This window comes from Podarcis gaigeae (genome assembly GCF_964106915.1).
Source record: "Podarcis gaigeae genome assembly, chromosome: 4".
NCBI lineage: Eukaryota > Metazoa > Chordata > Lepidosauria > Squamata > Lacertidae > Podarcis > Podarcis gaigeae.
This window is the reverse complement of record NC_139677.1, coordinates 13,512,317-13,655,906: the sequence shown is the minus strand read 5'-3', so window position 1 is coordinate 13,655,906 and position 143,590 is coordinate 13,512,317.

Sequence of the window (143,590 nt, the reverse complement as noted above, 5' to 3'; positions counted from 1 at the left end):
TAATCGGCAAAAGTCAGATTTTTGATGGATTTGTGACCCCGGGGCTTAGGGATTTTTTCAAAAAAATATTTTCCTGCCCTTCAAATTGTCGAGGTCTGATTTCTTGTCCTGTGATTAAAAGCCTTCTGTTTCGACCGCCAAACAAATCAGGGGAACATTTGCAACCCTTTGGCACCATTTTTAAGTGAATTTGCGAAAGTCAGATTTTTGATGGAATTGTGACCCCGGGGCTTAGGGATTTTTTCAAAAAAATATTTTTCTGCCGGTTAAGTTGTCGAGGTCTGATTTCTTGTCCTATGATAAAAAGCCTTCTGTTTCTACCGCCAAACATCTCAGGGGAACATTTGCAACCCTTTAGCACCGTTTTTGAGTTAATTGGCAAAAGTCAGATTTTTCCTGAAATTCTGACCCCGGGGCTTAGGGATTTTTTCAAAAAAATATTTTTCTGCCAGTTAAGTTGTCGAGATGTGATTTCTTGTCCTGTGATAAAAAGCCTTCTGTTTCTACCGCCAAACATCTCAGGGGAACATTTTCAACCCTTTAGCACCATTTTTGAGTTAATTGGCAAAAGTCAGATTTTTCCTTAAATTGTGACCCCGGGGCTTAGGGATTTTTTCAAAAAAATATTTTTCTGCCGGTTAAGTTGTTGAGGTCTGATTTCTTGTCCTGTGATAAAAAGCCTTCTGTTTCGACTGCCAAACACCTCAGGGGAGCATTTGCAACCCTTTGGCACCATTTTTGAGTGAATAGGCGAAAGTCAGATTTTTTATTGAATTGTGACCCCGGGTCTTAGGGATTTTTTCAAAAAAATATTTTTCCGCCGGTTAAGTTGTCAAGGTCTGATTTCTTGTCCTGTGATAAAAAGCCTTCTGTTTCGACCGCCAAACAAATCAGGGGAACATTTGCAACCCTTTGGCACCATTTTTAAGTGAATTTGCGAAAGTCAGATTTTTGATGGAATTGTGATCCGGGGGCTTAGGGATTTTTTCAAAAAAATATTTTTCTGCCGGTTAAGTTGTCGAGGTCTGATTTCTTGTCCTGTGATAAAAAGCCTTTTGTTTCGACCGCCAAACATCTCAGGGGAACATTTGCAACCCTTTAGCACCGTTTTTGAGTTAATTGGCAAAATCAGATTTTTTCCTGAAATTGTGACCCCGGGGCTTAGGGATTTTTTCAAAAAAATATTTTTCTGCCAGTTAAGTTGTCGAGATGTGATTTCTTGTCCTGTGATAAAAAGCCTTCTCTTTCGACCGCCAAACATCTGAGGGGAACATTTTCAACCCTTTAGCACCATTTTTGAGTTAATTGGCAAAAGTCAGATTTTTGATGCATTTGTGACCCCGGGGCTTAGGGATTTTTTCAAAAAAATATTTTTCTGCCGGTTAAGTTGTCGAGGTCTGATTTCTTGTCCTATGATAAAAAGCCTTCTGTTTCTACCGCCAAACATCTCAGGGGAACATTTGCAACCCTTTAGCACCGTTTTTGAGTTAATTGGCAAAAGTCAGATTTTTCCTGAAATTGTGACCCCGGGGCTTAGGGATTTTTTCAAAAAAATATTTTTCTGCCAGTTAAGTTGTCGAGATGTGATTTCTTGTCCTGTGATAAAAAGCCTTCTGTTTCTACCGCCAAACATCTCAGGGGAACATTTTCAACCCTTTAGCACCATTTTTGAGTTAATTGGCAAAAGTCAGATTTTTCCTTAAATTGTGACCCCGGGGCTTAGGGATTTTTTCAAAAAAATATTTTTCTGCCGGTTAAGTTGTTGAGGTCTGATTTCTTGTCCTGTGATAAAAAGCCTTCTGTTTCGACTGCCAAACACCTCAGGGGAGCATTTGCAACCCTTTGGCACCATTTTTGAGTGAATAGGCGAAAGTCAGATTTTTTATTGAATTGTGACCCCGGGTCTTAGGGATTTTTTCAAAAAAATATTTTTCCGCCGGTTAAGTTGTCAAGGTCTGATTTCTTGTCCTGTGATAAAAAGCCTTCTGTTTCGACCGCCAAACAAATCAGGGGAACATTTGCAACCCTTTGGCACCATTTTTAAGTGAATTTGCGAAAGTCAGATTTTTGATGGAATTGTGATCCGGGGGCTTAGGGATTTTTTCAAAAAAATATTTTTCTGCCGGTTAAGTTGTCGAGGTCTGATTTCTTGTCCTGTGATAAAAAGCCTTTTGTTTCGACCGCCAAACATCTCAGGGGAACATTTGCAACCCTTTAGCACCGTTTTTGAGTTAATTGGCAAAATCAGATTTTTTCCTGAAATTGTGACCCCGGGGCTTAGGGATTTTTTCAAAAAAATATTTTTCTGCCAGTTAAGTTGTCGAGATGTGATTTCTTGTCCTGTGATAAAAAGCCTTCTCTTTCGACCGCCAAACATCTGAGGGGAACATTTTCAACCCTTTAGCACCATTTTTGAGTTAATTGGCAAAAGTCAGATTTTTGATGCATTTGTGACCCCGGGGCTTAGGGATTTTTTCAAAAAAATATTTTTCTGCCGGTTAAGTTGTCGAGGTCTGATTTCTTGTCCTATGATAAAAAGCCTTCTGTTTCTACCGCCAAACATCTCAGGGGAACATTTGCAACCCTTTAGCACCGTTTTTGAGTTAATTGGCAAAAGTCAGATTTTTCCTGAAATTGTGACCCCGGGGCTTAGGGATTTTTTCAAAAAAATATTTTTCTGCCAGTTAAGTTGTCGAGATGTGATTTCTTGTCCTGTGATAAAAAGCCTTCTGTTTCTACCGCCAAACATCTCAGGGGAACATTTTCAACCCTTTAGCACCATTTTTGAGTTAATTGGCAAAAGTCAGATTTTTCCTTAAATTGTGACCCCGGGGCTTAGGGATTTTTTCAAAAAAATATTTTTCTGCCGGTTAAGTTGTTGAGGTCTGATTTCTTGTCCTGTGATAAAAAGCCTTCTGTTTCGACTGCCAAACACCTCAGGGGAGCATTTGCAACCCTTTGGCACCATTTTTGAGTGAATAGGCGAAAGTCAGATTTTTTATTGAATTGTGACCCCGGGTCTTAGGGATTTTTTCAAAAAAATATTTTTCCGCCGGTTAAGTTGTCAAGGTCTGATTTCTTGTCCTGTGATAAAAAGCCTTCTGTTTCGACCGCCAAACAAATCAGGGGAACATTTGCAACCCTTTGGCACCATTTTTAAGTGAATTTGCGAAAGTCAGATTTTTGATGGAATTGTGATCCGGGGGCTTAGGGATTTTTTCAAAAAAATATTTTTCTGCCGGTTAAGTTGTCGAGGTCTGATTTCTTGTCCTGTGATAAAAAGCCTTTTGTTTCGACCGCCAAACATCTCAGGGGAACATTTGCAACCCTTTAGCACCGTTTTTGAGTTAATTGGCAAAATCAGATTTTTTCCTGAAATTGTGACCCCGGGGCTTAGGGATTTTTTCAAAAAAATATTTTTCTGCCAGTTAAGTTGTCGAGATGTGATTTCTTGTCCTGTGATAAAAAGCCTTCTCTTTCGACCGCCAAACATCTGAGGGGAACATTTTCAACCCTTTAGCACCATTTTTGAGTTAATTGGCAAAAGTCAGATTTTTGATGCATTTGTGACCCCGGGGCTTAGGGATTTTTTCAAAAAAATATTTTTCTGCCGGTTAAGTTGTCGAGGTCTGATTTCTTGTCCTATGATAAAAAGCCTTCTGTTTCTACCGCCAAACATCTCAGGGGAACATTTGCAACCCTTTAGCACCGTTTTTGAGTTAATTGGCAAAAGTCAGATTTTTCCTGAAATTGTGACCCCGGGGCTTAGGGATTTTTTCAAAAAAATATTTTTCTGCCAGTTAAGTTGTCGAGATGTGATTTCTTGTCCTGTGATAAAAAGCCTTCTGTTTCTACCGCCAAACATCTCAGGGGAACATTTTCAACCCTTTAGCACCATTTTTGAGTTAATTGGCAAAAGTCAGATTTTTCCTTAAATTGTGACCCCGGGGCTTAGGGATTTTTTCAAAAAAATATTTTTCTGCCGGTTAAGTTGTTGAGGTCTGATTTCTTGTCCTGTGATAAAAAGCCTTCTGTTTCGACTGCCAAACACCTCAGGGGAGCATTTGCAACCCTTTGGCACCATTTTTGAGTGAATAGGCGAAAGTCAGATTTTTTATTGAATTGTGACCCCGGGTCTTAGGGATTTTTTCAAAAAAATATTTTTCCGCCGGTTAAGTTGTCAAGGTCTGATTTCTTGTCCTGTGATAAAAAGCCTTCTGTTTCGACCGCCAAACAAATCAGGGGAACATTTGCAACCCTTTGGCACCATTTTTAAGTGAATTTGCGAAAGTCAGATTTTTGATGGAATTGTGATCCGGGGGCTTAGGGATTTTTTCAAAAAAATATTTTTCTGCCGGTTAAGTTGTCGAGGTCTGATTTCTTGTCCTGTGATAAAAAGCCTTTTGTTTCGACCGCCAAACATCTCAGGGGAACATTTGCAACCCTTTAGCACCGTTTTTGAGTTAATTGGCAAAAGTCAGATTTTTTCCTGAAATTGTGACCCCGGGGCTTAGGGATTTTTTCAAAAAAATATTTTTCTGCCAGTTAAGTTGTCGAGATGTGATTTCTTGTCCTGTGATAAAAAGCCTTCTGTTTCGACCGCCAAACATCTGAGGGGAACATTTTCAACCCTTTAGCACCATTTTTGAGTTAATTGGCAAAAGTCAGATTTTTGATGCATTTGTGACCCCGGGGCTTAGGGATTTTTTCAAAAAAATATTTTCCTGCCCTTCAAGTTGTCGAGGTCTGATTTCTTTTCCTGTGATTAAAAGCCTTCTTTTTCGACCGCCAAACCTCTCACGGGAGCATTTGCAACCCTTTGGCACCATTTCTAAGTGAATTGGTGAAAGTCAGATTTTTGATGGAATTGTGACCCCGGGGCTTAGGGATTTTTTCAAAAAAATATTTTTCTGCCGGTTAAGTTGTCGAGGTCTGATTTCTTGTCCTATGATAAAAAGCCTTCTGTTTCGACCGCCAAACATCTCAGGGGAGCATTTGCAACCCTTTGGCACCATTTTTGAGTGAATTGGCGAAAGTCAGATTTTTGATGGATTTGTGACCCCGGGGCTTAGGGTTTTTTTCAAAAAAATATTTTCCTGCTGGTCAAGTTGTGAAGGTCTGATTTCTTTTCCTGTGATAAAAAGCCTTTTGTTTCGACCGCCAAACATCTCAGGGGAACATTTGCAACCCTTTGGCACCATTTTTAAGTGAATTTGCGAAAGTCAGATTTTTGATGGAATTGTGACCCGGGGGCTTAGGGATTTTTTCAAAAAAATATTTTTCTGCCGGTTAAGTTGTCAAGGTCTGATTTCTTGTCCTGTGATAAAAAGCCTTCTGTTTCGACCGCCAAACACCTCAGGGGAGCATTTGCAACCCTTTGGCACCATTTTTGAGTGAATAGGCGAAAGTCAGATTTTTTATTGAATTGTGACCCCGGGTCTTAGGGATTTTTTCAAAAAAATATTTTTCCGCCGGTTAAGTTGTCAAGGTCTGATTTCTTGTCCTGTGATAAAAAGCCTTTTGTTTCGACCGCCAAACATCTCAGGGGAACATTTTCAACCCTTTAGCACCATTTTTGAGTTAATTGGCAAAAGTCAGATTATTGATGGATTTGTGACCCCGGGGCTTAGGGATTTTTTCAAAAAAATATTTTTCTGCCGGTTAAGTTGTCGAGGTCTGATTTCTTGTCCTATGATAAAAAGCCTTCTGTTTCGACCGCCAAACACCTCAGGGGAGCATTTGCAACCCTTTGGCACCATTTTTGAGTGAATAGGCGAAAGTCAGATTTTTTATTGAATTGTGACCCCGGGTCTTAGGGATTTTTTCAAAAAAATATTTTTCCGCCGGTTAAGTTGTCAAGGTCTGATTTCTTGTCCTGTGATAAAAAGCCTTCTGTTTCCACCGCCAAACATATCAGGGGAGCATTTGCAACCCTTTGGCACCATTTTTGAGTGAATTGGCGAAAGTCAGATTTTTGATGGAATTGTGACCCCGGGGCTTAGGGATTTTTTCAAAAAAATATTTTTCTGCCGGTTAAGTTGTCGAGGTCTGATTTCTTGTCCTGTGATAAAAAGCCTTTTGTTTCGACCGCCAAACATCTCAGGGGAACATTTGCAACCCTTTAGCACCATTTTTGAGTTAATTGGCAAAAGTCAGATTTTTGATGGATTTGTGACCCCGGGGCTTAGGGATTTTTTCAAAAAAATATTTTTCTGCCGGTTAAGTTGTTGAGGTCTGATTTCTTGTCCTGTGATAAAAAGCCTTCTGTTTCGACCGCCAAACACCTCAGGGGAGCATTTGCAACCCTTTGGCACCATTTTTGAGTGAATAGGCGAAAGTCAGATTTTTTATTGAATTGTGACCCCGGGTCTTAGGGATTTTTTCAAAAAAATATTTTTCCGCCGGTTAAGTTGTCAAGGTCTGATTTCTTGTCCTGTGATAAAAAGCCTTCTGTTTCGACCGCCAAACAAATCAGGGGAACATTTGCAACCCTTTGGCACCATTTTTAAGTGAATTTGCGAAAGTCAGATTTTTGATGGAATTGTGACCCCGGGGCTTAGGGATTTTTTCAAAAAAATATTTTTCTGCCGGTTAAGTTGTCGAGGTCTGATTTCTTGTCCTGTGATAAAAAGCCTTCTGTTTCTACCGCCAAACATCTCAGGGGAACATTTGCAACCCTTTAGCACCATTTTTGAGTTAATAGGCAAAAGTCAGATTTTTCCTTAAATTGTGACCCCGGGGCTTAGGGATTTTTTCAAAAAAATATTTTTCTGCCGGTTAAGTTGTTGAGGTCTGATTTCTTGTCCTGTGATAAAAAGCCTTCTGTTTCGACCGCCAAACACCTCAGGGGAGCATTTGCCACCCTTTGGCACCATTTTTGCGTGAATAGGCGAAAGTCAGATTTTTGATGGAATTGTGACCCCGGGTCTTAGGGATTTTTTCAAAAAAATATTTTTCCGCCGGTTAAGTTGTCAAGGTCTGATTTCTTGTCCTGTGATAAAAAGCCTTCTGTTTCCACCGCCAAACATATCAGGGGAGCATTTGCAACCCTTTGGCACCATTTTTGAGTGAATTGGCGAAAGTCAGATTTTTGATGGAATTGTGACCCCGGGGCTTAGGGATTTTTTCAAAAAAATATTTTTCTGCCGGTTAAGTTGTCGAGGTCTGATTTCTTGTCCTGTGATAAAAAGCCTTTTGTTTCTACCGCCAAACATCTCAGGGGAACATTTGCAACCCTTTAGCACCATTTTTGAGTTAATTGGCAAAAGTCAGATTTTTGATGGATTTGTGACCCCGGGGCTTAGGGATTTTTTCAAAAAAATATTTTTCTGCCAGTTAAGTTGTCGAGATGTGATTTCTTGTCCTGTGATAAAAAGCCTTCTGTTTCGACCGCCAAACATCTGAGGGGAACATTTTCAACCCTTTAGCACCATTTTTGAGTTAATTGGCAAAAGTCAGATTTTTGATGCATTTGTGACCCCGGGGCTTAGGGATTTTTTCAAAAAAATATTTTCCTGCCCTTCAAGTTGTCGAGGTCTGATTTCTTTTCCTGTGATTAAAAGCCTTCTTTTTCGACCGCCAAACCTCTCACGGGAGCATTTGCAACCCTTTGGCACCATTTCTAAGTGAATTGGTGAAAGTCAGATTTTTGATGGAATTGTGACCCCGGGGCTTAGGGATTTTTTCAAAAAAATATTTTTCTGCCGGTTAAGTTGTCGAGGTCTGATTTCTTGTCCTATGATAAAAAGCCTTCTGTTTCGACCGCCAAACATCTCAGGGGAGCATTTGCAACCCTTTGGCACCATTTTTGAGTGAATTGGCGAAAGTCAGATTTTTGATTGATTTGTGACCCCGGGGCTTAGGGTTTTTTTCAAAAAAATATTTTCCTGCTGGTCAAGTTGTGAAGGTCTGATTTCTTTTCCTGTGATAAAAAGCCTTTTGTTTCGACCGCCAAACATCTCAGGGGAACATTTGCAACCCTTTGGCACCATTTTTAAGTGAATTTGCGAAAGTCAGATTTTTGATGGAATTGTGACCCGGGGGCTTAGGGATTTTTTCAAAAAAATATTTTTCTGCCGGTTAAGTTGTCAAGGTCTGATTTCTTGTCCTGTGATAAAAAGCCTTCTGTTTCGACCGCCAAACACCTCAGGGGAGCATTTGCAACCCTTTGGCACCATTTTTGAGTGAATAGGCGAAAGTCAGATTTTTTATTGAATTGTGACCCCGGGTCTTAGGGATTTTTTCAAAAAAATATTTTTCCGCCGGTTAAGTTGTCAAGGTCTGATTTCTTGTCCTGTGATAAAAAGCCTTTTGTTTCGACCGCCAAACATCTCAGGGGAACATTTTCAACCCTTTAGCACCATTTTTGAGTTAATTGGCAAAAGTCAGATTATTGATGGATTTGTGACCCCGGGGCTTAGGGATTTTTTCAAAAAAATATTTTTCCGCCGGTTAAGTTGTCAAGGTCTGATTTCTTGTCCTGTGATAAAAAGCCTTCTGTTTCCACCGCCAAACATATCAGGGGAGCATTTGCAACCCTTTGGCACCATTTTTGAGTGAATTGGCGAAAGTCAGATTTTTGATGGAATTGTGACCCCGGGGCTTAGGGATTTTTTCAAAAAAATATTTTTCTGCCGGTTAAGTTGTCGAGGTCTGATTTCTTGTCCTGTGATAAAAAGCCTTTTGTTTCGACCGCCAAACATCTCAGGGGAACATTTGCAACCCTTTAGCAACATTTTTGAGTTAATTGGCAAAAGTCAGATTTTTGATGGATTTGTGACCCCGGGGCTTAGGGATTTTTTCAAAAAAATATTTTTCTGCCGGTTAAGTTGTTGAGGTCTGATTTCTTGTCCTGTGATAAAAAGCCTTCTGTTTCGACCGCCAAACACCTCAGGGGAGCATTTGCAAGCCTTTGGCACCATTTTTGAGTTAATTGGCAAAAGTCAGATTATTGATGGATTTGTGACCCCGGGCCTTAGGGATTTTTTCAAAAAAATATTTTTCTGCCGGTTAAGTTGTTGAGGTCTGATTTCTTGTCCTGTGATAAAAAGCCTTCTGTTTCGACCGCCAAACACCTCAGGGGAGCATTTGCAACCCTTTGGCACCATTTTTGAGTGAATAGGCGAAAGTCAGATTATTGATGGATTTGTGACCCCGGGGCTTAGGGATTTTTTCAAAAAAATATTTTTCTGCCGGTTAAGTTGTCGAGGTCTGATTTCTTGTCCTGTCATAAAAAGCCTTCTGTTTCGACCGACAAACATCTCAGGGGAACATTTGCAACCCTTTAGCACCGTTTTTGAGTTAATTGGCAAAAGTCAGATTTTTCCTGAAATTGTGACCCCGGGGCTTAGGGATTTTTTCAAAAAAATATTTTTCTGCCAGTTAAGTTGTCGAGATGTGATTTCTTGTCCTGTGATAAAAAGCCTTCTGTTTCGACCGCCAAACATCTCAGGGGAACATTTTCAACCCTTTAGCACCATTTTTGAGTTAACTGGCAAAAGTCAGATTTTTGATGGATTTGTGAACCCGGGTCTTAGGGATTTTTTCAAAAAAATATTTTCCTGCCCTTCAAGTTGTCGAGGTCTGATTTCTTTTCCTGTGATTAAAAGCCTTCTTTTTCGACCGCCAAACCTCTCACGGGAGCATTTGCAACCCTTTGGCACCATTTTTGAGTGAATTGGCGAAAGTCAGATTTTTGATGGATTTGTGACACCGGGGCTTAGGGTTTTTTTCAAAAAAATATTTTCCTGCTGGTCAAGTTGTGAAGGTCTGATTTCTTTTCCTGTGATAAAAAGCCTTCTGTTTCGACCGACAAACATCTCAGGGGAACATTTGCAACCCTTTAGCACCGTTTTTGATTTAATTGGCAAAAGTCAGATTTTTCCTGAAATTGTGACCCCGGGGCTTAGCGATTTTTTCAAAAAAATATTTTTCTGTCAGTTAAGTTGTCGAGATGTGATTTCTTTTCCTGTGATAAAAAGCATTCTGTTTCGACCGCCAAACATCTCAGGGGAACATTTTCAACCCTTTAGCACCATTTTTGAGTTAATTGGCAAAAGTCAGATTATTGATGGATTTGTGACCCCGGGTCTTAGGGATTTTTTCAAAAAAATATTTTTCTGCCGGTTAAGTTGTTGAGGTCTGATTTCTTGTCCTGTGATAAAAAGCCTTCTGTTTCGACCGCCAAACACCTCAGGGGAGCATTTGCAACCCTTTGGCACCATTTTTGAGTGAATAGGCGAAAGTCAGATTTTTGATGGAATTGTGACCCCGGGTCTTAGGAATTTTTTCAAAAAAATATTTTTCCGCCGGTTAAGTTGTCAAGGTCTGATTTCTTGTCCTGTGATAAAAAGCCTTCTGTTTCGACCGCCAAACAAATCAGGGGAACATTTGCAAGCCTTTGGCACCATTTTAAAGTGAATTTGCGAAAGTCAGATTTTTGATGGAATTGTGACCCCGGGGCTTAGGGATTTTTTCAGAAAAATATTTTTCTGCCGGTTAAGTTGTCGAGGTCTGATTTCTTGTCCTGTGATAAAAAGCCTTCTGTTTCTACCGCCAAACATCTCAGGGGAACATTTTCAACCCTTTAGCACCATTTTTGAGTTAATTGGCAAAAGTCAGATTTTTGATGCATTTGTGACCCCGGGGCTTAGGGATTTTTTCAAAAAAATATTTTTCTGCCGGTTAAGTTGTCAAGGTCTGATTTCTTGTCCTGTGATAAAAAGCCTTTTGTTTCGACCGCCAAACATCTCAGGGGAACATTTGCAACCCTTTAGCACCATTTTTGAGTTAATTGGCAAAAGTCAGATTTTTCCTGAAATTGTGACCCCGGGGCTTAGCGATTTTTTCAAAAAAATATTTTTCTGTCAGTTAAGTTGTCGAGATGTGATTTCTTTTCCTGTGATAAAAAGCCTTCTGTTTCGACCGCCAAACATCTCAGGGGAACATTTTCAACCCTTTAGCACCATTTTTGAGTTAATTGGCAAAAGTCAGATTATTGATGGATTTGTGACCCCGGGGCTTAGGGATTTTTTCAAAAAAATATTTTTCTGCCGGTTAAGTTGTCGAGGTCTGATTTCTTGTCCTGTCATAAAAAGCCTTCTGTTTCGACCGACAAACATCTCAGGGGAACATTTGCCACCCTTTAGCACCGTTTTTGAGTTAATTGGCAAAAGTCAGATTTTTCCTGAAATTGTGACCCCGGGGCTTAGGGATTTTTTCAAAAAAATATTTTTCTGCCAGTTAAGTTGTCGAGATGTGATTTCTTGTCCTGTGATAAAAAGCCTTCTGTTTCGACCGCCAAACATCTCAGGGGAACATTTTCAACCCTTTAGCACCATTTTTGAGTTAATTGGCAAAAGTCAGATTTTTGATGGATTTGTGACCCCGGGGCTTAGGGATTTTTTCAAAAAAATATTTTCCTGCCCTACAAGTTGTCGAGGTCTGATTTCTTTTCCTGTGATTAAAAGCCTTCTTTTTCGACCGCCAAACCTCTCACGGGAGCATTTGCAACCCTTTGGCACCATTTTTGAGTGAATTGGCGAAAGTCAGATTTTTGATGGATTTGTGACCCCGGGGCTTAGGGTTTTTTTCAAAAAAATATTTTCCTGCTGGTCAAGTTGTGAAGGTCTGATTTCTTTTCCTGTGATAAAAAGCCTTCTGTTTCGACCGACAAACAAATCAGGGGAACATTTGCAACGCTTTGGCACCATTTTTAAGTGAATTTGCGAAAGTCAGATTTTTGATGGAATTGTGACCCGGGGGCTTAGCGATTTTTTCAAAAAAATATTTTTCTGTCAGTTAAGTTGTCGAGATGTGATTTCTTTTCCTGTGATAAAAAGCCTTCTGTTTCGACCGCCAAACATCTCAGGGGAACATTTTCAACCCTTTAGCACCATTTTTGAGTTAATTGGCAAAAGTCAGATTATTGATGGATTTGTGACCCCGGGGCTTAGGGATTTTTTCAAAAAAATATTTTTCTGCCGGTTAAGTTGTTGAGGTCTGATTTCTTGTCCTGTGATAAAAAGCCTTCTGTTTCGACCGCCAAACCTCTCACGGGAGCATTTCAACCTTTTGGCACCATTTTTAAGTGAATTTGCCAAAGTCAGATTTTTGATGGAATTGTGACCCCGGGGCTTAGGGATTTTTTCAAAAAAATATTTTTCTGCCGGTTAAGTTGTTGAGGTCTGATTTCTTGTCCTGTGATAAAAAGCCTTCTGTTTCGACCGCCAAACATCTCAGGGGATCATTTGCAACCCTTTGGCACCATTTTTGAGTGAATTGGCAAAAGTCAGATTTTTCCTTAAATTGTGGCCCCTGGGCTTAGGGATTTTTTCAAAAAAATATTTTTCTGCCCGTTAAGTTGTCGAGGTCTGATTTCTTGTCCTGTGATAAAAAGCCTTCTGTTTCTACCGCCAAACATCTCAGGGGAACATTTGCAACCCTTTAGCATCATTTTTGAGTTAATTGGCAAAAGTCAGATTTTTCCTGAAATTGTGACCCCGGGGCTTAGGGATTTTTTCAAAAAAATATTTTTCTGCCAGTTAAGTTGTCGAGATGTGATTTCTTGTCCTGTGATAAAAAGCCTTCTGTTTCTACCACCAAACATCTCAGGGGAACATTTGCAACCCTTTGGCACCATTTTTGAGTTAATTTGCAAAAGTCAGATTTTTCCTTAAATTGTGACCCCGGGGCTTAGGGATTTTTTCAAAAAACTATTTTTCTGCCGGTTAAGTTGTTGAGGTCTGATTTCTTGTCCTGTGATAAAAAGCCTTCTGTTTCGACCGCCAAACACCTCAGGGGAGCATTTGCAACCCTTTGGCACCATTTTTGCGTGAATAGGCGAAAGTCAGATTTTTTATTGAATTGTGACCCCGGGTCTTAGGGATTTTTTCAAAAAAATATTTTTCCGCCGGTTAAGTTGTCAAGGTCTGATTTCTTGTCCTGTGATAAAAAGCCTTCTGTTTCGACCGCCAAACAAATCAGGGGAACATTTGCAACCCTTTGGCACCATTTTTAAGTGAATTTGCGAAAGTCAGATTTTTGATGGAATTGTGACCCCGGGGCTTAGGGATTTTTTTAAAAAAATTTTTTCTGCCGGTTAAGTTGTCGAGGTCTGATTTCTTGTCCTGTGATAAAAAGCCTTCTTTTTCTACCGCCAAACATCTCAGGGGAACATTTGCAACCCTTTAGCACCGTTTTTGAGTTAATTGGCAAAAGTCAGATTTTTCCTGAAATTGTGACCCCGGGGCCTAGGGATTTTTTCAAAAAAATATTTTTCTGCCAGTTAAGTTGTCGAGATGTGATTTCTTCTCCTGTGATAAAAAGCCTTCTGTTTCGACCGCCAAACATCTCAGGGGAACATTTTCAACCCTTTAGCACCATTTTTGAGTTAATTGGCAAAAGTCAGATTTTTGATGCATTTGTGACCCCGGGGCTTAGGGATTTTTTCAAAAAAATATTTTCCTGCCCTTCAAGTTGTCGAGGTCTGATTTCTTTTCCTGTGATTAAAAGCCTTCTTTTTCGACCGCCAAACCTCTCACGGGAGCATTTGCAACCCTTTGGCACCATTTTTGAGTGAATTGGCGAAAGTCAGATTTTTGATGGATTTGTGACCCCGGGGCTTAGGGTTTTTTTCAAAAAAAATTTTTCCTGCTGGTCAAGTTGTGAAGGTCTGATTTCTTGTCCTGTGATAAAAAGCCTTTTGTTTCGACCGCCAAACATCTCAGGGGAACATTTGCAACCCTTTAGCACCATTTTTGAGTTAATTGGCAAAAGTCAGATTTTTCCTGGAATTGTGACCCCGGGGCTTAGCGATTTTTTCAAAAAAATATTTTTCTGTCAGTTAAGTTGTCGAGATGTGATTTCTTTTCCTGTGATAAAAAGCCTTCTGTTTCGACCGCCAAACATCTCAGGGGAACATTTTCAACCCTTTAGCACCATTTTTGAGTTAATTGGCAAAAGTCAGATTATTGATGGATTTGTGACCCCGGGGCTTAGGGATTTTTTCAAAAAAATATTTTTCTGCCGGTTAAGTTCTCGAGGTCTGATTTCTTGTCCTATGATAAAAAGCCTTCTGTTTCGACCGCCAAACACCTCAGGGGAGCATTTGCAACCCTTTGGCACCATTTTTGAGTGAATAGGCGAAAGTCAGATTTTTTATTGAATTGTGACCCCGGGTCTTAGGGATTTTTTCAAAAAAATATTTTTCTGCCGGTTAAGTTGTTGAGGTCTGATTTCTTGTCCTGTGATAAAAAGCCTTCTGTTTCGACCGCCAAACACCTCAGGGGAGCATTTGCAACCGTTTGGCACCATTTTTAAGTGAATTTGCGAAAGTCAGATTTTTGATGGAATTGTGACCCGGGGGCTTAGGGATTTTTTCAAAAAAATATTTTTCTGCCGGTTAAGTTGTCAAGGTCTGATTTCTTGTCCTGTGATAAAAAGCCTTTTGTTTCGACCGCCAAACATCTCAGGGGAACATTTGCAACCCTTTAGCACCATTTTTGAGTTAATTGGCAAAAGTCAGATTTTTCCTGAAATTGTGACCCCGGGGCTTAGCGATTTTTTCAAAAAAATATTTTTCTGTCAGTTAAGTTGTCGAGATGTGATTTCTTTTCCTGTGATAAAAAGCCTTCTGTTTCGACCGCCAAACATCTCAGGGGAACATTTTCAACCCTTTAGCACCATTTTTGAGTTAATTGGCAAAAGTCAGATTATTGATGGATTTGTGACCCCGGGGCTTAGGGATTTTTTCAAAAAAATATTTTTCTGCCGGTTAAGTTGTCGAGGTCTGATTTCTTGTCCTATGATAAAAAGCCTTCTGTTTCGACCGCCAAACACCTCAGGGGAGCATTTGCAACCCTTTGGCACCATTTTTGAGTGAATAGGCGAAAGTCAGATTTTTTATTGAATTGTGACCCCGGGTCTTAGGGATTTTTTCAAAAAAATATTTTTCTGCCGGTTAAGTTGTTGAGGTCTGATTTCTTGTCCTGTGATAAAAAGCCTTCTGTTTCGACCGCCAAACATCTCAGGGGAACATTTTCAACCCTTTAGCACCATTTTTGAGTTAATTGGCAAAAGTCAGATTTTTGATGGATTTGTGACCCCGGGGCTTAAGGATTTTTTCAAAAAAATATTTTCCTGCCCTTCAAGTTGTCGAGGTCTGATTTCTTTTCCTGTGATTAAAAGCCTTCTTTTTCGACCGCCAAACCTCTCACGGGAGCATTTGCAACCCTTTGGCACCATTTTTGAGTGAATTGGCGAAAGTCAGATTTTTGATGGATTTGTGACCCCGGGGCTTAGGGTTTTTTTCAAAAAAATATTTTCCTGCTGGTCAAGTTGTGAAGGTCTGATTTCTTTTCCTGTGATAAAAAGCCTTCTGTTTCGACCGACAAACAAATCAGGGGAACATTTGCAACGCTTTGGCACCATTTTTAAGTGAATTTGCGAAAGTCAGATTTTTGATGGAATTGTGACCCGGGGGCTTAGGGATTTTTTCAAAAAAATACTTTTCTGCCGGTTCAGTTGTCAAGGTCTGATTTCTTGTCCTGTGATAAAAAGCCTTTTGTTTCGACCGCCAAACATCTCAGGGGAACATTTTCAACCCTTTAGCACCATTTTTGAGTTAATTGGCAAAAGTCAGATTATTGATGGATTTGTGACCCCGGGGCTTAGGGATTTTTTCAAAAAAATATGTTTCTGCCGGTTAAGTTGTTGAGGTCTGATTTCTTGTCCTGTGATAAAAAGCCTTCTGTTTCGACCGCCAAACACCTCAGGGGAGTATTTGCAACCCTTTGGCACCATTTTTGAGTGAATAGGCGAAAGTCAGATTTTTGATGGAATTGTGACCCCGGGTCTTAGGGATTTTTTCAAAAAAATATTTTTCCGCCGGTTAAGTTGTCAAGGTCTGATTTCTTGTCCTGTGATAAAAAGCCTTCTGTTTCGACCGCCAAACAAATCAGGGGAACATTTGCAAGCCTTTGGCACCATTTTTAAGTGAATTTGCGAAAGTCAGATTTTTGATGGATTTGTGACCCCGGGGCTTAGGGATTTTTTCAAAAAAATATTTTTCTGCCGGTTAAGTTGTCGAGGTCTGATTTCTTGTCCTGTGATAAAAAGCCTTCTGTTTCTACCGCCAAACATCTCAGGGGAACATTTTCAACCCTTTAGCACCATTTTTGAGTTAATTGGCAAAAGTCAGATTTTTCCTGAAATTGTGACCCCGGGGCTTAGGGATTTTTTCAAAAAAAAATTTTTCTGCCCGTTAAGTTGTCGAGGTCTGATTTCTTGTCCTGTGATAAAAAGCCTTCTGTTTCTACCGCCAAACATCTCAGGGGAACATTTGCAACCCTTTAGCATCATTTTTGAGTTAATTGGCAAAAGTCAGATTTTTCCTGAAATTGTGACCCCGGGGCTTAGGGATTTTTTCAAAAAAATATTTTTCTGCCAGTTAAGTTGTCGAGATGTGATTTCTTGTCCTGTGATAAAAAGCCTTCTGTTTCTACCGCCAAACATCTCAGGGGAACATTTGCAACCCTTTGGCACCATTTTTGAGTTAATTGGCAAAAGTCAGATTTTTCCTTAAATTGTGACCCCGGGGCTTAGGGATTTTTTCAAAAAACTATTTTTCTGCCGGTTAAGTTGTTGAGGTCTGATTTCTTGTCCTGTGATAAAAAGCCTTCTGTTTCGACCGCCAAACACCTCAGGGGAGCATTTGCAACCCTTTGGCACCATTTTTGCGTGAATAGGCGAAAGTCAGATTTTTTATTGAATTGTGACCCCGGGTCTTAGGGATTTTTTCAAAAAAATATTTTTCCGCCGGTTAAGTTGTCAAGGTCTGATTTCTTGTCCTGTGATAAAAAGCCTTCTGTTTCGACCGCCAAACAAATCAGGGGAACATTTGCAACCCTTTGGCACCATTTTTAAGTGAATTTGCGAAAGTCAGATTTTTGATGGAATTGTGACCCCGGGGCTTAGGGATTTTTTCAAAAAAATATTTTTCTGCCGGTTAAGTTGTCGAGGTCTGATTTCTTGTCCTGTCATAAAAAGCCTTCTGTTTCGACCGCCAAACATCTCAGGGGAACATTTGCAACCCTTTAGCACCGTTTTTGAGTTAATTGGCAAAAGTCAGATTTTTGATGGATTTGTGACCCCGGGGCTTAAGGATTTTTTCAAAAAAATATTTTCCTGCCCTTCAAGTTGTCGAGGTCTGATTTCTTTTCCTGTGATTAAAAGCCTTCTTTTTCGACCGCCAAACCTCTCACGGGAGCATTTGCAACCCTTTGGCACCATTTTTGAGTGAATTGGCGAAAGTCAGATTTTTGATGGATTTGTGACCCCGGGGCTTAGGGTTTTTTTCAAAAAAATATTTTCCTGCTGGTCAAGTTGTGAAGGTCTGATTTCTTTTCCTGTGATAAAAAGCCTTCTGTTTCGACCGACAAACAAATCAGGGGAACATTTGCAACGCTTTGGCACCATTTTTAAGTGAATTTGCGAAAGTCAGATTTTTGATGGAATTGTGACCCGGGGGCTTAGGGATTTTTTCAAAAAAATACTTTTCTGCCGGTTAAGTTGTCAAGGTCTGATTTCTTGTCCTGTGATAAAAAGCCTTTTGTTTCGACCGCCAAACATCTCAGGGGAACATTTTCAACCCTTTAGCACCATTTTTGAGTTAATTGGCAAAAGTCAGATTATTGATGGATTTGTGACCCCGGGGCTTAGGGATTTTTTCAAAAAAATATGTTTCTGCCGGTTAAGTTGTTGAGGTCTGATTTCTTGTCCTGTGATAAAAAGCCTTCTGTTTCGACCGCCAAACACCTCAGGGGAGCATTTGCAACCCTTTGGCACCATTTTTGAGTGAATAGGCGAAAGTCAGATTTTTGATGGAATTGTGACCCCGGGTCTTAGGGATTTTTTCAAAAAAATATTTTTCCGCCGGTTAAGTTGTCAAGGTCTGATTTCTTGTCCTGTGATAAAAAGCCTTCTGTTTCGACCGCCAAACAAATCAGGGGAACATTTGCAAGCCTTTGGCACCATTTTTAAGTGAATTTGCGAAAGTCAGATTTTTGATGGATTTGTGACCCCGGGGCTTAGGGATTTTTTCAAAAAAATATTTTTCTGCCGGTTAAGTTGTCGAGGTCTGATTTCTTGTCCTGTGATAAAAAGCCTTCTGTTTCTACCGCCAAACATCTCAGGGGAACATTTTCAACCCTTTAGCACCATTTTTGAGTTAATTGGCAAAAGTCAGATTTTTCCTGAAATTGTGACCCCGGGGCTTAGGGATTTTTTCAAAAAAAAATTTTTCTGCCCGTTAAGTTGTCGAGGTCTGATTTCTTGTCCTGTGATAAAAAGCCTTCTGTTTCTACCGCCAAACATCTCAGGGGAACATTTGCAACCCTTTAGCATCATTTTTGAGTTAATTGGCAAAAGTCAGATTTTTCCTGAAATTGTGACCCCGGGGCTTAGGGATTTTTTCAAAAAAATATTTTTCTGCCAGTTAAGTTGTCGAGATGTGATTTCTTGTCCTGTGATAAAAAGCCTTCTGTTTCTACCGCCAAACATCTCAGGGGAACATTTGCAACCCTTTGGCACCATTTTTGAGTTAATTGGCAAAAGTCAGATTTTTCCTTAAATTGTGACCCCGGGGCTTAGGGATTTTTTCAAAAAACTATTTTTCTGCCGGTTAAGTTGTTGAGGTCTGATTTCTTGTCCTGTGATAAAAAGCCTTCTGTTTCGACCGCCAAACACCTCAGGGGAGCATTTGCAACCCTTTGGCACCATTTTTGCGTGAATAGGCGAAAGTCAGATTTTTTATTGAATTGTGACCCCGGGTCTTAGGGATTTTTTCAAAAAAATATTTTTCCGCCGGTTAAGTTGTCAAGGTCTGATTTCTTGTCCTGTGATAAAAAGCCTTCTGTTTCGACCGCCAAACAAATCAGGGGAACATTTGCAACCCTTTGGCACCATTTTTAAGTGAATTTGCGAAAGTCAGATTTTTGATGGAATTGTGACCCCGGGGCTTAGGGATTTTTTCAAAAAAATATTTTTCTGCCGGTTAAGTTGTCGAGGTCTGATTTCTTGTCCTGTCATAAAAAGCCTTCTGTTTCGACCGCCAAACATCTCAGGGGAACATTTGCAACCCTTTAGCACCGTTTTTGAGTTAATTGGCAAAAGTCAGATTTTTCCTGAAATTGTGACCCCGGGGCTTAGGGATTTTTTCAAAAAAATATTTTTCTGCCAGTTAAGTTGTCGAGATGTGATTTCTTGTCCTGTGATAAAAAGCCTTCTGTTTCGACCGCCAAACATCTCAGGGGAACATTTTCAACCCTTTAGCACCATTTTTGAGTTAATTGGCAAAAGTCAGATTTTTGATGCATTTGTGACCCCGGGGCTTAGGGATTTTTTCAAAAAAATATTTTCCTGCCCTTCAAGTTGTCGAGGTCTGATTTCTTTTCCTGTGATTAAAAGCCTTCTTTTTCGACCGCCAAACCTCTCACGGGAGCATTTGCAACCCTTTGGCACCATTTTTGAGTGAATTGGCGAAAGTCAGATTTTTGATGGATTTGTGACCCCGGGGCTTAGGGTTTTTTTCAAAAAAATATTTTCCTGCTGGTCAAGTTGTGAAGGTCTGATTTCTTTTCCTGTGATAAAAAGCCTTCTGTTTCGACCGACAAACAAATCAGGGGAACATTTGCAACCCTTTGGCACCATTTTTAAGTGAATTTGCGAAAGTCAGATTTTTGATGGAATTGTGATCCGGGGGCTTAGGGATTTTTTCAAAAAAATATTTTTCTGCCGGTTAAGTTGTCGAGGTCTGATTTCTTGTCCTGTGATAAAAAGCCTTCTGTTTCGACCGCCAAACAAATCAGGGGAACATTTGCAAGCCTTTGGCACCATTTTTAAGTGAATTTGCGAAAGTCAGATTTTTGATGGATTTGTGACCCCGGGGCTTAGGGATTTTTTCAAAAAAATATTTTTCTGCCGGTTAAGTTGTCGAGGTGTGATTTCTTGTCCTGTGATAAAAAGCCTTCTGTTTCTACCGCCAAACATCTCAGGGGAACATTTTCAACCCTTTAGCACCATTTTTGAGTTAATTGGCAAAAGTCAGATTATTCCTGAAATTGTGACCCCGGGGCTTAGGGATTTTTTCAAAAAAAAAATTTTCTGCCCGTTAAGTTGTTGAGGTCTGATTTCTTGTCCTGTGATAAAAAGCCTTCTGTTTCTACCGCCAAACATCTCAGGGGAACATTTGCAACCCTTTAGCATCATTTTTGAGTTAATTGGCAAAAGTCAGATTTTTCCTGAAATTGTGACCCCGGGGCTTAGGGATTTTTTCAAAAAAATATTTTTCTGCCAGTTAAGTTGTCGAGATGTGATTTCTTGTCCTGTGATAAAAAGCCTTCTGTTTCTACCGCCAAACATCTCAGGGGAACATTTGCAACCCTTTGGCACCATTTTTGAGTTAATTGGCAAAAGTCAGATTTTTCCTTAAATTGTGACCCCGGGGCTTAGGGATTTTTTCAAAAAACTATTTTTCTGCCGGTTAAGCTGTTGAGGTCTGATTTCTTGTCCTGTGATAAAAAGCCTTCTGTTTCGACCGCCAAACACCTCAGGGGAGCATTTGCAACCCTTTGGCACCATTTTTGCGTGAATAGGCGAAAGTCAGATTTTTTATTGAATTGTGACCCCGGGTCTTAGGGATTTTTTCAAAAAAATATTTTTCCGCCGGTTAAGTTGTCAAGGTCTGATTTCTTGTCCTGTGATAAAAAGCCTTCTGTTTCGACCGCCAAACAAATCAGGGGAACATTTGCAACCCTTTGGCACCATTTTTAAGTGAATTTGCGAAAGTCAGATTTTTGATGGAATTGTGACCCCGGGGCTTGGGGATTTTTTAAACAAAATATTTTTCTGCCGGTTAAGTTGTCGAGGTCTGATTTCTTGTCCTGTCATAAAAAGCCTTCTGTTTCGACCGCCAAACATCTCAGGGGAACATTTGCAACCCTTTAGCACCGTTTTTGAGTTAATTGGCAAAAGTCAGATTTTTCCTGAAATTGTGACCCCGGGGCTTAGGGATTTTTTCAAAAAAATATTTTTCTGCCAGTTAAGTTGTCGAGATGTGATTTCTTGTCCTGTGATAAAAAGCCTTCTGTTTCGACCGCCAAACATCTCAGGGGAACATTTTCAACCCTTTAGCACCATTTTTGAGTTAATTGGCAAAAGTCAGATTTTTGATGCATTTGTGACCCCGGGGCTTAGGGATTTTTTCAAAAAAATATTTTCCTGCCCTTCAAGTTGTCGAGGTCTGATTTCTTTTCCTGTGATTAAAAGCCTTCTTTTTCGACCGCCAAACCTCTCACGGGAGCATTTGCAACCCTTTGGCACCATTTTTGAGTGAATTGGCGAAAGTCAGATTTTTGATGGATTTGTGACCCCGGGGCTTAGGGTTTTTTTCAAAAAAATATTTTCCTGCTGGTCAAGTTGTGAAGGTCTGATTTCTTTTCCTGTGATAAAAAGCCTTCTGTTTCGACCGACAAACAAATCAGGGGAACATTTGCAACCCTTTGGCACCATTTTTAAGTGAATTTGCGAAAGTCAGATATTTGATGGAATTGTGACCGGCTTAGGGATTTTTTCAAAAAAATATTTTTCTGCCGGTTAAGTTGTCAAGGTCTGATTTCTTGTCCTGTGATAAAAAGCCTTTTGTTTCGACCGCCAAACATCTCAGGGGAACATTTGCAACCCTTTAGCAGCATTTTTGAGTTAATTGGCAAAAGTCAGATTTTTCCTGAAATTGTGACCCCGGGGCTTAGCGATTTTTTCAAAAAAATATTTTTCTGTCAGTTAAGTTGTCGAGATGTGATTTCTTTTCCTGTGATAAAAAGCCTTCTGTTTCGACCGCCAAACATCTCAGGGGAACATTTTCAACCCTTTAGCACCATTTTTGAGTTAATTGGCAAAAGTCAGATTATTGATGGATTTGTGACCCCGGGGCTTAGGGATTTTTTCAAAAAAATATTTTTCTGCCGGTTAAGTTGTCGAGGTCTGATTTCTTGTCCTATGATAAAAAGCCTTCTGTTTCGACCGCCAAACACCTCAGGGGAGCATTTGCAACCCTTTGGCACCATTTTTGAGTGAATAGGCGAAAGTCAGATTTTTGATGGAATTGTGACCCCGGGTCTTAGGGATTTTTTCAAAAAAATATTTTTCCGCCGGTTAAGTTGTCAAGGTCTGATTTCTTGTCCTGTGATAAAAAGCCTTCTGTTTCGACCGCCAAACAAATCAGGGGAACATTTGCAACCCTTTGGCACCATTTTTAAGTGAATTTGCGAAAGTCAGATTTTTGATGGAATTGTGACCCCGGGGCTTAGGGATTTTTTCAAAAAAATATTTTCCTGCCCTTCAAGTTGTCGAGGTCTGATTTCTTTTCCTGTGATTAAAAGCCTTCTGTTTCGACCGCCAAACCTCTCACGGGAGCATTTGCAACGCTTTGGCACCATTTCTAAGTGAATTGGTGAAAGTCAGATTTTTGATGGAATTGTGACCCCGGGGCTTAGGCATTTTTTCAAAAAAATATTTTTCTGCCGGTTAAGTTGTCGAGGTCTGATTTCTTGTCCTATGATAAAAAGCCTTCTGTTTCGACCGCCAAACATCTCAGGGGAGCATTTGCAACCCTTTGGCACCATTTTTGAGTGAATTGGCGAAAGTCAGATTTTTGATGGATTTGTGACCCCGGGGCTTAGGGTTTTTTTCAAAAAAAATATTTTCCTGCTCTTCAAGTTGTGAAGGTCTGATTTCTTTTCCTGCGATAAAAAGCCTTCTGTTTCGACCGACAAACAAATCAGGGGAACATTTGCAACCCTTTGGCACCATTTTTTAGTGAATTGGCAAAAGTCATATTTTTGATGGAATTGTGACCCCGGGGCTTAGGGATTTTTTCAAAAAAATATTTTTCTGCCGGTTAAGTTGTCAAGGTCTGATTTCTCGTCCTGTGATAAAAAGCCTTTTGTTTCGAACGCCAAACATCTCAGGGGAACATTTGCAACCCTTTAGCACCATTTTTGAGTTAATTGGCAAAAGTCAGATTTTTCCTGAAATTGTGACCCCGGGGCTTAGCGATTTTTTCAAAAAAATATTTTTCTGTCAGTTAAGTTGTCGAGATGTGATTTCTTTTCCTGTGATAAAAAGCCTTCTGTTTCGACCGCCAAACATCTCAGGGGAACATTTTCAACCCTTTAGCACCATTTTTGAGTTAATTGGCAAAAGTCAGATTATTGATGGATTTGTGACCCCGGGGCTTAGGGATTTTTTCAAAAAAATATTTTTCTGCCGGTTAAGTTGTCGAGGTCTGATTTCTTGTCCTATGATAAAAAGCCTTCTGTTTCGACCGCCAAACACCTCAGGGGAGCATTTGCAACCCTTTGGCACCATTTTTGAGTGAATAGGCGAAAGTCAGATTTTTTATTGAATTGTGACCCCGGGTCTTAGGGATTTTTTCAAGAAAATATTTTTCCGCCGGTTAAGTTGTCGAGGTCTGATTTCTTGTCCTGTGATAAAAAGCCTTCTGTTTCCACCGCCAAACATATCAGGGGAGCATTTGCAACCCTTTGGCACCATTTTTGAGTGAATTGGCGAAAGTCAGATTTTTGATGGATTTGTGACCCCGGGGCTTAGGGTTTTTTTCCCCAAAAATATCTTTCCGCCGGTTAAGTTGTCAAGGTCTGATTTCTTGTCCTGTGAAAAAAAGCCTTCTGTTTCGACCGCCAAACAAATCCGGGGAACATTTGCAACCCTTTGGCACCATTTTTGAGTTAATTGGCAAAAGTCAGATTTTTCCTTAAATTGTGACCCCGGGGCTTAGGGATTTTTTCAAAAAACTATTTTTCTGCCGGTTAAGTTGTTGAGGTCTGATTTCTTGTCCTGTGATAAAAAGCCTTCTGTTTCGACCGCCAAACACCTCAGGGGAGCATTTGCAACCCTTTGGCACCATTTTTGCGTGAATAGGCGAAAGTCAGATTTTTTATTGAATTGTGACCCCGGGTCTTAGGGATTTTTTCAAAAAAATATTTTTCCACCGGTTAAGTTGTCAAGGTCTGATTTCTTGTCCTGCGATAAAAAGCCTTCTGTTTCGACCGCCAAACAAATCAGGGGAACATTTGCAACCCTTTGGCACCATTTTTAAGTGAATTTGCGAAAGTCAGATTTTTGATGGAATTGTGACCCCGGGGCTTAGGGATTTTTTCAAAAAAATATTTTTCTGCCGGTTAAGTTGTCGAGGTCTGATTTCTTGTCCTGTGATAAAAAGCCTTCTGTTTCTACCGCCAAACATCTCAGGGGAACATTTGCAACCCTTTAGCACCGTTTTTGAGTTAATTGGCAAAAGTCAGATTTTTCCTGAAATTGTGACCCCGGGGCTTAGGGATTTTTTCAAAAAAATATTTTTCTGCCAGTTAAGTTGTCGAGATGTGATTTCTTGTCCTGTGATAAAAAGCCTTCTGTTTCGACCGCCAAACATCTCAGGGGAACATTTTCAACCCTTTAGCACCATTTTTGAGTTAATTGGCAAAAGTCAGATTTTTGATGCATTTGTGACCCCGGGGCTTAGGGATTTTTTCAAAAAAATATTTTCCTGCCCTTCAAGTTGTCGAGGTCTGATTTCTTTTCCTGTGATTAAAAGCCTTCTTTTTCGACCGCCAAACCTCTCACGGGAGCATTTGCAACCCTTTGGCACCATTTTTGAGTGAATTGGCGAAAGTCAGATTTTTGATGGATTTGTGATTTTTTCAAAAAAATATTTTCCTGCTGGTCAAGTTGTGAAGGTCTGATTTCTTTTCCTGTGATAAAAAGCCTTCTGTTTCGACCGACAAACAAATCAGGGGAACATTTGCAACCCTTTGGCACCATTTTTAAGTGAATTTGCGAAAGTCAGATTTTTGATGGAATTGTGACCCGGGGGCTTAGGGATTTTTTCAAAAAAATATTTTTCTGCCGGTTAAGTTGTCAAGGTCTGATTTCTTGTCCTGTGATAAAAAGCCTTTTGTTTCGACCGCCAAACATCTCAGGGGAACATTTGCAACCCTTTAGCACCATTTTTGAGTTAATTGGCAAAAGTCAGATTTTTCCTGAAATTGTGACCCCGGGGCTTAGCGATTTTTTCAAAAAAATATTTTTCTGTCAGTTAAGTTGTCGAGATGTGATTTCTTTTCCTGTGATAAAAAGCCTTCTGTTTCGACCGCCAAACATCTCAGGGGAACATTTTCAACCCTTTGGCACCATTTTTGAGTGAATTGGCGAAAGTCAGATTTTTGATGGATTTGTGACCCCGGGGCTTAGGGTTTTTTTTCCCAAAAATATCTTTCCGCCGGTTAAGTTGTCAAGGTCTGATTTCTTGTCCTGTGAAAAAAAGCCTTCTGTTTCGACCGCCAAACAAATCCGGGGAACATTTGCAACCCTTTGGCACCATTTTTGAGTTAATTGGCAAAAGTCAGATTTTTCCTTAAATTGTGACCCCGGGGCTTAGGGATTTTTTCAAAAAACTATTTTTCTGCCGGTTAAGTTGTTGAGGTCTGATTTCTTGTCCTGTGATAAAAAGCCTTCTGTTTCGACCGCCAAACACCTCAGGGGAGCATTTGCAACCCTTTGGCACCATTTTTGCGTGAATAGGCGAAAGTCAGATTTTTTATTGAATTGTGACCCCGGGTCTTAGGGATTTTTTCAAAAAAATATTTTTCCACCGGTTAAGTTGTCAAGGTCTGATTTCTTGTCCTGCGATAAAAAGCCTTCTGTTTCGACCGCCAAACAAATCAGGGGAACATTTGCAACCCTTTGGCACCATTTTTAAGTGAATTTGCGAAAGTCAGATTTTTGATGGAATTGTGACCCCGGGGCTTAGGGATTTTTTCAAAAAAATATTTTTCTGCCGGTTAAGTTGTCGAGGTCTGATTTCTTGTCCTGTGATAAAAAGCCTTCTGTTTCTACCGCCAAACATCTCAGGGGAACATTTGCAACCCTTTAGCACCGTTTTTGAGTTAATTGGCAAAAGTCAGATTTTTCCTGAAATTGTGACCCCAGGGCTTAGGGATTTTTTCAAAAAAATATTTTTCTGCCAGTTAAGTTGTCGAGATGTGATTTCTTGTCCTGTGATAAAAAGCCTTCTGTTTCGACCGCCAAACATCTCAGGGGAACATTTTCAACCCTTTAGCACCATTTTTGAGTTAATTGGCAAAAGTCAGATTTTTGATGCATTTGTGACCCCGGGGCTTAGGGATTTTTTCAAAAAAATATTTTCCTGCCCTTCAAGTTGTCGAGGTCTGATTTCTTTTCCTGTGATTAAAAGCCTTCTTTTTCGACCGCCAAACCTCTCACGGGAGCATTTGCAACCCTTTGGCACCATTTTTGAGTGAATTGGCGAAAGTCAGATTTTTGATGGATTTGTGATTTTTTCAAAAAAATATTTTCCTGCTGGTCAAGTTGTGAAGGTCTGATTTCTTTTCCTGTGATAAAAAGCCTTCTGTTTCGACCGACAAACAAATCAGGGGAACATTTGCAACCCTTTGGCACCATTTTTAAGTGAATTTGCGAAAGTCAGATTTTTGATGGAATTGTGACCCGGGGGCTTAGGGATTTTTTCAAAAAAATATTTTTCTGCCGGTTAAGTTGTCAAGGTCTGATTTCTTGTCCTGTGATAAAAAGCCTTTTGTTTCGACCGCCAAACATCTCAGGGGAACATTTGCAACCCTTTAGCACCATTTTTGAGTTAATTGGCAAAAGTCAGATTTTTCCTGAAATTGTGACCCCGGGGCTTAGCGATTTTTTCAAAAAAATATTTTTCTGTCAGTTAAGTTGTCGAGATGTGACTTCTTTTCCTGTGATAAAAAGCCTTCTGTTTCGACCGCCAAACATCTCAGGGGAACATTTTCAACCCTTTAGCACCATTTTTGAGTTAATTGGCAAAAGTCAGATTATTGATGGATTTGTGACCCCGGGGCTTAGGGATTTTTTCAAAAAAATATTTTTCTGCCGGTTAAGTTGTAGAGGTCTGATTTCTTGTCCTATGATAAAAAGCCTTCTGTTTCGACCGCCAAACACCTCAGGGGAGCATTTGCAACCCTTTGGCACCATTTTTGAGTGAATAGGCGAAAGTCAGATTTTTTATTGAATTGTGACCCCGGGTCTTAGGGATTTTTTCAAAAAAAATATTTTTCTGCCGGTTAAGTTGTTGAGGTCTGATTTCTTGTCCTGTGATAAAAAGCCTTCTGTTTCGACCGCCAAACATCTCAGGGGAACATTTGCAACCCTTTAGCACCATTTTTGAGTTAATTGGCAAAAGTCAGATTTTTCCTGAAATTGTGACCCCGGGGCTTAGCGATTTTTTCAAAAAAATATTTTTCTGTCAGTTAAGTTGTCGAGATGTGATTTCTTTTCCTGTGATAAAAAGCCTTCTGTTTCGACCGCCAAACATCTCAGGGGAACATTTTCAACCCTTTAGCACCATTTTTGAGTTAATTGGCGAAAGTCAGATTTTTTATTGAATTGTGACCCCGGGTCTTAGGGATTTTTTCAAAAAAATATTTTTCTGCCGGTTAAGTTGTTGAGGTCTGATTTCTTGTCCTGTGATAAAAAGCCTTCTGTTTCAACCGCCAAACACCTCAGGGGAGCATTTGCAACCGTTTGGCACCATTTTTGAGTGAATAGGCGAAAGTCAGATTTTTGATGGAATTGTGACCCCGGGTCTTAGGGATTTTTTCAAAAAAATATTTTTCCGCCGGTTAAGTTGTCAAGGTCTGATTTCTTGTCCTGTGATAAAAAGCCTTCTGTTTCGGCCGCCAAACAAATCAGGGGAACATTTGCAAGCCTTTGGCACCATTTTTAAGTGAATTTGCGAAAGTCAGATTTTTGATGGAATTGTGACCCCGGGGCTTAGGGATTTTTTCAAAAAAATATTTTTCTGCCGGTTAAGTTGTCGAGGTCTGATTTCTTGTCCTGTGATAAAAAGCCTTCTGTTTCTACCGCCAAACATCTCAGGGGAACATTTGCAACCCTTTAGCACCATTTTTGAGTTAATTGGCAAAAGTCAGATTTTTCCTGAAATTGTGACCCCGGGGCTTAGGGTTTTTTTCAAAAAAATATTTTCCTGCCCTTCAAGTTGTCGAGGTCTGATTTCTTTTCCTGTGATTAAAAGCCTTCTGTTTCGACCGCCAAACCTCTAACGGGAGCATTTGCAACCCTTTGGCACCATTTCTAAGTGAATTGGTGAAAGTCAGATTTTTGATGGAATTGTGACCCCGGGGCTTAGGGATTTTTTCAAAAAAATATTTTTCTGCCGGTTAAGTTGTCGAGGTCTGATTTCTTGTCCTATGATAAAAAGCCTTCTGTTTCGACCGCCAAACATCTCAGGGGAGCATTTGCAACCCTTTGGCACCATTTTTGAGTGAATTGGCGAAAGTCAGATTTTTGATGGATTTGTGACCCCGGGGCTTAGGGTTTTTTTCAAAAAAATATTTTCCTGCTCTTCAAGTTGTGAAGGTCTGATTTCTTTTCCTGTGATAAAAAGCCTTCTGTTTCGACCGACAAACAAATCAGGGGAACATTTGCAACCCTTTGGCACCATTTTTAAGTGAATTTGCGAAAGTCATATTTTTGATGGAATTGTGACCCGGGGGCTTAGGGATTTTTTCAAAAAAATATTTTTCTGCCGGTTAAGTTGTCAAGGTCTGATTTCTCGTCCTGTGATAAAAAGCCTTTTGTTTCGAACGCCAAACATCTCAGGGGAACATTTGCAACCCTTTAGCACCATTTTTGAGTTAATTGGCAAAAGTCAGATTTTTCCTGAAATTGTGACCCCGGGGCTTAGCGATTTTTTCAAAAAAATATTTTTCTGTCAGTTAAGTTGTCGAGATGTGATTTCTTTTCCTGTGATAAAAAGCCTTCTGTTTCGACCGCCAAACATCTCAGGGGAACATTTTCAACCCTTTAGCACCATTTTTGAGTTAATTGGCAAAAGTCAGATTATTGATGGATTTGTGACCCCGGGGCTTAGGGATTTTTTCAAAAAAATATTTTTCTGCCGGTTAAGTTGTCGAGGTCTGATTTCTTGTCCTATGATAAAAAGCCTTCTGTTTCGACCGCCAAACACCTCAGGGGAGCATTTGCAACCCTTTGGCACCATTTTTAAGTGAATTTGCGAAAGTCAGATTTTTGATGGAATTGTGACCCCGGGCCTTAGGGATTTTTTAAAAAAAATATTTTTCTGCCGGTTAAGTTGTCGAGGTCTGATTTCTTGTCCTGTGATAAAAAGCCTTCTGTTTCGACCGCCAAACAAATCAGGGGAACATTTGCAACCCTTTGGCACCATGTTTAAGTGAATTTGCGAAAGTCAGATTTTTGATGGAATTGTGACCCCGGGGCTTAGGGATTTTTTCAAGAAAATATTTTTCTGCCGGTTAAGTTGTCGAGGTCTGATTTCTTGTCCTGTGATAAAAAGCCTTCTGTTTCTACCGCCAAACATCTCAGGGGAACATTTGCAACCCTTTAGCACCATTTTTGAGTTAATTGGCAAAAGTCAGATTTTTCCTGAAATTGTGACCCCGGGGCTTAGGGATTTTTTCAAAAAAATATTTTCCTGCCCTTCAAGTTGTCGAGGTCTGATTTCTTTTCCTGTGATTAAAAGCCTTCTGTTTCGACCGCCAAACCTCTCACGGGAGCATTTGCAACCCTTTGGCACCATTTCTGAGTGAATTGGTGAAAGTCAGATTTTTGATGGAATTGTGACCCCGGGGCTTAGGGATTTTTTCAAAAAAATATTTTTCTGCCGGTTAAGTTGTCGAGGTCTGATTTCTTGTCCTATGATAAAAAGCCTTCTGTTTCCACCGCCAAACATCTCAGGGGAGCATTTGCAACCCTTTGGCACCATTTTTGAGTGAATTGGCGAAAGTCAGATTTTTGATGGATTTGTGACCCCGGGGCTTAGGGTTTTTTTCAAAAAAATATTTTCCTGCTCTTCAAGTTGTGAAGGTCTGATTTCTTTTCCTGTGATAAAAAGCCTTCTGTTTCGACCGACAAACAAATCAGGGGAACATTTGCAACCCTTTGGCACCATTTTTAAGTGAATTTGCGAAAGTCATATTTTTTATGGAATTGTGACCCCGGGGCTTAGGGATTTTTTCAAAAAAATATTTTTCTGCCGGTTAAGTTGTCAAGGTCTGATTTCTCGTCCTGTGATAAAAAGCCTTTTGTTTCGAACGCCAAACATCTCAGGGGAACATTTGCAACCCTTTAGCACCATTTTTGAGTTAATTGGCAAAAGTCAGATTTTTCCTGAAATTGTGACCCCGGGGCTTAGCAATTTTTTCAAAAAAATATTTTTCCGCCGTTTAAGTTGTCAAGGTCTGATTTCTTGTCCTGTGATAAAAAGCCTTTTGTTTCGACCGCCAAACATCTCAGGGGAACATTTGCAACCCTTTAGCACCATTTTTGAGTTAATTGGCAAAAGTCAGATTTTTGATGGATTTGTGACCCCGGGGCTTAGGGTTTTTTTCAAAAAAATATTTTCCTGCTGGTCAAGTTGTGAAGGTCTGATTTCTTTTCCTGTGATAAAAAGCCTTCTGTTTCGACCGACAAACAAATCAGGGGAACATTTGCAACCCTTTGGCACCATTTTTAAGTGAATTTGCGAAAGTCAGATTTTTGATGGAATTGTGACCCGGGGGCTTAGGGATTTTTTCAAAAAAATATTTTTCTGCCGGTTAAGTTGTCAAGGTCTGATTTCTTGTCCTGTGATAAAAAGCCTTTTGTTTCGACCGCCAAACATCTCAGGGGAACATTTGCAACCCTTTAGCACCATTTTTGAGTTAATTGGCAAAAGTCAGATTTTTCCTGAAATTGTGACCCCGGGGCTTAGCGATTTTTTCAAAAAAATATTTTTCTGTCAGTTAAGTTGTCGAGATGTGATTTCTTTTCCTGTGATAAAAAGCCTTCTGTTTCGACCGGCAAACACCTCAGGGGACCATTTGCAACCCTTTGGCACCATTTTTGAGTGAATTTGCGAAAGTCAGATTATTGATGGATTTGTGAACCCGGGGCTTAGGGATTTTTTCAAAAAAATATTTTCCTGCCCTTCAAGTTGTCGAGGTCTGATTTCTTTTCCTGTGATTAAAAGCCTTCTGTTTCGACCGCCAAACCTCTCACGGGAGCATTTGCAACCCTTTGGCACCATTTCTAAGTGAATTGGTGAAAGTCAGATTTTTGATGGAATTGTGACCCCGGGGCTTAGGGATTTTTTCAAAAAAATATTTTTCTGCCGGTTAAGTTGTCGAGGTCTGATTTCTTGTCCTATGATAAAAAGCCTTCTGTTTCGACCGCCAAACATCTCAGGGGAGCATTTGCAACCCTTTGGCACCATTTTTGAGTGAATTGGCGAAAGTCAGATTTTTGATGGATTTGTGACCCCGGGGCTTAGGGTTTTTTTCAAAAAAATATTTTCCTGCTCTTCAAGTTGTGAAGGTCTGATTTCTTTTCCTGTGATAAAAAGCCTTCTGTTTCGACCGCCAAACATCTCAGGGGAACATTTGCAACCCTTTAGCACCATTTTTGAGTTAATTGGCAAAAGTCAGATTTTTGATGGATTTGTGACCCCGGGGCTTAGGGATTTTTTCAAAAAAATATTTTTCTGCCGGTTAAGTTGTTGAGGTCTGATTTCTTGTCCTGTGATAAAAAGCCTTCTGTTTCGAGCGCCAAACACCTCAGGGGAGCATTTGCAACCCTTTGGCACCATTTTTGAGTGAATAGGCAAAAGTCAGATTTTTTATTGAATTGTGACCCCGGGTCTTAGGGATTTTTTCAAAAAAATATTTTTCCGCCGGTTAAGTTGTCAAGGTCTGATTTCTTGTCCTGTGATAAAAAGCCTTCTGTTTCGACCTACAAACAAATCAGGGGAACATTTGCAACCCTTTGGCACCATTTTTAAGTGAATTTGCGAAAGTCAGATTTTTGATGGAATTGTGACCCCGGGGCTTAGGGATTTTTTCAAAAAAATATTTTTCTGCCGGTTAAGTTGTCGAGGTCTGATTTCTTGTCCTGTGATAAAAAGCCTTCTGTTTCTACCGCCAAACATCTCAGGGGAACATTTGCAACCCTTTAGCACCATTTTTGAGTTAATTGGCAAAAGTCAGATTTTTCCTGAAATTGTGACCCCGGGGCTTAGGGATTTTTTCAAAAAAATATTTTCCTGCCCTTCAAGTTGTCGAGGTCTGATTTCTTTTCCTGTGATTAAAAGCCTTCTGTTTCGACCGCCAAACCTCTCACGGGAGCATTTGCAACCCTCTGGCACCATTTCTAAGTGAATTGGTGAAAGTCAGATTTTTGATGGAATTGTGACCCCGGGGCTTAGGGATTTTTTCAAAAAAATATTTTTCTGCCGGTTAAGTTGTCGAGGTCTGATTTCTTTTCCTGTGATTAAAAGCCTTTTGTTTCGACCGCCAAACATCTCAGGGGAACATTTGCAACCCTTTAGCACCATTTTTGAGTTAATTGGCAAAAGTCAGATTTTTGATGGATTTGTGACCCCGGGGCTTAGGGATTTTTTCAAAAAAATATTTTTCTGCCGTTTAAGTTGTTGAGGTCTGATTTCTTGTCCTGTGATAAAAAGCCTTCTGTTTCGAGCGCCAAACACCTCAGGGGAGAATTTGCAACCCTTTGGCACCATTTTTGAGTGAATAGGCGAAAGTCAGATTTTTTATTGAATTGTGACCCCGGGTCTTAGGGTTTTTTTCAAAAAAATATTTTCCTGCTCTTCAAGTTGTGAAGGTCTGATTTCTTTTCCTGTGATAAAAAGCCTTCTGTTTCGACCGACAAACAAATCAGGGGAACATTTGCAACCCTTTGGCACCATTTTTAAGTGAATTTGCGAAAGTCAGATTTTTGATGGAATTGTGACCCGGGGGCTTAGGGATTTTTTCAAAAAAATATTTTTCTGCCGGTTAAGTTGTCAAGGTCTGATTTCTTGTCCTGTGATAAAAAGCCTTTTGTTTCGACCGCCAAACATCTCAGGGGAACATTTGCAACCCTTTAGCACCATTTTTGAGTTAATTGGCAAAAGTCAGATTTTTCCTGAAATTGTGACCCCGGGGCTTAGCGATTTTTTCAAAAAAATATTTTTCTGTCAGTTAAGTTGTCGAGATGTAAATTCTTTTCCTGTGATAAAAAGCCTTCTGTTTCGACCTCCAAACATCTCCGGGGAACATTTGCAACCCTTTAGCACCATTTTTGAGTTAATTGGCAAAAGTCAGATTTTTGATGGATTTGTGACCCCGGGGCTTAGGGTTTTTTTCAAAAAAATATTTTCCTGCTGGTCAAGTTGTGAAGGTCTGATTTCTTTTCCTGTGATAAAAAGCCTTCTGTTTCGACCGACAAACAAATCAGGGGAACATTTGCAACCCTTTGGCACCATTTTTAAGTGAATTTGCGAAAGTCAGATTTTTGATGGAATTGTGACCCCGGGGCTTAGGGATTTTTTCAAAAAAATATTTTTCTGCCGGTTAAGTTGTCAAGGTCTGATTTCTTGTCCTGTGATAAAAAGCCTTTTGTTTCGACCGCCAAACATCTCAGGGGAACATTTGCAACCCTTTAGCACCATTTTTGAGTTAATTGGCAAAAGTCAGATTTTTCCTGAAATTGTGACCCCGGGGCTTAGCGATTTTTTCAAAAAAATATTTTTCTGTCAGTTAAGTTGTCGAGATGTGATTTCTTTTCCTGTGATAAAAAGCCTTCTGTTTCGACCGCCAAACATCTCAGGGGAACATTTTCAACCCTTTAGCACCATTTTTGAGTTAATTGGCAAAAGTCAGATTATTGATGGATTTGTGACCCCGGGGCTTGGGGTTTTTTTTCCCAAAAATATCTTTCCGCCGGTTAAGTTGTGAAGGTCTGATTTCTTTTCCTGTGATAAAAAGCCTTCTGTTTCGACCGACAAACAAATCAGGGGAACATTTGCAACCCTTTGGCACCATTTTTAAGTGAATTTGCGAAAGTCAGATTTTTGATGGAATTGTGACCCCGGGGCTTAGGGATTTTTTCAAAAAAATATTTTTCTGCCGGTTAAGTTGTCGAGGTCTGATTTCTTGTCCTGTGATAAAAAGCCTTTTGTTTCGACCGCCAAACATCTCAGGGGAACATTTGCAACCCTTTAGCACCATTTTTGAGTTAATTGGCAAAAGTCAGATTTTTGATGGATTTGTGACCCCGGGGCTTAGGGATTTTTTCAAAAAAATATTTTTCTGCCGGTTAAGTTGTTGAGGTCTGATTTCTTGTCCTGTGATAAAAAGCCTTCTGTTTCGAACGCCAAACACCTCAGGGGAGCATTTGCAACCCTTTGGCACCATTTTTGCGTGAATAGGCGAAAGTCAGATTTTTTATTGAATTGTGACCCCTGGTCTTAGGGATTTTTTCAAAAAAATATTTTTCCGCCGGTTAAGTTGTCAAGGTCTGATTTCTTGTCCTGTGATAAAAAGCCTTCTGTTTCGACCGCCAAACAAATCAGGGGAACATTTGCAACCCTTTGGCACCATTTTTAAGTGAATTTGCGAAAGTCAGATTTTTGTTGGAATTGTGACCCCGGGGCTTAGGGATTTTTTCAAAAAAATATTTTTCTGCCGGTTAAGTTGTCAAGGTCTGATTTCTTGTCCTGTGATAAAAAGCCTTTTGTTTCGACCGCCAAACATCTCAGGGGAACATTTGCAACCCTTTAGCACCATTTTTGAGTTAATTGGCAAAAGTCAGATTTTTCCTGAAATTGTGACCCCGGGGCTTAGCGATTTTTTCAAAAAAATATTTTTCTGTCAGTTAAGTTGTCGAGATGTGATTTCTTTTCCTGTGATAAAAAGCCTTCTGTTTCGACCGCCAAACATCTCAGGGGAACATTTTCAACCCTTTAGCACCATTTTTGAGTTAATTGGCAAAAGTCAGATTATTGATGGATTTGTGACCCCGGGGCTTGGGGTTTTTTTTCCCAAAAATATCTTTCCGCCGGTTAAGTTGTGAAGGTCTGATTTCTTTTCCTGTGATAAAAAGCCTTCTGTTTCGACCGACAAACAAATCAGGGGAACATTTGCAACCCTTTGGCACCATTTTTAAGTGAATTTGCGAAAGTCAGATTTTTGATGGAATTGTGACCCCGGGGCTTAGGGATTTTTTCAAAAAAATATTTTTCTGCCGGTTAAGTTGTCGAGGTCTGATTTCTTGTCCTGTGATAAAAAGCCTTCTGTTTCGACCGCCAAACATCTCAGGGGAACATTTGCAACCCTTTAGCACCATTTTTGAGTTAATTGGCAAAAGTCAGATTTTTGATGGATTTGTGACCCCGGGGCTTAGGGATTTTTTCAAAAAAATATTTTTCTGCCGGTTAAGTTGTTGAGGTCTGATTTCTTGTCCTGTGATAAAAAGCCTTCTGTTTCGAGCGCCAAACACCTCAGGGGAGCATTTGCAACCCTTTGGCACCATTTTTGAGTGAATAGGCAAAAGTCAGATTTTTTATTGAATTGTGACCCCGGGTCTTAGGGATTTTTTCAAAAAAATATTTTTCCGCCGGTTAAGTTGTCAAGGTCTGATTTCTTGTCCTGTGATAAAAAGCCTTCTGTTTCGACCTACAAACAAATCAGGGGAACATTTGCAACCCTTTGGCACCATTTTTAAGTGAATTTGCGAAAGTCAGATTTTTGATGGAATTGTGACCCCGGGGCTTAGGGATTTTTTCAAAAAAATATTTTTCTGCCGGTTAAGTTGTCGAGGTCTGATTTCTTGTCCTGTGATAAAAAGCCTTCTGTTTCTACCGCCAAACATCTCAGGGGAACATTTGCAACCCTTTAGCACCATTTTTGAGTTAATTGGCAAAAGTCAGATTTTTCCTGAAATTGTGACCCCGGGGCTTAGGGATTTTTTCAAAAAAATATTTTCCTGCCCTTCAAGTTGTCGAGGTCTGATTTCTTTTCCTGTGATTAAAAGCCTTCTGTTTCGACCGCCAAACCTCTCACGGGAGCATTTGCAACCCTCTGGCACCATTTCTAAGTGAATTGGTGAAAGTCAGATTTTTGATGGAATTGTGACCCCGGGGCTTAGGGATTTTTTCAAAAAAATATTTTTCTGCCGGTTAAGTTGTCGAGGTCTGATTTCTTTTCCTGTGATTAAAAGCCTTTTGTTTCGACCGCCAAACATCTCAGGGGAACATTTGCAACCCTTTAGCACCATTTTTGAGTTAATTGGCAAAAGTCAGATTTTTGATGGATTTGTGACCCCGGGGCTTAGGGATTTTTTCAAAAAAATATTTTTCTGCCGTTTAAGTTGTTGAGGTCTGATTTCTTGTCCTGTGATAAAAAGCCTTCTGTTTCGAGCGCCAAACACCTCAGGGGAGAATTTGCAACCCTTTGGCACCATTTTTGAGTGAATAGGCGAAAGTCAGATTTTTTATTGAATTGTGACCCCGGGTCTTAGGGTTTTTTTCAAAAAAATATTTTCCTGCTCTTCAAGTTGTGAAGGTCTGATTTCTTTTCCTGTGATAAAAAGCCTTCTGTTTCGACCGACAAACAAATCAGGGGAACATTTGCAACCCTTTGGCACCATTTTTAAGTGAATTTGCGAAAGTCAGATTTTTGATGGAATTGTGACCCGGGGGCTTAGGGATTTTTTCAAAAAAATATTTTTCTGCCGGTTAAGTTGTCAAGGTCTGATTTCTTGTCCTGTGATAAAAAGCCTTTTGTTTCGACCGCCAAACATCTCAGGGGAACATTTGCAACCCTTTAGCACCATTTTTGAGTTAATTGGCAAAAGTCAGATTTTTCCTGAAATTGTGACCCCGGGGCTTAGCGATTTTTTCAAAAAAATATTTTTCTGTCAGTTAAGTTGTCGAGATGTAAATTCTTTTCCTGTGATAAAAAGCCTTCTGTTTCGACCTCCAAACATCTCCGGGGAACATTTGCAACCCTTTAGCACCATTTTTGAGTTAATTGGCAAAAGTCAGATTTTTGATGGATTTGTGACCCCGGGGCTTAGGGTTTTTTTCAAAAAAATATTTTCCTGCTGGTCAAGTTGTGAAGGTCTGATTTCTTTTCCTGTGATAAAAAGCCTTCTGTTTCGACCGACAAACAAATCAGGGGAACATTTGCAACCCTTTGGCACCATTTTTAAGTGAATTTGCGAAAGTCAGATTTTTGATGGAATTGTGACCCCGGGGCTTAGGGATTTTTTCAAAAAAATATTTTTCTGCCGGTTAAGTTGTCAAGGTCTGATTTCTTGTCCTGTGATAAAAAGCCTTTTGTTTCGACCGCCAAACATCTCAGGGGAACATTTGCAACCCTTTAGCACCATTTTTGAGTTAATTGGCAAAAGTCAGATTTTTCCTGAAATTGTGACCCCGGGGCTTAGCGATTTTTTCAAAAAAATATTTTTCTGTCAGTTAAGTTGTCGAGATGTGATTTCTTTTCCTGTGATAAAAAGCCTTCTGTTTCGACCGCCAAACATCTCAGGGGAACATTTTCAACCCTTTAGCACCATTTTTGAGTTAATTGGCAAAAGTCAGATTATTGATGGATTTGTGACCCCGGGGCTTGGGGTTTTTTTTCCCAAAAATATCTTTCCGCCGGTTAAGTTGTGAAGGTCTGATTTCTTTTCCTGTGATAAAAAGCCTTCTGTTTCGACCGACAAACAAATCAGGGGAACATTTGCAACCCTTTGGCACCATTTTTAAGTGAATTTGCGAAAGTCAGATTTTTGATGGAATTGTGACCCCGGGGCTTAGGGATTTTTTCAAAAAAATATTTTTCTGCCGGTTAAGTTGTCGAGGTCTGATTTCTTGTCCTGTGATAAAAAGCCTTTTGTTTCGACCGCCAAACATCTCAGGGGAACATTTGCAACCCTTTAGCACCATTTTTGAGTTAATTGGCAAAAGTCAGATTTTTGATGGATTTGTGACCCCGGGGCTTAGGGATTTTTTCAAAAAAATATTTTTCTGCCGGTTAAGTTGTTGAGGTCTGATTTCTTGTCCTGTGATAAAAAGCCTTCTGTTTCGAACGCCAAACACCTCAGGGGAGCATTTGCAACCCTTTGGCACCATTTTTGCGTGAATAGGCGAAAGTCAGATTTTTTATTGAATTGTGACCCCGGGTCTTAGGGATTTTTTCAAAAAAATATTTTTCCGCCGGTTAAGTTGTCAAGGTCTGATTTCTTGTCCTGTGATAAAAAGCCTTCTGTTTCGACCGCCAAACAAATCAGGGGAACATTTGCAACCCTTTGGCACCATTTTTAAGTGAATTTGCGAAAGTCAGATTTTTGTTGGAATTGTGACCCCGGGGCTTAGGGATTTTTTCAAAAAAATATTTTTCTGCCGGTTAAGTTGTCAAGGTCTGATTTCTTGTCCTGTGATAAAAAGCCTTTTGTTTCGACCGCCAAACATCTCAGGGGAACATTTGCAACCCTTTAGCACCATTTTTGAGTTAATTGGCAAAAGTCAGATTTTTCCTGAAATTGTGACCCCGGGGCTTAGCGATTTTTTCAAAAAAATATTTTTCTGTCAGTTAAGTTGTCGAGATGTGATTTCTTTTCCTGTGATAAAAAGCCTTCTGTTTCGACCGCCAAACATCTCAGGGGAACATTTTCAACCCTTTAGCACCATTTTTGAGTTAATTGGCAAAAGTCAGATTATTGATGGATTTGTGACCCCGGGGCTTGGGGTTTTTTTTCCCAAAAATATCTTTCCGCCGGTTAAGTTGTGAAGGTCTGATTTCTTTTCCTGTGATAAAAAGCCTTCTGTTTCGACCGACAAACAAATCAGGGGAACATTTGCAACCCTTTAGCACCATTTTTGAGTTAATTGGCAAAAGTCAGATTTTTGATGCATTTGTGACCCCGGGGCTTAGGGATTTTTTCAAAAAAATATTTTCCTGCCCTTCAAGTTGTCGAGGTCTGATTTCTTTTCCTGTGATTAAAAGCCTTCTGTTTCGACCGCCAAACCTCTCACGGGAGCATTTGCAACCCTTTGGCACCATTTCTAAGTGAATTGGTGAAAGTCAGATTTTTGATGGAATTGTGACCCCGGGGCTTAGGGATTTTTTCAAAAAAATATTTTTCTGCCGGTTAAGTTGTCGAGGTCTGATTTCTTTTCCTGTGATTAAAAGCCTTTTGTTTCGACCGCCAAACATCTCAGGGGAACATTTGCAACCCTTTAGCACCATTTTTGAGTTAATTGGCAAAAGTCAGATTTTTGATGGATTTGTGACCCCGGGGCTTAGGGTTTTTTTCAAAAAAATATTTTCCTGCTGGTCAAGTTGTGAAGGTCTGATTTCTTTTCCTGTGATAAAAAGCCTTCTGTTTCGACCGACAAACAAATCAGGGGAACATTTGCAACCCTTTGGCACCATTTTTAAGTGAATTTGCGAAAGTCAGATTTTTGATGGAATTGTGACCCCGGGGCTTAGGGATTTTTTCAAAAAAATATTTTTCTGCCGGTTAAGTTGTCAAGGTCTGATTTCTTGTCCTGTGATAAAAAGCCTTTTGTTTCGACCGCCAAACATCTCAGGGGAACATTTGCAACCCTTTAGCACGATTTTTGAGTTAATTGGCAAAAGTCAGATTTTTCCTGAAATTGTGACCCCGGGGCTTAGCGATTTTTTCAAAAAAATATTTTTCTGTCAGTTAAGTTGTCGAGATGTGATTTCTTTTCCTGTGATAAAAAGCCTTCTGTTTCGACTGTCAAACATCTCAGGGGAACATTTTCAACCCTTTAGCACCATTTTTGAGTTAATTGGCAAAAGTCAGATTATTGATGGATTTGTGACCCCGGGGCTTAGGGATTTTTTCAAAAAAATATTTTTCTGCCGGTTAAGTTGTCGAGGTCTGATTTCTTGTCCTATGATAAAAAGCCTTCTGTTTCGACCGCCAAACCCCTCAGGGGAGCATTTGCAACCCTTTGGCACCATTTTTGAGTGAATTTGCGAAAGTCAGATTTTTTATTGAATTGTGACCCCGGGTCTTAGGGATTTTTTCAAAAAAATATTTTTCCGCCGGTTAAGTTGTCGAGGTCTGATTTCTTGTCCTGTGATAAAAAGCCTTCTGTTTCCACCGCCAAACAGCTCAGGGGAGCATTTGCAACCCTTTGGCACCATTTTTGAGTGAATTGGCGAAAGTCAGATTTTTGATGGATTTGTGACCCCGGGGCTTAGGGTTTTTTTCAAAAAAATATTTTCCTGCTGGTCAAGTTGTGAAGGTCTGATTTCTTTTCCTGTGATAAAAAGCCTTCTGTTTCGACCGACAAACAAATCAGGGGAACATTTGCAACCCTTTGGCACCATTTTTAAGTGAATTTGCGAAAGTCAGATTTTTGATGGAATTGTGACCCGGGGGCTTAGGGATTTTTTCAAAAAAATATTTTTCTGCCGGTTAAGTTGTCGAGGTCTGATTTCTTGTCCTGTGATAAAAAGCCTTCTGTTTCGACCGCCAAACACCTCAGGGGAGCATTTGCAACCCTTTGGCACCATTTTTGAGTGAATAGGCGAAAGTCAGATTTTTTATTGAATTGTGACCCCGGGTCTTAGGGATTTTTTCAAAAAAATATTTTTCCGCCGGTTAAGTTGTCGAGGTCTGATTTCTTGTCCTGTGATAAAAAGCCTTCTGTTTCCACCGCCAAACATATCAGGGAAGCATTTGCAACCCTTTGGCACCATTTTTGAGTGAATTGGCGAAAGTCAGATTTTTGATGGATTTGTGACCCAGGGGCTTGGGGTTTTTTTTCCCAAAAATATCTTTCCGCCGGTTAAGTTGTGAAGGTCTGATTTCTTTTCCTGTGATAAAAAGCCTTCTGTTTCGACCGACAAACAAATCAGGGGAACATTTGCAACCCTTTGGCACCATTTTTAAGTGAATTTGCGAAAGTCAGATTTTTGATGGAATTGTGACCCCGGGGCTTAGGGATTTTTTCAAAAAAATATTTTTCCGCCGGTTAAGTTGTCGAGGTCTGATTTCTTGTCCTGTGATAAAAAGCCTTCTGTTTCCACCGCCAAACATATCAGGGGAGCATTTGCAACCCTTTGGCACCATTTTTGAGTGAATTGGCGAAAGTCAGATTTTTGATGGATTTGTGACCCCGGGGCTTTGCAGTTTTTTTTCCCAAAAATATCTTTCCGCCGGTTAAGTTGTGAAGGTCTGATTTCTTTTCCTGTGATAAAAAGCCTTCTGTTTCGACCGACAAACAAATCAGGGGAACATTTGCAACCCTTTGGCACCATTTTTAAGTGAATTTGCGAAAGTCAGATTTTTGATGGAATTGTGACCCCGGGGCTTAGGGATTTTTTCAAAAAAATATTTTTCTGCCGGTTAAGTTGTCGAGGTCTGATTTCTTGTCCTGTGATAAAAAGCCTTTTGTTTCGACCGCCAAACATCTCAGGGGAACATTTGCATCCCTTTAGCACCATTTTTGAGTTAATTGGCAAAAGTCAGATTTTTCCTGAAATTGTGACCCCGGGGCTTAGGGATTTTTTCAAAAAAATATTTTTCTGCCAGTTAAGTTGTCGAGATGTGATTTCTTGTCCTGTGATAAAAAGCCTTCTGTTTCTACCGCCAAACATCTCAGGGGAACATTTGCAACCCTTTGGCACCATTTTTGAGTGAATTGGCAAAAGTCAGATTTTTGATGGATTTGTGACCCTGGGGCTTAGGGATTTGTTCAAAAAAATCTTTTTCTACCGGTGAAGTTGTTTCGGGCTGATTTCTTGTCTTGTGATAAAAATCCTTCTGTTTCAACCGCCAAACCTCTCACGGGAGCATTTGCAACCTTTTGGCACCATTTTTAAGTGAATTTGCGAAAGTCAGATTTTTGATGGAATTGTGACCCCGGGGCTTAGGGATTTTTTCAAAAAAATATTTTTCTGCCGGTTAAGTTGTCGAGGTCTGATTTCTTGTCCTGTGATAAAAAGCCTTCTGTTTCCACCGCCAAACATATCAAGGGAGCATTTGCAACCCTTTGGCACCATTTTTGAGTGAATTGGCGAAAGTCAGATTTTTGATGGATTTGTGACCCCAGGGCTTAGGGTTTTTTTCAAAAAAATATTTTTCCGCCGATTAAGTTGTGAAGGTCTGATTTCTTTTCCTGTGATAAAAAGCCTTCTGTTTCGACCGACAAACAAATCAGGGGAACATTTGCAACCCTTTGGCACCATTTTTAAGTGAATTTGCGAAAGTCAGATTTTTGATGGAATTGTGATCCCGGGGCTTAGGGATTTTTTCAAAAAAATATTTTTCTGCCGGTTAAGTTGTCGAGGTCTGATTTCTTGTCCTGTGATAAAAAGCCTTCTGTTTCGACCGCCAAACATCTCAGGGGAACATTTTCAACCCTTTAGCACCATTTTTGAGTTAATTGGCAAAAGTCAGATTTTTGATGGATTTGTGACCCCGGGTCTTAGGGATTTTTTCAAAAAAATATTTTCCTGCCCTTCAAGTTGTCGAGGTCTGATTTCTTTTCCTGTGATAAAAAGCCTTCTGTTTCGACCGACAAACAAATAAGGGGAACATTTGCAACCCTTTGGCACCATTTTTAAGTGAATTTGCGAAAGTCAGATTTTTGATGGAATTGTGACCCCGGGGCTTAGGGATTTTTTCAAAAAAATATTTTTCTGCCGGTTAAGTTGTTGAGGTCTGATTTCTTGTCCTTTGATAAAAAGCCTTTTGTTTCGACCGCCAAACATCTCAGGGGAACATTTGCAACCCTTTAGCACCATTTTTGAGTTAATTGGCAAAAGTCAGAGTTTTGATGGATTTGTGACCCCGGGGCTTAGGGATTTTTTCAAAAAAATATTTTTCCGCCGGTTAAGTTGTCGAGGTCTGATTTCTTGTCCTGTGATAAAAAGCCTTCTGATTCGACCGCCAAACAAATCAGGGGAACATTTGCAACCCTTTGGCACCATTTTTAAGTGAATTTGCGAAAGTCAGATTTTTGATGGAATTGTGACCCCGGGGCTCTGCGATTTTTTCAAAAAAATATTTTTCTGCCGGTTAAGTTGTCGAGGTCTGATTTCTTGTCCTGTGATAAAAAGCCTTCTGTTTCTACCGCCAAACATCTCAGGGGAACATTTGCAACCCTTTAGCACCATTTTTGAGTTAATTGGCAAAAGTCAGATTTTTGATGCATTTGTGACCCCGGGGCTTAGGGATTTTTTCAAAAAAATATTTTCCTGCCCTTCAAGTTGTCGAGGTCTGATTTCTTTTCCTGTGATTAAAAGCCTTCTGTTTCGACCGCCAAACCTCTCACGGGAGCATTTGCAACGCTTTGGCACCATTTCTAAGTGAATTGGTGAAAGTCAGATTTTTGATGGAATTGTGACCCCGGGGCTTAGGGATTTTTTCAAAAAAATATTTTTCTGCCGGTTAAGTTGTCGAGGTCTGATTTCTTGTCCTATGATAAAAAGCCTTCTGTTTCGACCGCCAAACCCCTCAGGGGAGCATTTGCAACCCTTTGGCACCATTTTTGAGTGAATTTGCGAAAGTCAGATTTTTTATTGAATTGTGACCCCGGGTCTTAGGGATTTTTTCAAAAAAATATTTTTCCGCCGGTTAAGTTGTCGAGGTCTGATTTCTTGTCCTGTGATAAAAAGCCTTCTGTTTCCACCGCCAAACAGCTCAGGGGAGCATTTGCAACCCTTTGGCACCATTTTTGAGTGAATTGGCGAAAGTCAGATTTTTGATGGATTTGTGACCCCGGGGCTTAGGGTTTTTTTCAAAAAAATATTTTCCTGCTGGTCAAGTTGTGAAGGTCTGATTTCTTTTCCTGTGATAAAAAGCCTTCTGTTTCGACCGACAAACAAATCAGGGGAACATTTGCAACCCTTTGGCACCATTTTTAAGTGAATTTGCGAAAGTCAGATTTTTGATGGAATTGTGACCCGGGGGCTTAGGGATTTTTTCAAAAAAATATTTTTCTGCCGGTTAAGTTGTCGAGGTCTGATTTCTTGTCCTGTGATAAAAAGCCTTCTGTTTCGACCGCCAAACACCTCAGGGGAGCATTTGCAACCCTTTGGCACCATTTTTGAGTGAATAGGCGAAAGTCAGATTTTTTATTGAATTGTGACCCCGGGTCTTAGGGATTTTTTCAAAAAAATATTTTTCCGCCGGTTAAGTTGTCGAGGTCTGATTTCTTGTCCTGTGATAAAAAGCCTTCTGTTTCCACCGCCAAACATATCAGGGAAGCATTTGCAACCCTTTGGCACCATTTTTGAGTGAATTGGCGAAAGTCAGATTTTTGATGGATTTGTGACCCAGGGGCTTGGGGTTTTTTTTCCCAAAAATATCTTTCCGCCGGTTAAGTTGTGAAGGTCTGATTTCTTTTCCTGTGATAAAAAGCCTTCTGTTTCGACCGACAAACAAATCAGGGGAACATTTGCAACCCTTTGGCACCATTTTTAAGTGAATTTGCGAAAGTCAGATTTTTGATGGAATTGTGACCCCGGGGCTTAGGGATTTTTTCAAAAAAATATTTTTCCGCCGGTTAAGTTGTCGAGGTCTGATTTCTTGTCCTGTGATAAAAAGCCTTCTGTTTCCACCGCCAAACATATCAGGGGAGCATTTGCAACCCTTTGGCACCATTTTTGAGTGAATTGGCGAAAGTCAGATTTTTCCTGAAATTGTGACCCCGGGGCTTAGGGATTTTTTCAAAAAAATATTTTTCTGCCAGTTAAGTTGTCGAGATGTGATTTCTTGTCCTGTGATAAAAAGCCTTCTGTTTCTACCGCCAAACATCTCAGGGGAACATTTGCAACCCTTTGGCACCATTTTTGAGTGAATTGGCAAAAGTCAGATTTTTGATGGATTTGTGACCCTGGGGCTTAGGGATTTGTTCAAAAAAATCTTTTTCTACCGGTGAAGTTGTTTCGGGCTGATTTCTTGTCTTGTGATAAAAAGCCTTCTGTTTCAACCGCCAAACCTCTCACGGGAGCATTTGCAACCTTTTGGCACCATTTTTAAGTGAATAGGCGAAAGTCAGATTTTTTATTGAATTGTGACCCCGGGGCTTAGGGATTTTTTCAAAAAAATATTTTTCTGCCGGTTAAGTTGTCGAGGTCTGATTTCTTGTCCTGTGATAAAAAGCCTTCTGTTTCCACCGCCAAACATATCAAGGGAGCATTTGCAACCCTTTGGCACCATTTTTGAGTGAATTGGCGAAAGTCAGATTTTTGATGGATTTGTGACCCCGGGGCTTAGGGTTTTTTTCAAAAAAATATTTTTCCGCCGATTAAGTTGTGAAGGTCTGATTTCTTTTCCTGTGATAAAAAGCCTTCTGTTTCGACCGACAAACAAATCAGGGGAACATTTGCAACCCTTTGGCACCATTTTTAAGTGAATTTGCGAAAGTCAGATTTTTGATGGAATTGTGATCCCGGGGCTTAGGGATTTTTTCAAAAAAATATTTTTCTGCCGGTTAAGTTGTCGAGGTCTGATTTCTTGTCCTGTGATAAAAAGCCTTCTGTTTCGACCGCCAAACATCTCAGGGGAACATTTTCAACCCTTTAGCACCATTTTTGAGTTAATTGGCAAAAGTCAGATTTTTGATGGATTTGTGACCCCGGGTCTTAGGGATTTTTTCAAAAAAATATTTTCCTGCCCTTCAAGTTGTCGAGGTCTGATTTCTTTTCCTGTGATAAAAAGCCTTCTGTTTCGACCGACAAACAAATAAGGGGAACATTTGCAACCCTTTGGCACCATTTTTAAGTGAATTTGCGAAAGTCAGATTTTTGATGGAATTGTGACCCCGGGGCTTAGGGATTTTTTCAAAAAAATATTTTTCTGCCGGTTAAGTTGTTGAGGTCTGATTTCTTGTCCTTTGATAAAAAGCCTTTTGTTTCGACCGCCAAACATCTCAGGGGAACATTTGCAACCCTTTAGCACCATTTTTGAGTTAATTGGCAAAAGTCAGATTTTTGATGGATTTGTGACCCCGGGGCTTAGGGATTTTTTCAAAAAAATATTTTTCCGCCGGTTAAGTTGTCGAGGTCTGATTTCTTGTCCTGTGATAAAAAGCCTTCTGATTCGACCGCCAAACAAATCAGGGGAACATTTGCAACCCTTTGGCACCATTTTTAAGTGAATTTGCGAAAGTCAGATTTTTGATGGAATTGTGACCCCGGGGCTTAGCGATTTTTTCAAAAAAATATTTTTCTGCCGGTTAAGTTGTCGAGGTCTGATTTCTTGTCCTGTGATAAAAAGCCTTCTGTTTCTACCGCCAAACATCTCAGGGGAACATTTGCAACCCTTTAGCACCATTTTTGAGTTAATTGGCAAAAGTCAGATTTTTGATGCATTTGTGACCCCGGGGCTTAGGGAATTTTTCAAAAAAATATTTTCCTGCCCTTCAAGTTGTCGAGGTCTGATTTCTTTTCCTGTGATTAAAAGCCTTCTGTTTCGACCGCCAAACCTCTCACGGGAGCATTTGCAACGCTTTGGCACCATTTCTAAGTGAATTGGTGAAAGTCAGATTTTTGATGGAATTGTGACCCCGGGGCTTAGGGATTTTTTCAAAAAAATATTTTTCTGCCGGTTAAGTTGTCGAGGTCTGATTTCTTGTCCTATGATAAAAAGCCTTCTGTTTTGACCGCCAAACATCTCAGGGGAGCATTTGCAACCCTTTGGCACCATTTTTGAGTGAATTGGCGAAAGTCAGATTTTTGATGGATTTGTGACGCCGGGGCTTAGGGTTTTTTTCAAAAAAATATTTTCCTGCTGGTCAAGTTGTGAAGGTCTGATTTCTTTTCCTGTGATAAAAAGCCTTCTGTTTCGACCGACAAACAAATCAGGGGAACATTTGCAACCCTTTGGCACCATTTTTAAGTGAATTTGCGAAAGTCAGATTTTTGATGGAATTGTGACCCCGGGGCTTAGGGATTTTTTCAAAAAAATATTTTTCTGCCGGTTAAGTTGTCAAGGTCTGATTTCTTGTCCTGTGATAAAAAGCCTTTTGTTTCGACCGCCAAACATCTCAGGGGAACATTTGCAACCCTTTAGCACCATTTTTGAGTTAATTGGCAAAAGTCAGATTTTTGATGGATTTGTGACCCCGGGGCTTAGGGTTTTTTTCAAAAAAATATTTTCCTGCTGGTCAAGTTGTGAAGGTCTGATTTCTTTTCCTGTGATAAAAAGCCTTCTGTTTCGACCGCCAAACATCTCAGGGGAACATTTGCAACCCTTTAGCACTATTTTTGAGTTAATTGGCAAAAGTCAGATTTTTGATGGAATTGTGACCCCGGGGCTTAGCGATTTTTTCAAAAAAATATTTTTCTGTCAGTTAAGTTGTCGAGATGTGATTTCTTTTCCTGTGATAAAAAGCCTTCTGTTTCGACTGCCAAACATCTCAGGGGAACATTTTCAACCCTTTAGCACCATTTTTGAGTTAATTGGCAAAAGTCAGATTATTGATGGATTTGTGACCCCGGGGCTTAGGGATTTTTTCAAAAAAATATTTTTCTGCCGGTTAAGTTGTCGAGGTCTGATTTCTTGTCCTATGATAAAAAGCCTTCTGTTTCGACCGCCAAACCCCTCAGGGGAGCATTTGCAACCCTTTGGCACCATTTTTGAGTGAATAGGCGAAAGTCAGATTTTTTATTGAATTGTGACCCCGGGTCTTAGGGATTTTTTCAAAAAAATATTTTTCCGCCGGTTAAGTTGTCGAGGTCTGATTTCTTGTCCTGTGATAAAAAGCCTTCTGTTTCCACCGCCAAACATCTCAGGGGAGCATTTGCAACCCTTTGGCACCATTTTTGAGTGAATTGGCGAAAGTCAGATTTTTGATGGATTTGTGACCCCGGGGCTTAGGGTTTTTTTCAAAAAAATATTTTTCCGCCGGTTAAGTTGTGAAGGTCTGATTTCTTTTCCTGTGATAAAAAGCCTTCTGTTTCGACCGACAAACAAATCAGGGGAACATTTGCAACCCTTTGGCACCATTTTTAAGTGAATTTGCGAAAGTCAGATTTTTGATGGAATTGTGACCCCGGGGCTTAGGGATTTTTTCAAAAAAATATTTTTCTGCCGGTTAAGTTGTCGAGGTCTGATTTCTTGTCCTGTCATAAAAAGCCTTTTGTTTCGACCGCCAAACATCTCAGGGGAACATTTTCTTTTTTAAAAAAAAAAAAAAATATTGCTTTTTAGAAATACAGAAATACAGAAAAAAGAATAAAGAGTGGTTATAAGAAAATAGAGTAGAAAAATAACAAATTTCCATATTCTTTTTCCATCTAATCTATAGGACTTCCCCACATCCTCCGAACCCTGCGTTCTCTGTCTTATAAAGCATCAGCAATTTGTTAACTTATTTCAAAACTTATTGTAACTTCCATTTTATCATGTTCCCTATTTTCAATTTTACTGTAACTCAGTTCTTATATGTTTTATATTAAACACAATAAAGTTGTTTCATTATTTTACCTCTGAATTCTTGTGTCTTAATTTTCATTTCATTAACTTACATTTGCTGAAGCTAGAATTTCCTGAAAGGTGCATTTTTTAACATTCATACAGCTTATAGTGTTTTTTCAAATAGTCCTTAAACTTTTCCCAGTCCTCCTCAATTGTTTCTTCTCCCACGTCTCGGATTCTGCCAGTCATTTCAGCCAATTCCATATAGTCCATCAACTGCGATTGCCATTCCTCCAGCGTGGGTAAATCTTGTGTCTTCCAATATTTTGCAATCAGGATCCTTGCTGCTGTGGTAGCATACATGAAAAAGGTTCTGTCCTTCTTAAGCACTCTCTGGTCCACCATGCCCAGAAGGAAGGCCTCTGGTTTCTTAGGTAAGGTAAATCTCAGTACCTTTTTTAGTTCATTATGGATCATTTCCCAGAAGGCCTTCACTTTCGGGCAGGTCCACCAGAGATGAAAGAATGTCCCTTCCGCCTCTCCACATTTCCAACATTTGTTGTCAGACAGATGGTATATCTTAGCTAGCTTGACTGGGGTCATGTACCACCGGTATACCATTTTCATAATATTTTCCTTCAGGGCAGTACATGCCGTAAATTTCAAACCGGTGTTCCATAACCTTTCCCAGTCTACAAACATAATGTTGTGCCCCACATCCTGCGCCCATTTTATCATGGCGGATTTGACTGTCTCATCCTGTGTATTCCACTTAAGCAGCAAATTATACATTCTCGAAAGTAGTTTACTTTTTGGCTCTAACAATTCAGTCTCTAGTTTCGATTTTTCCACCTGGAATCCAACTTTTTTATCTATTTTAAATACCTCTTGAATTTGCGCATAGTGCAGCCAGTCTCGTACCTTAGTTTTCAATTTCTCCAAACTTAACAACCTCCAATTGTCTCCAATTTTTTCAATTATTTCCCAATATTTAGGCCAATGGGCCTCCATGTTGAGTCTCTTACGTGCCTTGGCCTCCACCGGTGAGAGCCACCTCGGAGTCTTACTCTCCAATAAGTCTTTGTATTTTATCCAGACCCTCCAAATTGCTCTTCTGACAATATGGTTTTTAAACAATTTGTGCACTTTAACCTTGTCATACCACAAATATGCATGCCACCCAAACGCATTGTCAAACCCTTCCAGATCTAGGACGTCAGTGTTCTCCAATAAAATCCAATCTTTCAACCAGCAGAAGGCTGCAGATTCATAATATAACCTCAAGTCTGGCAGGGCAAATCCCCCTCTTTCTTTCACATCAGTTAATATTTTAAACTTTATTCGGGGCTTTTTGCCCTGCCAAACAAACTTAGAAATATCCTTCTGCCACTTTCCAAAACATTCCACCTTGTCCACGATCTGTAGGGCCTGAAACAAAAATAACATTTTCGGCAATACATTCATCTTTACAGCAGCTATTCGGCCTAACAAGGAAAGTTTCAATCTTGACCATATTTCCAAGTCTCTTTTGATTTCTGACCAGCATTTCTCATAGTTATCTTTAAACAAATTCAAATTTTTGGAGGTCAAGTACACCCCTAGGTATTTTACTTTTTTAACCACATTCAGCTCCGTTTCTTTGGAGAACTCATCTGTTTCTGTAACTGTCAAATTTTTTGCTAAAACCTTGGTTTTTTGCTTATTTAACTTAAACCCCGCCACCCGACCAAAATCAGAAATTAATTCTAACACTCTTTTAGTGCTGGAGACTGGTTCCTGAAGTGTTAATACCAAGTCATCTGCAAATGCTTTCAATTTGTATTGTTTCACTCCGACCTCAATTCCCTGAACCAACCGGTCCTTTCTAATCATATTTAGCAACGCCTCCAGAACTGAGATGAACAATAGGGGGGATAGAGGGCACCCCTGACGTGTCCCTTTTTCAATTTTAAACTCCTCTGTCACCACATTGTTTACTATCAATTTAGCTTTTTGTTCTGTATAGATTGCTTCTATACCATTTTCGAACCCCCGCCCCACTCCCATCCCTTCCAAATTTTTCTTCATAAACATCCAAGAAATATTATCAAAGGCCTTCTCTGCATCAACAAAAATCAAAACCGCTCTGGTGTTCAAATTTGTTTGTAGAAGTTCCAAAATGTCAATAATGTTTCTTGTGTTATCAAACAAATGCCTACCAGGGAGAAAGCCGGCCTGGTCCTTGTGAATCACTTCATTTAGTACTTTTTTAAGTCTATTTGCCAAAATATCAGCAAAAATTTTATAATCCACATTTAGGAGTGAAATGGGGCGGTAATTCTTAAGTTGGGTCTTTTCAGTCTCTAATTTAGGTATCAATGTGATGAAAGCTTCTTTCCACGTTTCCGGTGCCTTCCTTCCCTCCATTATCTGGTTACAAACCTCCATCAAAGGTTGTATCAAATAGTCCTTTAAAACTTTATAGTATTTGGAGGTTAGGCCGTTCGGGCCTGGGGACTTGCCAAGTTGAAGATTTTGAATGGCACTTTCAATTTCTTGCTGTGTAATGTTCCAGTTCAGGTTTGTTCTCATTTCCAGGGGTATTTTTTGTAATCCATTAGTTTTAAGAAATTGATCCACCTCTGAGGCTTTTTGCGGCCCTTGTGAATAAAGTTCTTTGAAGTACCTCTGGAAGCACTTTCTGATTTCCTCGGGTTTCTGAACCATTCTCCCTTCGATCTCTAGATTTGTAACCGTATTAAGCTTTTGTCTCTTTTTCAACTGCCAGGCTAGCAGTTTCCCACACTTATTCGCCGATTCGAAGGATCTTTGTTTCATTTGTTTAATTTTCCATTCCACCTCTTGATTTATCAATTTTGAATATTGCGCCTGGAAAAATTTCACTTCTCTTAACACATCCTTCGACTTAGGCCTAGATCTTAATTTTTTCTCTCCTTCTCTTATTTTCTCCAATATCTTCTCCTTCTTTTCACTCCAGAGCCTTTTCTTAATCGTGTTTTGTTGTATTAGAAACCCTCTCATGACTGCCTTACTTGCGTCCCAGATTGTTCTTTTTTCCACGGTAGTATTCAAATTTATCTCAAAATAGTCCTTTAAAGTTTTTTGGGCCTTCTTCACAATCTCCTGATCTCTTAATAAAGTGTCATTCATTTTCCATCTAAAGGAACCGGTTGTATTAAGTCTCAATTCCACTTTCAAAGCACTATGGTCGGAGCAGGTTTTTGGGCAGATTTCCACTTTTCTAGTCTTGGGTGCCAGTCCTCTAGTTGTCCAGATTTGGTCGATTCGTGTCCATGTCAGATGAGCTTCAGAAAAGAAAGTCCCTTCTTTCCCTAGAGGGTTCTTAACCCTCCAAATGTCAACTAAGTCCATATTGTCTGTCATTTCAAAAAAAGTTTTAGGTAGTCTGCCGTCTTTCGATATGTTGGCACTTTGTGACTTATCCATATTTGCAGACACAACCCCATTCATATCACCCAGCATAATGATGTTACTATAGTCCAAATAATCCAGCATAGTCTCATGCAGCTTCCTGAAAAATTCCGACTTTCCCTCATTTGGAGCATATATTCCTAATATCAAAATTTTTTCTCCTTGTGTCTGTATTTCAATCGCCAAAATTCGGCCATATTCATCTTTAAATAAAAGTTTCGGTGACAGGCTCTCCTTTGCGTAAATCACCACTCCTCTCTTCTTAACTTTGTCCGAAGAAATAAATTCTTGGCCTAGTCTTTTGTTAATTAACACTTTTCTATGGAGCCTTGTCACATGTGTTTCCTGTAGGCAGATAACGTCCAGTTGTTCCTTTTTCAAGATGTGAAAGACTTTTCTTCTTTTTTCCGGGGAATTTCCGCCATTTATGTTCTAACTAAGAAGCTGCAGAGACATCCTGAATCAATTGATGGGTTCTACAATGGGGTATCTAAGCTTCCGCCCGATCCCGGGGGAGGTAATGCTGGTCCTGATCCAGGTGGTATAACTCTTGGAGGTGGTCCCGGTAGTGGTGGAGGCCAAGAAGCTGCAACTCCTTTTTGCAGGTCCTCCTCGTGGTCGTGTAGGAACTTCTGCTGGTCTTCAGGTGATTTAATCTTTATTTTCCTTCCTTTGTAAGTAAATGAAAGTCCTTGTGGAAACTCCCACCTATAAGGAATTCCGTTGTGTCTCAACAATTTGATCAGATCTATATAGGTAGTCCTAAGTTCCAAGAGATATTTGGGTATATCTCTGTAAATTTCGGCCCTTTTGCCTTCTATCTCCAAAGATTTCTTAAAATGTAGGCCTAATATCTTATCCCTTTCTTCTCTTGATCTCAGAGCAACCAAACAGTCTCTGGGCTTGTCTTTCTTTACTGATTTTCCCAGTCTAAAGGCTGTCACAATTTTAAAGTCCTTTTCTTCCTCAATTCCCCAGAATTTGGAGAACAAAAGTGTCAAAAATCCCTCTAGATTATTTTGCTCCAGTTCCGGGATAGCCCTTATCCTGAGATTACTATCTTTACTTTTCAATTCGACCAATGCCAGGTAGGCTTGTTGTTCCCCTACCTGCCTTCTCAGAGGTCTTACCTCTCCTTTAATTTCATCAACCTTTAAATTCGCCTGTTCTGCTTTTTGGTTGGCTTCCACAGCTAATTTGTAGTTTTCTGCCGTAGCTCCTTGCAATTTCTCAATTGCCTGAGTGTGCTGCGAAACCTGTTCAGTTAATTTGCCAATAGAGGATGTAGCTTGGTCAATCTTTGATGTTTGATTGTCCACTTTTTGGTTTAAAACTGCCAATTGTTCCAAAATTTGTTTTAAAACTGTTTCAGATCCTCCAGTTGCCATATCTTCTGCAGCAGGCTGCACTAGTTCCACCTCCTGTGCTGTCAGCACAGTTGGGAAAGATGATCTGCGGTGATGAGTTAAAGTTGTTTGCAAAAGTTGCCCAGATTTTTTCTCTTTTTCTTTATCTTTGGCTTTAGCTGCTCTTGTTCTCCCTGTGCCGCTCATTCCACACCTGCCTCTGTTCAAGGTCAGATGGTCTTTTGTCCCATGGGAAAAACAAGTCCCAAATATAAACAAATAAAACCACAAAAAGTTTCAATAAAGTTCAATTCCCATGCCACTATATTTCCACAGTCCTATAGGGGGAGTATTTCAAAGTTTCAAAGAAGAAAGGAACTATTTTCCGCCATTGAAGTTCCTCAATTCCCCATGTTGAGTTTTGTAATTCCCAAACACAAAAGGAAGGTTTCCAGAACTTCTGATCTCTTAAAATCCAGCCACAAGGTATCAATATAGGTCCATGTGACAATGTTTAATGTTAATATCTCAGTCTATGCAACAATTTCAATCTCTGCAACAATGTCGTCAGTTTGACAGCAGTTTGACAGTTCTTTTTCTATGCACTGGCAGCCCGATGACGGGGTTATCTCTTTCAACCCCGTTTAGCCCAGAAATAGGAGGATAGTTCCAAAGAATAAAAGTCTATAAATCACACAGTTCTTTCCTTTTCATCTTCAAAATGCAGAGTCTATCAATGCACCCTTTCTTCCACTTTTACAATCCCTTTTTAGATACTTCAGCTCATTTCCGAGCCCTTACTTTGATCTAATTAGCAGAGTCGGGAGGCGGACTTCCTGTTACTCGCCTCCCGTTTTCAGCCGAATTTCTTCAATTTAAGTTAAAAAATTTAGGTCCCTTACTCACGGGTATGTTGCTCCAATTCCGATAATTTCAAGAAGAAAGGTCAGCGCTCATCAGCAGCAGCAGCGCGGCTTTGCTTCCACGAAAAGAGCGATGAACTCACAGCGCCGCTCCCCCTTTCACGTTCCGGAGCCTCTTACGAGGCTCCTTCCCCGCTTCTGGGGGGGCTCCAGGCGCCCGCCGAGTCCCACGGCCGCAGGCTCGCTCAGCCTGCGGTTTTTCTTAATGGGTCTCCGCTTTGCCGCAGCGGACGACCCTTTTTCGCGGAGCCCCTCTTCACAGCGCGAAAAGGACCGCCATTGCTGTTTCGCGCCGCCTCCGGAAGTCCCATCTCAGGGGAACATTTTCAACCCTTTAGCACCATTTTTGAGTTAATTGGCAAAAGTCAGATTTTTGATGCATTTGTGACCCCGGGGCTTAGGGATTTTTTCAAAAAAATATTTTCCTGCCCTTCAAGTTGTCGAGGTCTGATTTCTTTTCCTGTGATTAAATGCCTTCTGTTACGACCGCCAAACCTCTCACGGGAGCATTTGCAACCCTTTGGCACCATTTCTAAGTGAATTGGTGAAAGTCAGATTTTTGATGGAATTGTGACCCCGGGGCTTAGGGATTTTTTCAAAAAAATATTTTTCTGCCGGTTAAGTTGTCGAGGTCTGATTTCTTGTCCTATGATAAAAAGCCTTCTGTTTCGACCGCCAAACATCTCAGGGGAGCATTTGCAACCCTTTGGCAGCATTTTTGAGTGAATAGGCGAAAGTCAGATTTTTTATTGAATTGTGACCCCGGGTCTTAGGGATTTTTCCAAAAAAATATTTTTCTGCCGGTTAAGTTGCAGAGGTCTGATTTCTTGTCCTGTGATAAAAAGCCTTCTGTTTCGACCGCCAAACATCTCAGGGGAGCATTTGCAACCCTTTGGCACCATTTTTGAGTGAATTGGCGAAAGTCAGATTTTTGATGGATTTGTGACCCCGGGGCTTAGGGTTTTTTTCAAAAAAATATTTTCCTGCTGGTCAAGTTGTGAAGGTCTGGTTTCTTTTCCTGTGATAAAAAGCCTTCTGTTTCGACCGACAAACAAATCAGGGGAACATTTGCAACCCTTTGGCACCATTTTTAAGTGAATTTGCGAAAGTCAGATTTTTGATGGAATTGTGACCCCGGGGCTTAGAGATTTTTTCAAAAAAATATTTTTCTGCCGGTTAAGTTGTCAAGGTCTGATTTCTTGTCCTGTGATAAAAAGCCTTTTGTTTCGACCGCCAAACATCTCAGGGGAACATTTGCAACCCTTTAGCACCATTTTTGAGTTAATTGGCAAAAGTCAGATTTTTCCTGAAATTGTGACCCCGGGGCTTAGCGATTTTTTCAAAAAAATATTTTTCTGTCAGTTAAGTAGTCGAGATGTGATTTCTTTTCCTGTGATAAAAAGCCTTCTGTTTCGACCGCCAAACATCTCAGGGGAACATTTTCAACCCTTTAGCACCATTTTTGAGTTAATTGGCAAAAGTCAGATTTTTGATGGATTTGTGACCCCGGGGCTTAGGGATTTTTTCAAAAAAATATTTTTCTGCCGGTTAAGTTGTCGAGGTCTGATTTCTTGTCCTATGATAAAAAGCCTTCTGTTTAAAGCGCCAAACATCTCAGGGGAGCATTTGCAACCCTTTGGCACCATTTTTGAGTGAATAGGCGAAAGTCAGATTTTTTATTGAATTGTGACCCCGGGTCTTAGGGATTTTTTCAAAAAAATATTTTTCCGCCGGTTAAGTTGTCAAGGTCTGATTTCTTGTCCTGTGATAAAAAGCCTTCTGTTTCCACCGCCAAACATATCAGGGGAGCATTTGCAACCCTTTGGCACCATTTTTGAGTGAATTGGCAAAAGTCAGATTTTTGATGGATTTGTGACCCCGGGGCTTAGGGTTTTTTTCAAAAAAATATTTTTCCGCCGATTAAGTTGTGAAGGTCTGATTTCTTTTCCTGTGATAAAAAGCCTTCTGTTTCGACCGACAAACAAATCAGGGGAACATTTGCAACCCTTTGGCACCATTTTTAAGTGAATTTGCGAAAGTCAGATTTTTGATGGAATTGTGATCCCGGGGCTTAGGGATTTTTTCAAAAAAATATTTTTCTGCCGGTTAAGTTGTCGAGGTCTGATTTCTTGTCCTGTGATAAAAAGCCTTTTGTTTCGACCGCCAAACATCTCAGGGGAACATTTTCAACCCTTTAGCACCATTTTTGAGTTAATTGGCAAAAGTCAGATTTTTGATGGATTTGTGACCCCGGGGCTTAGGGATTTTTTCAAAAAAATATTTTCCTGCCCTTCAAGTTGTCGAGGTCTGATTTCTTGTCCTGTGATTGAAAGCCTTCTGTTTCGACCGCCAAACCTCTCACGGGAGCATTTGCAACCTTTTGGCACCATTTTTAAGTGAATTTGTGAAAGTCAGATTTTTGATGGAATTGTGACCCCGGGGCTTAGGGATTTTTACAAAAAAATATTTTTCCGCCGGTTAAGTTGTCGAGGTCTGATTTCTTGTCCTGTGATAAAAAGCCTTCTGTTTCGACCGCCAAACATCTCAGGGGAGCATTTGCAACCCTTTGGCACCATTTTTGAGTGAATAGGCGAAAGTCAGATTTTTTACTGAATTGTGACCCCAGGTCTTAGGGATTTTTTCAAAAAAATATTTTTCCGCCGGTTAAGTTGTCGAGGTCTGATTTCTTGTCCTGTGATAAAAAGCCTTCTGTTTCCACCGCCAAACAGCTCAGGGGAGCATTTGCAACCCTTTGGCACCATTTTTGAGTGAATTGGCGAAAGTCAGATTTTTGATGGATTTGTGACCCCGGGGCTTAGGGTTTTTTTCAAAAAAATATTTTCCTGCCGGTCAAGTTGTCGAGGTCTGATTTATTTTCCTGTGATAAAAAGCCTTCTGTTTCGACCACCAAACATCTCAGGGGAAAATTTGCCACCCTTTAGCACCATTTTTGAGTTAATTGGCAAAAGTCAGATTTTTGATGGATTTGTGACCCCGGGGCTTAGGGATTTTTTCAAAAAAATATTTTCCTGCCCTTCAAGTTGTCAAGGTCTGGTTTCTTTTCCTGTGATTAAAAGCCTTCTGTTTCGACCGCCAAACCTCTCACGGGAGCATTTGCAACCCTTTGGCACCATTTCTAAGTGAATAGGTGAAAGTCAAATTTTTGATGGAATTGTGACCCTGGGGCTTCGGGATTTTTTCAAAAAAATATTTTTCCGCCGGTTAAGTTGTCGAGGTCTGATTTCTTGTCGTGTGATAAAAAGCCTTCTGTTTCGACCGCCAAACATCTCAGGGGAGCATTTGCAACCCGTTGGCACCATTTTTGAGTGAATAGGCGAAAGTCAGATTTTTTATTGAATTGTGACCCCGGGTCTTAGGGATTTTTCCAAAAAAATATTTTTCCGCCGGTTAAGTTGTCGAGGTCTGATTTCTTGTCCTTATATAAAAAGCCTTCTGTTTCGACCGCCAAACATCTCAGGGGATCATTTGCAACCCTTTGGCAACATTTTTGTGTGAATTGGCAAAAGTCAGATTTTTCCTTAAATTGTGACCCCGGGGCTTAGGGATTTTTTCAAAAAAATATTTTTCTGCCGGTTAAGTTGTCGAGGTCTGATTTCTTGTCCTGTGATAAAAAGCCTTTTGTTTCGACCGCCAAACATCTCAGGGGAACATTTGCAAGCCTTTAGCACCATTTTTGAGTAAATTGGCAAAAGTCAGATTTTTCCTGAAATTGTGACCCCGGGGCTTAGGGATTTTTTCAAAAAAATATTTTTCTGTCAGTTAAGTTGTCGAGATGTGATTTCTTTTCCTGTGATAAAAAGCTTCTGTTTCGACCGCCAAACATCTCAGGGGAACATTTTCAACCCTTTAGCACCATTTTTGAGTTAATTGGCAAAAGTCAGATTTTTGATGGATTTGTGACCCCGGGGCTTAGGGATTTTTTCAAAAAAATATTTTCCTGCCCTTCAAGTTGTCGAGGTCTGATTTCTTTTCCTGTGCTTGAAAGCCTTCTGTTTCGACCGCCAAACATCTCAGGGGAGCATTTGCAACCCTTTGGCACTATTTTTGAGTGAATAGGCGAAAGTCAGATTTTTTATTGAATTGTGACCCCGGGTCTTAGGGATTTTTTCAAAAAAATATTTTTCCGCCGGTTAAGTTGTTGAGGTCTGATTTCTTGTCCTGTGATAAAAAGCCTTCTGTTTTGTCCGCCAAACATCTCAGGGGAGCATTTGCAACCCTTTGGCACCATTTTTGAGTGAATTGGCAAAAGTCAGATTTTTGATGGATTTGTGACCCCGGGGCTTAGGGTTTTTTTTCAAAAAAATATTTTTCTGTCAGTTAAGTTGTCGAGATGTGATTTCTTTTCCTGTGATAAAAAGCTTCTGTTTCGACCGCCAAACATCTCAGGGGAACATTTTCAACCCTTTAGCACCATTTTTGAGTTAATTGGCAAAAGTCAGATTTTTGATGGATTTGTGACCCCGGGGCTTAGGGATTTTTTCAAAAAAATATTTTCCTGCCCTTCAAGTTGTCGAGGTCTGATTTCTTTTCCTGTGCTTGAAAGCCTTCTGTTTCGACCGCCAAACATCTCAGGGGAGCATTTGCAACCCTTTGGCACTATTTTTGAGTGAATAGGCGAAAGTCAGATTTTTTATTGAATTGTGACCCCGGGTCTTAGGGATTTTTTCAAAAAAATATTTTTCCGCCGGTTAAGTTGTTGAGGTCTGATTTCTTGTCCTGTGATAAAAAGCCTTCTGTTTTGTCCGCCAAACATCTCAGGGGAGCATTTGCAACCCTTTGGCACCATTTTTGAGTGAATTGGCAAAAGTCAGATTTTTGATGGATTTGTGACCCCGGGGCTTAGGGTTTTTTTTCAAAAAAATATTTTTCTGTCAGTTAAGTTGTCGAGATGTGATTTCTTTTCCTGTGATAAAAAGCTTCTGTTTCGACCGCCAAACATCTCAGGGGAACATTTTCAACCCTTTAGCACCATTTTTGAGTTAATTGGCAAAAGTCAGATTTTTGATGGATTTGTGACCCCGGGGCTTAGGGATTTTTTTAAAAAAATATTTTCCTGCCCTTCAAGTTGTCAAGGTCTGATTTCTTTTCCTGTGCTTGAAAGCCTTCTGTTTCGACCGCCAAACATCTCAGGGGAGCATTTGCAACCCTTTGGCACTATTTTTGAGTGAATAGGCGAAAGTCAGATTTTTTATTGAATTGTGACCCCGGGTCTTAGGGATTTTTTCAAAAAAATATTTTTCCGCCGGTTAAGTTGTTGAGGTCTGATTTCTTGTCCTGTGATAAAAAGCCTTCTGTTTTGTCCGCCAAACATCTCAGGGGAGCATTTGCAACCCTTTGGCACCATTTTTGAGTGAATTGGCAAAAGTCAGATTTTTGATGGATTTGTGACCCCGGGGCTTAGGGTTTTTTTCAAAAAAATATTTTTCTGTCAGTTAAGTTGTCGAGATGTGATTTCTTTTCCTGTGATAAAAAGCTTCTGTTTCGACCGCCAAACATCTCAGGGGAACATTTTCAACCCTTTAGCACCATTTTTGAGTTAATTGGCAAAAGTCAGATTTTTGATGGATTTGTGACCCCGGGGCTTAGGGATTTTTTCAAAAAAATATTTTCCTGCCCTTCAAGTTGTCAAGGTCTGATTTCTTTTCCTGTGATAAAAAGCCTTCTGTTTCGACCGCCAAACATCTCAGGGGAGCATTTGCAACCCTTTGGCACCATTTTTGAGTGAATAGGCGAAAGTCAGATTTTTTATTGAATTGTGACCCCGGGTCTTAGGGATTTTTTCAAAAAAATATTTTTCCGCCGGTTAAGTTGGCGAGGTCTGATTTCTTGTCCTTATATAAAAAGCCTTCTGTTTCGACCGCCAAACATCTCAGGGGAGCATTTGCAACCCTTTGGCACCATTTTTGAGTGAATTGGCGAAAGTCAGATTTTTGATGGATTTGTGACCCCGGGGCTTAGGGTTTTTTTCAAAAAATATTTTCCTGCCGGTCAAGTTGTCGAGGTCTGATTTCTTGTCCTGTGATAAAAAGCCTTCTGTTTCGACCGCCAAACATCTCAGGGGATCATTTGCAACCCTTTGCAGCATTTTTGAGTGAATTGGCAAAAGTCAGATTTTTCCTTAAATTGTGACCCCGGGGCTTAGGGATTTTTTCAAAAAAATATTTTTCTGCCGGTTAAGTTGTCGAATTCTGATTTCTTGTCCTGTGATAAAAAGCCTTCTGTTTCGACCGACAAACAAATCAGGGGAACATTTGCAACCCTTTGGCACCATTTTTAAGTGAATTTGCGAAAGTCAGATTTTTTATTGAATTGTGACCCCGGGTCTTAGGGATTTTTTCAAAAAAATATTTTTCCGCCGGTTAAGTTGTCGAGGTCTGATTTCTTGTCGTGTGATAAAAAGCCTTCTGTTTCCACCGCCAAACATATCAGGGGAGCATTTGCAACCCTTTGGCACCATTTTTGAGTGAATTGGCGAAAGTCAGATTTTTCCTTAAATTGTGACCCCGGGGCTTAGGGATTTTTTCAAAAAAATATTTTTCTGCCGGTTAAGTTGTCGAGGTCTGATTTCTTGTCCTGTGATAAAAAGCCTTTTGTTTCAACCGCCAAACATCTCAGGGGAACATTTGCAAGCCTTTAGCACCATTTTTGAGTTAATTGGCAAAAGTCAGATTTTTCCTGAAATTGTGACCCCGGGGCTTAGCGATTTTTTCAAAAAAATATTTTTCTGTCAGTTAAGTTGTCGAGATGTGATTTCTTTTCCTGTGATAAAAAGCTTCTGTTTCGACCGCCAAACATCTCAGGGGAACATTTTCAACCCTTTAGCACCATTTTTGAGTTAATTGGCAAAAGTCAGATTTTTGATGGATTTGTGACCCCGGGGCTTAGGGATTTTTTCAAAAAAATATTTTCCTGCCCTTCAAGTTGTCGAGGTCTGATTTCTTTTCCTGTGATTGAAAGCCTTCTGTTTCGACCGCCAAACATCTCAGGGGAGCATTTGCAACCCTTTGGCACTATTTTTGAGTGAATAGGCGAAAGTCAGATTTTTTATTGAATTGTGACCCCGGGTCTTAGGGATTTTTTCAAAAAAATATTTTTCCGCCGGTTAAGTTGTCGAGGTCTGATTTCTTGTCCTGTGATAAAAAGCCTTCTGTTTCGTCCGCCAAACATCTCAGGGGAGCATTTGCAACCCTTTGGCACCATTTTTGAGTGAATTGGCAAAAGTCAGATTTTTGATGGATTTGTGACCCTGGAGCTTAGGGATTTGTTCAAAAAAATCTTTTTCTACCGGTGAAGTTGTTTCGGGCTGATTTCTTGTCTTGTGATAAAAAGCCTTCTGTTTCAACCGCCAAACCTCTCAGGGGAGCATTTGCAACCGTGCGGCACCATTTTTGAGTGAATTGCCGAAAGTCAGATTTTTGCTGAAATTGTGACCCCGGGGCTTAGGGATTTTTTTTCCCAGTTTTTTTTTCTGCCGGTGAAGTTGTTGAGGGCTGATTTCTTGACCTGTGATAAAAAGCCTTCTGTTTCGACCGCCAAACCTCTCAGGGGAGCCTTTACAACCGTTTGGCACCATTTTTGAGTGAATTGCCGAAAGTCAGATTTTTGCTGAAATTGTGACCCTGGGGCTTAGGGATTTGTTCAAAAAAAATCTTTTTCTACCGGTGAAGTTGTTTCGGGCTGATTTCTTGTCTTGTGATAAAAAGCCTTCTGTTTCGACTTCCGGATGCGGCGCGAAACAGCAATGGCGGTCCTCTTTGCGCTGTGAAGAGGGGCTCCGCGAAAAAGGGTCGTCCGCTGCGGCAAAGCGGAGACCCATTAAGAAAAACCGCAGGCAGAGCGAGCCTGCGGCCGTGGGACTCGGCGGGCGCCTGGAGCCCCCCCAGAAGCGGGGAAGGAGCCTCGTAAGAGGCTCCGGAACGTGAAAGGGGGAGCGGCGCTGTTGGTTCATCGCTCTTTTCGTGGAAGCAAAGCCGCGCTGCTGCTGCTGATGAGCGCTGACCTTTCTTCTTGAATTTATCGGAATTGGAGCAACATACCCGTGAGTAAGGGACCTAAATTTTTTTTTTAACTTAAATTGAAGAAATTCGGCTGAAAACGGGAGGCGAGTAACAGGAAGTCCGCCTCCCGACTCTGCTAATTAGATCAAAGCAAGGGCTCGGAAACGAGCTGAAGTATCTAAAAAGGGATTGTAAAAGTGGAAGAAAGGGTGCATTGATAGACTCTGCATTTGGAAGATAAAAAGGAAAGAACTGTGTGATATATAGACTTTTATTCTTTGGAACTATCCTCCAATTTCTGGGCTAAACGGGGTTATAAGAGATAACCCCGTCATCGGGCTGCCAGTGCATAGAAAAAGAACTGTCAAACTGCTGTCAAACTGACGACATTGTTGCAGAGATTGAAATTGTTGCATAGACTGAGATATTAACATTAAACATTGTCGCATGGACTTATATTGATACCTTGTGGCTGGATTTTAAGAGATTAGAAGTTCTGGAAACCTTCCTTTTGTGTTTGGGAATTACAAAACTTAACATGGGGAATTGAGGAACTTCAATGGCGGAAAATAGTTCCTTTCTTCTTTGAAACTTTGAAATACTCCCCCTATAGGACTGTGGAAATATAGTGGCATGGGAATTGAGCTTTATTGAAACTTTTTGTGGTTCTATTTGTTTATATTTGGGACTTGTTTTTCCCATGGGACAAAAGACCATCTGACCTTGAACAGAGGCAGGTGTGGAATGAGCGGCACAGGGAGAACAAGAGCAGCTAAAGCCAAAGATAAAGAAAAAGAGAAAAAATCTGGGCAACTTTTGCAAACAACTTTAACTCATCACCGCAGATCATCTGTCCCAACTGTGCTGACAGCACAGGAGGTGGAACTAGTGCAGCCTGCTGCAGAAGACATGGCAACTGGAGGATCTGAAACAGTTTTAAAACAAATTTTGGAACAATTGGCAGTTTTAAACCAAAAAGTGGACAATCAAACATCAAAGATTGACCAAGCTACATCCTCTATTGGCAAATTAACTGAACAGGTTTCGCAGCACACTCAGGCAATTGAGAAATTGCAAGGAGCTACGGCAGAAAACTACAAATTAGCTGTGGAAGCCAACCAAAAAGCAGAACAGGCGAATTTAAAGGTTGATGAAATTAAAGGAGAGGTAAGACCTCTGAGAAGGCAAGTAGGGGAACAACAAGCCTACCTGGCATTGGTCGAATTGAAAAGTAAAGATAGTAATCTCAGGATAAGGGCTATCCCGGAACTGGAGCAAAATAATCTAGAGGGATTTTTGACACTTTTGTTCTCCAAATTCTGGGGAATTGAGGAAGAAAAGGACTTTAAAATTGTGACAGCCTTTAGACTGGGAAAATCAGTAAAGAAAGACAAGCCCAGAGACTGTTTGGTTGCTCTGAGATCAAGAGAAGAAAGGGACAAGATATTAGGCCTACATTTTAAGAAATCTTTGGAGATAGAAGGCAAAAGGGCCGAAATTTACAGAGATATACCCAAATATCTCTTGGAACTTAGGACTACCTATATAGATTTGACCAAATTGTTGAGACACAATGGAATTCCTTATAGGTGGGAGTTTCCACAAGGACTTTCATTTACTTACAAAGGAAGGAAAATAAAGATTAAATCACCTGAAGACCAGCAGAAGTTCCTACACGACCACGAGGAGGACCTGCAAAAAGGAGCTGCAGCTTCTTGGCCTCCACCACCACCGGGACCACCTCCAGGAGTTATACCACCTGGATCAGGACCAGCATTACCTCCCCCGGGATCGGGCGGAAGCTTAGATACCCCATTGTAGAACCCGTCAATTGATTCAGGATGTCTCTGCAGCTTCTTAGTTGGAACATAAATGGCGGAAACTCCCCGGAAAAAAGAAGAAAAGTCTTTCACATCTTGAAAAAGGAACAATTGGACGTTATCTGCCTACAGGAAACACATGTGACAAGGCTCCATAGAAAAGTGTTAATTAACAAAAGACTAGGCCAAGAATTTATTTCTTCGGACAAAGTTAAGAAGAGAGGAGTGGTGATTTACGCAAAGGAGAGCCTGTCACCGAAACTTTTATTCAAAGATGAATATGGCCGAATTTTGGTGATTGAAATACAGACACAAGGAGAAAAATTTTTGATATTAGGAATATATGCTCCAAATGAGGGAAAGTCGGAATTTTTCAGGAAGCTGCATGAGACTATGCTGGATTATTTGGACTATAGTAACATCATTATGCTGGGTGATATGAATGGGGTTGTGTCTGTAAATATGGATAAGTCACAAAGTGCCAACATATCGAAAGACGGCAGACTACCTAAAACTTTTTTTGAAATGACAGACAATATGGACTTAGTTGACATTTGGAGGGTTAAGAACCCTCTAGGGAAAGAAGGGACTTTCTTTTCTGAAGCTCATCTGACATGGACACGAATTGACCAAATCTGGACAACTAGAGGACTGGCACCTAAGACTAGAAAAGTGGAAATCTGCCCAAAAACCTGCTCCGACCATAGTGCTTTGAAAGTGGAATTGAGACTTAACACAACCGGTTCCTTTAGATGGAAAATGAATGACACTTTATTAAGAGATCAGGAGATTGTGAAGAAGGCCCAAAAAACTTTAAAGGACTATTTTGAGATAAATTTGAATACTACCGTGGAAAAAAGAACAATCTGGGACGCAAGTAAGGCAGTCATGAGAGGGTTTCTAATACAACAAAACACGATTAAGAAAAGGCTCTGGAATGAAAAGAAGGAGAAGATATTGGAGAAAATAAGAGAAGGAGAGAAAAAATTAAGATCTAGGCCTAAGTCGAAGGATGTGTTAAGAGAAGTGAAATTTTTCCAGGCGCAATATTCAAAATTGATAAACCAAGAGGTGGAATGGAAAATTAAACAAATGAAACAAAGATCCTTCGAATCGGCGAATAAGTGTGGGAAACTGCTAGCCTGGCAGTTGAAAAAGAGACAAAAGCTTAATACGGTTACAAATCTAGAGATCGAAGGGAGTATGGTTCAGAAACCCGAGGAAATCAGAAAGTGCTTCCAGAGGTACTTCAAAGAACTTTATTCACAAGGGCCGCAAAAAGCCTCAGAGGTGGATCAATTTCTTAAAACTAATGGATTACAAAAAATACCCCTGGAAATGAGAACAAACCTGAACTGTAACATTACACAGCAAGAAATTGAAAGTGCCATTCAAAATCTTCAACTTGGCAAGTCCCCAGGCCCGGACGGCCTAACCTCCAAATACTATAAAGTTTTAAAGGACTATTTGATACAACCTTTGATGGAGGTTTGTAACCAGATAATGGAGGGAAGGAAGGCACCGGAAACGTGGAAAGAAGCTTTCATCACATTGATACCTAAATTAGAGACTGAAAAGACCCAACTTAAGAATTACCGCCCATTTCACTCCTAAATGTGGATTATAAAATTTTTGCTGATATTTTGGCAAATAGACTTAAAAAAGTACTAAATGAAGTGATTCACAAGGACCAGGCCGGCTTTCTCCCTGGTAGGCATTTGTTTGATAACACAAGAAACATCATTGACATTTTGGAACTTCTACAAACAAATCTGAATACTAGAGCGGTTCTGATTTTTGTTGATGCAGAGAAGGCCTTTGATAATATTTCTTGGATGTTTATGAAGAAAAATTTGGAAGGGATGGGAGTGGGGCGGGGGTTCGAAAATGGTATAGAAGCAATCTATACAGAACAAAAAGCTAAATTGATAGTAAACAATGTGGTGACAGAGGAGTTTAAAATTGAAAAAGGGACACATCAGGGGTGCCCTCTATCCCCCCTATTGTTCATCTCAGTTCTGGAGGTGTTGCTAAATATGATTAGAAAGGACCGGTTGGTTCAGGGAATCGAGGTCGGAGTGAAACAATACAAATTGAAAGCATTTGCAGATGACTTGGTATTAACACTTCAGGAACCAGTCTCCAGCACTAAAAGAGTGTTAGAATTAATTTCTGATTTTGGTCGGGTGGCGGGGTTTAAGTTAAATAAGCAAAAAACCAAGGTTTTAGCAAAAAATTTGACAGTTACAGAAACAGATGAGTTCTCCAAAGAAACGGAGCTGAATGTGGTTTAAAAAGTAAAATACCTAGGGGTGTACTTGACCTCCAAAAATCTGAATTTGTTTAAAGATAACTATGAGAAATGCTGGTCAGAAATCAAAAGAGACTTGGAAATATGGTCAAGATTGAAACTTTCCTTGTTAGGCCGAATAGCTGCTGTAAAGATGAATGTATTGCCGAAAATGTTATTTTTGTTTCAGGCCCTACAGATCGTGGACAAGGTGGAATGTCTTGGAAAGTGGCAGAAGGATATTTCTAAGTTTGTTTGGCAGGGCAAAAAGCCCCGAATAAAGTTTAAAATATTAACTGATGCGAAAGAAAGAGGGGGATTTGCCCTGCCAGACTTGAGGTTATATTATGAATCTGCAGCCTTCTGCTGGTTGAAAGATTGGATTTTATTGGAGAACACTGACGTCCTGGATCTGGAAGGGTTTGACAATGCGTTTGGGTGGCATGCATATTTGTGGTATGACAAGGCTAAAGTGCACAAATTGTTTAAAAACCATATTGTCAGAAGAGCAATTTGGAGGGTCTGGATAAAATACAAAGACTTATTGGAGAGTAAAACTCCGAGGTGGCTCTCACCGGTGGAGGCCAAGGCACGTAAAAGACCCAACATGGAGGCCCATTGGCCTAAATATTGGGAAATAATTGAAAAAACTGGAGACAATTGGAGGCTGCTAAGCTTGGAGAAACTGAAAACTAAGGTACGAGACTGGCTGCACTATGCGCAAATTCAAGAGGTATTTAAAATAGATAAAAAAGTTGGATTCCAGGTGGAAAAATCGAAACTAGAGACTGAATTGTTAGAGCCAAAAAGTAAGCTACTTTCGAGAATGTATAACTTGCTGCTTAAGTGGAATACACAGGATGAGACAGTCAAATCCGCTATGATAAAATGGGCTCAGGATGTGGGGCATAACATTATGTTTGCAGACTGGGAAAGGTTATGGAACACCGGTTTGAAATTCACGGCATGCACTGCCTTGAAGGAAAATATTATGAAAATGGTATACCGGTGGTACATGACCCCAGTCAAGCTAGCTAAGATATATCATCTGTCTGACAACAAATGTTGGAAATGTGGAGAAGCGGAAGGGACATTCTTACATCTCTGGTGGACCTGCCCGAAAGTGAAGGCCTTCTGGGAAATGATCCATAATGAACTAAAAAAGGTACTGAGATTTACCTTACCTAAGAAACCAGAGGCCTTCCTTCTGGGCATGGTGGACCAGAGAGTGCTTAAGAAGGACAAAACCTTTTTCATGTATGCTACCACAGCAGCAAGGATACTGATTGCAAAATATTGGAAGACACAAGATTTACCCACGCTGGAGAAATGGCAATCGCAGTTGATGGACTATATGGAATTGGCTGAAATGACTGGCAGAATCCGAGACGTGGGAGAAGAAACAACTGAGGAGGACTGGGAAAAGTTTAAGGACTATTTGAAAAAACACTATAAGCTGTATGAATGTTAAAAAATGCACCTTTCAGGAAATTTTAGCTTCAGCAAATGTAAGTTAATGAAATGAAAATTAAGACACAAGAATTCAGAGGTAAAATAATGAAACAACTTTATTGTGTTTAATATAAAACATATAAGAATTGAGTTATAGTAAATTTGAAAATAGGGAACATGATAAAATGGAAGTTACAATAAGTTTTGAAATAAGTTAACAAATTGCTGATGTTTTATAAGACAGAGAACGCAGGGTTCGGAGGATGTGGGGAAGTCCTATAGATTAGATGGAAAAAGAATATGGAAATTTGTTATTTTTCTATTCTATTTTCTTATAACCACCCTTTATTCTTTTTTCTGTATTTCTGTATTTCTAAAAAGCAATAAAAACATATTTTTTTTAAAAAAAAAAGCCTTCTGTTTCAACCGCCAAACCTCTCAGGGGAGCATTTGCAACCGTGCGCACCATTTTTGAGTGAATTGCCGAAAGTCAGATTTTTACTGAAATTGTGACCCCGGGGCTTAGGGATTTTTTCAAAGAAATATTTTTCTGCCGGTTAAGATGTTGAGGGCTTATTTATAGTCCTGGGATAAAAAGCCTTCTGTTTCGACCGCCAAACCTCTCAGGGGAGGATTTGTAACCGTTTGGCACCATTTTTGAGTGTATTGTCGAAAGTCAGATTTTGCTGAAATTGTGACTCAGGGGCTTAGGGATTTTTTTTTAAAAAAAATATTCTGCAAGTTAAGTTGTCGAGGGCTGATTTCTTTTCCTGTGATAAAAAGCATTCTGTTTTGACCGTTTTTGAGTGGTGGAATAGTAGTAAAATAGCTTTAAAGTAGTAGTAAAGTAGTAGTAAAATTGTAGTTAAGTAGTAGTAAAATGATAGTAAAACAGTTGTGAAGTAGTAGTAAAGCAGTAGTAAAATGGTAGTAAAGCAGTAGTAAAGTAGTAGTAAAGCGGTAGTAAAATGGTAGTAAAGCAGTTGTAAAGCAGTAGTAAAGCATTAGTAAAATGGCAGTAAAGTAGTAGTAAAGCAGTAGTAAAGTAGTAGTAAAATGGTAGTAAAGTATAAAATTCTAGTAAAGTAGTAGTAAAGCTGTAGTAAAGCAGCAGTAAAATGGTAGTATAGCAGTAGTAAAGTAGTAGTGAAGCAGTAGTAAAGTAGTAGTAAAGCAGTAGTAAAATGGTAGTAAAGTAGTAGTAAAGCGGTAGTAAAGCAGTAGCAAAGTAAATCCAGCTTGCATTTCTAAATCTAGCTTGCACTTCTGGGAGTTCTCGATCCACATACTGCTTGAGCCTTCCTTGTAGAATTTTAAGCATAACCTTGCTAGCGTGTGAAATGAGTGCAATTGTGCGGTAGTTGGAGCATTCTTTGGCACTGCCCTTCTTTGGGATTGGGATGTAGACTGATCTTCTCCAATCTTCTGGCCACTGCTGAGTTTTCCAAATTTGCTGGCATATTGAGTGTAGCACCTTAACAGCATCATCTTTTAAAATTTTAAATAGTTCAGCTGGAATACCATCACTTCCACTGGCCTTGTTATTTGCAGTGCTTTCTAAGGCCCATTTGACTTCACTTTCCAGGATGTCTGGCTCAAGGTCAGCAACCACACTACCTGGGGTGTACGAGACATCCATAGCTTTCTGGTATAATTCCTCTGTGTATTCTTGCCACCTCTTCTTGATGTCTTCTGCTTCTGTTAGGTCCTTACCACTTTTGTCCTTTATTATGGTAATCTTTGTACGAAATGTTCCTTTCATAGCTCCAATTTTCTTGAACAGATCTCTGGTTCTTCCCATTCTGTTGTTTTCCTCTATTGTTTGCATTGCTCGTTTAAGAAGGCCTTCTTGTCTCTCCTTGCTATTCTTTGGAAATCTGAATTAGCCTTTGCCCTGCTTCGTTTTGATCTCCAAGGCCAAACTTGCCTGTTGTTCCTCTTATCTCTTGCCTCCCTACTTTAGCATTCCAATCCCCTATAATGAGAAGAACATCCTTCTTTGGTGTCACTTCTATAAGGTGTTGTAAGTCTTCATAGAATTGGTCAATTTCAGTTTCTTCAGCACCAGTAGTTGGTGCATAAACATGGATTACTGTGATGTTAAAAGGTTTGCCTTGGATTGGTATCGAGATCATTCTATCATTCTATTCTATGTATAACTCCATACCATCCAACATTTCTCCCATAAACATAGGGACGTCCTAAGGAAAAGCAGGATAACATCAGAAACCAGGACAGCTTCAATAAATCTGGGACTGTCCCGGCAAAATTAGGAACAACTGGAAGTTTTGCAAAAGTGAGGAAGTTAAGATCAAGGAACAAGAGAGAAGTCATGAGTGAAGGACAAGCCAAAGGAGAGGTTGAGGGAGGAGGCTTATTGGTTTGTTCTTGTTCTTGTTTTTATTGTGTATTTTGTGTTTTTTACCTTGCATTTTTAAGTCGTAAACCAACCTTAAATCAACGGCTGAAGGGCACTATATACAATTAATAAAATAGTAACAATACTATTTGTTACTATAGACAGGCATGCCATTGTTCAGGAAGGTCTACTGTATAAATAGGGGTATAAGTAGTAAAGTAGTATAAGTAATAAAGTAGCAGTAGTAAAGTGGAAGTAAAGTAGTAAAGGAATAGTAAACCAGTAGGGAAGCAGCTGTTAAGTAATGGTAAAACAATAGTAAAGTGGTGGAATAGTAGCAGTAAAATAGCAGTAAAGTAGTAGTAACGCAGTAGTAAAATAGTAGTAAAATGGTAGTAAGGCAGTAGTGAAACAGCAGTAAGATAGTAGTAAAGAAGTAGTAAAGCGGTAGTAAAATGTTCCAATAGTAAAGTGGTGGAATAGCAGTAAAATAGCTTTAAAGTAGTAGTAAAATTGTAGAAAAATAGTAAAATGGTAGTAAAGCAGTAGTAAGGTAGTAGTAAAATGGTAGTAAAGTAGTAGTAAAGCGGTAGTAAAGCAGTAGTAAAACGGTAGTAAAGCAGTAGTAAAATGGTAGTAAAGTAGTAGAAAAATTGTAGTAAAGTAGTAGTAAAGTGGTAGTAAAGTAGTAGTAAAGTGGTAGTAAAGTAGTAGTGAAGCAGGTTAAGAGGGCTGATTTCTTTTCCTTTCATAAAATGCCTTCTGTTTCGACCGCCAAACCTCTCAAGGGAGCATTTGCAACCGTTTGGCACCATTTTTGATTGAATGGCCAAAAGTCAGATTTTTGATCAAATTGTGACCCCGGGGCTTAGGGATTTTTTCAAAAAAATATTTTTCTGCCGGTTAAGTTGGCGTAGGGATGCGGGTGGCGCTGTGGGTAAAAGCCTCAGCCCCTAGGGCCTGCCGATCAAAAGGTCGGCGGTTCGAATCCACGCGGCTGGGTGCGCTCCTGTTGCTTGGTCCCAGCGCCTGCCAACCTAGCAGTTCGAAAGCAACCCCGGGTGCAAATAGATAAATAGGGACTGCTTACTGGCGGGAAGGTAAACGGCGTTTCCGTGTGCTGCGCTGGCTCACCAAATGCAGCTTTGTCACGCATTAGTAAAGCAGGTTAAGTTGTCGTAACAATATAGTAACAATACTATTTGTTACTATAGTACAAATACTATATTATAGGAACAATACTATTTGTTACTATAGACAGGCATGCCATTGTTCAGGAAGGTCTACTGTATAAATAGGGGTATAAATAGTAAAGTAGTATAAGTAATAAAGTAGCAGTAGTAAAGTGGAAGTAAAGTGGTAGTAAAGTAATAGTAAACAAGTAGGGAAGTAGCTGTTAAGTAATGGTAAAACAATAGTAAAGTGGTGGAATAGTAGCAGTAAAATATTAGTAAAGTAGTAGTAACGCAGTAGTAAAATAGTAGTAAAATGGTAGTAAGGCAGGAGTGAAACAGCAGTAAGATAGTAGTAAAGAAGTAGTAAAGTGGTAGTAAAATGGTCCAATAGTAAAGTGGTGGAATAGCAGTAAAAGAACTTTAAAGTAGTAGTAAAGTTGTAGTAAAATTGTAGAAAAATAGTAGTTAAATGGTAGTAAAGCAGTAGTAAGGTAGTAATAAAATGGTAGTAAAGTAATAGTAAAGCGGTAGTAAAGCAGTAGTAAAATTGTAGTAAAGCAGTAGGAAAGAAGTAGTAAAGTGGTAGTAAATTAGTAGTAAAGTGGTAGTAAAGTAGTAGTAAAGTTGTAGTAAAGCAGTACTAAAGTAGTAGTAAAGCATTAGTAAAGTGGTAGTAAAGTAGTAGTAAAGTGATAGTAAAGTAGTAGTAAAGTAGTAGTAAAGTGGTAGTAAAGTAGTAGTAAAGTGGTAGTAAAGTGGTAGTAAAGTAGTAGTAAAGTGGTAGTAAAGTAGTAGTAGTAAAGTAGTAGTAAAGCAGTAGTAAGAATGACCTCAGAAGTGTTCGTCGTACAAAAAGGCGCCTTGTTGATAGCCTCAATCACAGAGGTTTTTCCAGTTGTTTCCATATAAGGTAGTGGGGCGGGGGGAATGGCTTCTCAGTGTTTGTATGTTGATCCCTGTTTATACTATTATGTTAAAAAGTACACCAGAATTTAGTTGCGTTGGATATTTTGGGTCCCAAAAGGTCCCCGCCAGCAGTGGCTGCATAAAATCCTTTAGTCACAACAGAGCTATGGGCAACACACTGTCGTGAGTCAGGAGCTGTGTGAGGAGCCCGTAGTCAAAACTGAGGTGAGGACAAAAGCATACCCTCCAACATTTCTCCGATGAAAATAGGGGTGCCCTGTTCTGTAACAAGAATTTTACTACAGTGGTACCTCAGGTTAAGTACTTAATTCGTTCCGGAGGTCCGTTCTTAAACTGAAACTGTTCTTAACCCGAAGCACCACTTTAGCTAATGGGGCCTCCTGCTGTTGCCGCGCCGCCGGATCACGATTTCTGTTCTCAGAAGCAAATTTCTTAACCTGAAGCACTATTTCTGGGTTAGCGGAGTCTGTAACCTGAAGCATCTGTAACCTGAAGCATATGTAACCTGAAGCATATGTAACCCGAGGTACCACTGTATTTATACCACATCCATCTGCCTGGGTTGCTCTAGCCACTCTGGGCGGCTTCCAAAACATATAAAAAGGTAATAAAACAGTAAACATTAAAAAACTTCCCTAGGTTGTTGTTGTTTACTCGTTTAGTCGTGTCCGACTCTTCGTGACCCCATGGACCAGAGCACGCCAGGCACCTCTGTTCTCCACTACCTCCCGCAGTTTGGTCAAACTCATGCTGGTAACCTCGAAAACACTATCCAACCATCTCGTCCTCTGTCGCCCCCTTCTCCTTGTGCCCTCCATCTTTCCCAGCATCAGTGTCTATTCCAGGGAGTCTTCTCTTCTCATGAGGTGGCCAAAGTACAGGAGCCTCAGCTTCACGATCTGTCCTTCCAGTGAGCACTCAGGGCTGATTTCCTTAAGAATGGATGCGTTTGATCTTCTTGCAGTCCATGGGACTCTCAAGAGTCTCCTCCAGCACCAGAATTCAAAAGCATCAATTCTTTGGCGATCAGCCTTCTTTATGGTCCAGCTCTCACTTCCATACATCACTACTGGGAAAACCATGGCTTTAACTATACGGACCTTTGTTGGCAAGGGGACGTCTCTACTTCTCAAGATGCTGTCTAGGCCTGTCATTGCCTTTCTCCCAAGAAGCAGGCGTCTTTTAATTTTGTGGCTGCTGTCACCATCTGCAGTGATCATGGAGCCCAAGAAAGTAAAATCTCTCACTGCCTCCATTTCTTCCCCTTCTATTTGCCAGGAGGTGATGGGACCAGTGGCGATGATCTTTGTTTTTTTGATGTTGAGCTTCAGACCATATTTTGCGCTCTCCTCTTTCACCCTCATTAAAAGGTTCTTTAATTCCTCCTCACTTTCTGCCATCAAGGTTGTGTCATCTGCATATCTGAGGTTGTTGATATTTCTTCCGGCAATCTTAATTCCAATTTGGGATTCATCCAGCCCAGCCTTTCGCATGATGCATTCTGTATATAAATTGTTGTGTATTGAGTCAAAGGATTTTATATCTGTATTATTATTGTCTGTATTTGCATTAGGGTAAAGTAACTGCCTTTTGGTTCCAGAGGGTACAGCTACTATTGGTTCATTTAAGCTGCTGTATTTGGATCCTCTGCCTTATTGGTTTCCTCCAAAAGGCAGGACTGTGATTGCCTGATATTGTTCCCTCCAAAATGTATCCTTTCTAGCTAGTTCCCTGTCCCTATAAATGTAGCTCATCCCTCCTCAGGTCTCAGTCTTGTTTGCTTTAATAAAGAAGTGTTACTAGAGAACTGTCTCCAGCATATTATGTCAAGAGAGCTGAAATCACAAACCCCACATCACAACATAAATTAAATAAGCAGGGAGACAAAATACAGCCTTGTCGTACTCCTTTTCCAATTTTGAACCAATCAGTTGTTCCATATCCAGTTCTAACTGTAGCTTCTTGTCCCACATAGAGATTTCTCGGGAGACAGATGAGGTGATCAGGCACTCCCATTTCTTTAAGAACTTGCCATAGTTTGCTGTGGTCGACACAGTCAAAGGCTTTTGCGTAGTCAATGAAGCAGAAGTAGATGTCTTTCTGGAACTCTCTAGCTTTCTCCATAATCCAGCGCATGTTTGCAATTTGGTCTCTGGTTCTTCTGCCTCTTCTAAATCCAGCTTGCACTTCTGGGAGTTCTCGATCCACATACTGCTTGAGCCTTCCTTGTAGAATTTTAAGCATAACCTTGCTAGCGTGTGAAATGAGTGCAATTGTGCGGTAGTTGGAGCATTCTTTGGCACTGCCCTTCTTTGGGATTGGGATGTAGACTGATCTTCTCCAATCTTCTGGCCACTGCTGAGTTTTCCAAATTTGCTGGCATATTGAGTGTAGCACCTTAACAGCATCATCTTTTAAAATTTTAAATAGTTCAGCTGGAATACCATCACTTCCACTGGCCTTGTTATTTGCAGTGCTTTCTGAGGCCCATTTGACTTCACTTTCCAGGATGTCTGGCTCAAGGTCAGCAACCACACTACCTGGGGTGTACGAGACATCCATAGCTTTCTGGTATAATTCCTCTGTGTATTCTTGCCACCTCTTCTTGATGTCTTCTGCTTCTGTTAGGTCCTTACCACTTTTGTCCTTTATTATGGTAATCTTTGTACGAAATGTTCCTTTCATAGCTCCAATTTTCTTGAACAGATCTCTGGTTCTTCCCATTCTGTTGTTTTCCTCTATTGTTTGCATTGCTCGTTTAAGAAGGCCTTCTTGTCTCTCCTTGCTATTCTTTGGAAATCTGAATTAGCCTTTGCCCTGCTTCGTTTTGATCTCCAAGGCCAAACTTGCCAGTTGTTCCTCTTTTCTCTTGCCTCCCTACTTTAGCATTCCAATCCCCTATAATGAGAAGAACATCCTTCTTTGGTGTCACTTCTATAAGGTGTTGTAAGTCTTCATAGAATTGGTCAATTTCAGTTTCTTCAGCACCAGTAGTTGGTGCATAAACTTGGATTACTGTGATGTTAAAAGGTCTGCCTTGGATTGGTATCGAGATCATTTTATCATTCTATTCTATGTATAACTCCATACCATCCAACATTTCTCCCATGAACATAGGGACGTCCTAAGGAAAAGCAGGATAACTACAGAAACCAGGACAGCTTCAATAAATCTGGGACTGTCCCGGCAAAATTAGGGACAACTGGAAGGTTTGCAAAAGTGAGGAAGTTAAGATCAAGGAACAAGAGAGAAGTCATGAGTGAAGGACAAGCCAAAGGAGAGGTTGAGGGAGGAGGCTTATTGGTTTGTTCTTGTTCTTGTTTTTATTGTGTATTTTGTGTTTTTTACCTTCCATTTTTAAGTCGTAAACCAACCTTAAATCTACGGATGAAGGGCAGTATATACAATTAATAAAATAGTAACAATACTATTTGTTACTATAGACAGGCATGCCATTGTTCAGGAAGGTCTACTGTATAAATAGGGGTATAAATAGGAAAGTAGTATAAGTAATAAAGTAGCAGTAGTAAAGTGGAAGTAAAGTGGTAGTAAAGCAATAGTAAACCAGTAGGGAAGTAGCAGTTAAGTAATGGTAAAACAATAGTAAAGTGGTGGAATAGTAGCAGTAAAATAGCAGTAAAGTAGTAGTAACGCAGTAGTAAAATAGTAGTAAAATGGTAGTAAGGCAGTAGTGAAACAGCAGTAAGATAGTAGTAAAGAAGTAGTAAAGCGGTAGTAAAATGGTCCAATAGTAAAGTGGTGGAATAGCAGTAAAATAGCTTTAAAGTAGTTGTAAAGCAGTAGTAAAATTGTAGAAAAATAGTAGTAAAATGGTAGTAAAGCAGTAGTAAGGTAGTAGTAAAATGGTAGTAAAGTAGTAGTAAAGCGGTAGTAAAGCAGTAGTAAAACGGTAGTAAAGCAGTAGTAAAATGGTAGTAAAGTAGTAGAAAAATTGTAGTAAAGAAGTAGTAAAGTGGTAGTAAAGTAGTAGTAAAGTGGTAGTAAAGTAGTAGTGAAGCAGGTTAAGAGGGCTGATTTCTTTTCCTTTCATAAAATGCCTTCTGTTTCGACCGCCAAACCTCTCAAGGGAGCATTTGCAACCGTTTGGCACCATTTTTGATTGAATGGCCGAAAGTCAGATTTTTCAATGAAATTGTGACCCCGGGGCATAGGGATTTTTTCCAAAAAAAATCTTTTTCTGCCGGTTAAGTTGTCAAGGACTGAATTCTTTTCCTGATATAAAAAGCCTTCTGTTTCGACCGCCAAACCTCTCAGGGGAGCATTTGCATCCGTTTGGCACCTTTTTAGAGTGAATGGTTGAAAGTCAGATTTTTGATCAAATTGTGACCCCGGGGGCTTAGGGATTTTATCAAAAAAATATTTTTCTGCCGGTTAAGTTGGCGTAGGGATGCGGGTGGCGCTGTGGGTAAAAGCCTCAGCCCCTAGGGCCTGCCGATCAAAAGGTCGGCGGTTCGAATCCATGCGGCTGGGTGCGCTTCTGTTGCTTGGTCCCAGCGCCTGCCAACCTAGCAGTTCGAAAGCAACCGCGGGTGCAAATAGATAAATAGGGACTGCTTACTGGCGGGAAGGTAAACGGCGTTTCCGTGTGCTGCGCTGGCTCACCAAATGCAGCTTTGTCACGCATTAGTAAAGCAGGTTAAGTTTTCGTAACAATATAGTAACAATACTATTTGTTACTATAGTACAAATACTATATTATAGGAACAATACTATTTGTTACTATAGACAGGCATGCCATTGTTCAGGAAGGTCTACTGTATAAATAGGGGTATAAATAGTAAAGTAGTATAAGTAATAAAGTAGCAGTAGTAAAGTGGAAGTAAAGTGGTAGTAAAGTAATAGTAAACAAGTAGGGAAGTAGCTGTTAAGTAATGGTAAAACAATAGTAAAGTGGTGGAATAGTAGCAGTAAAATATTAGTAAAGTAGTAGTAACGCAGTAGTAAAATAGTAGTAAAATGGTAGTAAGGCAGGAGTGAAACAGCAGTAAGATAGTAGTAAAGAAGTAGTAAAGTGGTAGTAAAATGGTCCAATAGTAAAGTGGTGGAATAGCAGTAAAAGAACTTTAAAGTAGTAGTAAAGTTGTAGTAAAATTGTAGAAAAATAGTAGTTAAATGGTAGTAAAGCAGTAGTAAGGTAGTAATAAAATGATAGTAAAGTATTAGTAAAGCAGTAGTAAAGCAGTAGTAAAATTGTAGTAAAGCAGTAGGAAAGAAGTAGTAAAGTGGCAGTAAATTAGTAGTAAAGTGGTAGTAAAGTAGTAGCAAAGTTGTAGTAAAGCAGTAGTAAAGTAGTAGTAAAGCAGTAGTAAAGTGGTAGTAAAGTAGTAGTAAAGTGATAGTAAAGTAGTAGTAAAGTAGTAGTAAAGTGGTAGTAAAGTGGTAGTAAAGTAGTAGTAAAGTGGTAGTAAAGTAGTAGTAAAGTAGTAGTAAAGCAGTAGTAAGAATGACCTCAGAAGTATTCGTTGTACAAAAAGGCGCCTTGTTGATAGCCTCAATCACAGAGGTTTTTCCAGTTGTTTCCATATAAGGTAGTGGGGCGGGGGGAATGGCTTCTCAGTGTTTGTATGTTGATCCCTGTTTACACTATTATGTTAAAAAGTACACCAGAATTTAGTGGCGTTGGATATTTTGGGTCCCAAAAGGTCCCCGCCAGCAGTGGCTGCATAAAATCCTTTAGTCAGAACTGAGCTATGGGCAACACACTGTCGTGAGTCAGGAGCTGTGTGAGGAGCCCGTAGTCAAAACTGAGGTGAGGACAAAAGCATACCCTCCAACATTTCTCCGATGAAAATAGGGGTGCCCTGTTCTGTAACAACAATTTTACTACAGTGGTACCTCAGGTTAAGTACTTAATTCGTTCCGGAGGTCCGTTCTTAAACTGAAACTGTTCTTAAGCTGAAGCACCACTTTAGCTAATGGGGCCTCCTGCTGTTGCCGCGCCGCCGGATCACGATTTCTGTTCTCAGAAGCAAATTTCTTAACCTGAAGCACTATTTCTGGGTTAGCGGAGTCTGTAACCTGAAGCATCTGTAACCTGAAGCATATGCAACCTCAAGCATATGTAACCCGAGGTACCACTGTATTTGTACCACATCCATCTGCCTGGGTTGCTCTAGCCACTCTGGGCGGCTTCCAAAACATATAAAAAGGTAATAAAACAGTAAACATTAAAAAACTTCCCTAGGTTGTTGTTGTTTAGTCGTTTAGTCTGGTCCGACTCTTCGTGACCCCATGGACCAGAGCACGCCAGGCACCTCTGTCCTCCACTACCTCCCGCAGTTTGGTCAAACTCATGCTGGTAACCTCGAAAACACTATCCAACCATCTGGTCCTCTGTCGCCCCCTTCTCCTTGTGCCCTCCATCTTTCCCAGCATCAGTGTCTTCTATAAATTGTTGTGTATTGAGTCAAAGGATTTTATATCTGTATTATTATTGTCTGTATTTGCATTAGGGTAAAGTAACTGCCTTTTGGTTCCAGAGGGTACAGCTACTATTGGTTCATTTAAGCTGCTGTATTTGGATCCTCTGCCTTATTGGTTTCCTCCAAAAGGCAGGACTGTGATTGCCTGATATTGTTCCCTCCAAAATGTATCCTTTCTAGCTAGTTCCCTGTCCCTATAAATGTAGCTCTCCCCTCCTCAGGTCTCAGTCTTGTTTGCTTTAATAAAGAAGTGTTACTAGAGAACTGTCTCCAGCATATTATGTCAAGAGAGCTGAAATCACAAACCCCACGTCACAACATAAATTAAATAAGCAGGGAGACAAAATACAGCTTTGTCGTACTCCTTTTCCAATTTTGAACCAATCAGTTGTTCCATATCCAGTTCTAACTGTAGCTTCTTGTCCCACATAGAGATTTCTCGGGAGACAGATGAGGTGATCAGGCACTCCCATTTCTTTAAGAACTTGCCATAGTTTGCTGTGGTCGACACAGTCAAAGGCTTTTGCGTAGTCAATGAAGCAGAAGTAGATGTCTTTCTGGAACTCTCTAGCTTTCTCCATAATCCAGCGCATGTTTGCAATTTGGTCTCTGGTTCTTCTGCCTCTTCTAAATCCAGCTTGCACTTCTGGGAGTTCTCGATCCACATACTGCTTGAGCCTTCCTTGTAGAATTTTAAGCATAACCTTGCTAGCGTGTGAAATGAGTGCAATTGTGCGGTAGTTGGAGCATTCTTTGGCACTGCCCTTCTTTGGGATTGGGATGTAGACTGATCTTCTCCAATCTTCTGGCCACTGCTGAGTTTTCCAAATTTGCTGGCATATTGAGTGTAGCACCTTAACAGCATCATCTTTTAAAATTTTAAATAGTTCAGCTGGAATACCATCACTTCCACTGGCCTTGTTATTTGCAGTGCTTTCTGAGGCCCATTTGACTTCACTTTCCAGGATGTCTGGCTCAAGGTCAGCAATCACACTACCTGGGGTGTACGAGACATCCATAGCTTTCTGGTATAATTCCTCTGTGTATTCTTGCCACCTCTTCTTGATGTCTTCTGCTTCTGTTAGGTCCTTACCACTTTTGTCCTTTATTATGGTAATCTTTGTACGAAATGTTCCTTTCATAGCTCCAATTTTCTTGAACAGATCTCTGGTTCTTCCCATTCTGTTGTTTTCCTCTATTGTTTGCATTGCTCGTTTAAGAAGGCCTTCTTGTCTCTCCTTGCTATTCTTTGGAAATCTGCATTCAATTTCCTGTATCTTTCACTATCTCCCTCGCATTTTGCTTGCCTTCTCTCCTCCGCTGTTTGTAAGGCCTCGTTGGACAGCCACTTTGCTTTCTTGCATTTCCTTTTCATTGGGATGGTTTTCGTTGTTGCCTCCTGTACAATGTTACCAGCCTCCATCCATAGTTCTTCAGGCACTCTGTCCACCAAATCTAAATCCTTAAACCTGTTCGTCGCTTCCACTGTGTATTCATAAGGGATTTGACTTAGATGATATCTTACCGGCCCAGTGGTTTTCCCTACTTTCTTCAGTTTAAGTTTGAATTTTGCTATAAGAAGCTGATGATCTGAGCCACAGTCAGCTCCAGGTCTTGTTTTTGCTGACTGTATAGAGCCTCTCCATCTTTGGCTGCAGAGAATATAATCAATCTGATTTCGATGCTGCCCATCTGGTGATGTCCATGTGTAGAGTCGTCTCTTGTGTTGTTGGAAAAGCGTGTTTGTGATGACCAGCTTGTTCTCTTGACAGAACTCTATTAGCCTTTGCCCTGCTTCGTTTTGATCTCCAAGGCCAAACTTGCCTGTTGTTCCTCTTATCTCTTGCCTCCCTACTTTAGCATTCCAATCCCCTATAATGAGAAGAACATCCTTCTTTGGTGTCACTTCTATAAGGTGTTGTAAGTCTTCATAGAATTGGTCAATTTCAGTTTCTTCAGCACCAGTAGTTGGTGCATAAACTTGGATTACTGTGATGTTAAAAGGTCTGCCTTGGATTGGTATCGAGATCATTTTATCATTCTATTCTATGTATAACTCCATACCATCCAACATTTCTCCCATGAACATAGGGACGTCCTAAGGAAAAGCAGGATAATTACAGAAACCAGGACAGCTTCAATAAATCTGGGACTGTCCCGGCAAAATTAGGGACAACTGGAAGGTTTGCAAAAGTGAGGAAGTTAAGATCAAGGAACAAGAGAGAAGTCATGAGTGAAGGACAAGCCAAAGGAGAGGTTGAGGGAGGAGGCTTATTGGTTTGTTCTTGTTCTTGTTTTTATTGTGTATTTTGTGTTTTTTACCTTCCATTTTTAAGTCGTAAACCAACCTTAAATCTACAGATGAAGGGCAGTATATACAATTAATAAAATAGTAACAATACTATTTGTTACTATAGACAGGCATGCCATTGTTCAGGAAGGTCTACTGTATAAATAGGGGTATAAATAGGAAAGTAGTATAAGTAATAAAGTAGCAGTAGTAAAGTGGAAGTAAAGTGGTAGTAAAGTGGTAGTAAAGTAGTAGTAAAGTGGTAGTAAAGTAGTAGTGAAGCAGGTTAAGAGGGCTGATTTCTTTTCCTTTCATAAAATGCCTTCTGTTTCGACCGCCAAACCTCTCAAGGGAGCATTTGCAACCGTTTGGCACCATTTTTGATTGAATGGCCGAAAGTCAGATTTTTCAATGAAATTGTGACCCCGGGGCATAGGGATTGTTTAAAAAAAAAAATCTTTTTCTGCCGGTTAAGTTGTCAAGGACTGAATTCTTTTCCTGAGATAAAAAGCCTTCTGTTTCGACCGCCAAACCTCTCAGGGGAGCATTTGCAACCGTTTGGCACCATTTTAGAGTGAATGGTTGAAAGTCAGATTATTGATCAAATTGTGACCCCGGGGCTTGGGGATTTTTTCAAAAAAATATTTTTCTGCCGGTTAAGTTGGCGTACGGATGCGGGTGGCGCTGTGGGTAAAAGCCTCAGCCCCTAGGGCCTGCCGATCAAAAGGTCGGCGGTTCGAATCCACGCGGCTGGGTGCGCTCCTGTTGCTTGGTCCCAGCGCCTGCCAACCTAGCAGTTCGAAAGCAATCCCGGGTGCAAATAGATAAATAGGGACCGCTTACTGGCGGGAAGGTAAACGGCGTTTCCGTGTGCTGCGCTGGCTCACCAAATGCAGCTTTGTCACGCATTAGTAAAGCAGGTTAAGTTGTCGTAACAATATAGTAACAATACTATTTGTTACTATAGTACAAATACTATATTATAGGAACAATACTATTTGTTACTATAGACAGGCATGCCATTGTTCAGGAAGGTCTACTGTATAAATAGGGGTATAAATAGTAAAGTAGTATAAGTAATAAAGTAGCAGTAGTAAAGTGGAAGTAAAGTGGTAGTAAAGCAATAGTAAACCAGTAGGGAAGTAGCAGTTAAGTAATGGTAAAACAATAGTAAAGTGGTGGAATAGTAGCAGTAAAATAGCAGTAAAGTAGTAGCAACGCAGTAGTAAAATAGTAGTAAAATGGTAGTAAGGCAGGAGTGAAACAGCAGTAAGATAGTAGTAAAGAAGTAGTAAAGCAGTAGTAAAATGGTCCAATAGTAAAGTGGTGGAATAGCAGTAAAAGAACTTTAAAGTAGTAGTAAAGTTGTAGTAAAATTGTAGAAAAATAGTAGTTAAATGGTAGTAAAGGAGTAGTAAGGTAGTAATAAAATGGTAGTAAAATAATAGTAAAGCGGTAGTAAAGCAGTAGTAAAATTGTAGTAAAGCAGTAGGAAAGAAGTAGTAAAGTGGTAGTAAATTAGTAGTAAAGTTGTAGTAAAGCAGTAGTAAAGTAGTAGTAAAGTAGTAGTAAAGTAGTAGTAAAGTGATAGTAAAGTAGGAGTAAAGTAGTAGTAAAGTGGTAGTAAAGTGGTAGTAAAGTGGTAGTAAAGTAGTAGTAAAGTGGTAGTAAAGTAGTAGTAAAGCAGTAGTAAAGCAGTAGTAAAGCAGTAGTAAGAATGACCTCAGAAGTGTTTGTTGTACAAAAAGGCGACTTGTTGATAGCCTCAATCACAGAGGTTTTTCCAGTTGTTTCCATATAAGGTAGTGGGGCGGGGGGAATGGCTTCTCAGTGTTTGTATGTTGATCCCTGTTTATACTATTATGTTAAAAAGTACACCAGAATTTAGTGGCGTTGGATATTTTGGGTCCCAAAAGGTCCCCGCCAGCAGTGGCTGCATAAAATCCTTTAGTCAGAACTGAGCTATGGGCAACACACTGTCGTGAGTCAGGAGCTGTGTGAGGAGCCCGTAGTCAAAACTGAGGTGAGGACAAAAGCATACCCTCCAACATTTCTCCGATGAAAATAGGGGTGCCCTGTTCTGTAACAACAATTTTACTACAGTGGTACCTCAGGTTAAGTACTTAATTCGTTCCGGAGGTCCGTTCTTAAACTGAAACTGTTCTTAAGCTGAAGCACCACTTTAGCTAATGGGGCCTCCTGCTGTTGCCGCGCCGCCGGATCACGATTTCTGTTCTCAGAAGCAAATTTCTTAACCTGAAGCACTATTTCTGGGTTAGCGGAGTCTGTAACCTGAAGCATCTGTAACCTGAAGCATATGCAACCTCAAGCATATGTAACCCGAGGTACCACTGTATTTGTACCACATCCATCTGCCTGGGTTGCTCTAGCCACTCTGGGCGGCTTCCAAAACATATAAAAAGGTAATAAAACAGTAAACATTAAAAAACTTCCCTAGGTTGTTGTTGTTTAGTCGTTTAGTCTGGTCCGACTCTTCGTGACCCCATGGACCAGAGCACGCCAGGCACCTCTGTCCTCCACTACCTCCCGCAGTTTGGTCAAACTCATGCTGGTAACCTCGAAAACACTATCCAACCATCTGGTCCTCTGTCGCCCCCTTCTCCTTGTGCCCTCCATCTTTCCCAGCATCAGTGTCTTCTATAAATTGTTGTGTATTGAGTCAAAGGATTTTATATCTGTATTATTATTGTCTGTATTTGCATTAGGGTAAAGTAACTGCCTTTTGGTTCCAGAGGGTACAGCTACTATTGGTTCATTTAAGCTGCTGTATTTGGATCCTCTGCCTTATTGGTTTCCTCCAAAAGGCAGGACTGTGATTGCCTGATATTGTTCCCTCCAAAATGTATCCTTTCTAGCTAGTTCCCTGTCCCTATAAATGTAGCTCTCCCCTCCTCAGGTCTCAGTCTTGTTTGCTTTAATAAAGAAGTGTTACTAGAGAACTGTCTCCAGCATATTATGTCAAGAGAGCTGAAATCACAAACCCCACGTCACAACATAAATTAAATAAGCAGGGAGACAAAATACAGCTTTGTCGTACTCCTTTTCCAATTTTGAACCAATCAGTTGTTCCATATCCAGTTCTAACTGTAGCTTCTTGTCCCACATAGAGATTTCTCGGGAGACAGATGAGGTGATCAGGCACTCCCATTTCTTTAAGAACTTGCCATAGTTTGCTGTGGTCGACACAGTCAAAGGCTTTTGCGTAGTCAATGAAGCAGAAGTAGATGTCTTTCTGGAACTCTCTAGCTTTCTCCATAATCCAGCGCATGTTTGCAATTTGGTCTCTGGTTCTTCTGCCTCTTCTAAATCCAGCTTGCACTTCTGGGAGTTCTCGATCCACATACTGCTTGAGCCTTCCTTGTAGAATTTTAAGCATAACCTTGCTAGCGTGTGAAATGAGTGCAATTGTGCGGTAGTTGGAGCATTCTTTGGCACTGCCCTTCTTTGGGATTGGGATGTAGACTGATCTTCTCCAATCTTCTGGCCACTGCTGAGTTTTCCAAATTTGCTGGCATATTGAGTGTAGCACCTTAACAGCATCATCTTTTAAAATTTTAAATAGTTCAGCTGGAATACCATCACTTCCACTGGCCTTGTTATTTGCAGTGCTTTCTGAGGCCCATTTGACTTCACTTTCCAGGATGTCTGGCTCAAGGTCAGCAACCACACTACCTGGGGTGTACGAGACATCCATAGCTTTCTGGTATAATTCCTCTGTGTATTCTTGCCACCTCTTCTTGATGTCTTCTGCTTCTGTTAGGTCCTTACCACTTTTGTCCTTTATTATGGTAATCTTTGTACGAAATGTTCCTTTCATAGCTCCAATTTTCTTGAACAGATCTCTGGTTCTTCCCATTCTGTTGTTTTCCTCTATTGTTTGCATTGCTCGTTTAAGAAGGCCTTCTTGTCTCTCCTTGCTATTCTTTGGAAATCTGCATTCAATTTCCTGTATCTTTCACTATCTCCCTCGCATTTTGCTTGCCTTCTCTCCTCCGCTGTTTGTAAGGCCTCGTTGGACAGCCACTTTGCTTTCTTGCATTTCCTTTTCATTGGGATGGTTTTCGTTGTTGCCTCCTGTACAATGTTACCAGCCTCCATCCATAGTTCTTCAGGCACTCTGTCCACCAAATCTAAATCCTTAAACCTGTTCGTCGCTTCCACTGTGTATTCATAAGGGATTTGACTTAGATGATATCTTACCGGCCCAGTGGTTTTCCCTACTTTCTTCAGTTTAAGTTTGAATTTTGCTATAAGAAGCTGATGATCTGAGCCACAGTCAGCTCCAGGTCTTGTTTTTGCTGACTGTATAGAGCCTCTCCATCTTTGGCTGCAGAGAATATAATCAATCTGATTTCGATGCTGCCCATCTGGTGATGTCCATGTGTAGAGTCGTCTCTTGTGTTGTTGGAAAAGCGTGTTTGTGATGACCAGCTTGTTCTCTTGACAGAACTCTATTAGCCTTTGCCCTGCTTCGTTTTGATCTCCAAGGCCAAACTTGCCTGTTGTTCCTCTTATCTCTTGCCTCCCTACTTTAGCATTCCAATCCCCTATAATGAGAAGAACATCCTTCTTTGGTGTCACTTCTATAAGGTGTTGTAAGTCTTCATAGAATTGGTCAATTTCAGTTTCTTCAGCACCAGTAGTTGGTGCATAAACTTGGATTACTGTGATGTTAAAAGGTCTGCCTTGGATTGGTATCGAGATCATTTTATCATTCTATTCTATGTATAACTCCATACCATCCAACATTTCTCCCATGAACATAGGGACGTCCTAAGGAAAAGCAGGATAACTACAGAAACCAGGACAGCTTCAATAAATCTGGGACTGTCCCGGCAAAATTAGGGACAACTGGAAGGTTTGCAAAAGTGAGGAAGTTAAGATCAAGGAACAAGAGAGAAGTCATGAGTGAAGGACAAGCCAAAGGAGAGGTTGAGGGAGGAGGCTTATTGGTTTGTTCTTGTTCTTGTTTTTATTGTGTATTTTGTGTTTTTTACCTTCCATTTTTAAGTCGTAAACCAACCTTAAATCTACAGATGAAGGGCAGTATATACAATTAATAAAATAGTAACAATACTATTTGTTACTATAGACAGGCATGCCATTGTTCAGGAAGGTCTACTGTATAAATAGGGGTATAAATAGGAAAGTAGTATAAGTAATAAAGTAGCAGTAGTAAAGTGGAAGTAAAGTGGTAGTAAAGTGGTAGTAAAGTAGTAGTAAAGTGGTAGTAAAGTAGTAGTGAAGCAGGTTAAGAGGGCTGATTTCTTTTCCTTTCATAAAATGCCTTCTGTTTCGACCGCCAAACCTCTCAAGGGAGCATTTGCAACCGTTTGGCACCATTTTTGATTGAATGGCCGAAAGTCAGATTTTTCAATGAAATTGTGACCCCGGGGCATAGGGATTGTTTAAAAAAAAAATCTTTTTCTGCCGGTTAAGTTGTCAAGGACTGAATTCTTTTCCTGAGATAAAAAGCCTTCTGTTTCGACCGCCAAACCTCTCAGGGGAGCATTTGCAACCGTTTGGCACCATTTTAGAGTGAATGGTTGAAAGTCAGATTATTGATCAAATTGTGACCCCGGGGCTTGGGGATTTTTTCAAAAAAATATTTTTCTGCCGGTTAAGTTGGCGTACGGATGCGGGTGGCGCTGTGGGTAAAAGCCTCAGCCCCTAGGGCCTGCCGATCAAAAGGTCGGCGGTTCGAATCCACGCGGCTGGGTGCGCTCCTGTTGCTTGGTCCCAGCGCCTGCCAACCTAGCAGTTCGAAAGCAATCCCGGGTGCAAATAGATAAATAGGGACCGCTTACTGGCGGGAAGGTAAACGGCGTTTCCGTGTGCTGCGCTGGCTCACCAAATGCAGCTTTGTCACGCATTAGTAAAGCAGGTTAAGTTGTCGTAACAATATAGTAACAATACTATTTGTTACTATAGTACAAATACTATATTATAGGAACAATACTATTTGTTACTATAGACAGGCATGCCATTGTTCAGGAAGGTCTACTGTATAAATAGGGGTATAAATAGTAAAGTAGTATAAGTAATAAAGTAGCAGTAGTAAAGTGGAAGTAAAGTGGTAGTAAAGCAATAGTAAACCAGTAGGGAAGTAGCAGTTAAGTAATGGTAAAACAATAGTAAAGTGGTGGAATAGTAGCAGTAAAATAGCAGTAAAGTAGTAGCAACGCAGTAGTAAAATAGTAGTAAAATGGTAGTAAGGCAGGAGTGAAACAGCAGTAAGATAGTAGTAAAGAAGTAGTAAAGCGGTAGTAAAATGGTCCAATAGTAAAGTGGTGGAATAGCAGTAAAAGAACTTTAAAGTAGTAGTAAAGTTGTAGTAAAATTGTAGAAAAATAGTAGTTAAATGGTAGTAAAGGAGTAGTAAGGTAGTAATAAAATGGTAGTAAAATAATAGTAAAGCGGTAGTAAAGCAGTAGTAAAATTGTAGTAAAGCAGTAGGAAAGAAGTAGTAAAGTGGTAGTAAATTAGTAGTAAAGTTGTAGTAAAGCAGTAGTAAAGTAGTAGTAAAGTAGTAGTAAAGTAGTAGTAAAGTGATAGTAAAGTAGGAGTAAAGTAGTAGTAAAGTGGTAGTAAAGTGGTAGTAAAGTGGTAGTAAAGTAGTAGTAAAGTGGTAGTAAAGTAGTAGTAAAGCAGTAGTAAAGCAGTAGTAAAGCAGTAGTAAGAATGACCTCAGAAGTGTTTGTTGTACAAAAAGGCGACTTGTTGATAGCCTCAATCACAGAGGTTTTTCCAGTTGTTTCCATATAAGTTAGTGGGGCGGGGGGAATGGCTTCTCAGTGTTTGTATGTTGATCCCTGTTTATACTATTATGTTAAAAAGTACACCAGAATTTAGTGGCGTTGGATATTTTGGGTCCCAAAAGGTCCCCGCCAGCAGTGGCTGCATAAAATCCTTTAGTCAGAACTGAGCTATGGGCAACACACTGTCGTGAGTCAGGAGCTGTGTGAGGAGCCCGTAGTCAAAACTGAGGTGAGGACAAAAGCATACCCTCCAACATTTCTCCGATGAAAATAGGGGTGCCCTGTTCTGTAACAACAATTTTACTACAGTGGTACCTCAGGTTAAGTACTTAATTCGTTCCGGAGGTCCGTTCTTAAACTGAAACTGTTCTTAAGCTGAAGCACCACTTTAGCTAATGGGGCCTCCTGCTGTTGCCGCGCCGCCGGATCACGATTTCTGTTCTCAGAAGCAAATTTCTTAACCTGAAGCACTATTTCTGGGTTAGCGGAGTCTGTAACCTGAAGCATCTGTAACCTGAAGCATATGCAACCTCAAGCATATGTAACCCGAGGTACCACTGTATTTGTACCACATCCATCTGCCTGGGTTGCTCTAGCCACTCTGGGCGGCTTCCAAAACATATAAAAAGGTAATAAAACAGTAAACATTAAAAAACTTCCCTAGGTTGTTGTTGTTTAGTCGTTTAGTCTGGTCCGACTCTTCGTGACCCCATGGACCAGAGCACGCCAGGCACCTCTGTCCTCCACTACCTCCCGCAGTTTGGTCAAACTCATGCTGGTAACCTCGAAAACACTATCCAACCATCTGGTCCTCTGTCGCCCCCTTCTCCTTGTGCCCTCCATCTTTCCCAGCATCAGTGTCTTCTATAAATTGTTGTGTATTGAGTCAAAGGATTTTATATCTGTATTATTATTGTCTGTATTTGCATTAGGGTAAAGTAACTGCCTTTTGGTTCCAGAGGGTACAGCTACTATTGGTTCATTTAAGCTGCTGTATTTGGATCCTCTGCCTTATTGGTTTCCTCCAAAAGGCAGGACTGTGATTGCCTGATATTGTTCCCTCCAAAATGTATCCTTTCTAGCTAGTTCCCTGTCCCTATAAATGTAGCTCTCCCCTCCTCAGGTCTCAGTCTTGTTTGCTTTAATAAAGAAGTGTTACTAGAGAACTGTCTCCAGCATATTATGTCAAGAGAGCTGAAATCACAAACCCCACGTCACAACATAAATTAAATAAGCAGGGAGACAAAATACAGCTTTGTCGTACTCCTTTTCCAATTTTGAACCAATCAGTTGTTCCATATCCAGTTCTAACTGTAGCTTCTTGTCCCACATAGAGATTTCTCGGGAGACAGATGAGGTGATCAGGCACTCCCATTTCTTTAAGAACTTGCCATAGTTTGCTGTGGTCGACACAGTCAAAGGCTTTTGCGTAGTCAATGAAGCAGAAGTAGATGTCTTTCTGGAACTCTCTAGCTTTCTCCATAATCCAGCGCATGTTTGCAATTTGGTCTCTGGTTCTTCTGCCTCTTCTAAATCCAGCTTGCACTTCTGGGAGTTCTCGATCCACATACTGCTTGAGCCTTCCTTGTAGAATTTTAAGCATAACCTTGCTAGCGTGTGAAATGAGTGCAATTGTGCGGTAGTTGGAGCATTCTTTGGCACTGCCCTTCTTTGGGATTGGGATGTAGACTGATCTTCTCCAATCTTCTGGCCACTGCTGAGTTTTCCAAATTTGCTGGCATATTGAGTGTAGCACCTTAACAGCATCATCTTTTAAAATTTTAAATAGTTCAGCTGGAATACCATCACTTCCACTGGCCTTGTTATTTGCAGTGCTTTCTGAGGCCCATTTGACTTCACTTTCCAGGATGTCTGGCTCAAGGTCAGCAACCACACTACCTGGGGTGTACGAGACATCCATAGCTTTCTGGTATAATTCCTCTGTGTATTCTTGCCACCTCTTCTTGATGTCTTCTGCTTCTGTTAGGTCCTTACCACTTTTGTCCTTTATTATGGTAATCTTTGTACGAAATGTTCCTTTCATAGCTCCAATTTTCTTGAACAGATCTCTGGTTCTTCCCATTCTGTTGTTTTCCTCTATTGTTTGCATTGCTCGTTTAAGAAGGCCTTCTTGTCTCTCCTTGCTATTCTTTGGAAATCTGCATTCAATTTCCTGTATCTTTCACTATCTCCCTCGCATTTTGCTTGCCTTCTCTCCTCCGCTGTTTGTAAGGCCTCGTTGGACAGCCACTTTGCTTTCTTGCATTTCCTTTTCATTGGGATGGTTTTCGTTGTTGCCTCCTGTACAATGTTACCAGCCTCCATCCATAGTTCTTCAGGCACTCTGTCCACCAAATCTAAATCCTTAAACCTGTTCGTCGCTTCCACTGTGTATTCATAAGGGATTTGACTTAGATGATATCTTACCGGCCCAGTGGTTTTCCCTACTTTCTTCAGTTTAAGTTTGAATTTTGCTATAAGAAGCTGATGATCTGAGCCACAGTCAGCTCCAGGTCTTGTTTTTGCTGACTGTATAGAGCCTCTCCATCTTTGGCTGCAGAGAATATAATCAATCTGATTTCGATGCTGCCCATCTGGTGATGTCCATGTGTAGAGTCGTCTCTTGTGTTGTTGGAAAAGCGTGTTTGTGATGACCAGCTTGTTCTCTTGACAGAACTCTATTAGCCTTTGCCCTGCTTCGTTTTGATCTCCAAGGCCAAACTTGCCTGTTGTTCCTCTTATCTCTTGCCTCCCTACTTTAGCATTCCAATCCCCTATAATGAGAAGAACATCCTTCTTTGGTGTCACTTCTATAAGGTGTTGTAAGTCTTCATAGAATTGGTCAATTTCAGTTTCTTCAGCACCAGTAGTTGGTGCATAAACTTGGATTACTGTGATGTTAAAAGGTCTGCCTTGGATTGGTATCGAGATCATTTTATCATTCTATTCTATGTATAACTCCATACCATCCAACATTTCTCCCATGAACATAGGGACGTCCTAAGGAAAAGCAGGATAACTACAGAAACCAGGACAGCTTCAATAAATCTGGGACTGTCCCGGCAAAATTAGGGACAACTGGAAGGTTTGCAAAAGTGAGGAAGTTAAGATCAAGGAACAAGAGAGAAGTCATGAGTGAAGGACAAGCCAAAGGAGAGGTTGAGGGAGGAGGCTTATTGGTTTGTTCTTGTTCTTGTTTTTATTGTGTATTTTGTGTTTTTTACCTTCCATTTTTAAGTCGTAAACCAACCTTAAATCTACGGATGAAGGGCAGTATATACAATTAATAAAATAGTAACAATACTATTTGTTACTATAGACAGGCATGCCATTGTTCAGAAAGGTCTACTGTATAAATAGGGGTATAAATAGGAAAGTAGTATAAGTAATAAAGTAGCAGTAGTAAAGTGGAAGTAAAGTGGTAGTAAAGTGGTAGTAAAGTAGTAGTAAAGTGGTAGTAAAGTAGTAGTGAAGCAGGTTAAGAGGGCTGATTTCTTTTCCTTTCATAAAATGCCTTCTGTTTCGACCGCCAAACCTCTCAAGGGAGCATTTGCAACCGTTTGGCACCATTTTTGATTGAATGGCCGAAAGTCAGATTTTTCAATGAAATTGTGACCCCGGGGCATAGGGATTGTTTAAAAAAAAAATCTTTTTCTGCCGGTTAAGTTGTCAAGGACTGAATTCTTTTCCTGAGATAAGAAGCCTTCTGTTTCGACCGCCAAACCTCTCAGGGGAGCATTTGCAACCGTTTGGCACCATTTTAGAGTGAATGGTTGAAAGTCAGATTATTGATCAAATTGTGACCCCGGGGCTTGGGGATTTTTTCAAAAAAATATTTTTCTGCCGGTTAAGTTGGCGTAGGGATGCGGGTGGCGCTGTGGGTAAAAGCCTCAGCCCCTAGGGCCTGCCGATCAAAAGGTCGGCGGTTCGAATCCACGCGGCTGGGTGCGCTCCTGTTGCTTGGTCCCAGCGCCTGCCAACCTAGCAGTTCGAAAGCAACCCCGGGTGCAAATAGATAAATAGGGACCGCTTACTGGCGGGAAGGTAAACGGCGTTTCCGTGTGCTGCGCTGGCTCACCAAATGCAGCTTTGTCACGCATTAGTAAAGCAGGTTAAGTTGTCGTAACAATATAGTAACAATACTATTTGTTACTATAGTACAAATACTATATTATAGGAACAATACTATTTGTTACTATAGACAGGCATGCCATTGTTCAGGAAGGTCTACTGTATAAATAGGGGTATAAATAGTAAAGTAGTATAAGTAATAAAGTAGCAGTAGTAAAGTGGAAGTAAAGTGGTAGTAAAGCAATAGTAAACCAGTAGGGAAGTAGCAGTTAAGTAATGGTAAAACAATAGTAAAGTGGTGGAATAGTAGCAGTAAAATAGCAGTAAAGTAGTAGCAACGCAGTAGTAAAATAGTAGTAAAATGGTAGTAAGGCAGGAGTGAAACAGCAGTAAGATAGTAGTAAAGAAGTAGTAAAGCGGTAGTAAAATGGTCCAATAGTAAAGTGGTGGAATAGCAGTAAAAGAACTTTAAAGTAGTAGTAAAGTTGTAGTAAAATTGTAGAAAAATAGTAGTTAAATGGTAGTAAAGCAGTAGTAAGGTAGTAATAAAATGGTAGTAAAGTAATAGTAAAGCGGTAGTAAAGCAGTAGTAAAATTGTAGTAAAGCAGTAGGAAAGAAGTAGTAAAGTGGTAGTAAATTAGTAGTAAAGTTGTAGTAAAGCAGTAGTAAAGTAGTAGTAAAGTAGTAGTAAAGTAGTAGTAAAGTGATAGTAAAGTAGGAGTAAAGTAGGAGTAAAGTGGTAGTAAAGTGGTAGTAAAGTGGTAGTAAAGTAGTAGTAAAGTGGTAGTAAAGTAGTAGTAAAGCAGTAGTAAAGCAGTAGTAAAGCAGTAGTAAGAATGACCTCAGAAGTGTTTGTTGTACAAAAAGGCGACTTGTTGATAGCCTCAATCACAGAGGTTTTTCCAGTTGTTTCCATATAAGGTAGTGGGGCGGGGGGAATGGCTTCTCAGTGTTTGTATGTTGATCCCTGTTTATACTATTATGTTAAAAAGTACACCAGAATTTAGTGGCGTTGGATATTTTGGGTCCCAAAAGGTCCCCGCCAGCAGTGGCTGCATAAAATCCTTTAGTCAGAACTGAGCTATGGGCAACACACTGTCGTGAGTCAGGAGCTGTGTGAGGAGCCCGTAGTCAAAACTGAGGTGAGGACAAAAGCATACCCTCCAACATTTCTCCGATGAAAATAGGGGTGCCCTGTTCTGTAACAACAATTTTACTACAGTGGTACCTCAGGTTAAGTACTTAATTCGTTCCGGAGGTCCGTTCTTAAACTGAAACTGTTCTTAAGCTGAAGCACCACTTTAGCTAATGGGGCCTCCTGCTGTTGCCGCGCCGCCGGATCACGATTTCTGTTCTCAGAAGCAAATTTCTTAACCTGAAGCACTATTTCTGGGTTAGCGGAGTCTGTAACCTGAAGCATCTGTAACCTGAAGCATATGCAACCTCAAGCATATGTAACCCGAGGTACCACTGTATTTATACCACATCCATCTGCCTGGGTTGCTCTAGCCACTCTGGGCGGCTTCCAAAACATATAAAAAGGTAATAAAACAGTAAACATTAAAAAAACTTCCCTAGGTTGTTGTTGTTTAGTCGTTTAGTCGTGTCCGACTCTTCGTGACCCCATGGACCAGAGCCCGCCAGGCACCTCTGTCCTCCACTACCTCCCGCAGTTTGGTCAAACTCATGCTGGTAACCTCGAAAACACTATCCAACCATCTGGTCCTCTGTCGCCCCCTTCTCCTTGTGCCCTCCATCTTTCCCAGCATCAGTGTCTTCTATAAATTGTTGTGTATTGAGTCAAAGGATTTTATATCTGTATTATTATTGTCTGTATTTGCATTAGGGTAAAGTAACTGCCTTTTGGTTCCAGAGGGTACAGCTACTATTGGTTCATTTAAGCTGCTGTATTTGGATCCTCTGCCTTATTGGTTTCCTCCAAAAGGCAGGACTGTGATTGCCTGATATTGTTCCCTCCAAAATGTATCCTTTCTAGCTAGTTCCCTGTCCCTATAAATGTAGCTCTCCCCTCCTCAGGTCTCAGTCTTGTTTGCTTTAATAAAGAAGTGTTACTAGAGAACTGTCTCCAGCATATTATGTCAAGAGAGCTGAAATCACAAACCCCACGTCACAACATAAATTAAATAAGCAGGGAGACAAAATACAGCCTTGTCGTACTCCTTTTCCAATTTTGAACCAATCAGTTGTTCCATATCCAGTTCTAACTGTAGCTTCTTGTCCCACATAGAGATTTCTCGGGAGACAGATGAGGTGATCAGGCACTCCCATTTCTTTAAGAACTTGCCATAGTTTGCTGTGGTCGACACAGTCAAAGGCTTTTGCGTAGTCAATGAAGCAGAAGTAGATGTCTTTCTGGAACTCTCTAGCTTTCTCCATAATCCAGCGCATGTTTGCAATTTGGTCTCTGGTTCTTCTGCCTCTTCTAAATCCAGCTTGCACTTCTGGGAGTTCTCGATCCACATACTGCTTGAGCCTTCCTTGTAGAATTTTAAGCATAACCTTGCTAGCGTGTGAAATGAGTGCAATTGTGCGGTAGTTGGAGCATTCTTTGGCACTGCCCTTCTTTGGGATTGGGATGTAGACTGATCTTCTCCAATCTTCTGGCCACTGCTGAGTTTTCCAAATTTGCTGGCATATTGAGTGTAGCACCTTAACAGCATCATCTTTTAAAATTTTAAATAGTTCAGCTGGAATACCATCACTTCCACTGGCCTTGTTATTTGCAGTGCTTTCTGAGGCCCATTTGACTTCACTTTCCAGGATGTCTGGCTCAAGGTCAGCAACCACACTACCTGGGGTGTACGAGACATCCATAGCTTTCTGGTATAATTCCTCTGTGTATTCTTGCCACCTCTTCTTGATGTCTTCTGCTTCTGTTAGGTCCTTACCACTTTTGTCCTTTATTATGGTAATCTTTGTACGAAATGTTCCTTTCATAGCTCCAATTTTCTTGAACAGATCTCTGGTTCTTCCCATTCTGTTGTTTTCCTCTATTGTTTGCATTGCTCGTTTAAGAAGGCCTTCTTGTCTCTCCTTGCTATTCTTTGGAAATCTGAATTAGCCTTTGCCCTGCTTCGTTTTGATCTCCAAGGCCAAACTTGCCAGTTGTTCCTCTTATCTCTTGCCTCCCTACTTTAGCATTCCAATCCCCTATAATGAGAAGAACATCCTTCTTTGGTGTCACTTCTATAAGGTGTTGTAAGTCTTCATAGAATTGGTCAATTTCAGTTTCTTCAGCACCAGTAGTTGGTGCATAAACTTGGATTACTGTGATGTTAAAAGGTCTGCCTTGGATTCGTATCGAGATCATTCTATCATTCTATTCTATGTATAACTCCATACCATCCAACATTTCTCCCATGAACATAGGGACGTCCTAAGGAAAAGCAGGATAACATCAGAAACCAGGACAGCTTCAATAAATCTGAGACTGTCCCGGCAAAATTAGGGACAACTGGAAGGTTTGCAAAAGTGAGGAAGTTAAGATCAAGGAACAAGAGAGAAGTCATGAGTGAAGGACAAGCCAAAGGAGAGGTTGAGGGAGGAGGCTTATTGGTTTGTTCTTGTTCTTGTTTTTATTGTGTATTTTGTGTTTTTTACCTTGCATTTTTAAGTCGTAAACCAACCTTAAATCTACGGATGAAGGGCAGTATATACAATTAATAAAATAGTAACAATACTATTTGTTACTATAGACAGGCATGCCATTGTTCAGGAAGGTCTACTGTATAAATAGGGGTATAAATAGGAAAGTAGTATAAGTAATAAAGTAGCAGTAGTAAAGTGGAAGTAAAGTGGTAGTAAAGCAATAGTAAACCAGTAGGGAAGTAGCAGTTAAGTAATGGTAAAACAATAGTAAAGTGGTGGAATAGTAGCAGTAAAATAGCAGTAAAGTAGTAGTAACGCAGTAGTAAAATAGTAGTAAAATGGTAGTAAGGCAGTAGTGAAACAGCAGTAAGATAGTAGTAAAGAAGTAGTAAAGCGGTAGTAAAATGGTCCAATACTAAAGTGGTGGAATAGCAGTAAAATAACTTTAAAGTAGTAGTAAAGTTGTAGTAAAATTGTAGAAAAATTGTAGTTAAATGGTAGCAAAGCAGTAGTAAGGTAGTAGTAAAGTGGTAGTAAAGTAGTAGTAAAATAGTAGTAAAGTAGTAGTAAAGTGGTAGTAAATTAGTAGTAAAGCGGTAGTAAAGTTGTAGTAAAGCAGTAGTAAAGTGGTAGTAAAGTAGTAGTAAAGTGATAGTAAAGTAGTAGTAAAGTAGTAGTAAAGTGGTAGTAAAGTAGTAGTAAAGTGGTAGTAAAGTAGTAGTAAAGCAGGTTAAGTTGTCGAGTGCTGATTTCTTTTCCTTTCATAAAAAGCCTTCTCTTTCAACCGCCAAACCTCTCAAGGGAGCATTTGCAACCGTTTGGCACCATTTTTGAGTGAATGGCCGAAAGTCAGATTTTTGAATGAAATTGTGACCCCGGGCATAGGGATTTTTTCAAAAAAATCTTTTTCTGCCGGTTAAGTTGTCGAGGACTGATTTCTTTTCCTGAGATAAAAAGCCTTCTGTTTCGACCGCCAAACCTCTCAGGGGAGCATTTGCAACCGTTTGGCACCATTTTAGAGTGAATGCTTGAAAGTCAGATTTTTGATCAAATTGTGACCCCGGGGCTTAGGGATTTTTTCAAAAAAAAATTTTTCTGCCGGTCAAGTTGGCGTAGGGATGCGGGTGGCGCTGTGGGTAAAAGCCTCAGCGCCTAGGGCCTGCCGATCAAAAGGTCGCCGGTTCGAATCCATGCGGCTGGGTGCGCTCCTGTTGCTTGGTCCCAGCGCCTGCCAACCCAGCAGTTCGAAAGCAACCCCGGGTGCAAGTAGATAAATAGGGACCGCTTATTGGCGGGAAGGTAAACGGCGTTTCCGTGTGCTGCGCTGGCTCACCACATGCAGCTTTGTCACGCATTAGTAAAGCAGGTTAAGTTGTCGTAACAATATAGTAACAATACTATTTGTTACTATAGTACAAATACTATATTATAGTAACAATACTATTTGTTACTATAGACAGGCATGCCATTGTTCAGGAAGGTCTACTGTATAAATAGGGGTATAAATAGTAAAGTAGTATAAGTAATAAAGTTGCAGTAGGAAAGTGGAAGTAAAGTGGTAGTAAAACAATAGTATACCAGTAGGGAAGTAGCTGTTAAGTAATGGTAAAACAATAGTAAAGTGGTGGAATAGTAGCAGTAAAATAGCAGTAAAGTAGTAGTAACACAGTAGTAAAATAGTAGTAAAATGGTAGTAAGGCAGTAGTAAAACAGCAGTAAGATAGTAGTAAAGAAGTAGTAAAGCGGTAGTAAAATGGTCCAATACTAAAGTGGTGGAATAGCAGTAAAAGAACTTTAAAGTAGTAGTAAAGTAGTAAATTGTAGAAAAATAGTAGTTAAATGGAAGTAAAGCAGTAGTAAGGTAGTAGTAAAATGGTAGTAAAGTAATAGTAAAGCGGTAGTAAAGCGGTAGTAAAACGGTAGTAAAGCAGTAGTAAAATAGTAGTAAAGTAGTAGTAAACTGATAGTAAAGTAGTAGTAAAGTGGTAGTAAAGTGGTAGTAAAGTAGTAGTAAAGTAGTAGTAAAGCAGTAGTAAGAATGACCTCAGAAGTGCTCGTTGTACAAAAAGGCGCCTTGTGGATAGCCTCAATCACAGAGGTTTTTCCAGTTGTTTCCATATAAGGTAGTGGGGCGGGGGGAATGGCTTCTCAGTGTTTGTATCTTGATCCCTGTTTATACTATTATGTTAAAAAGTACACCAGAATTTAGTGGCGTTGGATATTTTCGGTCCCAAAAGGTCCCTGCCAGCAGTGGCTGCATAAAATCCATTAGTCAGAACTGAGCTATGGGCAACACACTGTCGTGAGTCAGGAGCTGTGTGAGGAGCCCGTAGTCAAAACTGAGGTGAGGACAAAAGCATACCCTCCAACATTTCTCCGATGAAAATAGGGGTGCCCTGTTCTGTAACAACAATTTTACTACAGTGGTACCTCAGGTTAAGTACTTAATTCGTTCCGGAGGTCCGTTCTTAAACTGAAACTGTTCTTAACCTGAAGCACCACTTTAGCTAATGGGGCCTCCTGCTGTTGCCGCGCCGCCGGATCACGATTTCTGTTCTCAGAAGCAAATTTCTTAACCTGAAGCACTATTTCTGGGTTAGCGGAGTCTGTAACCTGAAGCATCTGTAACCTGAAGCATATGTAACCTGAAGCATATGTAACCCGAGGTACCACTGTATTTATACCACATCCATCTGCCTGGGTTGCTCTATCCACTCTGGACGGCTTCCAAAACATATAAAAAGGTAATAAAACAGTAAACATTAAAAAACTTCCCTAGGTTGTTGTTGTTTAGTCGTTTAGTCGTGTCCGACTCTTCGTGACCCCATGGACCAGAGCACGCCAGGCACCTCTGTCCTCCACTACCTCCCGCAGTTTGGTCAAACTCATGCTGGTAACCTCGAAAACACTATCCAACCATCTGGTCCTCTGTCGCCCCCTTCTCCTTGTGCCCTCCATCTTTCCCCGCATCAGTGTCTTCTCCAGGGAGTCTTCTCTTCTCATGAGGTGGCCAAAGTACAGGAGCCTCAGCTTCACGATCTGTCCTTCCAGTGAGCACTCAGGGCTGATTTCCTTAAGAATGGATGCGTTTGATCTTCTTGCAGTCCATGGGACTCTCAAGAGTCTCCTCCAGCACCAGAATTCAAAAGCATCAATTCTTCGGCGATCAGCCTTCTTTATGGTCCAGCTCTCACTTCCATACATCACTACTGGGAAAACCATGGCTTTAACTATACGGACCTTTGTTGGCAAGGGGACGTCTCTACTTCTCAAGATGCTGTCTAGGCCTGTCATTGCCCTTCTCCCAAGAAGCAGGCGTCTTTTAATTATGTGGCTGCTGTCACCATCTGCAGTGATCATGGAGCCCAAGAAAGTAAAATCTCTCACTGCCTCCATTACTTTCCCTTCTATTTGCCAGGAGGTGATGGGACCAGTGGCCATGATCTTTGTTTTTTTGATGTTGAGCTTCAGACCATATTTTGCGCTCTCCTCTTTCACCCTCATTAAAAGGTTCTTTAATTCCTCCTCACTTTCTGCCATCAAGGTTGTGTCATCTGCATATCTGAGGTTGTTGATATTTCTTCCGGCAATCTTAATTCCAGCTTGGGATTCATCCAGCCCAGCCTTTCGCATGATGCATTCTGCATATAAATTGTTGTGTATTGAGTCAAAGGATTTTATATCTGTATTATTATTGTCTGTATTTGCATTAGGGTAAAGTAACTGCCTTTTGGTTCCAGAGGGTACAGCTACTATTGGTTCATTTAAGCTGCTGTATTTGGATCCTCTGCCTTATTGGTTTCCTCCAAAAGGCAGGACTGTGATTGCCTGATATTGTTCCCTCCAAAATGTATCCTTTCTAGCTAGTTCCCTGTCCCTCTAAATGTAGCTCTCCCCTCCTCAGGTCTCTTTTTTTAATAATATTTTTTATTGAGTTTGTGAAATACAGAAAAAAGAATAAAGAACATATTATAAGAGTAAAGTAGAAAGGTTACAAATTTTCTTGTTCTTTTTTCCAAGTCTACTGGACTTCCCCACATCCTCCCAACCCTGCATTCTCTGTGATACATAACATCAGCAATTTGTTAACTTGTTTCAATACTTGTTGTGTCCTTCATTTTATCATGTTACCCAATTTCAAATGTGTTATAACCCAAATCATGTACATTTTCATTTAAACACAATAAAGTTGTTTCATTATTCTATCTCTGACTTCTTGTGCCTTAATTTCCATTTCTTTAGTTTAACATTACTGAAGCTAGAATTTCCTAAAAGGTGCATTTTTTAACATTCATACAGCTTATAATGTTTTTTCAGATAGTCCTTAAATTTTTTCCAGTCCTCCTCAATTGTTTCTTCTCCCAAGTCTCGGATTCTGCCAGTCATTTCGGCCAGTTCCATGTAGTCCATCAACTGCGTGTGCCATTCCTCCAGTGTGGGTAAATCTTGTGTCTTCCAATGCTTTGCAATCAGGATCCTTGCTGCTGTAGTAGCGTACATAAAACAAGTTTTGTCCTTCTTAAGCACTCTCTGGTCCACCATGCCCAGGAGGAAGGCCTCTGGTTTCTTAGGTAAGGTAAATCTAAGTACCTTTTTTAGTTCATTATGAATCATCTCCCAAAAGGCCTTCACTTTCGGGCAGGTCCACCAGAGGTGAAAAAATGTCCCTTCCGCCTCTTTACATTTCCAACATTTATTATCAGACAGGTGATATATCTTAGCAAGCGTGACTGGGGTCATGTACCACCGGTATATCATTTTCATAATGTTTTCCTTCAAGGCACTACATGCCGTAAATTTCATTCCGGTGTTCCATAACCTTTCCCAGTCTTCAAACATAATGTTATGCCCCAAATCCTGCGCCCACTTTATCATGGCGGATTTGACTGTCTCATCCTGAGTATTCCATTTAAGCAGCAGGTTATACATTCTCGAAAGTAGTTTACTTTTTGGTTCTAACAGTTCTGTCTCTAGTTTCGATTTTTCCACCTGGAATCCAACCTTCTTGTCTACTTTAAAAACCTCTTGAATTTGTGCATAATGCAACCAATCTCGCACCTTGTTTTTTAATTTTTCCAAGCTCTGCAACCTCCAATTGTCTCCAATCTTTTCAATTATTTCCCCATATTTAGGCCAATTGGCCTCCATGTTAAGTCTCTTACGTGCCTTGGCCTCCACCGGTGAGAGCCACCTCGGAGTCTTACTCTCCAATAAGTCTTTATATTTTGTCCAGACCATTAAAATTGCTCTCCTAACAATGTGGTTTTTAAACAATTTGTGCACTTTAACCTTGTCATACCACAAATATGCATGCCACCCAAAAGCATTGTCAAACCCTTCCAGATCTAGGACATCAGTGTTTTCCAGTAAGATCCAATCTTTCAACCAGCAGAAGGCTGCGGATTCATAATATAACCTCAAGTCTGGCAGGGCAAATCCCCCTCTTTCTTTCGCATCAGTTAATATTTTAAACTTTATTTGGGGCTTTTTGCCCTGCCAAACAAACTTAGAAATATCCTTCTGCCACTTTCCAAAACATTCCACTTTGTCCACGATCTGTAGGGCCTGAAACAAAAATAACATTTTTGGCAATACATTCATCTTTATAGCTGCTATTCGGCCCAACAAGGAAAGTTTCAATCTTGACCACGTTTCCAAATCTCTTTTGATTTCTGACCAACATTTCTCGTAGTTGTCTTTAAACAAATTCAAATTTTTGGAGGTCAGATACACCCCTAGGTATTTTACTTTTTTTAACCGCATTTAATTCTGTTTCTTTCAGGAACTCATCTGTTTCTGTAGTTGTCAAATTTTTTGCTAAAACCTTAGTTTTTTGCTTGTTCAGCTTAAATCCCGCCACCCGACCAAAGTCAGAAATTAATTCTAACACTCTTTTAGTACTAGAGACTGGCTCCTGTAATGTTAATACCGGGTCATCTGCAAATGCTTTCAATTTATATTGTTTCACTCCGACCTCAATTCCCTGTACCAACCGGTCCTTTCTAATCATGTTCAATAGCACCTCCAGAACTGAAATAAACAATAGGGGGAATAGAGGGCACCCCTGCCATGTCCCTTTTTCAATTTTAAACTCCTCTGTCACCACATTGTTTACTATCAATTTGGCTTTTTGTTCTGAATATATTGCTTCTATTCCATTTTCAAACCCCCGCCCCACTCCCATCCCTTCCAAATTTTTCTTCATAAACATCCAAGAAATGTTGTCAAAGGCTTTCTCCGCATCAATAAAGATTAACACCGCTCTAGTGTTGAGATTTGTTTGTAAAAGTTCCAAAATGTCGATGATGTTTCTTGTGTTGTCAAACAAATGCCTACCAGGGAGAAAGCCTGCCTGGTCCTTATGGATCACTTCATTAAGCACTTTTTTAAACCTACTTGCCAAAATGTCTGCAAAAATTTTGTAATCCACATTTAGGAGTGAGATGGGGCGGTAGTTCTTAAGCTGGGTCTTTTAAGTTTCTAGTTTGGGTATCAATGTGATGAAGGCTTCTTTCCACGTTTCCGGTGCCTTCCTCCCCTCCATAATCTGGTTACAAACCTCCAACAAAGGTTGTATCAAGTAGTCCTTCAGAACCTTATAATATTTGGAGGTAAGTCCATCAGGGCCTGGAGATTTGCCTAATTGGAGGTTCTGAATGGCACTTTCAATTTCTTGCTGTGTGATATTACTATTCAGGATTGTTCTCATTTCCTGAGGTATTTTCTGTAATCCGTTGGTTTTAAGAAATTGGTCCACCTCCGAATCTTTCTGTGGCCCTTGTGAATAAAGTTCTTTGAAATATCTCTGGAAGCACTTTCTAATTTCCTCGGGTTTCTGAACCATTCTCCCTTCAATCTCTAGATTTGTAACTGTATTAAATTTTTGTCTCTTTTTCAACTGCCATGCTAGCAGTTTCCCACACTTATTTGCTGATTCAAAAGATCTTTGTTTCATTTGTTTAATTTTCCATTCCACCTCTTGATTTATCAATTTCAAATATTGTGCTTGGAAAAATTTCACTTCTCTCAGCACTTCCTTCGACTTGGGCCTGGATCTTAGTTTTTTCTCTCCATCTCTTATTTTTTCCAATATCTTCTCCTTCTTTTCATTCCAGAGCTTTTTCTTGATCGTATTTCGTTGTATTAGAAACCCTCTCATGACTGCTTTACTTGCGTCCCAGATTGTTCTTTTTTCCACAGTGGTATTTAAATTTATCTCAAAATAGTCTTTTAAAGTTTTTTGGGCCTTCTTAACAATCTTCTCGTCCCTTAGTAAGGTGTCATTCATTTTCCATCTAAAGGATCCGATTGTATTTAGTCTCAGTTCCATTTTCAAAGCGTTATGGTCGGAGCAGGTTTTTGGGCAGATTTCCACCTTTCTAGTCTTGGGTGCCAGTCCTCTAGTTATCCATATTTGGTCGATTCGTGTCCATGTCAGATGAGCTTCAGAAAAGAAAGTTCCTTCTTTTCCTAGGGGGTTCTTAACCCTCCATATGTCAATTAAGTCCACATTGTCAGTCATTTCAAAGAAAGTTTTAGGCAGTCTACCATCTTTCGTTATGTTAGCGCTTTGCGACTTATCCATATTTACAGACACCACCCCATTCATATCACCCATCATAATAATGTTGTTGTAGTCTAAGTAGTCCAGCATAATCTCATGCAGCTTCCTGAAAAATTCCGATTTTCCTTCATTTGGAGCATATATTCCTAATATCAAAATTTTTTCTCCTTGTGTCTGAATTTCAATCGCCAAAATTCTGCCGTGTTCGTCTTTAAATAAAAGTTTCGGTGACAGGCTCTCCTTTGCATATATCACCACTCCTCTTTTCTTAACTTTATCCGAAGAAATAAATTCTTGGCCTAGTCTTTTATTAATTAGCACTTTTCTGTGGAGCCTTGTCACATGCGTTTCTTGCAGGCAAATAATGTCCAATTGTTCTTTTTTCAAAATATGAAATACTTTTCTTCTTTTTTCCGGAGAATTTCCGCCATTTATATTCCAACTGAGAAGCTGCAACGACATCCTGGTCTAATTGGTGGGTCCTACAGTGGGGTGTCTAGGTTTCCCTCCGATCCCGGAGGTGGTAATGCTGGTCCAGATCCAGACGGTGTAGGTTTTGGAGATGGTCCCGGTGGTGGTGGTGGCCAAGAAGCTGTGGCTCCTTTCTGGAGGTCCTTCTCGTGGTCGTGTAAGAACTTCTGTTGGTCCTCAGGTGTTTTAATTCTTACTTTCCTTCCTTTGTAAGTAAATGATAGTCCTTGCGGAAACTCCCACCTATAAGGGATTGTGTTGTATCTCAGCAGTTTGGTCAAATCTGTGTAAGTGGTCCTGAGATCCAAAAGATGTTTGGGTATGTCTCTGTAAATTTCAGCCTTTTTACCTTCTATCTCCAAAGATTTTTTAAAATGTAGGCCTAGTATCTTGTCTCTTTCCTCTCTTGATCTCAAAATAACCAAACAGTCTCTGGACTTATCCTTCTTTATCGATTTTCCCAGTCTAAAAGCCGTCACAATTTTAAAATCCTTGTCTTCCTCAATCCCCCAGAATTTGGAGAACAAAAGTGTTAAAAATCCCTGTAAATTTCCTTCCTCCAGTTCTGGGATGGCCCTTAACCTGAGATTATTTTCCTTACTTTTCAATTCAACCAATGACAGGTAGGCTTGTTGTTCCCCTACCTGTCTTTTCAGAGGCCTTACTTCCCCCTTGATCTCATCAACCTTTTTGTTCGCCTGTTCTGCTTTTTGACTGGCTTCCACAGCTAATTTATAGTTTTCAGCCGTGGCTCCTTGCAATTTCTCAATTGCCTGAGTGTGCTGGGAAACCTGCTCAGATAATTTACTAATAGAGGATGTAGCTTGGTCAATTTTTGATGATTGATTGTCCACTTTTTGATTTAAAATTGCCAGTTGTTCCAAAATTTGTTTCAGGACTATTTCAGATCCTCCAGTTGCCATATCTTCTGCAGCAGGCTCTTCAGCTTCCACCTCCTGTGCTGTCAGCACAGTTGGGACAGATGATCTTCGTTGATGAGATAGGGTTGTTTGAACAAGTTGCACTGGTTTCTTTTCTTTTTCTTTAGCTTTAGCTGCTCTTGTTCTCCCTGAGCCACTCATTCCACACCTGCCTCTGTTCAAGGTCAAATTTTCTTTTGTTCCATAAGTCAGACAAGTCCAGAGTGTAAACAATTTAACCACAGAAAATCACAATAAAGTACAGTTCCCAGGCCTCTATGTCTCCACAATCCTCTAGGGGGGTATTTCAAAGTTTCAAGGAAGGAGAGAACTCTTTTCCGCCATTGAAGTTCTTATGTTCCCTATATTAAATCTTAGTAGTTCCAGAGCACAAAAGGAAGGTTCCCCGGGCTTTCTATTTCTTGAAAAAAGGCCACAAGGTGTCAAGAAAGGTCCCAGCAACAGTGTTTAAAAGATAATGTCTCAGTCTATGTATCAGTTTAAACTCCAATAACAGTATCAGCAGTTTGACAGTTCTCTTTTGCACACTGACAGTCCGACAGCTGGGTTGTCCCTTTTAACTCCGCATAGTTCAAAATTAGGAAGAAAGTTCCAAGAATAAAGTCCACAGATTTTACAAAGATTTCCTGCTTGTCTTTTCACTACAAAGTCTATCAAATACACCCTCGTTTTGCTTTTGCAATCCCTTTTAAACGCTTCAGCGCTCTTCTGAACCGTTGCTTTGATCTAGTTAGCAAGATCGGGAGACGGACTTCCTGTTACTCGCCTCCCGTTTTCAGCCAAATTCCAAAATTTTAGTCCGATATTTAGTTCCCCTTACTCACGGGTATGTTGCAGCCAATTTCGATGTTTTCAAGAAGAAAGGTCGTCGCTCATCAGCAGCAGCAGCGCGGCTTTGCATCCACGAAAAGAGCGATGAACTCACAGCGCCGCTCCCCCTTTCACGTTCCGGAGCCCCTTACGGGGTTCCTTCTTCGTTTCTGGGGGGGCTTTTGGCGCCCGCCGAGTCCCACGGCCACAGGCTCGCTCTGCCTGTGGTTTTTCTTGATGGGTCTCCGCTTTGCCGCAGCGGACGACCCTTTTCGCGGAGCCCCTCTTCACAGAGTAAAGAGGACCGCCATTGCCGTTTTGCGCCACCTCCGGAGGTCCTCTCCCCTCCTCAGGTCTCAGTCTTGTTTGCTTTAATAAAGAAGTGTTACTAGAGAACTGTCTCCAGCATATTATGTCAAGAGAGCTACCTGGGGTGTACGAGACATCCATATCTTTCTGGTATAATTCCTCTGTGTATTCTTGCCACCTCTTCTTGATGTCTTCTGCTTCTGTTAGGTCCTTACCACTTTTGTCCTTTATTATGGTAATCTTTGTACGAAATGTTCCTTTCATAGCTCCAATTTTCTTGAACAGATCTCTGGTTCTTCCCATTCTGTTGTTTTCCTCTATTGTTTGCATTGCTCGTTTAAGAAGGCCTTCTTGTCTCTCCTTGCTATTCTTTGGAAATCTGCATTCAATTTCCTGTATCTTTCACTATCTCCCTCGCATTTTGCTTGCCTTCTCTCCTCCACTGTTTGTAAGGCCTCGTTGGACAGCCACTTTGCTTTCTTGCATTTCCTTTTCATTGGGATGGTTTTCGTTGTTGCCTCCTGTACAATGTTACCAGCCTCCATCCATAGTTCTTCAGGCACTCTGTCCACCAAATCTAAATCCTTAAACCTGTTCGTCACTTCCACTGTGTATTCATAAGGGATTTGACTTAGATGACATCTTACCGGCCCAGTGGTTTTCCCTACTTTCTTCAGTTTAAGTTTGAATTTTGCTATAAGAAGCTGATGATCTGAGCCACAGTCAGCTCCAGGTCTTGTTTTTGCTGACTGTATAGAGCCTCTCCATCTTTGGCTGCAGAGAATATAATCAATCTGATTTCGATGCTGCCCATCTGGTGATGTCCATGTGTAGAGTCGTCTCTTGTGTTGTTGGAAAAGCGTGTTTATGATGACCAGCTTGTTCTCTTGACAGAACTCTATTAGCCTTTGCCCTGCTTCGTTTTGATCTCCAAGGCCTAACTTGCCAGTTGTTCCTCTTATCTCTTGCCTCCCTACTTTAGCATTCCAATCCCCTATAATGAGAAGAACATCCTTCTTTGGTGTCACTTCTATAAGGTGTTGTAAGTCTTCATAGAATTGGTCAATTTCAGTTTCTTCAGCACCAGTAGTTGGTGCATAAACTTGGATTACTGTGATGTTAAAAGGTCTGCCTTGGATTCATATCGAGATCATTCTATCATTCTATTCTATGTATAACTCCATACCATCCAACATTTCTCCCATGAACATAGGGACGTCCTAAGGAAAAGCAGGATAACATCAGAAACCAGGACAGCTTCAATAAATCTGGGACTGTCCCGGCAAAATTAGGGACAACTGGAAGGTTTGCAAAAGTGAGGAAGTTAAGATCAAGGAACAAGAGAGAAGTCATGAGTGAAGGACAAGCCAAAGGAGAGGTTGAGGGAGGAGGCTTATTGGTTTGTTCTTGTTCTTGTTTTTATTGTGTATTTTGTGTTTTTTACCTTGCATTTTTAAGTTGTAAACCAACCTTAAATCTACGGATGAAGGACAGTATATACAATTAATAAAATAGTAACAATACTATTTGTTACTATAGACAGGCATGCCATTGTTCAGGAAGGTCTACTGTATAAATAGGGGTATAAATAGGAAAGTAGTATAAGTAATAAAGTAGCAGTAGTAAAGTGGAAGTAAAGTGGTAGTAAAGCAATAGTAAACCAGTAGGGAAGTAGCAGTTAAGTAATGGTAAAACAATAGTAAAGTGGAGGAATAGTAGCAGTAAAATAGCAGTAAAGTAGTAGTAACGCAGTAGTAAAATAGTAGTAAAATGGTAGTAAGGCAGTAGTGAAACAGCAGTAAGATAGTAGTAAAGAAGTAGTAAAGCGGTAGTAAAATGGTCCAATAGTAAAGTGGTGGAATAGCAGTAAAATAGCTTTAAAGTAGTAGTAAAATTGTAGAAAAATAGTAGTTAAATGGTAGTAAAGCAGTAGTAAGGTAGTAGTAAAATGGTAGTAAAGCAGTAGTAAAACGGTAGTAAAGCAGTAGTAAAATGGTAGTAAAGTAGTAGAAAATTGTAGTAAAGTAGTAGTAAAGTGGTAGGAAAGTAGTAGTGAAGCAGGTTAAGTTGTCGAGGGCTGATTTCTTTTCCTTTCATAAAAAGCCTTCTGTTTCGACCGCCAAACCTCTCAAGGGAGCATTTGCAACCATTTGGCACCATTTTAGAGTGAATGGTTGAAAGTCAGATTTTTGATCAAATTGTGACCCCGGGGCTTAGGGATTTTTTCAAAAAAATATTTTTCTGCCAGTTACGTTGGCGTAGGGATGCGGGTGGCGCTGTGGGTAAAAGCCTCAGCGTCTAGGGCCTGCCGAACAAAAGGTCAGCGGTTCGAATCCACGCGGCTGGGGGCGCTCCTGTTGCTTGGTCCCAGCGCCTGCCAACCTAGCAGTTCGAAAGCAACCCCGGGTGCAAGTAGATAAATAGGGACCGCTTACTGGCGGGAAGGTAAACGGCGTTTCCGTGTGCTGCGCTGGCTCACCAAATGCAGCTTTGTCATGCATTAGTAAAGCAGGTTAAGTTGTCGTAACAATATAGTAACAATACTATTTGTTACTATAGACAGGCATGCCATTGTTCAGGAAGGTCTACTGTATAAATAGGGGTATAAATAGGAAAGTAGTATAAGTAATAAAGTAGCAGTAGTAAAGTGGAAGTAAAGTGGTAGTAAAGCAATAGTAAACCAGTAGGGAAGTAGCAGTTAAGTAATGGTAAAACAATAGTAAAGTGGTGGAATAGTAGCAGTAAAATAGCAGTAAAGTAGTAGTAACGCAGTAGTAAAATAGTAGTAAAATGGTAGTAAGGCAGTAGTGAAACAGCAGTAAGATAGTAGTAAAGAAGTAGTAAAGCGGTAGTAAAATGGTCCAATAGTAAAGTGGTGGAATAGCAGTAAAATAGCTTTAAAGTAGTAAGAAAGCAGTAGTAAAATTGTAGAAAAATAGTAGTTAAATGGTAGTGAAGCAGTAGTAAGGTAGTAGTAAAATGGTAGTAAAGTAGTAGTAAAGCGGTAGTAAAGCAGTAGTAAAACGGTAGTAAAATGGTAGTAAAGTAGTAGAAAAATTGTAGTAAAGTAGTAGTAAAGTGGTAGTAAAGTAGTAGTAAAGTGGTAATAAAGTAGTACTGAAGCAGGTTAAGAGGGCTGATTTCTTTTCCTTTCATAAAATGCCTTCTGTTTCGACCGCCAAACCTCTCAAGGGAGCATTTGCAACCGTTTGGCACCATTTTTGATTGAATGGCCGAAAGTCAGATTTTTCAATGAAATTGTGACCCTGGGGCATAGGGATTTTTTCAAAAAAAAATCTTTTTCTGCCGGTTAAGTTGTCAAGGACTGAATTCTTTTCCTGAGATAAAAAGCCTTCTGTTTCGACCGCCAAACCTCTCAGGGGAGCATTTGCAACCGTTTGGCACCATTTTAGAGTGAATGGTTGAAAGTCAGATTATTGATCAAATTGTGACCCCGGGGCTTAGGGATTTTTTCAAAAAAATATTTTTCTGCCGGTTAAGTGGGCGTAGGGATGCGGGTGGCGCTGTGGGTAAAAGCCTCAGCCCCTAGGGCCTGCCGATCAAAAGGTCGGCGGTTCGAATCCACGCGGCTGGGTGCGCTCCTGTTGCTTGGTCCCAGTGCCTGCCAACCTAGCAGTTCGAAAGCAACCCCGGGTGCAAATAGATAAATAGGGACCGCTTACTGGCGGGAAGGTAAACGGCGTTTCCGTGTGCTGCGCTGGCTCACCAAATGCAGCTTTGTCACGCATTAGTAAAGCAGGTTAAGTTGTCGTAACAATATAGTAACAATACTATTTGTTACTATAGTACAAATACTATATTATAGGAACAATACTATTTGTTACTATAGACAGGCATGCCATTGTTCAGGAAGGTCTACTGTATAAATAGGGGTATAAATAGTAAAGTAGTATAAGTAATAAAGTAGCAGTAGTAAAGTGGAAGTAAAGTGGTAGTAAAGTAATAGTAAACCAGTAGGGAAGTAGCTGTTAAGTAATGGTAAAACAATAGTAAAGTGGTGGAATAGTAGCAGTAAAATATTAGTAAAGTAGTAGTAACGCAGTAGTAAAATAGTAGTAAAATGGTAGTAAGGCAGGAGTGAAACAGCAGTAAGATAGTAGTAAAGAAGTAGTAAAGTGGTATTTAAATGCTCCAATAGTAAAGTGGTGGAATAGCAGTAAAAGAACTTTAAAGTAGTAGTAAAGTTGTAGTAAAATTGTAGAAAAATAGTAGTTAAATTGTAGTAAAGCAGTAGTAAGGTAGTAATAAAATGGTAGTAAAGTAATAGTAAAGCGGTAGTAAAGCAGTAGTAAAACTGTAGTAAAGCAGTAGGAAAGAAGTAGTAAAGTGGTAGTAAAGTGGTAGTAAAGTAGTAGTAAAGTGATAGTAAAGTAGTAGTAAAGTAGTAGTAAAGTGGTAGTAAAGTAGTAGTAAAGTGGTAGTAAAGTGGTAGTAAAGCAGTAGTAAGAATGACCTCAGAAGTGTTCGTTGTACAAAAAGGCGCCTTGTTGATAGCCTCAATCACAGAGGTTTTTCCAGTTGTTTCCATATAAGGTAGTGGGGCGGGGGGAATGGCTTCTCAGTGTTTGTATGTTGATCCCTGTTTACACTATTATGTTAAAAAGTACACCAGAATGTAGTGGCGTTGGATATATTGGGTCCCAAAAGGTCCCCGCCAGCATTGGCTGCATAAAATCCTTTAGTCAGAACTGAGCTATGGGCAACACACTGTCGTGAGTCAGGAGCTGTGTGAGGAGCCCGTAGTCAAAACTGAGGTGAGGACAAAAGCATACCCTCCAACATTTCTCCGATGAAAATAGGGGTGCCCTGTTCTGTAACAACAATTTTACTACAGTGGTACCTCAGGTTAAGTACTTAATTCGTTCCGGAGGTCCCTTCTTAAACTAAAACTGTTCTTAACCTGAAGACCACTTTAGCTAATGGGGCCTCCTGCTGTCGCCGCGCCGCCGGATCACGATTTCTATTCTCAAAAGCAAATTTCTTAACCTGAAGCACTATTTCTGGGTTAGCGGAGTCTGTAACCTGAAGCATCTGTAACCTGAAGCATATGTAACCTCAAGCATATGTAACCCGAGGTACCACTGTATTTATACCACATCCATCTGCCTGGGTTGCTCTAGCCACTCTGGGCGGCTTCCAAAACATATAAAAAGGTAATAAAACAGTAAACATTAAAAAACTTCCCTAGGTTGTTGTTGTTTAGTCGTTTAGTCGTGTCCGACTGTTCGTGACCCCATGGACCAGAGCACGCCAGGCACCTCTGTCCTCCACTACCTCCCGCAGTTTGGTCAAACTCATGCTGGTAACCTCGAAAACACTATCCAACCATCTGGTCCTCTGTCGCCCCCTTCTCCTTGTGCCCTCCATCTTTCCCAGCATCAGTGTCTTCTCCAGGGAGTCTTCTCTTCTCATGAGTTGGCCAAAGTACAGGAGCCTCAGCTTCACGATCTGTCCTTCCAGTGAGCACTCAGGGCTGATTTCCTTAAGAATGGATGCGTTTGATCTTCTTGCAGTCCATGGGACTCTCAAGAGTCTCCTCCAGCACCAGAATTCAAAAGCATCAATTCTTCGGCGATCAGCCTTCTTTATGGTCCAGCTCTCACTTCCATACATCACTACTGGGAAAACCATGGCTTTAACTATACGGACCTTTGTTGGCAAGGGGACGTCTCTACTTCTCAAGATGCTGTCTAGGCCTGTCATTGCCTTTCTCCCAAGAAGCAGGCGTCTTTTAATTTTGTGGCTGCTGTCACCATCTGCAGTGATCGTGGAGCCCAAGAAAGTAAAATCTGTCACTGCCTCCATTTCTTCCCCTTCTATTTGCCAGGAGGTGATGGGACCAGTGGCCATGATCTTTGTTTTTTTGATGTTGAGCTTCAGACCATATTTTGCGCTCTCCTCTTTCACCCTCATTAAAAGGTTCTTTAATTCCTCCTCACTTTCTGCCATCAAGGTTGTGTCATCTGCATATCTGAGGTTGTTGATATTTCTTCCGGCAATCTTAATTCCAGCTTGGGATTCATCCAGCCCAGCCTTTCGCATGATGCATTCTGCATATAAATTGTTGTGTATTGAGTCAAAGGATTTTATATCTGTATTATTATTGTCTGTATTTGCATTAGGGTAAAGTAACTGCCTTTTGGTTCCAGAGGGTACAGCTACTATTGGTTCATTTAAGCTGCTGTATTTGGATCCTCTGCCTTATTGGTTTCCTCCAAAAGGCAGGACTGTGATTGCCTGATATTGTTCCCTCCAAAATGTATCCTTTCTAGCTAGTTCCCTGTCCCTATAAATGTAGCTCATCCCTCCTCAGGTCTCAGTCTTGTTTGCTTTAATAAAGAAGTGTTACTAGAGAACTGTCTCCAGCATATTATGTCAAGAGAGCTGAAATCACAAACCCCACGTCACAACATAAATTAAATAAGCAGGGAGACAAAATACAGCCTTGTCGTACTCCTTTTCCAATTTTGAACCAATCAGTTGTTCCATATCCAGTTCTAACTGTAGCTTCTTGTCCCACATAGAGATTTCTCGGGAGACAGATGAGGTGATCAGGCACTCCCATTTCTTTAAGAACTTGCCATAGTTTGCTGTGGTCGACACAGTCAAAGGCTTTTGCGTAGTCAATGAAGCAGAAGTAGATGTCTTTCTGGAACTCTCTAGCTTTCTCCATAATCCAGCGCATGTTTGCAATTTGGTCTCTGGTTCTTCTGCCTCTTCTAAATCCAGCTTGCACTTCTGGGAGTTCTCGATCCACATACTGCTTGAGCCTTCCTTGTAGAATTTTAAGCATAACCTTGCTAGCGTGCGAAATGAGTGCAATTGTGCGGTAGTTGGAGCATTCTTTGGCACTGCCCTTCTTTGGGATTGGGATGTAGACTGATCTTCTCCAATCTTCTGGCCACTGCTGAGTTTTCCAAATTTGCTGGCATATTGAGTGTAGCACCTTAACAGCATCATCTTTTAAAATTTTAAATAGTTCAGCTGGAATACCATCACTTCCACTGGCCTTGTTATTTGCAGTGCTTTCTAAGGCCCATTTGACTTCACTTTCCAGGATGTCTGGCTCAAGGTCAGCAACCACACTACCTGGGGTGTACGAGACATCCATATCTTTCTGGTATAATTCCTCTGTGTATTCTTGCCACCTCTTCTTGATGTCTTCTGCTTCTGTTAGGTCCTTACCACTTTTGTCCTTTATTATGGTAATCTTTGTACGAAATGTTCCTTTCATAGCTCCAATTTTCTTGAACAGATCTCTGGTTCTTCCCATTCTGTTGTTTTCCTCTATTGTTTGCATTGCTCGTTTAAGAAGGCCTTCTTGTCTCTCCTTGCTATTCTTTGGAAATCTGAATTAGCCTTTGCCCTGCTTCGTTTTGATCTCCAAGGCCAAACTTGCCAGTTGTTCCTCTTATCTCTTGCCTCCCTACTTTAGCATTCCAATCCCCTATAATGAGAAGAACATCCTTCTTTGGTGTCACTTTTATAAGGTGTTGTAAGTCTTCATAGAATTGGTCAATTTCAGTTTCTTCAGCACCAGTAGTTGGTGCATTAACTTGGATTACTGTGATGTTAAAAGGTCTGCCTTGGATTGGTATCGAGATCATTCTATCATTCTATTCTATGTATAACTCCATACCATCCAACATTTCTCCCATGAACATAGGGACGTCCTAAGGAAAAGCAGGATAACATCAGAAACCAGGACAGCTTCAATAAATCTGGGACTGTCCCGGCAAAATTAGGGACAACTGGAAGGTTTGCAAAAGTGAGGAAGTTAAGATCAAGGAACAAGAGAGAAGTCATGAGTGAAGGACAAGCCAAAGGAGAAATTGAGGGAGGAGGCTTATTGGTTTGTTCTTGTTCTTGTTTTTATTGTGTATTTTGTGTTTTTTACCTTGCATTTTTAAGTCGTAAACCAACCTTAAATCTACGGATGAAGGGCAGTATATGTCCCATTAAACTTTAATTAGTTTAATGTAAATGCCCAGTGCGCTTCCATCGTCACAAGTCCCACTACAGCAGAGTATTTCGCACAGCAGTTGAAGAAGGGCAGGAGAGGCAGTATCTTTTCAAAGAGGAGTCTTGGAGCATGCGGTTTGTAACTCAAAGATAAGGTTTATTTACAAAAACAAAAAACAACCCTGGCGAAGAACCACACATCTCAGCAAACACGCCCAAAAAAGGGGGAGAAAGAAAAGGGAGAACAAACACACAGGAGACTATTTATACAAACTCATGTTCCTGGAAGCCTAATGACCTCCAGCTGCTCAGTGATTAGAGCGTTTCTGCTACCCTTTAACCCTTTGATAGCAACACCCCCTCTCGCTCGTAACACTGAGCTGTACCAACCTTAATTCAAATTTAAACCTGAACAGAAACATTTATGAGATTGCGGACTCAAAGCTTTCGTAAAACCGTCTGCAAGGTTTTCTTGGCTTGGACAATACTTTAGTTCAATTAAACCTTGTTTTACACTTTGGCATACATTTTGATAACGGATATCCAAGTGTTTTGTGTGGCCCTTGAATTGACCTGATTTAGCTAGTTTAATACAAGGTTGGTTGTCTTCCCACACTCTGATAGGTAGGGGACATTCTCCAAACAATTCTTGTACCAGTTGCTTATAAAATTCCAGTTCTCTACATACATCTGATAATGCATTGAACTCAGATTCAGTTGAACTTAAAGCTATAAGTGATTGCTTTCTTGATCTCCAACCAATTAGTGCATTTCCAAATTTTATCGCCATTCCTGACACTGATTTTCTATCTGGTCCAGCATCTGCCCAACTACTGTCGGCCCAACATTCAAGTTGTGTGCTGCCCTCTGCTGATAGTTTTAAGCGAAACCTTTTGGTAGTTTGGAGATACCTTAAAACTCTTTTTACTCCTTGCCAAGCATGCATTGATGGTTTTTCAGCTTGTCTACACAGCATGTTGACAGCATATGTTATATCGGGCCGAGTCCACTGTGCAATGTGGAGTAGACTGCCTATCGCTGACTGGTAAACCCCGGGATTACTGAACTCTGTCTGTTGCTCGGCTTGAGCATCCTTTATGTAACTTAGCTCCATTGGGGTTTTAACACCAGCACAGTTGTCCATTTTAAACCTTTCCAGCAACTGCTGGATCTTAGCTTCTTGGCTGAGCCAATAGTTCCCATTTTCATCTTGCTGAATTTTAACTCCTAGATAAACAGATACATTGCCTAGTGATTTTATCTGAAACCTTTCTCCAAGCTTTGTGGCAAATTGTTGTGCAAGTTTATCATCCTTTCCACTGTATAATAAATCGTCAACAAATATCAAAACTGCTTCTTGTTCACATCCCGAGCCTTTTAGATAAAGACACGCATCTGCTGCGCTCTTTCTGAACCCCATGCTCTCTAGAGCATCGTTTAAGCAGGAATTCCAATTACGGGCGGACTGTTTCAACCCATAAATGGATTTGTGTAGGCGCCAGACCTGGTTTGGCTTGTCTCCTTCAAAACCCGGTGGTGGTGTTATATAGACTTCCTCCTGTAAGTCTGCGTTTAAATAAGCCACATTGACATCAAAATGAAACAGCTTATTTCCCTTCTTAGCTGAAGAGGCTAAAAGCATTCTTAATGACTCCGATCTTGAAGTTGGGGCATAGATTTGAGAATAGTGAACACCTTTGCGCTGCGAAAACCCTTTTGCAACTAGTCGGGCTTTATATTGCAACTCCTCAGTAGTTGTGGGCTTTAAACGATATACCCATCGACAACCTACAGCTTGTTGCCCTTTCGGAAGCTCTGTACTTGTAAACACACCGAGAGACTTCATTGAAGCCATCTCTTTTTCCATTGCTTCCTGCCACTTAACGGCTTCTGAGCTTGGAAGCTGTTGTACCTCCATATAGCTATCTGGCTCACACTGTGCCATATTTACGTATACACTTGTCACCTTAAACCGCTCTGGCGGCTTGCCCTTTGTGGCACGATTTGACCTGCGCAATTGTTCCTCTTGTGCCCCCTCTGACCGTTGGCTGTCAGAATCTGTCTCAGACTTTATACCTGGATGTGCCTCTAGGGATAAAGACCTCCGTTTAGATACCTCCCTTGGGCTTGGTGTTGCAGGTGACCTGCTTCGCTTTTGCTGTCTGCTAGGCCTACTGACTGGCGATGTTGGAACACTCCTAGATTCTGGATTTTCTACCTTAGGAGAAGAACCTTGTGCCTGGTCAGAATCTGCGTCTGAACCATGTGCACCATCCTCTTCTGGCTCACTACTCTCTGGACTTTCATTCTCAGCATAAATGCCTAAATCATCTCTCAAAATGTCAGGGTTACCGTGTAAGTGAGTCCATCCAGACTGCTCACAAAATTCAGTGCTCCTACTGAGGACCACTCTTGTAGTATCCCCATTTGGGTTCACGAACCTCCAAGATTTGGCGTGTGGTTCGTACCCACAAAAGATGAGTTTCCTAGCCCTTGGACCTCCCTTTTTCCTTAACGCTTTTGGGATAAGTACATAGGCTGGACATCCAAACACCCGAAAGTAATTAATTTTGGGCTTCTTCCCATATAAAGCAAAATATGGGGTAGTGGCAATTACCGAATTATATACTCGGTTCAGAATATGAGTAGCCGCCTGCCAGGCTTCCGCCCAGTAACTTTGAGGGAGTTTAGCATCAAACAACATAGAGTTTGCCAACTCTTGCAGAACCCTGTTTTTACGTTCGGCCACGCCTCCTTCTTGGGGGGAATAAGGTGTAGACAGACGATGCTTAATTCCCTTTTTCTTAAAGAAATTCTGCAACACAGACCCGGTAAATTCTGACCCTCTGTCTGTCTGAAAAGCAAGTACTCTAGTACCAAATTCAAGTTCCACTGCATGAACCCAATTTTTAACTGTTTCTGCAGTATCTGCTTTTGTTTTGAGAGGAAAAAACCATGTAACCTTTGTTTTGTCATCCGAGAGACACAGTGCATACCTCGAACCTCCCATGCTAGCAACAGGCATTGGGCCACATAGGTCCATATGCACAAGTTGGAATACTTTGTCAGATTTCCTATCTGAGCTGGGATAGCTGCATCTATGAACCTTCGCCCTTTTGCATGCAGTACAATCCAAATACTTAGTACATTTGTTCATTTTGCACCCTTCTGATAATTCAGGTTGCCTTTTAACATACTGAAAATTAATATGTCCCAGACGGCGGTGCCATAAATGGACACAAGAATTATGGGTAGGCGTGTTCACACAACCAGCATGAACCTGTTCAACTTCATCTGGACTTGTCTCAAAATAATATAACCCATCTCTGCATTCCACCTGCAAAAGAGATACGTTATTCTTTGAAATAGTGCAAACCCCATTTTCAAACACAGTTTTAAACCCATTTCTATCAAGTTCTGACACAGACAAAATACACCCCTTCAATCCCTTTAGCACGTAGGCATCAATTTCTGTTTGCAAACATTTCAAGAACACTGTGCCTACGGTCTCTAAGGAACGTTTAGTTGAATCTGCCATTGTCACAACTTTAAGGGTTTGCAAATGTCTGCAATTCTGCAAACGGACACTAGATGGCGCCACCAGGTGGTGAGATGCACCACTGTCGATCAACCAGCGTAGATTGCTGCCTTGGCCACGCCCTTGCATCAACGCCATTACTGAAGCCATGTGCTGTGTGCTGTGGGAGTAGCCACGACCTCCTCCTCTTCTTCGACGTCCCCTGGAACTCCTTGTCTGGTAACTAGGGGTAACGGCCTTGGTGCTGTCTTGACCAGGTTCACATGTGCAATTCCTAATTAAATGGGAAGGGGAACCACAGCGAAAACAGTGTCTAGCTGCAAAAGCATTTACTGTGTGCTCAAACTCAGCATCAACACTCTTAGGCACAGCATAACTCCCCTTTAAAGACAAACCTCTTTCTCTTTGCCTTTTATCCTGTTCATCTGCAAGCCGAGATGAAATGTATTCAAGGGTTAATTCAGTTGAAGGCATAGCTTCCAAAGTTAGAGCTAGAGTCTCATAGCTTTTATCAAGAGAAGACAACAATATGTATGACTGCTGCTCCATAGAGAAAGGAATGCCCAGCTGTCTTAGTTGATTAAAGGCAGACACCATTTTGGCAATATGTTCTTTCACACACGCTCCCGGTTGGAGACGTAAATCAAACAAACATCTTGTAGCATGGATCTTGGCCCCCGCAGTGTTTCTGGAATTTAGCCGCTGCAGAACCGTCCAGACCTCATGCGTGTTCTTTAACTCAGAAACGTAAGGCATTTGCTCTGGTCCCACTGCCAAAACTAGTAGACCTTGGGCTTTCCTGTCACGTTTCTGTGAAGCTGCTGCTGTTGCTTTGTCTTCTGCAGACGCGTCTGCAGCTGCCTGTAAAGGCGGTGCTTCAGTGCAACTCCACAACTCTTTTGCTTGCAACCAAACCCTTACTCTAGCCTTCCAATCTTGCCAATTTTTCCCATTGAGTCGCGTAAACGGGACAGAAAAACTTTCCTGGGACTCTGCCATCCTCCCTGGGGCTTAGGAACGATACTCACACACCTGTAGACCGTCTCCCAGCTGCTGAGGTGGCTCCTTGAGGACTGAGACGTCTTCCAGCGAGTACAAACTGCTCAGTGCCTGTTTAAAACTTTTCTAGGCACGTTGCAGGACTCAAGCTGCTTTGAAGGCTTTCGTTGTCGGCAACCGCTTCTGTCTTCGCTCCAGTCCTTTCATAAATCACTCTGAACTGCACTCCTTAGCTCCTTCTTGACGTACAAACATCCATAACCTGTCCCATTAAACTTTAATTAGTTTAATGTAAATGCCCAGTGCGCTTCCATCATTACAAGTCCCACTACAGCAGAGTATTTCGCACAGCAGTTGAAGAAGGGCAGGAGAGGCAGTATCTTTTCAAAGAGGAGTCTTGGAGCATGCGGTTTGTAACTCAAAGATAAGGTTTATTTACAAAAACAAAAAACAACCCGGGCGAAGAACCACACATCTCAGCAAACACGCCCAAAAAAGGGGGAGAAAGAAAAGGGAGAACAAACACACAGGAGACTATTTATACAAACTCATGTTCCTGGAAGCCTAATGACCTCCAGCTGCTCAGTGATTAGAGCGTTTCTGCTACCCTTTAACCCTTTGATAGCAACTCAAACTCAGCATCAACACTCTTAGGCACAGCATAACTCCCCTTTAAAGACAGACCTCTTTCTCTTTGCCTTTTATCCTGTTCATCTGCAAGCCGAGATGAAATGTATTCAAGGGTTAATTCAGTTGAAGGCATAGCTTCCAAAGTTAGAGCTAGAGTCTCATAGCTTTACACCTGGATGTGCCTCTAGGGATAAAGACCTCCGTTTAGATATACAATTAATAAAATAGTAACAATACTATTTGTTACTATAGACAGGCATGCCATTGTTCAGGAAGGTCTACTGTATAAATAGGGGTATAAATAGTAAAGTAGTATAAGTAATAAAGTAGCAGTAGGAAATTGGAAATAAAGTGGTAGTAAAGCAATAGTAAACCAGTAGGGAAGTAGCAGTTAAGTAATGGTAAAACAATAGTAAAGTGGTGGAATAGTAGCAGTAAAATAGCAGTAAAGTAGTAGTAACGCAGTAGTAAAATAGTAGTAAAATGGTAGTAAGGCAGTAGTGAAACAGCAGTAAGATAGTAGTAAAGAAGTAGTAAAGCGGTAATAAAATGGTCCAATAGTAAAGTGGTGGAATAGCAGTAAAATAGCTTTAAAGTAGTAGTAAAGCAGTAGTAAAATTGTAGAAAAATAGTAGTTAAGTGGTAGTAAAGCAGTAGTAAGGTAGTAGTAAAATGGTAGTAAAGTAGTAGTAAAGCGGTAGTAAAGCGGTAGTAAAACTTTAGTAAAGCAGTAGTAAAATGGTAGTAAGGTAGTAGAAAAATTGTAGTAAAGTAGTAGTAAAGTGGTAGTAAAGTAGTAGTAAAGTGGTAGTAAAGTAGTAGTAAAGCAGGTTAAGTTGTCGAGGGCTGATTTCTTTTCCTTTCATAAAAAGCCTTCTGTTTCGACCGCCAAACCTCTCAAGGGAGCATTTGCAACCGTTTGGCACCATTTTAGAGTGAATGGCTGAAAGTCAGATTATTGATCAAATTGTGACCCCGGGGCTTTGGGATTTTTTCAAAAAAATATTTTTCTGCCGGTTAAGTTGGCGTAGGGATGCGGGTGGCGCTGTGGGTAAAAGCCTCAGCCCCTAGGGCCTGCCGATCAAAAGGTCGGCGGTTGGAATCCACGCGGCTGGGGGCGCTCCTGTTGCTTGGTCCCAGCGCCTGCCAACCTAGCAGTTCGAAAGCAACCCCGGGTGCAAGTAGATAAATAGGGACCGCTTACTGGCGGGAAGGTAAACGGCGTTTCCGTGTGCTGCGCTGGCTCACCAATTGCAGCTTTGTCACGCATTAGTAAAGCAGGTTAAGTTGTCGTAACAATATAGTAACAATACTATTTGTTACTATAGTACAAATACTATATTATAGGAACAATACTATTTGTTACTATAGACAGGCATGCCATTGTTCAGGAAGGTCTACTGTATAAATAGGGGTATAAATAGTAAAGTAGTATAAGTAATAAAGTAGCAGTAGGAAAGTGGAAGTAAAGTGGTAGTAAAGCAATAGTAAACCAGTAGGGAAGTAGCTGTTAAGTAATGGTAAAACAATAGTAAAGTGGTGGAATAGTAGCAGTAAAATAGCAGTAAAGTAGTAGTAACGCAGTAGTAAAATAGTAGTAAAATGGTAGTAAGGCAGTAGTGAAACAGCAGTAAGATAGTAGTAAAGAAGTAGTAAAGTGGTATTTAAATGGTCCAATAGTAAAGTGGTGGAATAGCAGTAAAAGAACTTTAAAGTAGTAGTAAACTAGTAGTTAAATGGAAGTAAAGCAGTAGAAAGGTAGTAGTAAAATGGTAGTAAAGTAATAGTAAAGCGGTAGTAAAGCAGTAGTAAAATTGTAGTAAAGCAGTAGTAAAGTAGTAGTAAAGTGGTAGTAAAGTAGTAGAAAAGTGATAGTAAAGTTGTAGTAAAGCAGTAGTATAGTGGTAGTAAGGCAGTAGTGAAACAGCAGTAAGATAGTAGTAAAGAAGTAGTAAAGTGGTATTTAAATGGTCCAATAGTAAAGTGGTGGAATAGCAGTAAAAGAACTTTAAAGTAGTAGTAAACTAGTAGTTAAATGGAAGTAAAGCAGTAGTAAGGTAGTAGTAAAATGGTAGTAAAGTAATAGTAAAGTGGTAGTAAAGCAGTAGTAAAATTGTAGTAAAGCAGTAGTAAAGTGGTAGTAAAGTAGTAGTAAAGTGATAGTAAAGTAGTAGTAAAGTGATAGTAAAGTGGTAGAAAAGTAGTAGTAAAGTGATAGTAAAGTAGTAGTAAAGTGATAGTAAAGTAGTAGTAAAGTAGTAGTAAAGTGGTAGTAAAGTAGTAGTAAAAAGGTAGTAAAGTGGTAGTAAAGTGATAGTAAAGTAGTAGTAAAGTAGTAGGAAAGTGATAGTAGAGTAGTAGTAAAGTAGTAGTAAAGTAGTAGTAAGAATGACCCTAGAAGTGTTCGTTGTAGAAAAAGGCGCCATGTTGATAGCCTCAATCACAGAGGTTTTTCCAGTTGTTTCCATATAAAGTAGTGGGGCGGGGGGGAATGGCTTCTCAGTGTTTGTATGTTGATCCCTGTTTACACTATTATGTTAAAAAGTACACCAGAATTTGTGGCGTTGGATATTTTGGGTCCCAAAAGGTCCCCGCCAGCAGTGGCTGCATAAAATCCTTTAGTCACAACAGAGCTATGGGCAACACACTGTCGTGAGTCAGGAGCTGTGTGAGGAGCCCGTAGTCAAAACTGAGGTGAGGACAAAAGCATACCCTCCAACATTTCTCCGATGAAAATAGGGGTGCTCTGTTCTGTAACAACAATTTTACTACAGTGGTACCTCAGGTTAAGTACTTAATTCGTTCCGGAGGTCCGTTCTTAAACTGAAACTGTTCTTAACCTGAAGCACTACTTTAGCTAATGGGGCCTCCTGCTGTTGCCGCGCCGCCGGATCACAATTTCTGTTCTCAGAAGCAAATTTCTTAACCTGAAGCACTATTTCTGGGTTAGCGGAGTCTGTAACCTGAAGCATCTGTAACCTGAAGCATCTGTAACCTGAAGCATATGTAACCCGAGGTACCACTGTATTTATACCACATCCATCTGCCTGGGTTGCTCTAGCCACTCTGGGCGGCTTCCAAAACATATAAAAAGGTAATAAAACAGTAAACATTAAAAAACTTCCCTAGGTTGTTGTTGTTTAGTCGTTTAGTCGTGTCCGACTCTTCGTGACCCCATGGACCAGAGCACGCCAGGCACCTCTGTCCTCCACTACCTCCCGCAGTTTGGTCAAACTCATGCTGGTAACCTCGAAAACACTATCCAACCATCTGGTCCTCTGTCGCCCCCTTCTCCTTGTGCCCTCCATCTTTCCCAGCATCAGTGTCTTCTATAAATTGTTGTGTATTGAGTCAAAGGATTTTATATCTGTATTATTATTGTCTGTATTTGCATTAGGGTAAAGTAACTGCCTTTTGGTTCCAGAGGGTACAGCTACTATTGGTTCATTTAAGCTGCTGTATTTGGATCCTCTGCCTTATTGGTTTCCTCCAAAAGGCAGGACTGTGATTGCCTGATATTGTTCCCTCCAAAATGTATCCTTTCTAGCTAGTTCCCTGTCCCTATAAATGTAGCTCATCCCTCCTCAGGTCTCAGTCTTGTTTGCTTTAATAAAGAAGTGTTACTAGAGAACTGTCTCCAGCATATTATGTCAAGAGAGCTGAAATCACAAACCCCACGTCACAACATAAATTAAATAAGCAGGGAGACAAAATACAGCCTTGTCGTACTCCTTTTCCAATTTTGAACCAATCAGTTGTTCCATATCCAGTTCTAACTGTAGCTTCTTGTCCCACATAGAGATTTCTCGGGAGACAGATGAGGTGATCAGGCACTCCCATTTCTTTAAGAACTTGCCATAGTTTGCTGTGGTCGACACAGTCAAAGGCTTTTGCGTAGTCAATGAAGCAGAAGTAGATGTCTTTCTGGAACTCTCTAGCTTTCTCCATAATCCAGCGCATGTTTGCAATTTGGTCTCTGGTTCTTCTGCCTCTTCTAAATCCAGCTTGCACTTCTGGGAGTTCTCGATCCACATACTGCTTGAGCCTTCCTTGTAGAATTTTAAGCATAACCTTGCTAGCGTGTGAAATGAGTGCAATTGTGCGGTAGTTGGAGCATTCTTTGGCACTGCCCTTCTTTGGGATTGGGATGTAGACTGATCTTCTCCAATCTTCTGGCCACTGCTGAGTTTTCCAAATTTGCTGGCATATTGAGTGTAGCACCTTAACAGCATCATCTTTTAAAATTTTAAATAGTTCAGCTGGAATACCATCACTTCCACTGGCCTTGTTATTTGCAGTGCTTTCTGAGGCCCATTTGACTTCACTTTCCAGGATGTCTGGCTCAAGGTCAGCAACCACACTACCTGGGGTGTACGAGACATCCATAGCTTTCTGGTATAATTCCTCTGTGTATTCTTGCCACCTCTTCTTGATGTCTTCTGCTTCTCTTAGGTCCTTACCACTTTTGTCCTTTATTATGGTAATCTTTGTACGAAATGTTCCTTTCATAGCTCCAATTTTCTTGAACAGATCTCTGGTTCTTCCCATTCTGTTGTTTTCCTCTATTGTTTGCATTGCTCGTTTAAGAAGGCCTTCTTGTCTCTCCTTGCTATTCTTTGGAAATCTGAATTAGCCTTTGCCCTGCTTCGTTTTGATCTCCAAGCCCAAACTTGCCAGTTGTTCCTCTTATCTCTTGCCTCCCTACTTTAGCATTCCAATCCCCTATAATGAGAAGAACATCCTTCTTTGGTGTCACTTCTATAAGGTGTTGTAAGTCTTCATAGAATTGGTCAATTTCAGTTTCTTCAGCACCAGTAGTTGGTGCATAAACTTGGATTACTGTGATGTTAAAAGGTCTGCCTTGGATTCGTATCGAGATCATTCTATCATTCTATTCTATGTATAACTCCATACCATCCAACATTTCTCCCATGAACATAGGGACGTCCTAAGGAAAAGCACGATAACATCAGAAACCAGGACAGCTTCAATAAATCTGGGACTGTCCCGGCAAAATTAGGGACAACTGGAAGGTTTGCAAAAGTGAGGAAGTTAAGATCAAGGAACAAGAGAGAAGTCATGAGTGAAGGACAAGCCAAAGGAGAGGTTGAGGGAGGAGGCTTATTGGTTTGTTCTTGTTCTTGTTTTTATTGTGTATTTTGTGTTTTTTACCTTCCATTTTTAAGTCGTAAACCAACCTTAAATCTACGGATGAAGGGCAGTATATGTCCCATTAAACTTTAATTAATTTAATGTAAATGCCCAGTGCGCTTCCATCGTCACAAGTCCCACTACAGCAGAGTATTTCGCACAGCAGTTGAAAAAGGGCAGGAGAGGCAGTATCTTTTCAAAGAGGAGTCTTGGAGCATGCGGTTTGTAACTCAAAGATAAGGTTTATTTACAAAAAAAAAAAAAAACAACCCTGGCGAAGAACCACACATCTCAGCAAACACGCCCAAAAAAGGGGGAGAAAGAAAAGGGAGAACAAACACACAGGAGACTATTTATACAAACTCATGTTCCTGGAAGCCTAATGACCTCCAGCTGCTCAGTGATTAGAGCGTTTCTGCTACCCTTTAACCCTTTGATAGCAACACCCCCTCTCGCTCATAACACTGAGCTGTACCAACCTTAATTCAAATTTAAACCTGAACAGAAACATTTATGAGATTGCGGACTCAAAGCTTTCGTAAAACCGTCTGCAAGGTTTTCTTGGCTTGGACAATACTTTAGTTCAATTAAACCTTGTTTTACACTTTGGCATACATTTTGATAACGGATATCCAAGTGTTTTGTGTGGCCCTTGAATTGACCTGATTTAGCTAGTTTAATACAAGGTTGGTTGTCTTCCCACACTCTGATAGGTAGGGGACATTCTCCAAACAATTCTTGTACCAGTTGCTTATAAAATTCCAGTTCTCTACATACATCTGATAATGCATTGAACTCAGATTCAGTTGAACTTAAAGCTATAAGTGATTGCTTTCTTGATCTCCAACCAATTAGTGCATTTCCAAATTTTATCGCCATTCCTGACACTGATTTTCTATCTGGTCCAGCATCTGCCCAACTACTGTCGGCCCAACATTCAAGTTGTGTGCTGCCCTCTGCTGATAGTTTTAAGCGAAACCTTTTGGTAGTTTGGAGATACCTTAAAACTCTTTTTACTCCTTGCCAAGCATGCATTGATGGTTTTTCAGCTTGTCTACACAGCATGTTGACAGCATATGTTATATCGGGCCGAGTCCACTGTGCAATGTGGAGTAGACTGCCTATCGCTGACTGGTAAACCCCGGGATTACTGAACTCTGTCTGTTGCTCGGCTTGAGCATCCTTTATGTAACTTAGCTCCATTGGGGTTTTAACACCAGCACAGTTGTCCATTTTAAACCTTTCCAGCAACTGCTGGATCTTAGCTTCTTGGCTGAGCCAATAGTTCCCATTTTCATCTTGCTGAATTTTAACTCCTAGATAAACAGATACATTGCCTAGTGATTTTATCTGAAACCTTTCTCCAAGCTTTGTGGCAAATTGTTGTGCAAGTTTATCATCCTTTCCACTGTATAATAAATCGTCAACAAATATCAAAACTGCTTCTTGTTCACATCCCGAGCCTTTTAGATAAAGACACGCATCTGCTGCGCTCTTTCTGAACCCCATGTTCTCTAGAGCATCGTTTAAGCAGGAATTCCAATTACGGGCGGACTGTTTCAACCCATAAATGGATTTGTGTAGGCGCCAGACCTGGTTTGGCTTGTCTCCTTCAAAACCCGGTGGTGGTGTTATATAGACTTCCTCCTGTAAGTCTGCGTTTAAATAAGCCACATTGACATCAAAATGAAACAGCTTATTTCCCTTCTTAGCTGAAGAGGCTAAAAGCATTCTTAATGACTCCGATCTTGAAGTTGGGGCATAGATTTGAGAATAGTGAACACCTTTGCGCTGCGAAAACCCTTTTGCAACTAGTCGGGCTTTATATTGCAACTCCTCAGTAGTTGTGGGCTTTAAACGATATACCCATCGACAACCTACAGCTTGTTGCCCTTTCGGAAGCTCTGTACTTGTAAACACACCGAGAGACTTCATTGAAGCCATCTCTTTTTCCATTGCTTCCTGCCACTTAACGGCTTCTGAGCTTGGAAGCTGTTGTACCTCCATATAGCTATCTGGCTCACACTGTGCCATATTTACGTATACACTTGTCACCTTAAACCGCTCTGGCGGCTTGCCCTTTGTGGCACGATTTGACCTGCGCAATTGTTCCTCTTGTGCCCCCTCTGACCGTTGGCTGTCAGAATCTGTCTCAGACTTTATACCTGGATGTGCCTCTAGGGATAAAGACCTCCGTTTAGATACCTCCCTTGGGCTTGGTGTTGCAGGTGACCTGCTTCGCTTTTGCTGTCTGCTAGGCCTACTGACTGGCGATGTTGGAACACTCCTAGATTCTGGATTTTCTACCTTAGGAGAAGAACCTTGTGCCTGGTCAGAATCTGCGTCTGAACCATGTGCACCATCCTCTTCTGGCTCACTACTCTCTGGACTTTCATTCTCAGCATAAATGCCTAAATCATCTCTCAAAATGTCAGGGTTACCGTGTAAGTGAGTCCATCCAGACTGCTCACAAAATTCAGCGCTCCTACTGAGGACCACTCTTGTAGTATCCCCATTTGGGTTCACGAACCTCCAAAATTTGGCGTGTGGTTCGTACCCACAAAAGATGAGTTTCCTAGCCCTTGGACCTCCCTTTTTCCTTAACGCTTTTGGGATAAGTACATAGGCTGGACATCCAAACACCCGAAAGTAATTAATTTTGGGCTTCTTCCCATATAAAGCAAAATATGGGGTAGTGGCAATTACCGAATTATATACTCGGTTCAGAATATGAGTAGCCGCCTGCCAGGCTTCCGCCCAGTAACTTTGAGGGAGTTTAGCATCAAACAACATAGAGTTTGCCAACTCTTGCAGAACCCTGTTTTTACGTTCGGCCACGCCTCCTTCTTGGGGGGAATAAGGTGTAGACAGACGATGCTTAATTCCCTTTTTCTTAAAGAAATTCTGCAACACAGACCCGGTAAATTCTGACCCTCTGTCTGTCTGAAAAGCAAGTACTCTAGTACCAAATTCAAGTTCCACTGCATGAACCCAATTTTTAACTGTTTCTGCAGTATCTGCTTTTGTTTTGAGAGGAAAAAACCATGTAACCTTTGTTTTGTCATCCGAGAGACACAGTGCATACCTCGAACCTCCCATGCTAGCAACAGGCATTGGGCCACATAGGTCCATATGCACAAGTTGGAATACTTTGTCAGATTTCCTATCTGAGCTGGGATAACTGCATCTATGAACCTTCGCCCTTTTGCATGCAGTACATGTTGGAATTGTAGCCCGTCTCAGAGGTATGTGCCTATCTGTTCAGGCACCGGCTGAATTCCTTTGACCTCCCTCCGGCGACTCCCGGCAGGAAAAACATACGAGGTCCGTTCCGGCGATTTTCCTCAGGCTGTGAGAAAAACCCACCAACTGCTTCTCCTCCTCCCTGCTCCCTGCATTTCCCCAGGGAGGGGAATCAGACACAGACAGAAATGTAACTACATGCTTTTATTCCTGTCTTTAGCGGTCATACAGTAAAAGATGTCTGCTCTCTTCAACAAACAGAGAGAAATTCCAAACTCCACCCATGTACATCCTGTACAGGTCATATGACACATCCTGAGCTCACATCCTGTGCTCAATAAGGAGAATGGACTGCCCCTTCGTTTTCATGGCAACAGTCACATACTTCCTGTTTGGCTTTCCAGCCACAACCAGCAGACCGAGCTGCTAGAGCCTTTGCTTGCTGCAGCATTGCTGCTTTAGAATAACAACCTCCCCCTAAAGTATCAATGCGTGCTGCGAGCAAAGCGTCATCCAGAGAAGAAAACAAACAGTTGTTATACTTATAACACTCCCCTGTTGTTTCAGTTCCACCCTTGGAACTACCCGCCACTGGTTTTACCAATGTACCTCTCTGGTTGTGTGACTTCCAAGGAATGAGTGCTTCTGCATTACCTTGGTTAACAACTCTCTGTTGTGCCTTTGTCTCTGACTCAGACACAGCTTCAATTTGACCTTGGTCGTTTACAACAGCAACAGCTAAGTTAGCAAACTCTTGTGAATACCTCTTGGGTGGTACACCCTTCGTTGCTCTCTCAGACCTACGTAAGAGGTGCTGCTCTTCTTTGCTTTCTGGTTCAACCTTTGGACTCTTTGGAGAACCAGTACCAATAGTAAACAGTGGTTCATCCTCCTCTTCTGAGGGTCTAGTCATTATGTGAGATTTCCTCTCAATGACTGTGACAACTGAGCTGTCTGAGCTATCGCTGTCATCATCAGTACTACTGAACTCAATAAAATCAACATCATCATCATCATCAGAATTATCATCATCTCCTGTGGGAAATGTGTGAACAATCACTCTCTCCTGTTCAGGAGCACTCTCTAGAAATTTTGTGAGAATCACCTTTCCAGATTCAGACAAAATTACTCTGTAGAGACCCTTTTCATAACCCACAAAAATGCCTCTGGCATTCTTTACTCCACCCGGAGCTTCTGTCCTCACATGAGACCCAAACACCTTGAAATGGGCAACAGAAGGTTTTCTGTGGAACAGTTTCTCAAAAGGAGAACTTCCCAACTCTTTTGAAAACTTTCTCAACCACGTATAACAAAATGACATCAGCGACTCAGCCCAGTACTCATGTGGCAGATGTGAACTAAGCAATTGCGCATGCATTCCCTTTTGCAATTCTTTGTTCACCCTAACACAGACACATCTGTTCCAAGCTTCTTCGGAACTAGCAATTTTGTGTCTTATCCCTTTCTTCTTCAGGAACCTCTGGAACTCCTGTAAAAGAAAAATTGGCTTCTCATCTGTGCAAATACAATCTATGTCAGCATCATGCATATTTTTAACCTTATCACAAAACTCTTTAAACCTTTCTAAGGCTTCTTGCGGTCTCTCCAAAAGATAAATCCAGACAAAACCTGTAAAAGAATCAACACATATTAGGTAATACTTTGCATTGCCTCTAGATGGTGCTAAAGGACCAATCACATCAGCATACACCCGCTGAAATGCCCTGTTGACCCTCGAGGTCACTTTCTTGGTGTTCTCCTTGGCTACACCTGCAAAAGAAATCATGTTAGAATCACAAGAATTACATTCCATGTAATCACTTTGATCAAATGTCAACAAATACAGTCCATCTTTCTCTTTGGCAGAAAGATACAACTCTCCATCTTTGTAGATCTCGCAGTGTTGATCATCATAGGACAGTTTTAGTCCCTTCTTAGCAATCTGCGAAACGCTGAGCAGATTGTACTTCAACTCTGGAACCAAATATACATTGTTTATAGTCAAGTTCAGACTTTCAAGATACACAGTCCCAATTCCGGTGGCTTCCAGCTCTTGACCGTTGGCCTGTTGTACAGCGAAGCTTTGCTTCTTAAACTTCAAAAATAGTCCTCTGTGTCGACACATATGCTGCGTACATCCGGTGTCTAGGACAAAGAAATTTCCCGCTTCTGGTGTGGCTTTTAGGGACATCAAAGCCTTTGCAGTCTTTGCCTTTGGCTTGGTGTGACCTTTGTCTGACGCCTCAGACTTTGTGGAGCTTCCCTTGGCTCCTTTGTTCTGACGTGGCTTCTTGCAGTACCGCTGAAGATGCCCAGTCTGTCCACAATTGTAGCATCGGACAACATTCAAAGCTACAGCGTTTTCTCCAGTAGCTTTAGCAGTGGGGGTGTCAGAACTCCGTTCATGTCTCCCCCTGTCCTTGACTTCCAGGGCGGCAAGTCTGTCATGTTCATTCAGAACGACGGCAAAGACCCTGTCCGACATTAGATCAGCTGCTGGGAGAGACCCCAGCTGACTGGCAACTGTTTTGTAAGTCCGATTCAGGCTGTTGATCACCATGAAGCAAAACACTTCCTCATCCAGACGGAAATTGCGTTCCACCATCTGCTGACGCAGAAATTTCATTTCCGTCAGGTGCGCTTGAACATCTCCATCAGGCGCAAGCCTCAGGTTGGTCAGCTTCTCAAAATACAGCAACGCTGAAGAACCTGCATCTCTCTGATGTGTCCTTCTCAGCGTGTCCCAAACCTCTTTCGCGTGCTGTAAATGCTGTATGTGAATAAGCTGAGAGTCTGACACGCACAGAATTATAGCTGTTCTGGCCTTCACATCCTGTGACTCCCAAGCACGTGTTGGTGCTGCAGGGATGGGGTTCTCAATCACCCCAAACAGTCTCTGATTCTGCAGCAAGGCCTTCATCTTAATAGACCAAGATGCATAATTGTCACTGGTCAGGAGGCTTGGAGAAGGCAGGCCTCCCCCCTTCTTGGCATCCATTTTGAGTCCTTGCATTGACTCTCAAACACAAGCCTCTAAAATCCAATAGCTGGCTTGTTTACACTCTGTGCACCTGGCAGTTATAACACTGGCCGCTTTGGAAAGTCCCTTTCCAACAGTTCCTTTGGGCCTAAGTCAAAACAAAACCTTGTTTTTGCCTCTCCGAGGCAAAGCCTGACTTCCAGCCCTCTCGTGAAACTGGCCTTCGTTGCTAAGCAACAGCATTCCTTCCCTTGGACAGGATTAACCACAGGAATGTTTGGAATGCAGAGCTCTTCTCTCTCGGAGCTGTTTTCCCAAACCTTGCTCCCTCGAAGCAGAGAATGAATCAATCTGCATTCACTCTTCTAAGCCCGAAAATCGCATACCTGGGCTCCGTGGCTTGGCTCAGCTTCGTCTTCCCGTCTGGTCAGCTTCTGGCTGCAGAGGGATTAGCCTCTCACCTCAGGCTTCCATGGAGGCCACTTCTTGATGCAGAGGTCGATGAAAACAGCAACCATCCTCTGCTACCACTGTTGGAATTGTAGCCCGTCTCAGAGGTATGTGCCTATCTGTTCAGGCACCGGCTGAATTCCTTTGACCTCCCTCCGGCGACTCCCGGCAGGAAAAACATACGAGGTCCGTTCCGGCGATTTTCCTCAGGCTGTGAGAAAAACACACCAACTGCTTCTCCTCCTCCCTGCTCCCTGCATTTCCCCAGGGAGGGGAATCAGACACAGACAGAAATGTAACTACATGCTTTTATTCCTGTCTTTAGCGGTCATACAGTAAAAGATGTCTGCTCTCTTCAACAAACAGAGAGAAACTCCAAACTCCACCCATGTACATCCTGTACAGGTCATATGACACATCCTGAGCTCACATCCTGTGCTCAATAAGGAGAATGGACTGCCCCTTCGTTTTCATGGCAACAGTCACATACTTCCTGTTTGGCTTTCCAGCCACAACCAGCAGACCGAGCTGCTAGAGCCTTTGCTTGCTGCAGCATTGCTGCTTTAGAATAACAGTACAATCCAAATACTTAGTACATTTGTTCATTTTGCACCCTTCTGATAATTCAGGTTGCCTTTTAACATACTGAAAATTAATATGTCCCAGACGGCGGTGCCATAAATGGACACAAGAATTATGGGTAGGCGTGTTCACACAACCAGCATGAACCTGTTCAACTTCATCTGGACTTGTCTCAAAATAATATAACCCATCTCTGCATTCCACCTGCAAAAGAGATACGTTATTCTTTGAAATAGTGCAAACCCCATTTTCAAACACAGTTTTAAACCCATTTCTATCAAGTTCTGACACAGACAAAATACACCCCTTCAATCCCTTTAGCACGTAGGCATCAATTTCTGTTTGCAAACATTTCAAGAACACTGTGCCTACGGTCTCTAAGGAACGTTTAGTTGAATCTGCCATTGTCACAACTTTAAGGGTTTGCAAATGTCTGCAATTCTGCAAACGGACACTAGATGGCGCCACCAGGTGGTGAGATGCACCACTGTCGATCAACCAGCGTAGATTGCTGCCTTGGCCACGCCCTTGCATCAACGCCATTACTGAAGCCATGTGCTGTGTGCTGTGGGAGTAGCCACGACCTCCTCCTCTTCTTCGACGTCCCCTGGAACTCCTTGTCTGGTAACTAGGGGTAACGGCCTTGGTGCTGTCTTGACCAGGTTCACGTGTGCAATTCCTAATTAAATGGGAAGGGGAACCACAGCGAAAACAGTGTCTAGCTGCAAAAGCATTTACTGTGTGCTCAAACTCAGCATCAACACTCTTAGGCACAGCATAACTCCCCTTTAAAGACAAACCTCTTTCTCTTTGCCTTTTATCCTGTTCATCTGCAAGCCGAGATGAAATGTATTCAAGGGTTAATTCAGTTGAAGGCATAGCTTCCAAAGTTAGAGCTAGAGTCTCATAGCTTTTATCTAGAGAAGACAACAATATGTATGACTGCTGCTCCATAGAGAAAGGAATGCCCAGCTGTCTTAGTTGATTAAAGGCAGACACCATTTTGGCAATATGTTCTTTCACACACGCTCCCGGTTGGAGACGTAAATCAAACAAACATCTTGTAGCATGGATCTTGGCCCCCGCAGTGTTTCTGGAATTTAGCCGCTGCAGAACCGTCCAGACCTCATGCGTGTTCTTTAACTCAGAAACGTAAGGCATTTGCTCTGGTCCCACTGCCAAAACTAGTAGACCTTGGGCTTTCCTGTCACGTTTCTGTGAAGCTGCTGCTGTTGCTTTGTCTTCTGCAGATGCGTCTGCAGCTGCCTGTAAAGGCGGTGCTTCAGTGCAACTCCACAACTCTTTTGCTTGCAACCAAACCCTTACTCTAGCCTTCCAATCTTGCCAATTTTTCCCATTGAGTCGCGTAAACGGGACAGAAAAACTTTCCTGGGACTCTGCCATCCTCCCTGGGGCTTAGGAACGATACTCACACACCTGTAGACCGTCTCCCAGCTGCTGAGGTGGCTCCTTGAGGAATAAGACGTCTTCCAGCGAGTACAAACTGCTCAGTGCCTGTTTAAAACTTTTCTAGGCACGTTGCAGGACTCAAGCTGCTTTGAAGGCTTTCGTTGTCGGCAACCGCTTCTGTCTTCGCTCCAGTCCTTTCATAAATCACTCTGAACTGCACTCCTTAGCTCCTTCTTGACGTACAAACATCCATAACCTGTCCCATTAAACTTTAATTAGTTTAATGTAAATGCCCAGTGCGCTTCCATCGTCACAAGTCCCACTACAGCAGAGTATTTCGCACAGCAGTTGAAGAAGGGCAGGAGAGGCAGTATCTTTTCAAAGAGGAGTCTTGGAACATGCGGTTTGTAACTCAAAGATAAGGTTTATTTACAAAAACAAAAAACAACCCTGGCGAAGAACCACACATCTCAGCAAACACGCCCAAAAAAGGGGGAGAAAGAAAAGGGAGAACAAACACACAGGAGACTATTTATACAAACTCATGTTCCTGGAAGCCTAATGACCTCCAGCTGCTCAGTGATTAGAGCGTTTCTGCTACCCTTTAACCCTTTGATAGCAACTCAAACTCAGCATCAACACTCTTAGGCACAGCATAACTCCCCTTTAAAGACAGACCTCTTTCTCTTTGCCTTTTATCCTGTTCATCTGCAAGCTGAGATGAAATGTATTCAAGGGTTAATTCAGTTGAAGGCATAGCTTCCAAAGTTAGAGCTAGAGTCTCATAGCTTTACACCTGGATGTGCCTCTAGGGATAAAGACCTCCGTTTAGATATACAATTAATAAAATAGTAACAATACTATTTGTTACTATAGACAGGCATGCCATTGTTCAGGAAGGTCTACTGTATAAATAGGGGTATAAATAGTAAAGTAGTATAAGTAATAAAGTAGCAGTAGGAAATTGGAAATAAAGTGGTAGTAAAGCAATAGTAAACCAGGAGGGAAGTAGCAGTTAAGTAATGGTAAAACAATAGTAAAGTGGTGGAATAGTAGCAGTAAAATAGCAGTAAAGTAGTAGTAACGCAGTAGTAAAATAGTAGTAAAATGGTAGTAAGGCAGGAGTGAAACAGCAGTAAGATAGTAGTAAAGAAGTAGTAAAGCGGTAGTAAAATGGTCCAATAGTAAAGTGGTGGAATAGCAGTAAAATAGCTTTAAAGTAGTAGTAAAGCAGTAGTAAAATTGTAGAAAAATAGTAGTTAAATGGTAGTAAAGCAGTAGTAAGGTAGTAGTAAAATGGTAGTAAAGTAGTAGTAAAGCGGTAGTAAAGCGGTAGTAAAACTTTAGTAAAGCAGTAGTAAAATGGTAGTAAGGTAGTAGAAAAATTGTAGTAAAGTAGTAGTAAAGTGGTAGGAAAGTAGTAGTAAAGTGGTAGTAAAGTAGTAGTAAAGCAGGTTAAGTTGTCGAGGGCTGATTTCTTTTCCTTTAATAAAAAGCCTTCTGTTTCGACCGCCAAACCTCTCAAGGGAGCATTTGCAACCGTTTGGCACCATTTTAGAGTGAATGGCTGAAAGTCAGATTATTGATCAAATTGTGACCCCGGGGCTTTGGGATTTTTTCAAAAAAATATTTTTCTGCCGGTTAAGTTGGCGTAGGGATGCGGGTGGCGCTGTGGGTAAAAGCCTCAGCGCCTAGGGCCTGCCGATCAAAAGGTCGGCGGTTCGAATCCACACGGCTGGGTGCGCTCCTGTTGCTTGGTCCCAGCGCCTGCCAACCTAGCAGTTCGAAAGCAACCCCGGGTGCAAGTAGATAAATAGGGACCGCTTACTGGCGGGAAGGTAAACGGCGTTTCCGTGTGCTGCGCTGGCTCACCAATTGCAGCTTTGTCACGCATTAGTAAAGCAGGTTAAGTTGTCGTAACAATATAGTAACAATACTATTTGTTACTATAGTACAAATACTATATTATAGGAACAATACTATTTGTTACTATAGACAGGCATGCCATTGTTCAGGAAGGTCTACTGCATAAATAGGGGTATAAATAGTAGCAGCAGTAAAGTGGAAGTAAAGTGGTAGTAAAGCAATAGTAAACCAGTAGGGAAGTAGCTGTTAAGTAATGGTAAAACAATAGTAAAGTGGTGGAATAGTAGCAGTAAAATAGCAGTAAAGTAGTAGTAACGCAGTAGTAAAATAGTAGTAAAATGGTAGTAAGGCAGTAGTGAAACAGCAGTAAGATAGTAGTAAAGAAGTAGTAAAGTGGTATTTAAATGGTCCAATAGCAAAGTGGTGGAATAGCAGTAAAAGAACTTTAAAGTAGTAGTAAACTAGTAGTTAAATGGAAGTAAAGCAGTAGTCAGGTAGTAGTAAAATGGTAGTAAAGTAATAGTAAAGCGGTAGTAAAGCAGTAGTAAAATTGTAGTAAAGCAGTAGTAAAGTGGTAGTAAAGTAGTAGAAAAGTGATAGTAAAGTTGTAGTAAAGCAGTAGTAAAGTGGTAGTAAAGTAGTAGTAAAGTGATAGTAAAGTGGTAGTAAAGTAGTAGTAAAGTGATAGTAAAGTAGTAGTAAAGTAGTAGTAAAGTGGTAGTAAAGTAGTAGTAAAGTGATAGTAAAGTAGTAGTAAAGTAGTAGTAAAGTGGTAGTAAAGTAGTAGTAAAGTGATAGTAAAGTGGTAGTAAAGTAGTAGTAAAGTAGTAGTAAAGTGGTAGTAAAGTAGTAGTAAAGTGGTAGTAAAGTGGTAGTAAAGTGATAGTAAAGTAGTAGTAAAGTGATAGTAGAGTAGTAGTAAAGTAGTAGTAAAGTGGTAGTAAAGTAGGAGTAAAGTAGTAGTAAAGTAGTAGTAAAGCAGTAGTAAGAATGACCCTAGAAGTGTTCGTTGTAGAAAAAGGCGCCATGTTGATAGCCTCAATCACAGAGGTTTTTCCAGTTGTTTCCATATAAAGTAGTGGGGCGGGGGGGAATGGCTTCTCAGTGTTTGTATGTTGATCCCTGTTTACACTATTATGTTAAAAAGTACACCAGAATTTAGTGGCGTTGGATATTTTGGGTCCCAAAATGTCCCCGCTAGCACTGGCTGCATAAAATCCTTTAGTCAGAACTGAGCTATGGGCAACACACTGTCGTGAGTCAGGAGCTGTGTGAGGAGCCCGTAGTCAAAACTGAGGTGAGGACAAAAGCATACCCTCCAACATTTCTCCGATGAAAATAGGGGTGCCCTGTTCTGTAACAACAATTTTACTACAGTGGTACCTCAGGTTAAGTACTTAATTCGTTCCGGAGGTCCGTTCTTAAACTGAAACTGTTCTTAACCTGAAGCACCACTTTAGCTAATGGGGCCTCCTGCTGTTGCCGCGCCGCCGGATCACGATTTCTGTTCTCAGAAGCAAATTTCTTAACCTGAAGCACTATTTCTGGGTTAGCGGAGTCTGTAACCTGAAGCATCAGTAACCTGAAGCATATGCAACCCCAAGCATATGTAACCCGAGGTACCACTGTATTTATACCACATCCATCTGCCTGGATTGCTCTAGCCACTCTGGGCGGCTTCCAAAACATATAAAAAGGTAATAAAACAGTAAACATTAAAAAACTTCCCTAGGTTATTGTTGTTTAGTCGTTTAGTCGTGTCCGACTCTTCGTGACCCCATGGACCAGAGCACGCCAGGCACCTCTGTCCTCCACTACCTCCCGCAGTTCGGTCAAACTCATGCTGGTAACCTCGAAAACACTATCCAACCATCTCGTCCTCTGTCGCCCCCTTCTCCTTGTGCCCTCCATCTTTCCCAGCATCAGTGTCTTCTCCAGGGAGTCTTCTCTTCTCATGAGGTGGCCAAAGTACAGGAGCCTCAGCTTCACGATCTGTCCTTCCAGTGAGCACTCAGGGCTGATTTCCTTAAGAATGGATGCGTTTGATCTTCTTGCAGTCCATGGGACTCTCAAGAGTCTCCTCCAGCACCAGAATTCAAAAGCATCAATTCTTCGGCGATCAGCCTTCTTTATGGTCCAGCTCTCACTTCCATACATCACTACTGGGAAAACCATGGCTTTAACTATACCGACCTTTGTTGGCAAGGGGACGTCTCTACTTCTCAAGATGCTGTCTAGGCCTGTCATTGCCCTTCTCCCAAGAAGCAGGCGTCTTTTAATTATGTGGCTGCTGTCACCATCTGCAGTGATCATGGAGCCCAAGAAAGTAAAATCTCTCACTGCCTCCATTTCTTCCCCTTCTATTTGCCAGGAGGTGATGGGACCAGCGGCCATGATCTTTGTTATTTTGATGTTGAGCTTCAGACCATATTTTGCGCTCTCCTCTTTCACCCTCATTAAAAGGTTCTTTAATTCCTCCTCACTTTCTGCCATCAAGGTTGTGTCATCTGCATATCTGAGGTTGTTGATATTTCTTCCGGCAATCTTAATTCCAGCTTGGGATTCATCCAGCCCAGCCTTTCACATGATGCATTCTGCATATAAATTGTTGTGTATTGAGTCAAAGGATTTTATATCTGTATTATTATTGTCTGTATTTGCATTAGGGTAAAGTAACTGCCTTTTGGTTCCAGAGGGTACAGCTACTATTGGTTCATTTAAGCTGCTGTATTTGGATCCTCTGTCTTATTGGTTTCCTCCAAAAGGCAGGACTGTGATTGCCTGATATTGTTCCCTCCAAAATGTATCCTTTCTAGCTAGTTCCCTGTCCCTATAAATGTAGCTCTCCCCTCCTCAGGTCTCAGTCTTGTTTGCTTTAATAAAGAAGTGTTACTAGAGAACTGTCTCCAGCATATTATGTCAAGAGAGCTGAAATCACAAACCCCACGTCAAAACATAAATTAAATAAGCAGGGAGACAAAATACAGCCTTGTCGTACTCCTTTTCCAATTTTGAACCAATCAGTTGTTCCATATCCAGTTCTAACTGTAGCTTCTTGTCCCACATAGAGATTTCTCGGGAGACAGATGAGGTGATCAGGCACTCCCATTTCTTTAAGAACTTGCCATAGTTTGCTGTGGTCGACACAGTCAAAGGCTTTTGCGTAGTCAATGAAGCAGAAGTAGATGTCTTTCTGGAACTCTCTAGCTTTCTCCATAATCCAGCGCATGTTTGCAATTTGGTCTCTGGTTCTTCTGCCTCTTCTAAATCCAGCTTGCACTTCTGGGAGTTCTCGATCCACATACTGCTTGAGCCTTCCTTGTAGAATTTTAAGCATAACCTTGCTAGCGTGTGAAATGAGTGCAATTGTGCGGTAGTTGGAGCATTCTTTGGCACTGCCCTTCTTTGGGATTGGGATGTAGACTGATCTTCTCCAATCTTCTGGCCACTGCTGAGTTTTCCAAATTTGCTGGCATATTGAGTGTAGCACCTTAACAGCATCATCTTTTAAAATTTTAAATAGTTCAGCTGGAATACCATCACTTCCACTGGCCTTGTTATTTGCAGTGCTTTCTGAGGCCCATTTGACTTCACTTTCCAGGATGTCTGGCTCAAGGTCAACAACCACACTACCTGGGGTGTACGAGACATCCATATCTTTCTGGTATAATTCCTCTGTGTATTCTTGCCACCTCTTCTTGATGTCTTCTGCTTCTGTTAGGTCCTTACCACTTTTGTCCTTTATTATGGTAATCTTTGTACGAAATGTTCCTTTCATAGCTCCAATTTTCTTGAACAGATCTCTGGTTCTTCCCATTCTGTTGTTTTCCTCTATTGTTTGCATTGCTCGTTTAAGAAGGCCTTCTTGTCTCTCCTTGCTATTCTTTGGAAATCTGCATTCAGTTTCCTGTATCTTTCACTATCTCCCTCGCATTTTGCTTGCCTTCTCTCCTCCGCTGTTTGTAAGGCCTCGTTGGACAGCCACTTTGCTTTCTTGCATTTCCTTTTCATTGGGATGGTTTTCGTTGTTGCCTCCTGTACAATGTTACCAGCCTCCATCCATAGTTCTTCAGGCACTCTGTCCACCAAATCTAAATCCTTAAACCTGTTCGTCGCTTCCACTGTGTATTCATAAGGGATTTGACATAGATGATATCTTACCGGCCCAGTGGTTTTCCCTACTTTCTTCAGTTTAAGTTTGAATTTTGCTATAAGAAGCTGATGATCTGAGCCACAGTCAGCTCCAGGTCTTGTTTTTGCTGACTGTATAGAGCCTCTCCATCTTTGGCTGCAGAGAATATAATCAATCTGATTTCGATGCTGCCCATCTGGTGATGTCCATGTGTAGAGTCGTCTCTTGTGTTGTTGGAAAAGCGTGTTTGTGATGACCAGCTTGTTCTCTTGACAGAACTCTATTAGCCTTTGCCCTGCTTCGTTTTGATCTCCAAGGCCAAACTTGCCAGTTGTTCCTCTTATCTCTTGCCTCCCTACTTTAGCATTCCAATCCCCTATAATGAGAAGAACATCCTTCTTTGGTGTCACTTCTATAAGGTGTTGTAAGTCTTCATAGAATTGGTCAATTTCAGTTTCTTCAGCACCAGTAGTTGGTGCATAAACTTGGATTACTGTGATGTTAAAAGGTCTGCCTTGGATTCATATCGAGATCATTCTATCATTCTATTCTATGTATAACTCCATACCATCCAACATTTCTCCCATGAACATAGGGACGTCCTAAGGAAAAGCAGGATAACATCAGAAACCAGGACAGCTTCAATAAATCTGGGACTGTCCCGGCAAAATTAGGGACAACTGGAAGGTTTGCAAAAGTGAGGAAGTTAAGATCAAGGAACAAGAGAGAAGTCATGAGTGAAGGACAAGCCAAAGGAGAGGTTGAGGGAGGAGGCTTATTGGTTTGTTCTTGTTCTTGTTTTTATTGTGTATTTTGGTTTTTTTTACCTTGCATTTTTAAGTCGTAAACCAACCTTAAATCTACGGATGAAGGGCAGTATATACAATTAATAAAATAGTAACAATACTATTTGTTACTATAGACAGGCATGCCATTGTTCAGGAAGGTCTACTGTATGAATAGGGGTATAAATAGGAAAGTAGTATAAGTAATAAAGTAGCAGTAGTAAAGTGGAAGTAAAGTGGTAGTAAAGCAATAGTAAACCAGTAGGGAAGTAGCAGTTAAGTAATGGTAAAACAATAGTAAAGTGGTGGAATAGTAGCAGTAAAATAGCAGTAAAGTAGTAGTAACGCAGTAGTAAAATAGTAGTAAAATGGTAGTAAGGCAGTAGTGAAACAGCAGTAAGATAGTAGTAAAGAAGTAGTAAAGCAGTAGTAAAATGGTCCAATAGTAAAGTGGTGGAATAGCAGTAAAATAGTTTTAAAGTAGTAGTAAAATTGTAGAAAAATAGTAGTTAAATGGTAGTAAAGCAGTAGTAAGGTAGTAGTAAAATGGTAGTAAAGTAGTAGTAAAGCGGTAGTAAAGCAGTAGTAAAACGGTAGTAAAGCAGTAGTAAAATGGTAGTAAAGTAGTAGAAAATTGTAGTAAAGTAGTAGTAAAGTGGTAGGAAAGTAGTAGTAAAGTGGTAGTAAAGTAGTAGTAAAGCAGGTTAAGTTGTCGAGTGCTGATTTCTTTTCCTTTCATAAAAAGCCTTCTGTTTCGACCGCCAAACCTCTCAAGGGAGCATTTGCAACCGTTTGGCACCATTTTAGAGTGAATGGTTGAAAGTCAGATTTTTGAATGAAATTGTGACCCCGGGGCATAGGGATTTTTTCAAAAAAATATTTTTCTGCCGGTTAAGTTGGCGTAGGGATGCGGGTGGCGCTGTGGGTAAAAGCCTCAGCGCCTAGGGCCTGCCGATCAAAAGGTCGGCGGTTCGAATCCACACGGCTGGGTGCGCTCCTGTTGCTTGGTCCCAGCGCCTGCCAACCTAGCAGTTCGAAAGCAACCCCGGGTGCAAGTAGATAAATAGGGACCGCTTACTGGCGGGAAGGTAAACGGCGTTTCCGTGTGCTGCGCTGGCTCACCAAATGCAGCTTTGTCACGCATTAGTAAAGCAGGTTAAGTTGTCGTAACAATATAGTAACAATACTATTTGTTACTATAGTACAAATACTATATTATAGGAACAATACTATTTGTTACTATAGACAGGCATGCCATTGTTCAGGAAGGTCTACTGTATAAATAGGGGTATAAATAGTAGCAGCAGTAAAGTGGAAGTAAAGTGGTAGTAAAGCATTAGTAAACCAGTAGGGAAGTAGCTGTTAAGTAATGGTAAAACAATAGTAAAGTGGTGGAATAGTAGCAGTAAAATAGCAGTAAAGTAGTAGTAACGCAGTAGTAAAATAGTAGTAAAATGGTAGTGAGGCAGTAGTGAAACAGCAGTAAGATAGTAGTAAAGAAGTAGTAAAGTGGTATTTAAATGGTCCAATAGTAAAGTGGTGGAATAGCAGTAAAAGAACTTTAAAGTAGTAGTAAAGTTGTAGTAAAATTGTAGAAAAATAGTAGTTAAATGGAAGTAAAGCAGTAGTAAGGTAGTAGTAAAATGGTAGTAATGTAATAGTAAAGTGGTAGTAAAGCAGTAGTAAAATTGTAGTAAAGCAGTAGTAAAGTAGTAGTAAAGCAGTAGTAAAGTAGTAGTAAAGTGATAGTAAAGTAGTAGTAAAGCAGTAGTAAAGTGGTAGTAAAGTAATAGTAAAGTGGTAGTAAAGTAGTAGTAAAGTGATAGTAAAGTAGTAGTAAAGTAGTAGTAAAGTGGTAGTAAAGTAGTAGTAAAGTAGTAGTAAAGCAGTAGTAAGAATGACCCTAGAAGTGTTCGTTGTAGAAAAAGGCGCCATGTTGATAGCCTCAATCACAGAGGTTTTTCCAGTTGTTTCCATATAAAGTAGTGGGGCGGGGGGGAATGGCTTCTCAGTGTTTGTATGTTGATCCCTGTTTACACTATTATGTTAAAAAGTACACCAGAATTTAGTGGCGTTGGATATTTTGGGTCCCAAAAGGTCCCCGCCAGCAGTGGCTGCATAAAATCCTTTAGTCAGAACTGAGCTATGGGCAACACACTGTCGTGAGTCAGGAGCTGTGTGAGGAGCCCGTAGTCAAAACTGAGGTGAGGACAAAAGCATACCCTCCAACATTTCTCCGATGAAAATAGGGGTGCCCTGTTCTGTAACAAGAATTTTACTACAGTGGTACCTCAGGTTAAGTACTTAATTCGTTCCGGAGGTCCGTTCTTAAACTGAAACTGTTCTTAACCTGAAGCACCACTTTAGCTAATGGGGCCTCCTGCTGTTGCCGCGCCGCCGGATCACGATTTCTGTTCTCAGAAGCAAATTTCTTAACCTGAAGCACTATTTCTGGGTTAGCGGAGTCTGTAACCTGAAGCATCTGTAACCTGAAGCATATGTAACCTGAAGCATATGTAACCCGAGGTACCACTGTATTTATACCACATCCATCTGCCTGGGTTGCTCTAGCCACTCTGGGCGGCTTCCAAAACATATAAAAAGGTAATAAAACAGTAAACATTAAAAAACTTCCCTAGGTTGTTGTTGTTTAGTCGTTTAGTCGTGTCCGACTCTTCGTGACCCCATGGACCAGAGCACGCCAGGCACCTCTGTCCTCCACTACCTCCCGCAGTTCGGTCAAACTCATGCTGGTAACCTCGAAAACACTATCCAACCATCTGGTCCTCTGTCGCCCCCTTCTCCTTGTGCCCTCCATCTTTCCCAGCATCAGTGTCTTCTCCAGGGAGTCTTCTCTTCTCATGAGGTGGCCAAAGTACAGGAGCCTCAGCTTCACGATCTGTCCTTCCAGTGAGCACTCAGGGCTGATTTCCTTAAGAATGGATGTGTTTGATCTTCTTGCAGTCCATGGGACTCTCAAGAGTCTCCTCCAGCACCAGAATTCAAAAGCATCAATTCTTCGGCGATCAGCCTTCTTTATGGTCCAGCTCTCACTTCCATACATCACTACTGGGAAAACCATGGCTTTAACTATACGGACCTTTGTTGGCAAGGGGACGTCTCTACTTCTCAAGATGCTGTCTAGGCCTGTCATTGCCCTTCTCCCAAGAAGCAGGCGTCTTTTAATTTTGTGGCTGCTGTCACCATCTGCAGTGATCATGGAGCCCAAGAAAGTAAAATCTCTCACTGCCTCCATTTCTTCCCCTTCTATTTGCCAGGAGGTGATGGGACCAGTGGCCATGATCTTTGTTTCTTTGATGTTGAGCTTCAGACCATATTTTGCGCTCTCCTCTTTCACCCTCATTAAAAGGTTCTTTAATTCCTCCTCACTTTCTGCCATCAAGGTTGTGTCATCTGCATATCTGAGGTTGTTGATATTTCTTCCGGCAATCTTAATTCCAGTTTGGGATTCATCCAGCCCAGCCTTTCGCATGATGCATTCTGCATATAAATTGTTGTGTATTGAGTCAAAGGATTTTATATCTGTATTATTATTGTCTGTATTTGCATTAGGGTAAAGTAACTGCCTTTTGGTTCCAGAGGGTACAGCTACTATTGGTTCATTTAAGCTGCTGTATTTGGATCCTCTGTCTTATTGGTTTCCTCCAAAAGGCAGGACTGTGATTGCCTGATATTGTTCCCTCCAAAATGTATCCTTTCTAGCTAGTTCCCTGTCCCTACTCGCTTACTGGCGGGAAGGTAAACGGCGTTCCTGTGTGCTGCGCTGGCTCACCAAATGCAGCTTTGTCACGCATTAGTAAAGCAGGTTAAGTTGTCGTAACAATATAGTAACAAAACCAGTAGGGAAGTAGCTGTTAAGTAATGGTAAAACAATAGTAAAGTGGTGGAATAGTAGCAGTAAAATAGCAGTAAAGTAGTAGTAACGCAGTAGTAAAATAGTAGTAAAATGGCAGTAAGGCAGTAGTGAAACAGCAGTAAGATAGTAGTAAAGAAGTAGTAAAGTGGTATTTAAATGGTCCAATAGTAAAGTGGTGGAATAGCAGTAAAAGAACTTTAAAGTAGTAGTAAAGTTATAGTAAAATTGTAGAAAAATAGTAGTTAAATGGTAGTAAAGCAGTAGTAAGGTAGTAATAAAATGATAGTAAAGTAATAGTAAAGCGGTAGTAAAGCAGTAGTAAAATTGTAGTAAAGCAGTAGGAAAGAAGTAGTAAAGTGGTAGTAAATTAGTAGTAAAGTGGTAGTAAAGTAGTAGTAAAGTTGTAGTAAAGCAGTAGTAAAGTAGTAGTAAAGTGGTAGTAAAGTGGTAGTAAAGTGATAGTAAAGTAGTAGTAAAGTAGTAGTAAAGTGATAGTAGAGTAGTAGTAAAGTAGTAGTAAAGTGATAGTAAAGTAGGAGTAAAGTAGTAGTAAAGTAGTACTAAAGCA